Below are 144179 nucleotides of genomic sequence, written 5' to 3' on the forward strand. Positions count from 1 at the left end.
CGTAGTAAATTCATTCCACTATAGCTCAAATCAGTGTGGTACCGGAGCAAGGACAAATAGTATAGAAACATCCTGGTATGAATAATGGGAGTATTAACAAATCATGGGAAGAAAAGCACTAATCAGTTATGCTGGGACGAATTAGTTACCTATTTAGGAGGAAAAATAGACGCTGTTCCAGTTGTTTGCATGCCATGCACCAACAAAAAAATCCCGACTGAATCAGAGTTGTAATGAAAACAAACTAAGAACAAATGACTGGTTTCTGGTTGGAGACTTTTTTAAAAAATTAATGTAAATTAAGTTTTACTTCTAAAATAATGTGCATATAATTTTTAAAAGTCAAATGGTACAAAAAATGTAAGAAGAACAACCTTACTTTCTAGTCATGCTTCCATTCACTTTTAACTTTTTGTTTGGGGGTGTTTTTGGTCCCTGCATGCCCAGTCTTAGTTCCTGGACCAGGGATCAAACCTGTGCCCCTGCATTGGGAGTGCAGAGTCTTAACCACTGGACCGCCAGGGAAGTCCCTACTTTTAACTCTTTGAACTGTTATTTCTGATATTTGCTTATATTTTTTTAAGTAATATGCTTATTCTGCATGTTATGGTAAATGAAGACTGATTAAACATTTTTATAGCATTTCTCCTTCCACCCAGAAACTCAACAGCCTTCAGTGTGGTGTGCACCACAAAAATACTCCATGATATTTTCCCAAATAAAAATTGGCAACATACGAAAAGGATAAATCATCACGACTGAATGGGGTTATTCCCAGAAATACAAGTCTGGCTTGAAATTTGAAAACTCAATCTGTGTAATTCACCATACTAAAAGAGGGAGAAAGGAAACACATATTATCATTTTAATAGATGCAGAAAAGAATTTGATAAAATTCAGTACTCATTCAAGATTAAAAAAAAAAGCAAACTAGAAATAAAAGGGAATTTTAACAACCTTAGGTAAGGTATCTACAAAGATCTACAGCTAACATCATATTTAATGATTGTTAGGGCTGAATCATGTCCCCCCAAAATTCACATTTTGAAATCCTAACCCTCAATACCTCAGAATATAACTGTATTTGTAGACAGGATCCTTAAAGAGGTAATTAAGTTAAAATGAGGTCATTAGTATTAATCCTAATCCAATATGACTGGTGTCCTTAAAGAAGGGGAGATTAAGACACAGACACAGATACAGACAGAAGACCATGTGAAAACAGGAAGAAGACAGCCATCTGCAAGACAATGAGTGAGGCCTCAGAAAAAGCCAACCCCACTGACACCTTGATCTTAGAATTCTAGACTCTAGAGTTTGAGAAAATCCATTTCTGTTGTTTAGGCCACCTAGTCTGTGGTACTCTGTTATGGCGGCCCCAGCAAACTAATACAACAGTGAATGACTAAGATTTGAGAGAAGCAAGGATAGCCACTCTCAGCACTTTTAGTCATCATATTGCTGGAGGTTCTAGTTAAAACTAGAAAATCAAGAAAAATCACTAAAGGATAGTTAAACTGGAAAAGAAGTAGCTGACCTTATTCACAGACAATCCTAAGGAATCCACAAAAAAAGCTACCAGAATAAGTGAGTTTAGCAAGTTCATAGGATTCAAGGTCAATATATAAAATCAATTATATTTCTATACACTAGCAATGAATAAACAGAAAATTCTAAAATTACCATGAAAAATGGAAAATATAAAATACTAGGGGCTTCATGGTGGCCCAGTGGTTAAGACTCTGCGCTTCCAATGCAGGGGGTGCGGGTTCAATCCCTGGTCAGGGAACTAAATCCCACATGCTGTATGGTGTGGCCAAGAAGTAAATAAAATAAATGGACATGCTACTAAACAGCATGTACTAGACAACAATGTGGTGTGCTCCAAGGACAAAGAACAAGATAAACTCAAAGGGCCAATATTGCCAGAACAAAGAGTTACAGGACTCCTATCACTGTCAGAATGTGACCATTGCAATGTTCCAGAGCCCTCCCAGGCAGCATGCCCTGTCCCTTTCCCATCCCATATAAGGAAAGATATTTGCCCCGTTCTTCTTCCGCTCCCCACACTGAAAGTATACATACTCTGCCCAGTCAGCAGATGACTTACAGGTTCCCTGGCTATGAAAACAGACCAGAAACCCATGCTCATGGTCGACTTTCCCTGGCTACCAGGAAGTTGGCCCGCTGTTCTTGCAGCAACTCTTCTCTTGAATAAACTATATCTTCCTTACATTCTGCCTTGTGTCTGGAAATTCTTTTCCAACCTGTGCTCGGACCACAACGAAAAAGAAATGTTTAAAAAAAATTTTTAAATAAAATACTACAAGGTAAATTTAGCAAAAGAGGTTCAAGACCTGTACACTGAAAACTATTAAACCTTACTGAGGGAAATTAAAGAAGATTTAAAGAAATGGGGAGAAATACTGTGATCATGAATCAGAAGACTCCATATTGTTAAGCTATCAATTTTCTTCAAATTGATTTGCATAAACTCAATGAAATCCTAACCAAAATGCCAGAAGGCTTTTTTTTCCCAGTAGAAACTGACAGGCTGATTCTAAAATTTGTATGGAAATACAAAGGGCTAGAAAAATCAAAACAATTAAAAATTTTTGGACCTGATTTCAGACTTAGGATAAAGCCACACTGATCAGGAGAGCATAGTACGGGTAAAAGCATAGACACATAAATCAATGGAAAAGAAGAGAGAAACCAGAAGTAGACCTATGGATTTTTGGTTAATTGATTTTTGAAAAATTTTCAAAGGAAATTCAAGAGAAAAGATAGTCTTTTTTTTAACAAATGGCGCTAGAACAATGTGACATATGAATGTTAAAAAAAAAAAAGAGCCTTGATCTATACCTGGCACCATGTATAATATTAAAATGGATTGTAGACCTACGTAAAAACAGCTGAAAGTATAAATTTTCTAGAAGAAAATATAAGAGAAAAGAGTTGTGATTTTGGGTTAGGCATAAACTTCTTAGATATGACACCAAAGGCATGATCCATAAAAGAAAAATTGTTAAGTTGGACTTCCTCAAAATTTAAAATTTACTCTCTCTGAGAGACACTGCTATGGACTGAATTGTATCTCCCCACAGACTTATACGTTGAAGACCTACCCCCCTATATATCTGATTATGGAGTCTTTAGGAGGTAATTAGATTTAAATGAGATCATGAAGGTGGGATCCTCATGATGGGATTAATGACTTTATAAGAAGAGACCAGAGAGCTTGATCTCTCTCTCCCCACCATGTGCAGAAACAGCCAGAAGGTGGCAGTCTGCAAGCCAGAAAGAGAGCTCTCACCAGGTACTGAATCTGCTGGCATCTTGATCTTGGACATCTCAGTCTCCAGAGCTGTGAGAAATAACTGTTGTTTAAACCACCCAGTCTACAACATTTTATTATAGCTGCTGAGCTGCTAAGACAAAATATTTAAGAAAATGAGAAGACAAACCACAGGCATGGGAGAAAATATTTGCAAAGCATATTTCTGCTAAAGGACTTGGATCTAGAATATGTAAGGAATCCTCAAAACCCAACGATAAAGCAAACAAGTTAATAGTAAATAGGGAAAAGAATTGAAAATATATTTCACCAGAAAGAAATATGGGTGGCAAATAAGCACGTGAAAAGATACTCGAGTCATTAAAAACTTAAACTACACTGAGGTACCGGTACACATCTATTACAATGAATAAGATTTAAAAAAAAAAAAAACAAAAACTGGTATTACTAAGTACTGCTGTGGATACGGACTAGTTAGAACTCTCATACATCGTCGGTAAGAATGCAAAATGGTACAAACACTTTGGCAAACAATTTACTATTTCATATAATGTTAAGCATATGCTTATCACACAACTCAGCGGTTCCATTCTTAGATATTTACCCAAGAGAAATGAAAACTTATCTTCATTCAAACACCTGTATGCAAATGTTACAGAGGCTTTATTTATAATCATCAAAAACTGGAAATAACTCAAACGTTCTTCAACTGGTGAATGGATAAATCTACTATAGTACGTTCATACAATGGAAAAGGACTCAGCAATGCAAGGAGTGAACTTCTGATACACTTAACAACATGGATGAATCTCAATTGCATTATGCTAAGTGAAAGAAATCAGATATAAAAAGCTACCAGCTGTTTGGATCCATTTGTATGACATTCTGAAAGAGGTAGAACTATGGACACAGAAAACAGGTCACTATCTGCCTGGAGCTGAGGGTATAAGGAGGTTGACCACAAAAGGACACGAGGGATTCTTTTGGGTGAAGCAACTGTTCTATGTCCCGATTGTGGTGGTGGTAACATGGCTATGTGTTTGTCAAAACTCAGAACTGTACTTTAAATGGGTGAATTTTATTGTATGTAATTAAATCTCAACAAATCTGAGTTAAAAGAAAAATGCACTGTGGACTTGAGAAAGGAAAAGTCAAGATGCCATTCAGCAGTGGTGAGATTCAAGACATCGCAGAGCTAAACTGCTCTTTTAACAGTATCAGAAGTTGTCATCCTTGTGGGTGGAGTTGTGTAGATGATGATGTCTCCCAGAAGGCTAGCCTTAGGCTGGAGCTGAGGGGAGACAGGTTCCTCCTCTCACTGGGCCTTAGAGGATTCAAGGGGCCTGAGCTCTGGGGGGATGGGGCGTGATGTTCATGGTCACAGGCATCTCCTGTGTTAAGGAGAGTAGGGTACTCCTAAAACATAGTAGGAAGTCCGGGGCTAAAAGGAGTGGGTAGGTAAGGACATTGACATTCAGAAGTCACATTTAGTAGACAGTTTAAAGTTTTCCTTTACTACATTGTAATTCCATTTTGCTATCCTGAAACCTTCAATAAAGTCTAGTTATATGTTACAGCCTGGTCTTAACTTGCTTTGCAGGGTTGGGATGGGCCAGGGTTTACCTTCAAAATAGAAAGGCATAGGGCCAGAGAGCTTTGAGGTCAAGGAGAATATCTTTGATCTCACTGCCCCATGTACTCAGAACAGTGATTAACACATGAGTGCCCTATAAATGAATTCTTGAACGAAAGCTTCTCTCCTCATTATCATTTAAGCAAACTAGAAAACAACTTCTCTCAAAATCTTTATGCTGACTTATGTGAAATACAAATGGTTATGAAAGGAAAAAGGCACCTAGCTGATGATGTTTAGGACTCCTACAAGAGAAACGTACATCAACCCACATAGATGCTACTTATTCTAATTAGAGAATCCACATACCAGAATTCCTTTCTGCAGGACCCCCAACCAGTTGAACAGGGTATACCAGTAGTTATTGCAACATGAGAATCTGACAGAGCTTTTTATCACCACATCTCCTCCTAGTTTATCCAGATTGCCAGCTGAAGGGTAGAGTACTCAGGCCCAGGGGCCCCTCCCCTGCCCAATTCCAGGACTTTACCGGGAGAGCGCCCTTCTCCTCCTGCCCATCCACGTGGAAATACTGCACACTCAGCCTGGAGGGTTCCCAAACTGACTATTTTGTCCAGCTTCAGTACATCTTTTTTTTTTTTGGCCCACACTGAGCGGCTTGTGGGATCTTAATTCCCTGATGAGGGATCAAACCCACGCCCCCTGCATTGGAAGCACAGAGTCTTAACCACTGGACCACCAGGGAAGTCCCAGTACATCCTTATTTTAATGAAAGCCTGTTTAATTTATTTTCCATACCTCTTCTATTTATTTATTATAATTGAATCAGCTTTTTACCAGAAGGTTATCTGACCTTACTTCGCAATTTATACTTAGGCTGAGAATATTCCTAGCAATGAATTATGAAGTAGGCCCTCCTTTGTTTTCTGAAAAAAAAAATCTAACTAATACAGTTAGCGCATAAGATGGAACGATACAGTTAAAGTAATGCTTTTTCCTCTTTCCTTCACCCGTAACTCCTACTCAGGAGCTTGATTTGGAAGAGAGAGCCCACTGTAGCTGGATCAATTCCTTCACCCCACCCTGCCCTGGACAGCCCTGTGCTGATTGGATGTCCTTAGTCCTTATCCCACACCCTTATGTAGTATGGTATGGTATGTATTGCAGAAGAATCACAAATATAACACACTGCTACTCAGACGTGCAAAAATCATGACTTTCTTTCCCTCCCTCCCTCCCTCTTTCTTTCTTCCTTCTTCCCTCCCTCCCTTTCCCTCTCTCTCTCTTCCATTTTTCTCCCCAAACCTTGCTACTAGTTAGGGTATGAGTCTGTGCAGAGTTCATTAAATGTTCAATTTAATTCAAAACAGTTCAGTCTAATAAATTTAATCAGTCTCTTTAAATCACGTTCAGGCTGTCTTAGTTGTGTTTTTTTTTTTTTTTTTGGCTGTGCCCCACAGCATGTGTGAGATCTTAGTTCCCTGACCAGGGATCGAACTTGGGCCCCCTGAAGTGGAAACACAGAGCCCTAACCACTGGACTGCCAGGGAAGGCCCCAGGCTGTCTTAGCTTAAACAACTGACCTCTCAGTCAGCTTTCTCTTCTTTATTTCCATGGAAGATGTCCAGATGTATGAGGTTGATGTGTGTGGTTTATGCCATATTGTAACATTTTTGGAAGACAGTTTTCTTGAATCCATGTGGACTCAATGTGGTGCCCAGGGATCAGGCAGGCAAGAAATCTCAAGTGTCCACACAGAGGAACCAAGGGTGACTAAGCCCCCTTCTCCCTACCATACAATTACCAAGTATGCTTTGGTTCAGGGGACTCTTCAAGGCAATCTTCTCTCAAAGCCTTAAAGGGGAAGTGTGACAAGACTGAGGCAGGACAAAAGAATCCTCCTCCACCTTCACTCACTTCTTTCCTCTCTATTTACAACTATCCTCAAGGGACAGAAAGAGAAGGTTGCTACCTTCCATTCTCTACAATTTATTGACTAGCCCTAGTCTTTCAGATTCTTAAGGAAGAGGTAAAGGTCTGATTTACAATATGATGTAAAGCATAGTGACATACTTCATGATTCTATTTTGAATGTTAGAAACTGAATATTCCATTGGTCTATCTCTTTGCATTCCTTCTATAACACACACTAATTTTGTCCCCACAAAATGAATGTATCAGGTGGATATTAGCCAGTGATAGATTAAAGATAGTATTAGCTAAATTATTTGCTCTTCCTTCCATTGGGATGTGGAGTTTAATTTCCCTTCCTTTTTAGCTGGGCTAGCCTTAGCGACTTTCTTGACCAATAGAATGTAATAGAAATGATGTTCTGTGATTTCCCATGTGAGGTCGTAAGGATCCTTGAATTTTTTTCCCCCAAGCTCTTAGACTGCTCACTGTAGAGAATGCTGGGCACCACGTGAAAAGTCTGATTACCCTGCAACAAAAAGAGGCCACTTAGAGAGAGGGAGAGAGATGCTTGGCCATCCCTAGCTTTCCCAGTCATCCCAACACTGGCAACCAAATATGTGAGTGAAGAAGCCATCTCTGACATTTTAGCCCAAGCAGACATGACGTAGAGAACTGAAGAACCCAGCTGACAACCAGAACTGTGGGACTGACTACATATTTTGAGGGACCCAGTGCTAAATGAAAATGTGGAGTCCTTTTTCAAAAATTGTTCAGAAGTTCAAGATGGTGACAACCCAAGAATTAAATCAGGCATGATTTAATGAGTATGGGACCCTTTTATTTTTGAGTCAGCATAGGTCACACACCTGTGAAGCCAGACCTTCTCCACATATGTAAGCCACATAATGGCTTCTTCTGTTTGAAGCCATTCTAGCAAATCTCTAGCCGTTTGAGCCATCCTAGTCATTATAAATCAAGAAAAATTCCCTGCTGTGCCCTGTGCAAATTCCTTACCCACAAAACCATGTACATAGTAAAATGGCTGTGGTTTTATGCCACTAAGATTTAAGGTGGTTTTTTACATAGCATTACATTAGATACAGTTCCATTACAGAATGATATTTGTCTGTCCCCAATGTTAACCTTTATGTGTATTTAACTAACAAAATACAAAATATTATGAAACCAGTTTGTAGCAATCATTAAAATGTTAGGCTGTGTTACAACACTGGATGACCCTTGAAAGCGTTATGCTAAGTGCAAGAAGCTAGACACAAAAAGCCACTTGTTGTATGACTCCATTTATATGGAATATCCATAAAAGAGAGATTCATAGAGACAGAAGATAGGCTACTGGTTACCTAGGGTTGGGGAAGGTTGAAGGGAAATGGGTAGTGATTGCTAATGGGTAGTGACTGCTTTTGTCAGCCATGAAAGTGTTCTGAAATTGATTGTTGCACAGCACAACTCTGTGAATATACTAAAAACTATTGAATTGTACTGTTTAAATGGATAAAATGTATAATATGTGAATTATATATCAATAAAACTGTTATAAAAATGTTTGGCTGATGGGAATTCCCTGGTGGTCCAGTGGTTAGGACTCTGCACTTTCACTGCCGAGGGCCCGGGTTCAGTCCCTGGTTGGGGAACTAAGATCCCACAAGCCACACGGCATGGCCAAAAAAAAAAGAAAAGAAAAAGAAAAAAAATGTTTGGCTGAGATGTGTGAAGCCTGGGATAATAGATGAGAAATGAACGTTAATATGTTTGCCCAAGACCTCTACTACTTTGTATTCAGACCACATGCTCTTCCAGCTTCTTTGAGTGTCACTCAATAATCAGCTCTGATGCATATACACTGCTTCTGCCACTTCTACTCAACATAGTACTGGAAGACCTAGCCAGAGCATTTAGGCAAGAAAGAAGAAACATGGCATTCCAATTAGAAGGAAGAACTAAAATTATCTCTGTTCACAGATGACAGGATTTTATATGTAGAAAACCCTAAATATTCTATAAAAAAATGGTTAGAACCAATAAATGAATTCAGAAAAGTTGTGGATACAAAATCAACATGCAAAAATCACTTGTATGTGAATACATTAAAAATGAACAATTTGAAAAGGAAATTAAGAAAACTACATTTACAATAGCATCAAAAATACTTAGCAATAAAACTTACAAAATGTTGCTGAAGGAAATTAAAGAAGACACAAATAAATGGAAAGAAATCCCATGTTCATAGGTTGGAAGACTTAATGTGGTTAAAATGTCAATATTATCCAAAGCAATCTATAGATCCAACACAATCCTTATCAAAATGCCAATGTTGTTTTTTTGCAGAAATAGCAAAATCTATCCTAAAATTCGTAAGGAATCTTAAAGTATCACAAATAGCCAAAACAACTTGAAAAAGAAGAACAAAAGTTGGAGATCTTACATTTTCTGATTGCAAAACTTACTATAAAACTATAGTTATCAAAACAGTATTGTACTGGCATAAAGACAGACATATAGACCAATGGAATAGAATACATAACCAAGAAATAAACCCTTGTGTGGTTAGCCAGCATTGTCCAGCCGTTAGCTTCTTCAGGGTCTCCCCCCTTCAGTGTTTGGCTGAGGTCACATTCTTCTCATGGTGTTCCTCAGCCAGTGACTGAGGTCACAGTTAGAGTCAGAGGTACAAGGCATTTTTACCTCATGTAGAATTTATCTAACAGGGCATTTTTGCTCCAGAGTTCCCTATTGGGTTAGCAGTCTTGTGGTCAGGTTATTGCTTGATGGTTCTCCTGCCCAATATTTCTCCCTCACTTTTTCTTAAGAAACATCACTCTCCAATAAAGGTTTTGCACTCCTATCTCAATCTCTATATTTGCTTCCAGGGGAACCTAACCAGCACAACCTCCTTAGAGGGGCCTTCCCTGCTCGCTGGCAGCTCTACATAAACTACAGCCCTTGCCCTAACCCCGTCTTTTTCTCCCATCCTACAAATTTCTACTGTTGATACCTAATTATGTTGGTGTTCTTTATATCTCTTATCACAATTAAAAATAATAAATTCTTTGTGTATTATTTGTTGTTGCTTTCCCTCTAGCCGTGATACTGTAAGCTCTTAATGACAGAGGCTATTTACTTCTTGTTCAATACAGTGAAGGTAAACATAGTCAAGTGCCTGACATAAGCTAGGCTGGTCACTCAGCAATATTTGTTACAAGCATGTTGCATGAATGAATGGCATGCATGACTTTTCAAGGTCCCTCTTCCACCCTAGAGAAGAAGTATAGCTTAGTAGAAAGAACAGGGGCTTTGGAGACAGACAGACTTGTACCCAAACTCCTTTCCTATCCTTTCTTCCTGCGTTTTAGTTAGCTTTTGCTTCATAACAAACCACCCCAAAACTTGGTGACTTGAAACAACTATTTATTTAGCTAATGATTCTTAGGCTCGCTGGATGGCCATCTCAGCTGTTCTCTACTGGGCTGTCTCATGCATCTGTTGTCAGGTGGTGGTTTGTCTAGTGGCTAGATGATTTAGGATGGCCTCACTCACTTGTCTGGTCATTAGATTAGCAGGCTGTTAGTTGGGACAAGAGGAGCAATGAACCACATGTTGCTCATCTGGAAAGGTAGCCTGGACTTGTTCTCATGGCGCATGATTCAAGAGCAGCAAAAGGACAAGCCCCAGTGTGCAAGCACTTTTCAAGCTTGTCACATGTATTAATGTCTCATTGGCCAAAGCAAGCCACATGGCCAGCCAATCTGATTTAAGAGTGGAGAAATAGTCTCCATTCCTTAATGGGAAGATCTGACAAGTGACATTGCAAGGTGTTGATGCAGGGAGAAGATTGTGGCCATTTTTACAATCTACCAGAGAGACCTTGGAAGAGTTAGCCAACTCCAGTTTTCTTTTAAATAAAATGAGAAAAATGAGTACCTATAATTCCTGAAAGTGTTACTGAAAGGCTTAAATGGGACACAGTAAGTAGAGGACCTAGTGTAGTATATGCCACACAGCAGGCACTCTGTGTAGCTATGCACTGAGCTCCTAAGAATACAAATGATGTTTTTCATCTTCTCTGCATTTTTCCGGTTCTCACCATCATAGTAATTGCTCAGTAAGTGAATACATTTTGTGAGAGATTGTATTATTATTCCCAAATATCCACTGATCCCTTCCTTGTAAAATGATTGTACACTTCTGCCTACTGCCATGTAGTGCATCCCTTGGAAGGAGTATAAGTCCCTGCCTTATCACTAGGCTTAGCCATGTCTTTTTAACAACAACAAAAACAACAACAAAACAAAACCCCACAAAAACCAAAAACAAACAAAAGGGAGATTAAAATATGCCGGTTCTTAGCAGAAACGTTAAGAGCCATTGTTGTTTCCCACTAACTCACGCAATATTTTCCTCTGCCATGAGAATGTCAGCTCCATACAGAGACCATTCCTTCAGCCCGAGTCTTAAAATGAGAAGAAAAATGGAGCAGAGCCACAGCTGACCTGCAGCCCCTCGCATGTAACATGAATGAGAAATAAACTTGTTGTAAGCCATTGAGATTTTGGGGGCTGTTTGTTACTGCAGCATGATCTAGCTAAATCAAATACATATTTCTAGTTCTTAGTTGTGTTGGAATAATGGATGTATCCTTATAGGTACTTCAAGCAAGGAAAAATTCTGTTTAATTTAAAAATTTCTCATCTAGTTTCAAACTAGTATCACTCTGAGACTATTTATAATAATAGTTATTTAGTTATTTTCCCTTGGGTAGCTTGTCATGCAGATTTCCTAAAACGTGTGTCTTTCTCCCATTAAAAGTAGCAAGGTTTCTTGTAGCCTTGAATCTTCCTTCTTGTATGCTGTAGATCAATATCAATATTAAGTCACACAGCTGGTGTTTTGCATGTTGTTTGCTTTCCTAACAACTTTCATTTTATTAAATTTACTATGTATTGATTCTTCACAATTACTGCACCACTGCTGAAATTACTAGAAATAATTTCTTTTGAAGCCTTATAATCCCTTTAGTTTGCAACCAATTTTGCCCTAAAAAAAGATATTCTGGGCTTGTGAGAAATTTAGAAGAGGCATAATATATTTCTACAGTTTTTTCTAAGAAAATCGAAGTCAAGATATATATAATATAGAATATGCAGACATGACAAAATGTACAAAGAGGAAAAACAAGTCTACCAGCCAGAGATACCTACTGTTAACATTTATGCTGTGTCTCTCTCCAGTGCCTCTCCTAAGATACTACTGGAAAATTAATAAGCATCTTATGTATCTACTGCTCCTTCTAACTTCATATAAAACATAGGCTAAAATCAATACGGCCTTGAATATCCATCTTTGAATTTAGTTGAGTACTAGTTACGCCCTCTTCTAATAGAGACAGCGCTCTCTCTTTTTCTCTCTCCCTCTCTCTCCCCCATTTTAGTTACTGCTCAGCCTCTACTATAGTACTTGAGAACTCATCTTGGGAGGAGGCATCCTCGGGTACAGCCCATTTCTGGAACAATGACTTTAGAAGTCAGGGGACAAAGGCACTTTGCAAAGCTTCTCTTGAGGGCATGGACTTTCAATCTCCTTTGTGCTCTATATCCACACCTTATTTCTACTTATGGAGGTTTAAAGTATCAGTGTTTTGCTCACCCATTTCCCTTCCAGACTACAACTCTAGTAATAGGAAGTTCATTCCTAGTTTTAACTAATGTATCTCAGGAACTCGCTCTCTGCTAGAGATAGTGCTGGGCCCTGGGGCGACAATGGTTAACAAGTTGCAGCTTGTCCATCCAGCTTTCAATCTAGAGATGAAACCTTAGAGAGCAGTTTTCTCTTAAATGACTGAATGACTATTTATTCTACTGCACCCTTCGCTAATCCATAATCAGCCTTTCTCTGCCATCCCTTCCATCTCCTTGCCTTAACTGAAATCTGACTCTTCCTTAGGTCAGCACTTTCTCAGCCAAGGTCACAGCCAGTCTGGAGGGTGCATTTGGCAAATCTGAAAGACATGCCTTTGGGCTGATACAGTCCGCTGGGGCACAGCTTAGGGAATGATTCTTCTAATGTGTCCCTTTCACTAGATTAAATGTTGACTGTTTATGCCCTTATACCCACTGTCCTCAGGAACCAGCATTAGGTTTTGTGTCTGCCTTCTTTCCACTGCTTCTTCCAGACCATTACTCCCTCACTCTCCTGCAAAAAAATCTCCTTTCCTATGGGTCATATGTTGTCCCATCTGTCTTCAGGTCCCTGTCATATGCCCACCTTGGGGTTACACTCTATCATTCAATGAAGATTTTTATGCTTAACTCAGCCTTCTCTACCAAGTGTATCATCACCTTGCATGGATGACCCTCCAAGACACTGACTTCCTCATTTCCAATGGCCTTTCTCCACTTCTGCCACCCACTCCCACAGCCATACCCCGAATTTTGTAACCATTTGAAACTGTCCAGAATAACGAATTTAAGCATTGATAAATGTGTAATGACCTGTAATTGTGTCCTTCCCTCCTCACCAGCCCAGTCAGGCTCCAACACTGGGGAGATGAAACCTGGGAGTGGGTAGGGTGTGGGCTGAGGTCTGGGGCTTGTGCTAATGGTTGACAGCGGAGCAAAAGTGATGCTAAAAAAGCACCACTCTTTTATCACTTTATGGATGGGTCTTGGCTCTCACTGCCTTGCTTTCATGCTGCTTTCTCTAATATTTTTTCATCATGTCTTAATATCTGATATTGTTGAAGAGGTTCTATGTTTGGAGGATGTGTTCAGGGATAGCCCCCCCATCCTGCTGTCTTCCAGCTATGCTCTTGTCCTCCCTTCCAGCCTACTGTTCAACCACCCTCACTATAGTTGTTCTTCCATCTCCTTGGCAACTCCACTCCACTGACACCCCCTCCCCTTTTTCCAATTAATCAGGCTTCTCCTCTTGGATTCTATGGTCCTTTATTTCCATCACATTCTTACCAATTATCCTAAACTCCCCTGACCCACTGGCACTTCCTCATCTCAATTTGGCAAATCCCCAACCCTGAATGAAACCAACTGTATGCTTTCTCTGTGGTTTCTGGGGAAAATTACACAATAGGCAGATTGTTGTTGGTATATAGTCACATCACCTACCTCAGATGGGTTCTTCTTAACACACCCTAATCATCCTGCTGCATTTCTCAGTTGACTTGCTTTCCTGCAGTCCATGATGAAAGCTTCAAACCCTCTCCAGACTCTTTCAGATCTCTGACTTTCTCCCCTTCTGCCTTATTTCCAGTAGACAACTTTGACTCCTCTCCCTCAGAGAAAATCCAAGCTTTTGGACAGGACCTCATTCAATTTTCTGGTACAAAACCTGCCACCCCCCTACTTCTGTATCCACTCTCTCAATGTTCCCTCTTGTGGCTTCAGAAGAGGCCAGTCCCTCCACGAGGGGTGTAAGATCCTCCTTATCCTCTCCAGAAGCGTGCTCTGTTATTTAATCCTTTCTCTCCTGTATATTATTTAACCTCTTTCACTCACCTGAATTGTGCCCATCCAATCTAAATATACTCAGATCTATTCCATCTGAAACCAAACAAATACGAACAGAAAATAAAAGAGATAAATAGTCTAGATCATGGTCATTTTTTTAAAAAATTAATTAATTTATTTAGTTTTGGCTGCGTTGGGTCTTCGTTGCTGTGCGTGGGCTTTTCCTAGTTGTGGCGAGGGGGGTCTACTCTTTGTTGTGGTGTGCGGGCTTCTCATTGCGGTGGCTTCTCTTGTTGTGAAGCACGGACTCCAGGCGCACAGGCTTCAGTAGTTGTGGCTCGCGGGCTCTAGAGCTCAGGCTCAGTAGTTGTGGTGCATGGGCTTAGTTGCTCGCAGCATGTGGGATCTTCCCAGACCAGGGCTCAAACCCGTGTCCCCAGCATTGGCAGGCAGTTTCTTGACCACTGCGCCACCAGGGAAGTCCCGATCGTGGTCCTTTTTAGCTGCTCTCATTAAACTGTGCTCCTCATTTCAAAGCACACATTTTAAATTTCTTTATTTTTTATTTTTTGGCCGCGTGGTGCAGCGTGCGGGATCTTACTTCCCTGACCAGGGATCAAACCCGCGACCCCTGCATTGGAAGCATGGAGTCTTAACCATTGGACCGCCAGGGAAGTCCTAAAACATACATTTTAGTTTCAGTTATTTATTCATTACTATGGGTATTTAGCTCATGCCTGCTTCTCCACATGAGAGGTTACACTGTGTTGATTTTTTGCTTGCCATTGTTTCCCCAGGTGCCCAGATCCACAGCTTCTAGAACAGACATTCAATCAATAGGTATTTTGTGTTGAACTCCTTCATTCATTCAACACTTAATTTTTGACCAGCTGCCAGGCACTGAATTAAGCACCAAAGATAAGAGTATAGCCCTTGCCTCAGAGAGCTCAAGTCCAGTGAGAAAAAAAGATCAAACACCTCAGTGATTTCAATATAATGCTATATGTGCTATGAAAAGACATACACAGCACAGGAGCTTTAGTCTCAGCCTGGGTGGGAGTGGGGAGTGAGAAAGGGCAGGTAGAGGCAGTTGGGAAAGTGTTCCAAGAAGAGTTGCCCATTGTATTGAGTCCTAAAAGCCAACTAGGAGGCAGTTGCCCAGTGAGAGTTGAGTAAGACAAGGAGCAGCATGTACACTGGCCCAGTGCCACGACCTTTCATTGCAATACACTTTTAGCTGCAAGCAGTTCAGCAAGACTTCAGAGTATGTAAGAATGTGGAGGGAGCCGGGAGATGAAGAGGTTTTGAATGCCAGGGAACCACTGATGGTCTTTATACTTGGAAACACAACTGCACCTCTGAAGCTTTTGTAATGCTGCATTTGCGTTAATAACTCTAGTCACGCTATGGAGGATAGATCGCAGGGTGGCTAGGGGAATCTGGGGACACCCTTTGGGTTCCTGTTTCGCTTGTTCCTTTGTATCTTTGGGGCAATACCAAAGAGGTGAAGGAGGAGGGGTCAGGGCAGGGGCCCATCTAGGATGATGTACTTCCTGTTACTGCCCTGCACACTCTTATAAAGACTAACAGTCTTTGTGGAATATTTGTCCCTGCTTAATTTGTCTATCTAAGACATGATGTTCCTGTTCCTCTGTTCTACAGAGCAGACTGAAACAGTGTTCTAAGGAAAAGCTAGGTATCTTCAAAACCGGAGTGAGATGGCCTATTTAGACACAGGGTCTACTTAAGGTCTACAAGTCTAGTTGATCTTTTTTTTCTTTATTTTTAATTGATCTTGCCCTTTAAGGGCTTGATTTTTTGTTGTTATTGTTGTTGTTTTTGTTTTGTTTGTTTGGTTTTTGGTTTTTTGGCCACGGGGCTTGAGGGATCTTAGTTCCCCGACCAGGGACTGAACCCGCACCCTTGGCAGTGAAAGTGGCGTTGAGTCCTAACCACTGGACCGCCAGGGAATTCCCAAGTCTAGTTGATCTTTAACTGGTAACATTAGAATAGCTTCTCTCCAGGCCAGACAGTTAAATCTTCAGCTTGCCATCTTTCAACATTCATTAAAACCTCAGATGAGAGATAAATGATGTTCTAGGTCAAGAGATTAAAAGACCTACATTCAGTTCACCTCCTAATCCAGACTCCAAAATACATCCCTGCACTGGCCTGGGTATTTGGATTATCGATGTATTATTCTCCCCACCTCCCCAACCTCTGTTTATTTTTGTTCTGTTTGTTTGTTTGTTTTAATATTATTTGGTTGCACTGGATCTTAATTGCGGCAGGAGGGCTCCTTAGTTGCGGCATGCATGTGGGATCTAGTTCCCTGACCAGGGATCGAACTTGGGCCCCCTGCACTGGGAGTGTGGAGTCCTATCCGCTGTGCCACCAGGGAAGTCCCTACTTTTGTTCTGTTTTGTTTTTGTTTTTTAAGTTGAATTGACCTTTGAATTGAGGACTATAAGAAACAGCTCTGTGGGAGTATTAATGCTATACTTACTCTAAGGATATTGTCAAAAATGATTTTCAAAAATAAGCAGCAACCAAAAACCCTCCACCAAATTCATAGAAAAAGAGATCAGATTTGTGATTATCAGAGGTGAGGAGTGGGGTGGAATAGGGGTAGGGGGAATTGGAGGAAGGTAGTTGAACAAAGTTCCAGTTAAAGATAAATAAATACTAAGGGTGTAATATACAATATGATGACTATAGTTAACACTGCTGTATGATATATAGGAAAGACATTAAGAAAGTAGATCTTAAGAGTTCTCAGCACAAGGAGAATTTTTTTTTCTTTTTATTGTATCTATATGAGATGATGGATGTTAGCTAGACCTACTGTGGTATCATTTCACAATATATATAAATCAAACCATCATGCTGTACACTTAAACTTATACAGTTCCTTCTAGGCAGAAGGAATGACAATTGTCAAAAGCTCAAGGCAGAAACATGCCTGATGTGTTCCAAGAAGAGCATAGAGGCCAGTGTGCTTGGGGTGGAAAAAGCAAGAAAGAGTAACAGGAGATACAGTCTTATTGGTTATCAGGTCTAGACCCATGGCTTTGCAGGACATTTTGAAGAACTTTGGCTTTTACCCTAAGATTCAGAGAAGTGGCACAATCTAACTTATGTTTTAAAGGACCATTTTGGCTGCTGGGAGCAAGGGTGTAGCTGGGATGCCAGTTAGGAAGCTGTTGCAATAATGCAAGTGAGAGTTAATAGTGGCTTGGACAGCAGTGGTATTAATGGAAGGATTGAGAAGTGGTTGGATTCTAGATATATTTCGAAGGTGGAGTCAACAGAATTTGCTGATGGTTTGGATATGCAAGAAAGTGTGGGATGTGAGCAACTGGAAAAGTATACTTGATATTAAGTTTCAAGAGGAGCAGGCTTGGGAAGGAAACTCAGGAGTTAAGTTTTGGACGTGGTAAGTGTAAGTGTGAAATGTCTATTGTACACAGAAGTGGAGATGCTGAATGGGTGCTGAATAGGTGCTGAATATATGAGTTTAGATTCTGGGGCAAGAAAGAACTGGCTTGGAGAGGGAGATGTGGGCATCATGATCATATTGATTGTATTTAAAACTAAGAGGCTGAATGAGATCACCAAGGGCATGAGTGCATTTGGGAAAAGGGAATGGTACAAAACCTGAGTTTTGGTTGGGGAGATGTGGAGAAATCAACAAAGGAAACCAAGGAGGTGCCAGATAAATGGGAGGGAACCAGTGGAACGTAGTATTCCAGAGACCTAGGGTACAGAGTGTTTCAAAGAGATTGATCAAATACTGCTGATAACCCGGTAAAGAGTACTGAGAGGGGACCCTTTGATTTAGCGATGTGGAGGTCAGAGGTGATCGTGATAAACGCAGTTTCAATGAAAGGTAGAGGTGTGGGGAGGATCACCTTTGTGGGTACTAAAATCATGAAGAATTATCATTGGATGAGAGTGGGGAGGGGAACAGTGAACCAGGAACTAAAATCTTGAAGAAATAAGAGTGTATTAATCAGGGTAAAACACGGCTGTTATAACAGTGAAGTGGCTTAAACAATAAAAAAGTTTGTTTTTCTCATTTAATAGTCCCGATGTGAAACGTCTAGGCTGGTGGGGTATCTCTGATGTCCGGAGTCATCTAGGGGTACAGGTTGCTTACAAGCAGTTGCTCTGTCAGGTTCTAGAGCATCGTCATGGTCAAAGAGAAGAGCATTGAGTGGTCTGCTGAGATGTCTTCTGTTTACCATTTACCATCTTCATGGCGGCAATTTCTGTGATGTATCAATATTTTATTCCCTTTGGAGGAAATCTCCCAGACTTCAAGCCCACTCATGGGCCAGTTTCTGCAGTTCCCTATCCTGTCTAATATGTGAAGATTCCTGTTAAATTCAGCACGAGGTGTGGATTGGCGATGTGGATCAACAGAGGACAGGCTACAGACATATTAAGGAGGAAAAAGAGAAGCAGATCTTTGTTCCAGGGTAGAGCAGAGAGGAAATGTGGTATTGTGGGAAAAATTCTGCACTTGGAGTCAGAAAGTCTAAATCTGAATGCTAACTCCATCACTTACTAGCTAAGATGACAAGTTGTCATTTCTGTTAACTCAAAGGATGTTTCCCTATATGTGTGAAAAACAATACCACCTTCACTTAACACCTCAAGAGGGCCTTGTGATGGCCAAATGAGGTAAGGCATGAGAAATTATGTTGCAAGTTGCTACATTAACACAAATTCTTATTTTGTCATTATCATTTATGGCTTGACTAGTTTATTTTCTTCTGCAGCCGTTAAGTCTAGCAGATCCATGAGGCCAAAACTATTTTCATAATAATACAAAGATTTTTTTGGTTTGTTTTTACCTTGTGCTGATATCTGCACTGTTGATCAAAAGCTACGGTGGTTAAAACTTTTAGAACTTAGTAAGAATCAAGGTTGTGGCACAAAACCATAACGATAGTCATTAGTCATTTAATTCTTCACCATGACACACATGTTATTATTAAAAAAAGAAAGCACAAGCCTTGAGAACATCCTTGATGAAGCAGTAAAAACTATTAATTTCGTTAAAACTCAACCCACGAGTACATGTCTTTTTAAAATTCTGTGTGATGAAATGGGATGTGTTCATGAAGTGCTTTTTGCTGCAATGGGCGAATGATGGTTGTCTTGAGGAAAAGCAGTTGTGGGAATGGGGCTGTGAGCTGAACTAGCTGCTTTTTTTTGTGGCTCATCAGTTTTACTTCAAGGAAGGAGTGATAGACAAACAGCGATTTTCAGATTTGGGTATTTAGTACATATTGTCTAAAAAATGAATGAAGTGAACCTGTCACTTCAAGGTAAACAACTGATACTCTTTGTTGTTAAAATTCTACAATTCAAGCTTTCAAATCAGAATTTTGGAAAACTTCTTATCTGCCACCCTGAGCTGGACAGCTTCCCAATATTTAAAGGCTTTTCTGATGAAATAAGTGGTGATATTAACAAATGTCATTGTAAAAATATTTCACAATGAATATGTCAATATTTGCAAACGCTGTATAACTCAGTGAACAAATACTTTTTCAAATGATCAATACATACCGGTACAAAGTCACTCATGGGTAAAGATTCATTCAACATTTACAATACATCAGTGGATTTCAAAATGACAGGCTGAAAAGTTTGTTGATGTAGTTTCAGATTCTACGTTGCAGCACATCTTTAAGAAACTACCACTTGTTGAGTACAGTGTCAAAGACAAATATCCATAATTATCTGAAAAGGCTAGTAAAATACTCCCCTCTTACCCAACTACATACCGGTACATATTTTCTTCATACACTTCAACCAAAACACATATTGCAGCAGACTGAATGCAGAAACAGATAGGAGAATCTTGCTGTTTCATGTCTTCTATTAAGCCAGACATTAAAGAGATTTGCAAAAAATGTAAATGCCACTCTTCTCACTAATGTTTTTTGTTTTGGAAATAATTATTTTTCACAAAAAAGTACGCTATTTATGTTAACATGCAATAGGTCATTATAGTTATTTTTAAAGTAAATCTAAATTTTCTCAGTTAAATTAAAATTAAGATGGTAAACATTGATAGATATAACCACATCAACAAAAACTCTTTGGGATCCTCAACAACTTTAAGGGTGTAAAAGCATTCTGAGACCAAAAAGTTTGAGAATTGCTGGTTTAGTCTGCTTTGCATAGCTAGCCTAGATTCTTATAATGATTGTAAACTTACCTCCCTTTGAATTCTTAATCCTTATCAGGACCGGAGCCAAGGAGTTATGGCTCACACCAGCTGGCACTGTTGATATTCATAATGGAGTGGACATTGGAGGCTTTCCCTTCACTTCTGTATCCTTCACTTAGGGTGCAATGGGCCGAAGAGTACAACAGCCCTTGACCATGGCCAGTAGCCAAAGGGAAGCCATTCTTCCTGTTAATGAGATGGATTTCAAATTTTAAAACCGGCTGGAACTGTCTTATGGAGCGATTTTAGATAAGCTTTCCTAAACAAAGAAATAATTTAAAGGCTCATTTAGAATAGGATTTAGGTACAATTTTTTTTTTTTAAAAGAAATTCACGTTCTTTTATTTATTTATTTATTTATTTATGACTGTGTTGAGTCTTCGTTTCTGTGTGAGGGCTTTCTCTAGTTGCGGCAAGTGGGGACCACTCTTCATCGCGGTGCGCGGGCCTCTCACCATCGCGGCCTCTCTTGTTGCAGAGCACAGGCTCCAGACGCGCAGGCTCAGTAATTGTGGCTCACGGGCCCAGTTGCTCCGCGGCATGTGGGATCCTCCCAGACCAGGGCTCGAACCCGTGTCCCCTGCATTGGCAGGCAGATTCTCAACCACTGTGCCACCAGGGAAGCCCTAGGTACAATTTTGATATCCCACACTCCAGTGAGAATTAAGTAAGCCTCTTTTGTCCATTCTTCAATTGAGTTGTTTGTCTTCTTTTTCCTTTTAGTGCACTAATTATACAAATGTGTTAGAGTTCTACCGGTCAATCTACAATAATTAAAATTAAATTTAAGGTCTGAATGAATTTATTTTCAAATGCCTGCTCACATCAACTGATGAGTATTATTTCATTTATCAAGTTAGATACAACCTCAGAAAGGTAACACAGAAGATGCAACAATTAATTCAGGTATATACTAGCTTCTATAGATTTGTCATAGAAATGATACTTCTGTTTCATTTGATGCATAAATTCTATGAACAATTCCTGACCAATATATAGGATGGCTGCAAACCATTTCTTAACAATTTTTCCCAATGCTTGGATCACACTTTGAAACACTTTGGTTATAATGCACTTACCCAAGGCCTTGCAATGCCATGATGAAATGTTCTACTATTTATCAGAATAAGCTTTATAAAATTCTTGCTCAGATAATAAAAAGACAAGAAATTAAAATGACAAGTTTCCTTTACCAGTTAATTTCAAGATAAAATTCTTAAACTCAAAATTGATATTTACATTCAAATCAACAATCTGAAAATTATCCACGTGCCTGGCTAACCTGCTGTCTAATTTTAGATTAATTTCATTAATTAGGTCATTGACTTATTCAGTGAACATTTATTGAGTGTCCAAAATATGTAATTGACTCATAAAGGTCCTATGGTAATGAAAAAGACAAAACCCTTGTGCTTATGTTCTATATTCTAAGCATAATCATGTAATTCCTAAGTGGTTTATTTATTTGGAAACTTAGGACCTACAAATAAGAGTAATGATAACAGGGACTTCCCTGGTGGTCCAGTGGTTAAGACTCCGAGCTCCCACTGCAGGGGGCATGGGTTCGATCCCCGGTAAGGGAATTAAGATCCCGCATACTGCACGATGTGGCCAAAAAAAAATAATAATAGTAATGACAACAATAATAAGTAATATATTTTGAGAGCTATGTGCCAAGCACTGTTATAAATGCTAAATATTTATGAACTTATTTGGCCCTCATGACAGTCCTCTGAAGTAGGTACTCAGTAGTCATCCTCAGCTTGTCAATGAAGATACTGAGGCACAGAGAAGTTAATCTGTCCAGCATCACATGGATTTTTTTTTTTTAAACATCTTTATTGGCATCACATGGATTTTAATGGTAGAGCTGAGATTGTAGCCCAGGTTGTCTGGCTTTGTAGTCCATGCTCTTCACTACTACATTGCTCTGCTTGGATGGGCACTAAATGAATGAATAAATGAATGAATGAGTATCTAGTTTAGCCCTGGTACATAGCCAAGAATTGCATACCTAAACCTGGCCAGCAATCTTGCAAATGTATACCTCAACTAATAAGGGCCTCAGGCCTGTCGTAGCGACTAGCACCATGGCCAGAGGATGGACAGTATGCTCTACTTTCAGTTGGCACTGTCACGTTTGCACAGGAAAGAGAACTCATTTCCTATATTCAATACCTGTCTCCACCTAGGTGTGCCATTCTCCTTGGACAATGTCTCTCAGGAGTGGGGCATTTTTTTCTCTGCCAGATCACAGGGCAGGCTGGTCAGGAAAAAGAATGATCATTTGTAACATGTAATACTTTGGTGTAGCTTTTCTGAATTTGTTAAAGAAACAAAGGAGAGCTAGCAGGGGTTTGGAAAGCCTTGGATTTGAGGAAACAACTTTAGTTTGTCCTGTGTTGGTTGTTGGGGGAATAAGGGATAATTTATGGTGGTTTACAGAATGGGAGCACTTTAGTACCAGAAGGGACCCCAGAGGATACCTAGTCCATGCTCTCATGTTACACATAAGAATCTGAAGCATAAGGTGGTTACTTGACTGCCCCAAGGTTACACTGCTAGGTAATGGGAAAAATCTGTTACCATTGCCAGATCTCCCCTCCCCTGCATCTTAAAAAATTACTTTTTGCTCTTTGGAGTCCTAGGACAACTTAACAGAAGACAAAGATCACTATGGCAGACACTCCCTCGGAAGATTTTATTTTCCTACACTCAAAGAACCACATGAGAAACAGCCATTCTGGGGAGCTAAGCTGGTTTCAAAAGTGTACATTTTTGACAAAGACATTCAGCTCGCGAGGAAATTCTTCTCCCAACACATAACTGCACACTGTTCTAGTTTCAGCCTCTTCCTAACATCACACCCTCATTGTATCAGGGCAGGGGATGGAGGAAAGACAAATACTCTTCTTGCTGTGACTTCTGCCGTTTACCCTGTATGTATGTATGTGTGTGTGTGTGTGTGTGTGTGTGGGCAGGGGCTGGAGAGGAGGGAGACTGGATTCCCTTTTTATCTTCTTGGGCATTTTTGGTGTTGTATGCTCTTTCCCACTAACTCACATTTCTAGTGAGTTTTACTAGTTTTTACTAGTCATCTTGCTCCTTGGGTTTCTCTATTAGGTGAAACCTCAAGTTAAATTGCTCTTAATACTGCGTAGGGGAAGGGCAAAGAACACTCAAGACAATGGGAGTAGAGTTATTTATAAGAGGCAGCTCTACTTAATAACTAAACACAGAGAAACATAGCATTGTTTAATCTTGTAGTATCCTGGTACCAGTCTTCTCCTATTTGGGGGGAGAAAATAAAATATAATCCATTTTTCAATAGAGACCATCCTACCAGAAATAGATCTGGATTCCAGAACTATTAACTTTGTATTTTTTCATGTTCCGTCACAATTTGGGCTAACATTTGTTGAGCACTTATTCCAGCCACTATTTCAAGTACTTTTATCCAATTTAACTCATTTCATTTACATGGTGACTTTAGGGCTGGTATTGATGTACATCTATTTTTTTTCACTATTATGTGTGTATGTGTGTGTGTGTGTGTGTGTGTGCGTGTATTTTTTTGGCCACGAGGCATGTGGGATCTCAGTTCCCAGACCAGGGATTGAACCTGCACCCCCTGCATTGGAAGTGTGTAGTCTTAACCACTGGACCGCCAGAGTAGTCCCTGTACATCTATTTTAAAGGTAGAGAAACTGAGGCATGAAAAGTTGAAGAAACTTTCCCAAAGTCATAGAGCAAGTGGTAAAGCCAGGATTTGTGTCCAGCCAGTCTAGCTCTATATTCCACACTATTATCCACATGCTAGATGCATGCATAATTGTGTCCTTTTCATTGTATCACACGTGTGTGATTAGTGCACTCACAAAAGGTACATGTTCTGATGACAAATTGAAATTATCATGGAGTAATCACAGTTCAGGTAGACAAAAATGGAGTTGAGCGGCCATTGAGGATCTGGTCTCAGATACATCTCTGCATCACGGAAAACCTGAACTTTCTTTGAACTGTACCAGACCTAAGGACACCACCAGCTGTATTCAGAGTAACGCCTGCCAGCTGCAAACTTACGGTCTCGAGGTCTTCCCTTGTAACTATGCCACTATTTTGGACCCCAACCAATTGTTACGTAACAAGCACCCTTACTTCTTGCCATCTCCAATTATAACTGTTGATACACAATTCATGTAACTAATTGTAACCTTGCGTTTTTTGCCTCCCCCATTTTGTAGTCCTGTGGGACACAGTTCAAGAGCTTCTTGAATCTGTGTCTCCTGGGCTGCAGTCTTAACAAACCCCAAATAAACACCTTTTTATTTCGATCAGGTCTCTGTTTCTAAAATTTTGGTTAACAGTACTAGAAAACAAAGATATGACTGATACCTATTATTATTATTATTATTATTATTATTTTGGTCCTACTAGTCCATGAAACTTTTACATTTGATCACTTAATTTTTTTTCTTTTGAGATAATTTCAAATTTACAGAAAAGTTGCCAGGATAGTACAAAGAGTGTTTCCATTCTGAACCACCTGAGCAAAAGAAAGCTACAGGCATGATTCCCCACCACCCCCAAATACTTCAGTGCAGATTTCCACAAATAAGGACATTCCCTTACCCAGCTGCAGCTACTATGGGCTGAATCGTGTCCCCTCTCCAACTCATTCTCACCCAATTCAAATTTTGAAGTCCCAACCCCCAGTACTCAAGAATGGAATTTGGAGATAAGATCTTTTTTAATTAATTTTATTATTGGGATATAGTTGTTTTACAATGTTGTGTTAGTTTCTACTGCACAGTGAAGTGGAGTTCCCTGTGCTATACAGCAGGTTCTCATTAGTTATCTGTTTTATACATATTAGAGTATATATGTCAATCCCAATCTCCCAATTCACCCCACACTCCCCCTTACCCCCTTGGTGTCCATACGTTTGTTCTCTACATCTGTGTCTCTATTTCTGCCTTGCAAACTGGTTCATGGAGATAAGATCTTTAAAGAGATGATTAAGTTAAAATGAGACCTTTAGGATGGGATCCTAATCCAATATGACTGGTGTCCTTATAAGAAGAGGAAGAGACACCAAGGCCATTTATGCACTGAGGGACAACCATGTGAGGACAGAACAGCAAGAAGGTGGCCAATTACAAGACAAGGAGAGAGGCCTGGAACAGACTCCTATTATGGTCCTTGGGGAAAACCAACTCTGCTGGCACCTTGATCTTGGACTTCTAGCCTCCAGAACTATGAGAAAATAAATTTCTGTTCTTGAAGACACACAGAGTTTTCCAGTCTGTTTTCAGTCTGTGATATTTTGTTACAGCAGCCCTATCAAACTAATAAATACACCAGCAAGGTGAACAAAATCAGGAAATTAACACTGATATATTTTCATCATCCAATTCCCACACTCCATTTAAGTTTCCTCAATTGTCCCAATCCTGTCCTTCATAGCAAAAGTATCTGATGCAGCTATCATGTCTCCAGTCTCCTTCAGTCAGAACTGTTTCTCAGTCTTTCCTTGACTTTCACCTCTTTTGCAGATAATAGCTGGTTATTTTGCAGACCATCCCCTGATCTGGATCTGTATGATGTTTCCTCGTGACTAGATTCAGGCTAAGAACTTTTGGCAGGAATATCACAGGAATGATGCCATGCTCTTCCCATTGAATCCTATCAAGTGGCACACGCTTGCTTCTTATCCTAATATTGGTAATGCTAACCTTGATCAATTCATTAAAGTGCTGTCCCCTAGGTCTCCCCGCTGCAGTTACTTTCCCTACTTTGCATTCAATGCGTAGTTTGTGGGGAGATACACTGAGACCAGAAAAACATCTCACTCCCCATTAAACCACCCACTAGTTTCAGTATCTAATGATGCTTCCTGTCCTGATTAATTATTTCTCCCATGGTTGCCAAATTCCACCATTTCTTCTACATCTATTTGTTGGTATCCTGCTATAAGGAAAAATTTACTTCCCCCCCATTTGTTTATTCAAGTATTAAATTATATAATTATGGGCTCATGGATTTCTATTTTATTCATGGGTTATAATCCAATACTAACCTTTTCAATTTACTTTTTTTAAAAAATTAATTAATTAATTTGTATTTATTTTTGGCTGTGTTGTGTCCTCGTTTCTGTGCGAGGGCCTTCTCCAGTTGCGGCGAGCGGGGGCCACGCTTCATCGCGGTGCGCGGGCCTCTCACTGTCGTGGCCTCTCCTGTTGCGGAGCACAGGCTCCAGACGCGCAGGCTCAGTAGTTGTGGCTCACGGCCTTAGTTGCTCCGCGGCATGTGGGATCCTCCCAGACCAGGGCTCGAACCCATGTCCCCTGCATTGGCAGGCAGACTCTTAACCACTGCTCCACCAGGGAAGCCCTCTATTTACTTTTTAAATTAAACTTTTGAGGTAATTGTAGATTCACACGCTTTGTAAGACATAATACGGAGAGATCTTTGCCCAGTTTCCAGCAATTGTAACATCATAAACAGGATGTTGATACAGTCAAGATATATCAATAGAACATTTCTATCACCACAGAATCCCTCATGTTGCCCTTTTATAGCTACACCCATTTCTCTCCCACGCCACCACCCCACCCTGGCAACCAGTAATCTGTTCTCTGTGTGTACAGTTTTGTCATTGCAAGAATGTTATATAAACGGAATGATACAATATGTAAACTTTTGGGATTGGCTTTTTGAATTTAGCATAATTCTGGGTGTATCAATAGTTCCTTTTTTTTTTTAAACTTTTTTAAAAAAATAATTAATTAATTTATTTTTGGCTGTCTTGGGTCTTCGTTTCGTGCGAGGGCTTTCTCTAGTTGCGGCAAGCGGGGGCCACTCTTCATCGTGGTGCGTGGGCCTTTCACTATCGCGGCCTCTCTTGTTGCGGGGCACAGGCTCCAGACGCGCAGGCTCAGTAGTTGTGGCTCACAGGCCTAGTTGCTCCGTGGCATGTGGGATCTTCCCAGACCAGGGCTCGAACCCGTGTCCCCTGCATTGGCAGGCAGATTCTCAACCACTGTGCCACCAGGGAAGCCCAACAGTTCCTTTTTATTGCTGAGTTGTATTTCATAGTATAAATGTTACAGTTTCTTTTGCCATTCATTCATTGAATGACATCAGGATTGTTTCCAGTTTTTGGCTATTATAAATAAAGCTGCTATAAACATTCATGTACAGACTTTTGTGTGAACCATGTTGAATAAGAGTGGTGAGAGTGAACATCCTTGCCTCATTCCCAATCTTAGGGGTAAAGCAGTCAGTCTTTCACCATTAATTACAATGTTAACTGTAGGTGTTTTGCAGATGCTCTTTAACAAAGTCGAGGAAGCTTCCTATACTTCTGTTTATCTGAGTTTTTATCATGAAGCAGTCTTGAAGTTGTAAAATGCTTTTTTTTTTCTGCTTTGATTAATATGATCAGTGAGTTTTCTTCTTTATTCTACTAATATGGTGGATTACATATTTTCAAATATTGAAACAGTCTTGCATCCCTGGAATAAATCCCACTTGGTCATGGTGTATAATTTTTTTTATATGTTGCTGAATTGTATTTGTTAATATTTTGTTATGAATTTTTGCATCTATTCATAAAATATATTGGTCTGTATTCTTTTTTGTGTGTGTTCTATATTTTTCTGGTTCTGGTATCAGGGTAACACTAGATTCATAACATGAATTGAGAAGTGTTTTCTCCTCTTCAGTCTCTGGAAGAGATTGTATAGAATTGGTGTTAATTCTTGTTTAAACATCTGATAGACTTCTTCAGTGAAACCACTTGGACTTGGAGTTTTTTTGAATTTTAAAATTACAATTTCCCTTACAGTTATAGGATTTATTCAAATTATTTTTTTCATACTGGATGAGTTGTGATAATTTGTGCCTTTTGAGAAATTGGTCCATTTCATCAAAGTTGTCAAATTTATGTGTGTGTGGTATTATTTGTGATATTCCCTTATTATCCTTTTGACATCTGTAGGGTCTGTAAATGATACTCCCTGCTACATTGCTCACACTGTTAATTTATGTCTTCTCTTGTTTTTTTCTTAGTCTTGTTAGAGTTTTATTTATTTTATTGATCTTTTCAAAGAATCAGCTCCCTGTTTCACTGATTTTCTCTACTGTTTTACTTTTTTCGATTTCATTTATTCCTGCTCCCATCTTTAGTATTTTCTTCCATCTGCTTGCTTTGGGTTTACTTTTCTTTTCTAGATTCTTGTGGTGGGAGCTTAGATTACTCAACTGAGAATTTTATTCTTTTCTAAGGCAAGCATTTGTGTTATAAATTTCCCCGTCAGCTCTGCTTTGGCTGTGTCCCACAAATTTTGATATGTTGTATTTTCACTGTCATTACTTCAATGTATTTTTTTTTTTAATTCTCTTGGGACTTTCTCTTTGATCTGTGGATCATTTAAAAGTGTGTTGCTTAGTTTCCAAGTGTTTGGAGATTCTTTTGTTATCCTTCTGTTAGTGATTTCTAGTTTGAGTCCACTGTGACCAGAAAACATACTCTGTATGATTTCAATTCCTTTAAACTTGCTGAGATTTGTTTTATGGCCTAGGATATGATCTATCTTGGTACACACTTGAAATGAATGTGTATTTTGTTGTTGTTGGGTGGAGTGCTGTATAAATGTCTACTGAGATCTGTTGGTTGAGAATGTTGTTGAGTTCTTCCATATCCTTGCTGGTTTTCTGTATAGTTGTTCTAGCAATTATTAAGAGAGGGGCATTGAAGTCTCCAACTATAATTGTTGATTTGTCTATTTCTCCTTTCACTTCTGTGTTTTTGCTTCACATATTTTGCACTCTGTTGTTTGGTGCCTATACATTTAGGATTCCTATGACTTGGTGGACTAATTCTTTTATAATATATAATGTCCCTCTTTTTCTCTGGAATTTTCTTTCATCTAAAGTACTTTACCTGATATTAATATAGTCACTCCTGCTTTCCTTTGATTAATATTTGCATGACTTATTTTTTATCCTTTTACTTTCAATTTGCCTACATTGTTATATGTGAAGTGTTTCTCAAAGACAGCATATAGTTGAGTTGTATTTTAAGCAACCCTGTCAATATCTGTATTTTAATTGGTGCATTTAGACCATTTACATTTAATGTAATTATTGATATGTTAGGACTTAAGGCTGCCATTTTATTTTTTGTTTTCTGTTTGTTCTCTGTTATTTGTTTCTGTTTTCCTTTTCCCGTCTTCCTGAAGGTTACTTGAATACCTTTTTAGAATTCTATTTTTATTTACTTATACTGTTTTTGTGTCTCTTTTTATAGCTTTTTTAGTGGTTGCTCTAGGTATTACATTATACATACTTCACTTACCATAGAATACTGTTGTTTTTTTCAGGTGTGTGAAGTGTAGAAAACTTACCTCCATTTATGTCCCTTTACTGTCATTTGTTTATAGTATATAATTGTCTTAAACATTTTATCTGCATACATTGTGAACCATATCTGACAGTGTTATCATTTTTGCTTCAACTATCAAACATAATTTAGAAAACTCAAGAGGAAAAAGAACACCTATTGTATTAATCATATTTTTGCTTGCCATGTTCTTTTTCCTTACTGATGTTCCAAGGTTTCTTCTTTGATCCTTTCCCTTCTGTTTAGAGAACTCCCTTTATACCTTCTTTTAGGTCTTAAGTTCTCTGGTGACAAATTCTCTTAGTTTTCATTCATTCGAAAATGTCTTGATTTCCTCTTTGTTCCTGAAGGATATTTTTACTAGGTATAGGATTCTGGGTTGACAATCCTTTTCCTTCAGCACTTGAGGAATATTGTGCTATTTCCTTCTGGCCTCAAAGATCACTGATGAGAAATCTGCTATGATTTGAATTGTTTTCCCCCCCTCAGGTAAGAATCATTTTTCTCTGGCTGCTGTCAAGATTTTTCTTTGTTTTAGTTTTCATAAGTTTAATTATGATGTGTCTTGTGTGGATCTCTTTGGGTTTGTCCTGTTTAGAGTCTGCTCAACTTCTTCAATCTATAGGTTTATGTTTCTTGCCAAATTTGGGAAGTTTTCAGCCATTATTTCTTGGAGTACTTTTTCAGCCCTGTCCTCTTTCTTCTCTCCTTCTGAATTCTGATGTCATAAATATTCAGTCTTTTGAGTCCCTGGACATTTTGTATTATGTTATGAGATTCTGCATTTTATTTAAACTTTTTTTTTTTTTTTTGACACTGCTTTGTCAGGGAAAAGGGGCAGTGCTGCCTAGATACTGCCAGGTAGAGGTAGAAGACCAGGTTCTCCTCTTGGCCTTCATTGACCCCCAAGGTGGGGAGATCCTTATTACTGCCGAATGGGAATGGGAGTTCTGGTTTCCACTGACACCACAGTGGAGGTCGTTTTGTTACCACTCCTCAATGATGAAAGTACTGACTCTCCATTAGGCTTCTTCTTTCACCACCCCAGTGGGGAAGGGGAGAAGTATTTCATTACGGTCTTTCATTAAGTATTCATTAAGTATTTCATTAAGTATTTCATTATGGTCTCTACTAACACTGAGGGATGGGGGGGACTCAATGTCAGTCAGTGGAAATAAGGTTCTCAGTGTCTTTCTCTGACGCACCACCCTTAGTGGGGTGCTGGAGTAACTAGCTACACTCTTGCAAGGATGAAATTCTTGATGCCCCACTCAGACTTTGTTGGCATTGGTGGAAGTGGGGCCACAGTTTTACTTGTGGTGTTTGGCCAGAGTAGAATGTTGTTGTCTGAAAACTTTCTATCTTGTTAGGCTGTACATTTCCTAGTCTTTTAGCTACAGCGAGCTGGCTTGGATGGGAGTGCTTTTTTCTGGTCTGCACCCAATGGCATTTCTGGCTTGCTAGCTTCTTTAGCACCAATTTGGGATATATAGGGCAGAAAGGAAAACCCAGGGAACTCACCACCATGCTGTTCCTTGGTTCCAGAGGTCCCTAGCTGGTTTGTCTTCTTCTCGCCTCCTATCAGAGTCTTGTTATGATTGTTTTATATATAATGTCTACAGTTTTTAGTTGTACTAAGTGGGAAGAATAGGAAAAGTACATTGCTCCATGTTCCCCACTATTACTTATTTTGTTATTGAAACTGTCTCATAACTGGCCACTGGGAGACCCTTCAAATTGGCTTCTGCATATTTCTGATGCATTTCCATCATTCTTTGAACACATCCTAACTTTTTGGGCTAACAAAATATTCCAGGCTCATCTTGTACTTTCCCTGCCCAATCCTGTAAGCAGCCATTTCTCTAAGAAGCTCTAGTACCCTTTAGTGGAGGAGGGTAGTTATATATGGGCACTAGATGTGCTTATTTTTATTGGGGGTTGCTGCTCCCAGGCCTTCTCAGTGGACAGAGCACACACACATATTAATATCTGTGATGGTTCATTTTATGTGTCCACTTGACTGGGCCATGGTGCCCAGATATTTGGTCAAACATTATTCTACATGTGTCTATGAGAGTGTTTTTGTAAGAGATTTACATTTAAATCAGTGGACTTTGAGTAAAGCAGATTGTCCTCCATTGTGTGGGTGGGCCTTACCCAATCATCCAAAGGCCTGACTAGAACAAGAGACTCACCTCTCCCAAGAAAGAGTAAATTCTCCAGCCTGATGGACTTTGGACTTGAATGAAACATTAGCTCTTCCCTGTGTCTCCTGCCTGATGGCCTTTGGACTTGAACCACAACATCAGCTCTTCCTTGGGTTTCCTGCCTGATGACTCACCTTGTAGATTTTGGATTTGCCAGCTTTCATTACTGAATGAGCTAATTTACCAAAATGAACCTCTCTCTATATATATTCATATCCTATTGCTTCTGTTTCTCTGGAGAATCCTAATATAATATGTGTATTTATTTATATATCTGTATCTATATATTGAAAACCATGAGTTTACACTAATACTTAATTCCAATTGAGAGGAAATTCTTTCTTGCTATGCTTTAAGTTCCTTCTTTGATCGAGAGAAAGCTGGCTCCCACTATTCTTAATATAGTCACTTATTTGCTCAATTTCCTCTTACAACAAGTTTTTGAGAGATGGTAGAATATATTTTGTTAATTTTCCAACAGGCAGAAGTGAAGTGTCTTGAGGATCGAGTCACTTCCCTTTCTAATTCTCATAAGGGAGTGTATAGACTTGGGGTGGTGCTGGTCCTGCCTCGAGGGAGATGTTCTAGGAGAGCAGCTGGGAAGCTGCCAGGGCTGCCAAGGGCACAGCACACGTCATTGGGGGGTTTAAAAGCTAAGTCATGAAAACTGGCAATATTGATTACAGCTTATATTTGTCTAAAATTTAAGGAGCTTTCACATACTTATATTAGTTGTTCCTATCTGCATTTACCTTACATACTTTGTAACTTATATGGCAAAAAGTACTTTGCAGATGTGATTAAACTAGGATTTTGAGATGAGGAGATCATTCTGGATTATGGTTGGCCCTAAATGTACATGTATCCTTATAAGAGAAAAGCAGAAGGAGATTTGACACAGATAGAAGAGAAGGAGGCAGAGGTTGAAGTAATGTGGCTACAGGCTAAGGAGTGCCAGTATCCACCAGAAGCTGGAAAAGTCAAGGAACAGATTTTCCCCTAAATCTTCCAGCTGGAGCATGTCCCTGCTGACACCTTCAATATGGCCCAATGATAAGGATTTTGGACTTCTGGTTTCAGAACTGAGGATAGATTTCTGTTGTTTTAAAGCCACCAAGTTTGTGGCAATTTGTTACAGCAGCTATTGGAAATGAATACACCCACGTTTACAAATGTAGAACCTGAAACTCAGAGAGAGTAAACAACTTGTTTAAGACCATACTGCTGGCAGGTGGCCGAACTGGAATTCAAGTCCAGGTCTATTGACTTTAAATCCAATGCTCATCCATCGTGGCTGCCTCCTCCCTTACTGAGCCCCTTCCCTCAGTGAGACGGAGAGGATCACAGAAAGAGCAAGACAGAAGTGGTTGTCATCTTTGGGTGCTTATTAGAAACATTTGGGGAACTTTTACAAAATACCACTCTAGGACCCACCCTGGACGACTGAATTAGACTCTTTGGTGGTGGGGCCCAAGGAAAGGTATTTTTAAAAGCTCTCCACGTGATGCTAGGGGGCAGCCAAGGTTGAGAACCAGCGGTGCAGTGATTCCAAGTTCATTCCATATATTCATGTTTGTGAAAATATTTGTATATTTTTCTACATTTGAATTTGAATTCTGTTATTAACTGTTATTACATCAAGTGCCAGAAACTTAACCTTTGTTAAATTAGGATCTCTCTCTCTCCTTCCTCTTTAGATCCAGGAGATACATGCAGGACAGATCAGCAGGGAACATCTAGTCCTTGGCATATACTTAACTAAGCTGGCATATATTGATACACCCTCTTCTTGTATGCTCTGGGTCATTTTTCCTTACAGGTCTATCCTTTCTTGTTCTGGCCTGCTGGCTCTCCATGCTTGTGGACATAACTCTCAAGGGTTCAGAAAGCCCTTGTAGACTTTCGCAAATCCTGAGAATATTATTCAGCTCCATCTGCAGGGGTGCACCAGCCTGCCAGAGGTTTCCACCCCGTGCCATCCCTGTACTCAAGGGATTTTGGGTCTCCCTCCAGTGCTCCTTGTTTTAGATTCCTGAATCTCTTTGGGGGTGGAATTGCTTTTTGTCCTGGAGACAATGGCTTTGGCAAGTACACAGCAAGGGGATCTTCCTCAAGGAACAGCCAGAGAGTGTCTTGCTTCCCTTCTACTCTCCTGCCCATTGTCTCGAGAGGCAAGGTAATTCCAATTCTATTTCTGAGGCATAAACTTTCCTTGAGTCCTACTGGACTTTGACTTAAAGTTCAGTCTCCTGCAATTCAAAGCTCTTGAACTTGCAATTCAAAACCTGTCCTCTGCTGGTCTGCACTATCATTTTTTTCTTTAGGTGATGAATACTTTTATCTAAATGGTGTGAAAGGTAAAGGATTAAAGAAAAGAAGAAGATTTGAATTTCAGTTGTTATCTCAAATTCTCATCTTGCCACCCAGAATTGGGTTCAAATATTGTGCTGCAACAGTCAAGTAAAAGCTGTGATACTGGGCAAGTTACTTACTGTTTCTGAGCCTCAGTTTTCCTTTATGTAAAATGCAGGATTTGTTGTGAGGATTAATATGCAAATGTATGTTTCTCTCTCTGTTGCCACAGCCATTCAAGGGTGGGCTAGATGAGGTTTCTCCTTCTCCCATTTCTGAAGCTTCAAGAGAACTAAGAGAAATCTTGTATAAACATCCAGCTGTCCCATGTTGTGTTACTGATCTTCCTTCACCCCCAAACTTTAGTTCAAGAGACTGTATATATCTGGTTTCTTTCTCTTGCAGAGGTTGGATGTGTAAAATGGAGTAAGATGAAAACCAGAGAATTCTGAAAATGTCTCACGGCAAAATAAAGGATAGGGGATAAAAAGAAAAAAGAAAGAAAATGTACGTAAGAATCTGGCACTAAAAACTAAGTTTTCAGTAGATGGCTATTATTCATCTTAGCCCTCAGAAGTTTGGGGTAAGCAGATATGTTGCAAGTTGTTTCTACAGCACTTTGTAATTCTATTAATGCTATAGTTAACAATAGGACAGTTTAGCTAAGGCTTTGCTCTGGGCATTGAAATGTAGAGGGTGTAAACCTTTAATGTTTTTAAAAAACTGTGAAAAATTTAATTTAAAAATTAAAATTAAATTTCCCTCAGGAAATTTCTTTTGCCTTTTTTCCTGCATACCATCCTACCATTAATCACCTAGTAAAAGGAAGAGATAGACAAAGGGGGAGACTAAAGGTTAAGGATAGGAATGCCATTGTACCTGAAGAATAGTTCTTCCTTTCCCCTCTTCCTCAAGGATTCTCCCTCCTACCTCTCCCAACTTAAAAAAAAAAAGCAAACCAAGACCTCAGCGTCTATTTTCCTTAATCACATTCTGCTATCCTTTACTGCTCATTACTAGTTTCTAAGATCCTTGTAGATAAGGACTGCACAAGTTTTTGCTATGCAAAAAGTAGTTTCTTGATAAAATGATTTCATTTTTTAAGGCTGGTTGTGTAGTGGTGAAGCACTTAGCAGGTACGACGCCCTTCATCATTTTACCTACCTATCTAGAGGTACAGAGCTCTGAGCACAGCCAAGAAATGCTGTGGGACGAGTTTGCTCCTACCTCCTTGCCTACGCTTCCAAAGGAGCTGGGGCCCATGGGACCTGCATGTGCTCTTTCTCAGTCCTGCTGCTATTCCCTACTTCTGCTGCCGCTGTTCTTGTTTTTGAGCCAGTATTGCAGAGGGCATGGCAGTGGAGATGTTTCCTTTAATGAATCACCTATGACCGACTTGAAGCTTGTGAAGCAAAGTTAACCCAGTCAGGATCCTAGCCGGGCTATAGCATTACATCTTATTTTAGTATGCTGACTTATTCTGGGTTTACCCACATGCACTTTAAATAACTGGCCTTGGACTCAGACAGTTGGTGGTACTTGGTAGCTCAACTACTGACAATTAAAGAGAGCTGGCTTGAAAATAAGTATAAGCTCTATTGTATCTGATGGGATAGCTGTTCCTAACAGAAACTGGTAGGTCTCAATGCTGGGTTTTGGAACATTATCCAGATTTTATTTGATTGGTTAGATTGGGCAGTAGAAAGGTAGAGCAAGAGACATCTGAACTTCTAATGTCTGTTTCCCCTCTTCCTGTTTCTAACTGCACAAAATATCAATTAGTGATGAAAGGAGCCTTGAGGTCAGTCCCCGCATGAGTGTCAATGAAACAATAAAGTCTTTAAGACAGTCCTACCTTTAAGAACTTAAGAGATTTGGGTTGGGGGGAAGGGGGGATGCAAAAAGCTCCTTTCCATTCCCTAATTCAATAGGCTGCTTGTTTTAGATTCACTTTTTCTTTGCACAGTGCTGTTCTGTGGATCGGGTCACCGTGCATCAGAGGTAGGTGCCAGAGCCTGGCTAATGTCTGTCAGCAACGCCCACTTTCTCTTAGGTTAAGATCTTGCCCACAGAAATCGCTCTGACACATTTTAAAGCTCGCTGTTCAGAGCAGAATAGGCACCCAGTCCTTTGTCCAGTGGTCAACTCTTTGGTGGGGCACATGTCATCTCAGGGTTTTCCATGCACAATGTGTGCATGTGATTCACCTGCAGAACTCTAAGAAATACAAATGCCCTGACTCCACTCCTTAGATGGGTTCTGGTGAAAGTATTTTTTTTAATTTATTTATTTTTGGCTGTGTTGGGTCTTCGTTTCTGTGCGAGGGCTTTCTCTAGTTGTGGCGAGCGGGGGCTACTCTTCATCGCGGTGCGCGGGCCTTTCACTGTTGCGGCCTCTCTTGTTGCGGGGCACAGGCTCCAGACACGCAGGCTCAGTAGTCGTGGCTCACGGGCCCAGTTGCTCCGCGGCATGTGGGATCCTCCCAGACCAGGGCTCGAACCCGTGTCCCCTGCATTGGCAGGCAGATTCTCAACCACTGCGCCACCAGGGAAGCCCGAAAGTATTTTTTTTAAAAAAGCTTCCCAGGTGATTCTGATACATCCTCTGGGTTGGTAATGTGGACAGCGAATGTTGCCCCCCATTCCACTTACCCAAGGATCAAGCCATCATCAGCCACCGGAGCCCCAGACACACACACCTCCTCTCCTGGGTGTGCCCCGAGGGGAATTCAGGATGGAGAAAAACAGGAAGCATTCTGTGCTCTGGATACTGGTCCTAGTTAGTTAAGACGCATTTCTGAGGAATAATTTCAATGAACCCAGATCCTTGCATCTTCCCATACCTAGAAGGGCACTAAAATCATTAACTTGAGATGTCTGCTCTTTGTGATTAGCAGTGATCCTTTTATGTTCGACTGCATGTTTTTTTTTCCCCACCAAAAAACTCCTGTACAACCTGGCTCCTCCCTTACCTTTTTGGAGCAGTTCCTCAGAGCTATCTGAGAGGCTGTCTCCCGGCAACAGTTCTCAGTAACCAGTGGCTGAGCATCTTCTTAGAGGGCAGAACCGCGCTGTTTTACTCACTGCTGTATCCCGAAGCTCAACTGCAGTGTTTGGCACGAAACAGACATGCAGTTCTTATTTTCTGAATGAACCCCATCTTAAAGAGATGAGGCACCTGAGGCTCAGAAAACTTAAGATCACACAGGTGGTGGCGCTGGTCGTCTCTCCATTACATTTCGCTAGGAAAACTTCAGGTTGCTGAGCGATGGCCGAAGGTCGTATATTGAGGCTGCGGTGAACAGACACAAAGGTCAAAGTTTGCTCCACGCCCGCCAAGCCCAGCTTCTCAGGAGCAATTCCTGCTTTGCCAGCCCGGGGCGAGCCGCCACAGCAGAGTTAACCCGAGACTCCGCCCCATGGGCGGGGCCAGGGGCGGTCCGCGTGTCAGGAGCCGCTGCGTCGCCAGCCGCCTAGAGCTTCTGCGCCTGCGCGCGGCGCCCAGAGTCGGACTCAGAAATGGCGGCCCTCATGTTTTACAGCCGGCTGTTGGCTGCCGCCACCCTTGGGAGCCACCGGCCCCGGACGGCGCTGCGGGCCGCCGCCCAGGTATTGCGGCCCAGTCTGCTCTCGCTTTGAGGGTCGGCAGGAGAAAGGGCGAGGTGGGGGACTGGCCCCTGTGGGCGAGGTGTGAGGGGATCCGGGGACCGGCTCGGGGTCACCCCGCAGTCGGTGACATTGGGTAACAGGGGGTGCCCCGCCGGGCCGGCGGGCTGCTTGCCCGGGAGTGCTGCCCGCCAGGACTGCGAGCGGGCTCGTGTCTACGCCTTTCTGTTCCAGGCTTAAGTCTGCGAGGAGCTCCAGCATTTTGGCGAGGGCTGCTCACCCAGTTACTGAGGGGGCGGCGGGGAGCCAGGGTGGGCTCCGTGTGGAGAGGCGGCGGCCGGACGCTTTCTCTTGCTGCTCTGGCGTCCGGCGCGGTGGGCCGAGGCTTGCGCGGCCCCTCTTTGGGGAGGGGGAAAATGCCCTTGAGATGTACTTTTGCGTCCCTTGGAAGCTGTCACACGTAGGAGTGGCTTCGCAGAACCAGCCGTGCTTGCTGACTGGCCTTTTCTGGGACGAGGCCGGGAAGTTTCCCATTTCCCCCAAGTAGTGGTGTACTGTTCTGTCTAATAGCGGTAATGAGATGATGTTTACCAGCTTACCAACTGGGGAAATAAGATAGTCTTTTGGATCACTTCATTTTTGCATAGAATATAGTATAATAGACGGCAGGGTGTGTGCGTGTGTGTGTGTATAATAGACGCAGGGTGTGTGTGTGAGTGTAAGTAACGGAGCAAGGGCTTGTGTGCCCGTGGCACAGAAAGCCAAACTGTCAGGGGTTGTTTGCAGCAAAGTAAGCGTTTATTTGCAGGGCGCCAAGCAAGGGAGTGTGAGACAAGTCACAAATCCACTACAACTTGGTCTTTAAGTTAGGAGTTGTTTTTAAAGGGGAAGAACAAAGAAGCTGGGATTAATCATTGGCTTGTGTAATTTCTGTGACACTTCTTAATTCCAGTTTCAGAGTGTCAGGTTGTCTCCTGTTCATGGTTCTCTGGCCAAATGGTCCATGGCTTGGGGGCCTATTAGCTCATCTTGCCCTGAAGAAACAACCTGAGTTTGTACTTTAATGATGGTATCTGCAATAGCAATTTTAGTGCATTAATGATGTTACCAACACAGCAGTTTTAGTCATCTGACTCTGGTTGATTAGTGTTCAGTTAGCACAGGATTGAAGTTGGAGGGGACAAGAAAGGGAATAAGCTTTTGGGTAGAGAGATTAATTATAAGTTCAGTAAGGGAACTTGGTTGTAGGAGGGCTCAGTTGGAGCATTTATTGTAGGCCAGGAACTGTGCCAAGCATTTTACATGTAATCTCTCAGTAGGCTTTTCAGGAACACTGTAAGTCATTAATTTCCACATCATTGATGGAGAAACTTTGGCTAAGAGAACGAGTAATTTGGTCTAGGTCACCAAGCAGGTGAGGTCAGAGCTGAGGCTTAATTCCAGAAGTGTCTGGCTCCAAAACCTGTGTGCTTGAATCTGCTCTACGGTTTTTCCTAGAGCATAAGAATTAAACAATTCTTTACAACATTGACACTGATAAACTTGTGGAAGGGCATGATTAGCTTCCTAAGTCAATTCCAGAATTTTAGGTTGTGTTCTGAAGTAACCTCAGACATGCCATAAATGAATTGATTTAGACTTTTTTTCTTTTTAAAGCTATTCATACTTTCAACCTAGTGAATTCTGTGAGTTTGCTTCCTAATAGGAGAAGTGATTCTTTTTTGGCCTTGAACTTCCGTCTTATGGGTCTTAAAGGGGGCTGTCTAGTTTTTAGAAAATGAGACTTTGGTGAACAAATATGTTTCCATTCTAAACATTGTCTTTATACTTTTGGAAATTCCTTTAAAAGTCTTTATCTCTCCATATAGAGATGCCTAATATATTGTCTTAAATACCTTCTCTTCCACCCTCACATTAAGTAATATAGCTTTAGAGTTTGGAATCACCTTAGTCTAACCCCTTGCTTTTTTTTTTTTAATTTAATTTTTATTTTATATTGGAGTATAGTTAATTTACAGTGTTGTGTTAGTTTAAGGTGTACAGCTAAGTGATTCAGTTATACATATATCCATTCTTTTTCAAACTCTCTTCCCATACAAGTTATTACAGAATATTGAGTAGAGTTCCCTGTGCTATACAGTAGGTCCTTCTTGATTATCTATTTTATATATAGTAGTGTGTATATGTCAATCCCAATCTCCTAATTTATCCCTCCACCTCCCCCCCCACAACGTTTCCCCTTTGGTAACCATAAGTTTGTTTTCTGTGTCTGTGAGTCTGTTTCTGTTTTGTAAATAAGTTCATTTGTATCAAATTTTTTTTTTTAGATTCCACATGTAAGTGATATGATATGGTATTTGTCTCTCTCTGTCTGACTGACTTCACTTAGTATGATAATCTTTAGGTCCATCCATGTTGCTGCAAATGGCATTATTTCATTCTTTTTTATGGCTGAGTAGTATTTCATTGTATATGTGTACCACATCTTCTTTATCCATTCGTCTTTAGATGGACATTTAGGTTGCTTCCACGTCTTGGCTATTGTAAATGGTGCTGCAGTGAAAATTGGGTCTAACCTCTTGCTTTTGTACATGGGGACATAGAGGTGCAGGGCCTAAGGAACCTTGTTCAAGGTCACCCACTGAGTTTAGCAAATTCTCTTAAACATTTTGTTTAGTTCTCTGACCCTTTTCTAGTTTCTCTGTATCTTTTGTCCAGTGTATATAAAATAAAAATAGTTCAGGTTAAATAATTTAAGGTATCTTCTTGTTTGTTGTGAATCATACTCCCCAGTAACTACATTTTTCCACTTTTGACTAAGTATTATTTAAACTAGGTATGTGATTGGATAGGTGGTGGGGTAGGAATTTGGCCAGGAATTTGTGGCCTTTTGGCAGTAGGAATCTTCTAAGTGATAATATCAGGAAAGAAAAATACTTAAATATGGGAATCTTTGTGATTATGCAGTGATTTGTATTACCGACATAATTCACAGCTGATGATATTTCAAGTTACAACTTCTAGTGGTGCAAGGAAAGGATTATCAAAATATTTCAGATATTTAAAAAAAAGTTTAAAGTGGTATAAAAAGCTATCAGCAATACCTTATGAGTACTACTAATTCTTTGTAAATAAAGATATTTGAAAATAGATGTAGATATTTGAAAGAAACCATAAAAATATACTTAGAGTTTTGCATCATGGATTCATCCTCAGCCTTTTTTGAAAAATTTCAAACTGATAGGTATGTTCCAACCAGTACATTGAACACCCATATTGCCTTCACCTACATTTAACTTTATACCACATTTGCTTTATCTTTAAAAAAATTATATGATATGCAGTCATATAATTTATATACATATGTATGTATGTACAAATTATATTCATTTATTTTTGCTGAACCATTTGAGAGTAAGTTGCAGGTATCATGGCACTTCTTCACCCTTAGATGTTTCAGTGTATGTCTCTTAAGAATAAGGACATTCTCCTAAATAACCACAATATAGTTATCATACTTAGGAAATTTAAAATTGCTGAAATACTTATATCTAGTGTATAAGTCAGATTCATATTTCCCCAGTTGTCCCCAAAGTGTCCTCTATAAATGTTAGATTTTTTTTTTTTAAACTAGGATCAGGCCTCTGTGGTATTTTTTTCTGGTCTGTCCAGCTAATTAGGTGCCACCTAGTGACTGTGATTGCTCTTATATGTGTTGCAGCTGTTTATTTATACATCTGTGAACTCTGTGGTTGGCCTCATTCTTTATGTGTTCCTGGTACAGTGTCTGGTATATAGGCATTCAAAAATGTTTCAGTGTATTAATATTTTCGCCAAGCTTATGCTAGGTACTCCCCCTTTCCCCCTTATTTTTATTATTTTGAGGTATAGTTTATGTACAGCAAAGTGCGTAATTTATGTACAACTTCAGCTAGATTAATTTTTATGTATGTGTCCATCTGTGTAGCCACCATTCAGATCAAGATATACATACAATGTTTTTAGCCCTCAGAAGGCACTCTCTTTACCAATACTCACCAACAGAAGGTAACCACTTATTCTGACTTCCATCACTGTATGTTAATTCTGACTGGGTCCGAACTATATAAAAAGAAATCACATAAGTATGTATTCTTGTGTCTGTCTTCTTTCCCTTAAAATTATATTTGTGAGATTAATCCATTGTTTTGTGAGCAGTAGGTTTCTTCTTTTTTGCTCTGTAGTATTCTGTTATATTAATATACTACAATTTACCCATTCTTCTATTGATGGGCAATTGGGTCATTTCCATTTTTTTGTCTATTATGAATAAGCCTGCTATGAGCATTCTTATATATGCCTTTTGGTAGACTAAGCACTCATTTCTGTTGAGTATATACCCAGGAATGGGATTTCGCAAGGTAGATGTATACTGAAGTTTGGGAAGTTGTTGGTTTTTAATATTAAAGTGAAACTAAATCAGGGAATTGAGCTACCCAAGAGAAATGTGAGCCAGGATTTTAGCTTACCAGATGAATCAGAAATAGCTTGCTATTCTATGTGATTGATTTGTTAGACTAGTGGTTCTCAAACTGTAGCGTGCTTAAGAATCAGCTGAATAACTTTTTACAAGTGCAGATTTCTTGTGGCCCAGTCCAGAGGCTCTGATTTTGTAGATGAAAGGGGGACCCTGGAATCTGCACTTTTAGAGGCATTCCCAGGTAATTTTGATGCAGACTTTTCTCTTTAAGAGTCAGACTGTTTTGTGTAAGATTTCTTTCAATTCAGTTGTTATGATACTGTTTTGTATGTACGATGTTTCAGTATTCTGTATTCTGTGTGGAGATAATGGGAATGTATGGGTGGATAACACTTAAATGTGTGATTCCAGTGCAGTTTTCCAAGGCTTTCATAGCACTTAATTTGTTCTACATATTGCCAAATGAAGTTGATAGGATTGAGGAGTTTGAAAAAAAGGGAGGGAGGTGTTTCTGTGTGTTGTTAATGATGGGCTAAGACTAGGCTCTAACTTAGTGGAGCTTTGGGACCATAGATGCTGGAGATCTTTCTGATTGCATCCTTCCTTCAATAGTTCTCATTGTTGTGGCCTTGCCACCGGTGGCTGACAGCTCTCATACTCCTTTGTCTTTCAGCAGTGACTTATTCAGCTGGTAGAGGGACATCTTATTTCTGTTTCCTACTTATTTCTTTTTGAAAAAATAATTCTTACTCAGCTCTACTGAGGGATATTTTAGTGGCGAAAACTCCTCCAGCTGTATGAAATAGCACTTCTTATTTTTTATTTTCTATCTCCTTACTCTTATTGCTACTGTTTGATGTATTTTGTTTATTGTCTGTGCCTCCCCCTACCCCCGACACACAAATACACGCTAGATTGTAAGCTTTAGGTGCAAGGGTTTTGTTGGGTTCACCTCACTATTTCCAGTGTCTAGGTGCTCAGTAAGTTTTTGAATGAATGAATGTTCTACGTAGATTGAAAAAGGGAAGTTTGTAGGGCATTTCTTTCTTGGAAGCTTTCGCAGTCCAGTTGTGAAGGACATACACCTGAACTGGGTTTGTAAAGGAGACACCAGTTAAAGGAATCATTTAGAAGGAATGCATTAAAGATGATGTTGCAGATTGGTTCTCTGAGCTGTAATTTGCAGACTATTAGATGGAGAGTTTCATGGAGGAAGTTTACTAGAATGTGATCTCTGGATCAACACCTGCGGCACCTGCGGGAGAGTGAAGGAAGGAGGACTGAAGAGAGGGAGTCATAGAACTGTGGTGCCGTGCATTGGGGACCTCTGCTCTTCCTATGGGAGATCTGCAGCTAGGATGGTCCTGAATTGTCCCAAATTGGGGTGAGGTGCCAGGTTTTTACATCCTTCCCTTAACCCTCATTGGCCAGTCATTGGCTGCAGGCTGACAGTGGGAAAGGAGGTATGACTTAAGGCAGGGAGGCTCCAGTGAGGGGACTCAGCTGAGACCTGTCAGCTGCCAACACTCCCAGCAGCTGAGCTATGAATGCCTTGGTCCCAAGGGAGGATCTGGGCAGCACACCACAATGTGCACTACAGATGAAGTAGGGGTTTGAGCTTTGAATGCACGAAAGCTTAATGGTACCAGATCATTCAGTTATCTCTAGTGTCAGGCAATTTGTTAGGTGCCGGAGGAATGGTGGAGAGAAGAAAGATGAGAAGGATTTTTGATTTGGTGGAAATAGGAGATTGGTTTTAGATCTGCAAAATTTGACATTGAGGTAGAAATGCTCTGTAGATCATTAGAGATATGGTAGTAAAGCTCAAATAAAAGATAAGGACTAGAGGTGATGAGGAAATAGTTAAAACTACAACGGTAACATTTGATATTAGCTAGTAGATTAGCTCTTAGTTTTGTGTTGTAATTTACTCTGAGTATTATATTTTGATGTCTTAATAATTTTGTTATAGTTTTGAAGAACGGAGTACTCTAAATAAAGTATTTTAAAGTATTTTAAAGAAGGTGTTTTTAACAAGAATTACTGCTAAATCACTCTCTGTATAAATATGTCCCCAATTTCTCTAGGTTCTGGGAAGTTCTGGATTATTTAACAACCATGGACTCCAAATACAGCAGCAACAGCAAAGGAATCTCTCACTACATGAATACCTGAGTATGGAATTGTTGCAAGAAGCTGGCGTCTCCATTCCCAAAGGACACGTGGCTAAGTCACCAGATGAGGCTTATGCAATTGCCAAAAAATTAGGTACTAAATTAAGAAAAACTTATGCCATCTCGACATGGGATCTTTGATAAGATATGAACTTTACTTTTGGTTTAATAACAACTTTTGGCTTTTATTTTGTATTTAAAAAATAAGTTTTATTAATATAAAAGAGAAGGTGGAACTTATGATTGTTGGCATCCTAAAATTATTATGAGATTATTCTGTGCTCCCATAGTGCTGATAACTTAAGAATCAAAGCTTCAGGAAGCTGAAGTTCTGTTTTTAGTTATAACTATGGGGAAGAAAATTCTGGCTGTGATGATTCTTCAGGGAAATGGTGACGGAAAATCTTACCTGTTTATGCGATTGTAAAGAGAGGTCCAGTATTTCTCCTGTCCTTTTTTTTGGACATGAAAAATAGAGAGCCAGAAGGGGGAAAAAAGAAGTTGAGCATTAGAATGTAAGCTCTATAAGAGCAGGGTTTCTTTGTCTTATTTTGTTCACTGATATATCCCAGTCTCTTAGAAGAGGGCCTGACACTTAGGTAATCAATAAATATTAATATCGTTAAATGAATTAAATAGTTGCCTATGTTTATTAGTAGATTATTTTATTGATAACAGAAACCTTAATAGGTTTTGTTAATTTGAATTTATATTAATCTCTTAATTAAAAAATAAATGTTGAGTTTGGAAAGTATGCTTCACATTATATTTTTAAGGATTTAATAAGAGAACATGATAATGAGTAATGTAATAGCTATACACTGCATTTTCTTAGTAGTAGTATTTAAAATCCCACCAATTTTATGTAGATTACCATAATTAATCTCCTTTGTATGTACATTTGATTAATATGGCTTTAAATGTGCTTTGGTGGAGACTTTGCTTTTATTAGTTTTTCGAGAAAGATGTGGAACATTTTAAACTGTTTGAAATTGTAAAAGTCTTCATCTCTATTTGTACTTATTTGTTTCTAGAATGGGTTTTTCTTTCAAAAGTGAGGCATGTAGAAGATCAGAAAGTTGTCATATATTATATGATATGTTTTTGAATGAGGTAGCCTTGATTTCCTTGACTTGGAAGCATGATTTTTTTTTTTTTTAAACATCTTTATTGGAGTATAATTGCTTTACAATGTTGTGTTAGTTTCTGCTGTATAACAAAGTGAATCAGCTATATGTATACATATATCCCCATATCCCCTCCCTCTTGCGTCTCCCTCCCACCCTCCCTATCCCACCCCTCTAGGTGGTCACAAAGCACCGAGCTGATCTCCCTGTGTGATGCAGCTGCTTCCCACTAGCTATCTGTTTTACATTTGGTAGTGTATATATGTCAAGGAAGCATGATTTTTAATTTACAGTTTTGTTTATTGTTAATCAGAGAAACATTTTTTTTTTTTAAGGACTGATGGTTTTATTTATTTAGTACAAAATCCCAGGAGTGAAACTGCTGGCTTGAAGGGCATATGCATACTTACTTACTTACTTTATTTATTTATTTAACATCTTTATTGGAGTATAATTGCTTTACAATGGTATGTTAGTTTCTGCCTTATAACAAAGTGAATCAGCTATACATATACATATATCCCCATATCTCCTCCCTCTTGTGTCTCCCTCCCATTCTCCCTATCCCAGCCCTGTAGGTGGTCACAAAGCACCGAGCTGATCCCCCTGTGCTATGCAGCTGCTTCCCACTAGCTATCTATTTTACATTTGGTAGTGTATATATGTCCATGCCACTATCTCACTTCGTCCCAGCTTACCCTTCCCCCTCCCCATGTCCTCAAGTCCATTCTCTACATCTGCGTCTGTATTCCTGTCCTGCCGCTAGGTTCTTCAGAATCATTTTTTTGTTTTAGATTCCATAAATATGTGTTAGCGTACAGTATTTGTTTTTCTCTTTCTGACTTACTTCACTCTGTATGACAGTCTCTAGGTCCATCCACCTCACTACAAATAACTCAATTTTGTTTCTTTTTATGGCTGAGTAATATTCCATTGTATATATGTGCCACATCTTCTTTATCCATTCATCTAAGTGTCAATGGACACTTAGGTTGCTTCCATGTCCTGGCTATTTAAGTAGTGCTGCAGTGAACATTGTGGTACATCACTCTTTCTGAATTATGGTTTTCTCAGGGTATATGCCCAGTAGTGGGATTGCTGGGTCATATGGTAGTTCTGTTTTTACTTTTCTAAGGAACCTGCATACTCTTCTCCATAGTGGCTGTATCAATTTACATTCCCACCAACAGTGCAAGAGGGTTCCCTTTTCTCCACACCCTTGCCAGCATTTACTGTTTCTAGATTTTTTGATGATGGCCATTCTGACCGGTGTGAGGTGATACCTCATTGTAGTTTTGATTTGCATTTCTCTAATGATTAGTGATGTTGAGCATCCTTTCATGTGTTTGTTGGCAATCTGTATATCTTATTTGGAGAAATGTCTATTTAGGTCTTCTGCCCATTTTTGGATTGGGTTGTTTGTTTTTTTGATATTGAGCTGCTTGTAAATTTTGGAGATTAATCCTTTGTCAGTTGATTCATTTGCAAATATTTTCTCCCATTTTGAGGGTTGTCTTTTTGTCTTGTTTATGTTTTCCTTTGCTGTTTAAAAGCTTTTAAGTTTCATTAGGTCCCATTTGTTTATTTTTGTTTTTATTTCCATTTCTCTAGGAGGTGAGTCAAAAAGGATCTTGCTCTGATTTATGTCATAGAGTGTTCTGCCTATGTTTTCCTCTAAGAGTTTGATAGTGTCTGGCCTTATATTTAGGTCTTTAATCCATATTGAGTTTATTTTTGTGTATGGTGTCAGGGAGTGTTCTAATTTCATTCTTTTACACGTAGCTGTCCAGTTTTCCCAGCACCACTTATTGAAGAGGCTGTTTTTTCTCCATTGTATATTCTTGCCTCCTTTATCAAAGATAAGGTGACCGTGTGTGTGTGGGTTTATCTCCAGGCTTTCTATCCTGTTCCATTGATCTATATTTCTCTTTTTGTGCCAGTACCATACTATCTTGATTACTGTAGCTTTGTAGTATAGTCTGAAGTCCGGGAGCCTGATTCCTCCAGCTCTGTTTTTCTTTCTCAAGATTGCTTTGGCTATTCGGGGTCTTTTGTGTTTCCATACAAATTGTGAAATTTTTTGTTCTAGTTCTGTGAAAAATGTCAGTGGTAGTTTGATAGGGATTGCATTGAATCTGTAGATTGCTTTGGGTAGTATAGTCATTTTCACAATGTTGATTCTTACAATCCAAGAACATGGTATATCTTTCCATCTGTTTGTATCATCTTTAATTTCTTTCATCAGTGTCTTATAGTTCTCTGCATACAGGTCTTTTGTCTCCTTAGGCAGGTTTATTCCTAGGTATTTTTTTCTTTTTGTTGCAGTGGTAAATGGCAGTGTTTCCTTAATTTCTCTGTCAGATTTTTCGTCATTAGTATATAGGAATGCAAGAGATTTCTGGGCATTAATTTTGTATCCTGCTACTGTACCAAATTCATTGATTAGCTCTAGTAGTTTTCTGGTAGCATCTTTAGGGTTCTCTATGTATAGTATCATGTCATCTGCAAACAGTGACAGCTTTACTTCTCCTTTTCTGATTTGGATTCCTTTTATTTCTTTTTCTTCTCTGACTGCTGTGGTTAAAACTTCCAAAACTATGTTGAACAATAGTGGTGGGAGTGGACAGCCTTTTCTTGTTCCTGATCTTAGAGGAAATGGTTTCAGTTTTTCACCATTGAGAATGATGTTGGCTGTGGGTTTGTCATATATGGCCTTTACTATGTTGAGGTAAGTTCCCTCTATGCCTACTTTCTGGAGGGTTTTTTTCATAAATGGGTGTTGAATTTTGTCGAAAGCTTAGAACAACAATTCTTTTTATTCAGAACATTTAGAAATCAAGAGACTTCAGCAAAAGCCTTATGTAAATTCGTACTACTTTTGCTGAAATTTTTGTTAATTATTGGTGACTTGTAGTTTGAACTTGTCCATGGTAAAAGATGAACCTCATTTCAACCTTTAAAACGCCATGTATGTTAGAGGCTCTTAAGGGTCAAGGCTTAAAGAAAACTCGTGATTGTATTTCTGTAGTATTTCTTGCAAAGGCACTTTATTAACTACCTTCTTGAGATTCAATCTTATATATATGACCTACATGTTAATTTCTAAAGGAGACCCAGCTAAGTAAGAAGGAAAATTTGGAAATGTAATTGAGAAAGTGTAAGGTTTTCTTATCCTACCCTTCTATCCTTAAGGATGACCCTTGACTTTGTTCTTTTAATTTTGTTAGTTTAATCTCTTGAGTGATGCATGTTTTGTTTACCAGTTCTTTCCTTCTTAATAATGCTGAAGGCATTAAGTGTTTTCCATACCACTGATTAAAGGGCCTGATTTAATGAAGTCAGTGAAAGCTAGTATTTCTTTTTCTATTTCCAAATTATTATAATTGGTTTTCTTAATTAGTTTTCCATATGTTTTCTCATTTAGTCAAATTTTACTATTTTGTCAGAAAAAAATAGTTTGTGTACAGACTTTTTCATAAAACGAGTAGGATTTATTCAGATGCCAGTCTCTTGATTTCTTTACTCATTGTAAAAATATTTAATGATTTTTAGCTGTAGAAGAAGGAATGGTTAATATGTATAGGATATACTGTAACTGTGAGTATTTCTGGCAAGTTCTCTGGAACCAGGACTTACAAGTAGTAAGGAGCAGGTAGGCAGCTCTGATTTTCAGCTCCTTGGAACAGAAGGAAAGTGTGTCTTTGTCAAAGAAGGCTGCAAATGATGATTGCAGTATGGGAGTGGGATTAGTGACTAATAAGGACCTTTAAATCTAGAGGAGCAGAAATACTACTTTTTAAAAGATGTATTTCCTAACTACTTTGAGGATGTTGAGACAGTTTTTTTTTTGTGGTGAGTCATTAATATCAGAAGATATTGATTATGGGATATAATTGCACAGGGTGTTATATGAGGTGCCCTAGAAATACACCTGGTTCTTTCCATCTAGCTAGCAATTCCCAGTGCTGACTTTGGCTAATTTTTGCTTCTCAGTTACTGCAAAATTCATAAAATGTTAATTCCCAGTTATTTAAAAAGTCTTACCTCATCAAGCAATATACTAGGGCATAAATGCATTACAGGTGTGACAAACTATTGCTTGTCTTTGTGGGTGGCAAGAGAAGCTGAGTTAACATGGGGACTGGGGCCACTTAGCCCTATAGCTGGTAACTCCTCCCAAAATAGCTCTGACCTCTTTCCCCAGTATTCCCTACAAATTCTATAATTTTCTGTGTGTGTCATGATGTGATAAAAGTTGGAAAACACTGTCTTGGAGGCAAGTTTTACCTGTTGTGAATAACTGAAGTTAGGGATGGAAGAATGGTTAGAAAGAAATCTAATTCCAATATTTTAAAATACTGTATGAGTCCACAAATGAAGGTTGATGAGCTGGAAGATCATGGAGAAGTTTCTGGAATGGATTATCAAAGGGATGGTTGTTAAGCACAGAGAAATGAAGTAGTTATAATTTAGGGTCAGTTCTAAGAGCAGATTCCCACCTCCTTCTTGTAGTTACAAGAAAATATGATTTCAGTAAGGCATTTGGCAGAGTTCTTATGATTTCCCTATTGACTGTGGGAATATAGTTTGGATTCTAGTATAGTTAACGTAGAATTTCTCTCTGGGTGAATAAACATGCAGAGGGTGTCAATTAATGAATGTCAGCCCAGAGGGAGATTTCTAATGGCATACAGTAGGACTTTGCCTTCTTTTTCCTTTTTCCATTGTTTTATTAGATGACTGTAAATGAGGAATGCTTACAACGTTTGTGAATGACTAAAGCTAGGAGGGATGGTGAATATATTTTAAAGACAATCTTGGGATCCATAAACGATCTTGTCTGGCTAGAGCAAAGGGCCAAATCTAGCAAGACTGATTTGCTCATTGTTATATCTACAACTCCAGCACAGTGTCTGGTATGTAGATGTAACTGTTGACTGAATTAATGGAATTGAATAAAATCTTTGTTTCAGTCAGTTGTCCTCAGATTTATCTTCTAATTCTTCTTCCTGTCTTGATAGTTGATGAGATTGTATGTCATTACTTTTTTGTTTTTGTTTTTGTTTTTCTTTTGTTGTGAAGGTCTTTTTTATTTTATTTAAAAAAAAATATTTATTTATTTATTTATTTATTTAGGCTGTGTCAGGTCTTAGTTGCAGCACATGGACTTCTTAGTTATGGCATGTGAACTCTTAGTTGCGGCATGCATGCGGGATCTGGTTCCCTGGCCAGGGTGGACCACCAGGGAAGTCCCCGTGAAGGGCTTTTTTGAAGGAATTTTTGAAGAATCATCTGTGCCCTTAAGGAGTTTATTTTCTTAAAAAAAGAAAATTGACGCTTTGGGGAAGAGCCTCTGTCTTATAAAATGTTTTTGAAAAAATAGAGCTTCATTACTCTTACTTAATAGCTCAGTATGTTAAGTTCCCAGCTTAATTAATAAGAATGTTTGAATTTAGCCCAGCAAAGCACCAGTTTAGCTGTTGTCCATTTTTACATTACATTTACACTGTTTGGATTATAGGTATCCTCTTTGGAGATAAATGAATATTGCTGAAGTACTAGAAAACTGACTTGACAGGTAACCAGAAACAGGTAGAATGACTAGTGGCTGCTCCTTTTAGTTCGGGCATGAACTCTCTAATTTGCCATAGTCCCTGAGGCTACCTGTTGTCTTCTCAGTAAGAAAATTATTGTTACTTTTAAGGAAATTTCTAAACTTTCTCTAATCTTCATCTGGTTATTAGTTGTGGCACTTGGGAATGGTGCGGACTGTGGCAAATTGAAATGATGTCTTGTGTAAACAAGGCACTTGCGGTCAGTTCTAGTTGCAGGGCCCAGGATTTCCAGTTCTGTGTTTCTCAAGAGCAGTGGAAGATCTAGATTCATAAGAATTCTCTTGATTTCTAAATGTTCTTTTATTTATCATTCAGAAAATATTACGCGCTAGAAACCCTCCCAGGACCTTGCAAACATCAATGAACATAACAAAGATTCTGCCCTCCTGGAGTCTATATTTTAGTGGGGGAGCAAAACAAACATGATAAACATAGGAAGATTATATGTTATGTTCGAAGGTGATGACTTCTATGAAAAAAAGTGAGTGGGCTAAGGGGGATTGGTCATGGGTGGGCAGATGCAGTGTTAAGTAGGGTGATCAGGGTAAGTCTCATGGACAATTTAGACTTAAAGAAAAACTGGAAGGGAATGAGGACCTTTCCCAAACGGATACCTGGATGAAGAGTATTCAGAGAGAGAGGGCGCATCAGTGCCAAGTCCTAAAGGAAGGGAGGAACACGCCCAGGAACAGGAAGATTAGAGTTGCTGGTGTGGAGTGAACAATGAAGAGGGCATGATACAAAGGACAACGGTGCTGGGGGATTACACAGGGCCTTGAGGCCATTGTAGGGACTCTGGCTTTAACTCTGAGTGAAGTGGGCATTCAGTGCAAGGTTTTAAGTAGAGGAGTTATATGCGCACTTTGGCTGCTGCTTTGAGAATATTCTTTTGGGGACAAGGGTACTCTAGGTGAGATGTAATGGTGGCTGGGACCAGGGCCTAAAATGGAGGTGATGAAGAGTGGTCAAGATTCTAGATACATTTTGAAGGTGGAACCACTATGATTTCCTGACTGAATGGATGTGGAGTATGAGAGGGTTTTTTTTTAAAAAACACTGCCTGGACTGATTCATAGGGCCGTCTTCTGACTTAAGTGTACATTTCCAATGTGGACACATTTATATCTATAATTTTCTAAACATTTTGTAGTAATTGTTTAAGTGTTAACTTTTGGTCATTTTTTATTTGTTTGATCACAAACTATTTGTTACCTCCTTGATCAGGTGGGAGTGCCCTCTCGTTCAGCTTGGTATGTGCGCATTAGAGTGGCCTTTCCCCAGTAGTAGAAGTCCCATCTTTAGCCTATTCAGATACACATTTATGGAGTGGTGGTTATATCCCAGGAACTGCTTTGTGCTAGGGATACAATGAATAAGACAATGTCCTTAACCCTGACATCAAAGGTTAATTGTTTTTCATAATGTAATGTTGGTGTTACACTGCTAGTATGGGCAAAATACTATGAGAAGCAACATGAGGAGGCTTTGAACTTCTGCCCATCTCGGGAGACAGAATGCCCCTCTAAGATGCATTGCTCTGGATCGTGAAGAGTAGTACCTAGGCTTAAACAGCTAGTTTGGTAATTTTCTTCGGCATGCTAGAAAGGGGAAGAAAAGAGAGAGACCAGTTTACCTGTTAAAGAAGAAAAATTCAGAATATTTCTTAAAAAATGTTTTAAAGACTTAGAAGGGTAACATTCTAGAATCTTTTGATAAACATACCTTAACTCCTGATAGTCCTCCTCACAACAGTACAGCTCAAGAATGTATATTAACAGGACTTTCTGTTAGTGGGACAATGTGAATTGGTATCAGTAGTGGCACTTTCCCTGAAAGTCATGGTACATTTCTACTCAAAGCAGCATTTATAACTCAAATTGTCATAGTGTAGTAAGTTTACATATCAATAGAGGGAAGAAATTGTTAGGAAGACATTTGACCCTCAATTTTGTAGTTTTAGTACCTTGCAAAGTACTAGATATTTAAAGTATCAAGGAAAGGTAAAATTATTTTCAGTATGCTTTAAGAAATGGCTTAATATGAGTGGCTCATTTTTTTAAGTTTGTGGGTCTTTAGGTGGTGAACGTTTTAGTGTTCTAATCTAGAAAATCTATGTACATGGAATGCCTCCTTTTTTGACATTGTGGGTAAATGAGACTTTACTACATTTAATAACACTGCTTAATATGTATGTTTAATAACAAAATATTGTGTGTTGCACGCTGCTCCATGCTTTGTATCTAATAGAAGTGTTTTTCTTCTAGGTTCAAAAGACGTTGTGATAAAGGCACAAGTTTTAGCTGGTGGTAGAGGAAAAGGAACATTTGAAAGTGGCCTCAAAGGGGGAGTGAAGATAGTTTTCTCGTAAGTTATGTTTTAAACATGCAAACATCATTATTAAAGAAAACAATGTATATTTGTAAAAGATGGCCCCTATTATTATTATTATTATTATTTTTTGCCCCTTATTATTGAATTGATAAAAATACTGAGATTTAAATATTAGATGAGATAAGATTTTGGCTGTCATGTGCTTTTATTTTTCTCAGTTGGAGGAGGAAAGAGTTTGAGTTCTTTTTCTTATTTTAGTCCAGAAGAAGCAAAAGCTGTTTCCTCACAGATGATTGGGAGAAAGTTGTTTACCAAGCAAACAGGAGAAAAGGGCAGAATATGCAATCAAGTATTGGTCTGTGAGCGAAGATATCCCAGGAGAGAATACTACTTTGCTATTACAATGGAAAGGTCATTTCAAGTGAGTAATTGTAGACATGATACATTTAGGATGATCTTATTACATTCAATTTCAAAAGTTGATTATTATTTCTATTTGTATGGGAAGGGTTAAAAAGGTATGGTCCATAATCTATTTGTATATGTCATGGGAACAATATTTTTATGTCACTTTTAAAAACCAACATGATTAATGCCATCAAACTCAATACTATAATATTGTGGTAATAAAAACTGTAGGCAAAACCATGCTGGAATAAAATCCACAGAATTTCCAAATTGTTAATTTGCTAAGAGCAGTTAAAATCATTTCTGATTCACCTTTAGATTCCGTAGACTGAGAAAATAATTTCTAGCACAGTAAGATATTCTAACCAAAGAGAAAGTTCCTGGAACCGCTAAGAGAATGTGTATCCCTGGCTTCATCTTTTTCTTTTTCAACCTCTTCGTATTTTTTATAGTTCGCGGTTTGTTTCACAAGAGGATTTGATACTTGGTAGGTTCAAGGATGGCATTCAATAGCAAACAGTATGCTTCTAAGGAGCATAACCTTATTCTGCTCTGCTCTCTTTATGGAACTTAGAATGCTAGCAATGAACTTAAGGCATCACATGAAGAGAAAATTCCTTCATAGACCTAGGGCTTGGAGAGGGCATTGACAGTGATTTTATGGTGTAATTATCTGGCTTTTTGAGTGCATTGGTTAACTTTTATGAGCTGAATCTGTGTAGTAACTAACTTGTCTTTTGAAGCAGGCTGGGTACGTATTTGGTAGCCCTAGTCAGGATTTGATGTAGAACATCACTAATTACATAATCAGTAATGTAACAAAAATTTTAAGGGGTCATGAAAATGTTTTCTTATATAAAACAGCTTTTTAAAAAATAGCTATTTTCCATATTGTGATTTTTTTTACAGTTAATTAAGTTTTCTTGTAATGTTTGAGTGATATAATAAAATATCTTTTGTAACTTTGAATTTTTATGAGAAAGTATTTTTTAAGGTATAACACTAGATGGTAGTAAAAACCCACTCAGAATATAAGATTAAAGAACATTGTTTTGTTCATAAGTGATGTCTTTACCCCTGTAGGTTTCTTGATGTGATAGAATTTAGTTTTGTAAGTTACTTTAGAAATCCCATGACAGTAACCTTATATATTACAAATATTTGCAGAAACTAAGTTTTTACAAATTCATTTATTTTCACTACATTTTCTTTTCCTTTTCATTGATGTTATATATCAACATCTATCATTTTGTTAGTTATTAATGTTTTTACTTTCTGTTATAGCCAGGAACAAGGTATATGTGCCTGGACAGTTTGAGATATGAGTCCTGTAATATTGCACAGAGTAGCTCATCTTGATTAGAATAAATGTAGCAAACTTAATATGTGTTATTAAAGATATGAATATAACACAGTGAATATATTGTATTAAAGATATGTTAAAGCATTAGGAAAAATGATCAAATTTGAATTCATTTTAAGAACTTGAATTTTTGGAGAACTCTGAGTCTTATTAAGGAAAAATGTTTTTATTTCATTTGCACAAGTAATACATAGTTGTAATAATTCATGCTAAAAATTCAATAGTACTAGTTGAACCATCTGGCCAAAGACATTATAATGTGCGTTGATGCTATCACATTAGGCCAATGTGGAGTTGGTTGGTGTTACTTTTTGGGGTAAAAAGAACTATTTTGGGAATCCCTCTGGACAGGTTCCTATTAAACAACAAAAAATAAGTCGGCTATTTAAAAAGAAAAGCCCATTTTGACTGAATTAAAGTCATATGCTTAGGACTTAACTGATCTTTTTTTTTTTTTTTAATATGTGGGCTTTTTTAAAAAAAAAACTATTTATTTATTTATTTTTGGCTGCATTGGGTCTTGGTTGCTGTATGCAGGCTTTCTCTAGTTGCAGTGAGCGGGGGCTACTCTTTGTTGCCGTGTGTGGGCTTCTCATTGTGGTGGCTTCTCTTGTTGCAGAGCACGGGCTCTAGGTGCGCAGGCTTCAGTAGTTACGGTACGTGGGCTCAGTAGTTGAGGCACACGGGCTTAGTTGCTCTGTGGCATGTGGGATCTTCCCGGACCAGGGCTCGAACCCGTGTCCCCTGAATTGGCAGGCGGATTCTTAACAACTGCGCCACCAGGGAAGTCCAGGACTTAACTGATCTTTAAAAATTGCTTTCGTTGCTTATCTGTTTTCAGGAGATGAATCATAAACTCTACTGGTATTCTTTGTATGTATTGCATCAGGAAGCCTGGGCAGATATGTACCATGGGGTTGATGTGCCAAAAAAAAATCAATTTAAATTCCTATTCTGTGTTTTGGTACTTTTTAAAAGTCAGATTTCTTAACATTTGCCCAGTACCTGTTGGGAACTTCTGGGCTGAGACAAATCTGATTTAACAAATCACATTTGCTGCTTTATTTTCCTAGTAAAACATTGCAGTCTGCTGTAAATGAATGGTATGTTTAACTGTGTCAGGTTTTTACCTTGCTTGGATTAAATATAAAACGTGCTGCGAGAATTCCAAATTTTATTTTCCACACTTTTATTTCCTTAAAAAGAGATACTTATTTTAAGTGGCCTCTTTGTCATATGATTTTAAATTCAAATCCATTTTAAGGCAAAACCTTTTGCAAGACCAACAGGAAAAGAGGAATTTAGGTTAAGAAGGTGAAAATAGCATTATTAATTTATTTGAAATTACAGTTCTTTGCTAGAACTTAAATTGTTCTGAAAGCTTATTACTAAAATTTAAAAGTTAAAACCAAATCATTTAAACAGAAGCACCAATTTATTCAGCAGTCATGACCATATGCAAAACTACAGTCATTGTTTTAACTGATCTCTATTTTATTTACCTATGTAAGCTTTCTTCTGACTAATTGGCTATAAATTTTGGGGTTTCTTTCTAGTTGGTCAGGGAATTAGTACAAAGAGAATTTGTTCACTTTCTTTTATATATTTATTATTTCGTATGTATTTTTTTTTAGACTTTTCTCTAACTTAGAGCAAACTCTTGGAGATCTAATCATTACTTTAGTGAGAATTTAATATTAACTTTTTTCCCCCAGTAGTGCTGCCTTTTATGTGGCTCTTCACTTCTCTTATCAGTAGATATGAAAAGAAAAGGACAGTAGAACTAGAATAAAATGTTCAAATACTTTAAAAGTTTGTTGATTCTACCTTTTCAGTTGAATAAAATTGTATTTGGGGGTTATCTGTAGATTAATTTACTTATATTATACTTCAATAGCATGGCAGTAGATTCATTTATCTATATTTTACTTTAATAGCATGACAGTCGTTGATAGATTCTTCTTAAATCTGAGTTTTTTCTTCTCTCTTTAGATCTCTGTAAAAGCTTGTAATTATGAATTGCCTTTCTAGGGAGGAAATGAAGAATACCTTTTCATTTGAAGTTTATAGAGAAAGTAAAAATTAGACTTTAATTTCAAACATTTCCCTTGACTTAAGCGTGCCATTATTCTCTTCTTTAGTCTCAGAAACGCACAATGAATTCTTCTATTAAATTTTTTTTGTGTTTGTTGCAGTGAGTTCTGACACCAAGTAACCAGAACTGAGCCAGACTTCACAGGTTAAGGACACAGTCCTCCACATGACTGCCCTCACTTCAGACATCAGCCTCAAGTTTGGGGGTCCCCAGGTCACCCTCACTTCTGACGAGCTGGCAACAAGTTTGGGAATTCCTAGTACCCCTCAGGTTTCATAATTTGCTAGAATGACTCACAGAACTTAGGAAAATACTATACTTGTGATTACAGGTTTACTATTGCCAAAGGATACAAATCAGAACCAGCAAAATGGACAGATGATGCATAGGGCAATGTCTGGGAGAGTCCCAAGCATAAAGTTTCCATTTGCTTCAGGGATGTGTCACCCTCCTGACATATTGATATGTGACAATACACAGAATATTGGCAACCACAAAAGCTCACTGAGTTTCTAGTCGAGTTGTTTTTATTTTTTAAATTGTGGTCAAAACATAGAATATGAAATTTACTATCCTTTTTTTTTTTTAAAATAAATTTATTTATTTATTTATTTATTTTTGGCTGCGTTGGGTCTTCGTTTCTGCGCAAGGGCCCTCTCCAGTTGCGGTGAGCGGGGGCCACTCTTCATCGCGGTGCGCGGGCCTCTCACTGTCGCGACCTCTCCCGTTGCGGAGCACAGGCTCCAGACGCGCAGGCTCAGCAGTTGTGGCTCACGGGCCTAGCCGCTCCACGGCATGCGGGATCTTCCCGGACCAGGGCTCGAACCCGTGTCCCCTGCATTGGCAGGCGGACTCCCAACCACTGTGCCACCAGGGAAGCCCCTGAAATTTACTATCTTTAACAGCTTTTATGTGTACAGTACAATAATGTTAACTTTGTGCATATTGTTGTACAACAGATCAAGGACATTTTCCATCTTGTGAAACTGAAACTCTATATCCATTGAAAAACACCTTCCCCTTTATCCCTTCCTCCAACTCCTGGCAACCACCATTCTTCCTGTTTTTAAGATTTTGACTATTTTAGATACCTCATATCAGTGGAATCATGCAGTATTTGTCTTTTTGCGATTGGTTTATTTTGCTTAACATAATGTCCTCAAGGTTCATCTATGTTGTAGCATATGTCAAGATTTCCTTACTTTTAAAGGCTGAATAATATTTCACTGTATGTATGTACATTATTTTCTTTATCTTTCATCTGTTGGTGGACATCCAGGTTTCTTCTGCATCTTGGCTATTATGAATAATGTTGCAGTTAACATGGGCATGGAAGTATCTATTTGAGGTTCTGTTTTCAGTTTTTTAGGATATATACCCAGAAGTGGGATTGCTGGATCATATATGGTAATTCTATATTGAAGTTTTTGAGGAACCTCCATACTGTTTTCTACAGTGAGTCCACTATTTTACATTTCTACCAACAGGGTACAAGAGTTCCATTTTCTCCGCTTTCTCACAAACACTATTATTATTATTATTATTGACAGAAATTATCCTAATGGGTATGAGGTAATATTGTGGTTTTGATTTGCATTTCCCCAATGATTAATAATATTGAGTACCCTTTCACATGCTTGTTGGCCATTTGTATGTTTTTATGGACTGAATGTTTATGTCTTCCCCAAAATTCATATATTGAAGCCCTAACCGCCAATGTCATGGAACTGTGTAACTGGAAGAGTTTTGAGGTGCATGCTAGAAAAAGCTGAGATTGCCATGAAAGGACTTTTAAAGTTGATTCTGGTGAGGACTCAGAAAGAAAAGAGTAGAGAGACAGAGAAAGCTTCCATCTTCTTAGAGATTATATAAATAATCATGAACAGAATGTTGGTAGAAGTACGGATGGTAAAGACCATTCTGGTGAGGTCTCAGAAATGAAGAACATGGTTTTGGATGATGCAAAAAAGATGATCCGTGTTGTAAAGTGGCAAAGAATTTGACTGAATTGTATTCATGTCCCAGTGTTTTGTGGAAGGTAGAACTTGGGCGTGATGATATTAAATATTTAGCTGAGGAGATTTTTTTAACAAATTTATTTATTAATTTTAAAATTTTTGGCTGCTTTTGGTCTTTGTTGCTGCGCATGGGCTTTCTCTAGTTGCGGCGAGCGGGGGCTACTCTTCATTGCAGTGCACAGGCTTCTCATTGTGGTGGCTCCTCTTGTTGCAGAGCACTGGCTCTAGGTGCGCAGGCTTCAGTAGTTGTGGTGTGCAGGCTCAGTAGTTGTGGCTCGCGGGGTCTAGAGTGTGGGCTTAGTTGCTCTGCGGTACGTGGGATCTTCCTGGACCAGGGCTCGAACCCATATCCCTTGCATTGGCAGGTGGATTCTTAACCACTGCGCCACAAGGGAAGTCCCAGCTGAGGAGATTTCTAAGCAAAGTATTGAAGGGGTGGCTTCATTTCTCCTTACTGCTTATAGTAAAATTTGAGAAGAGAGAAATGAATTGAAGAAGGAATTGTTAAGCAAAAAGGAATCAGAACTTAAACGTTTGGGAAAATTCTCAGCCTGCCTATATTGCAAAAAACTAGAAAGCTATTTGGAAGATAATTATGAAGGGTGTGGCTGAAGAACCATTTGATAAGGAGATTAGTATGGGTGTGAACCATGAATTGTGAGAAATAAATGTCTGTTGTTTAAGCCACCCAGTCTGGTATTTTGTTATAGCATCCTAAGCTAAGACATGTATTTCCTTTGGAGAAATGTCTATTCAAGTCTTTTGCCGATTTTTAAATTGGGTTGTTTGGTTTTCTGGTTGAGTTGTAGTTCTTTATATATTCTGAATATTAATCTCTCACATACAGTTTGCATATATTTTCTCCCACTCTCTAGGTTGCCTTTTTGTTGATTGTTTCTTCTGCTTTGTAGAAGTTTTTAAGTTTGATATCGTCCCATTTGTATATTTTGCTTTTGTTGCCTGTGATTTTCTGTCTTATTCAAGAAATTATTGCCAAATCCAGTGTCATGAAGCTTTTCCCCTGTGTTTTCTAGGAGTTTTACAGTTTCAGGTCTTACATTTAGGTCTTTCATCCATTTTGAGATAATTTTTGTATATGTATAAGGTAAGGGTCTAACTTCATTATTATGCATGTGGTATCTAGTTTCCCTAATACCATTTGTTGAAGAGCCTGTCCTTTCCCCATTGTGTAGCCTTGGTACCTTTGTCGAAGACCATTTGACCATATATATGAGGATTTATTTCTGGGTTCTCTATTCTATTCCATTGAGGTCTGTCTTTGTGGCAGAACCATACTGTTTTGATTACTATAGCTTTGTAATATGTTTTGAAATCAGGACGTAAGAGGCCTCCAGCTTTGTTTTCCTTTCTCAAGATATTTTGGTTATTCAGGGTCCTATGAGATTCCATGTGAATTTTAGGATTTTTTCCCCTTATTTTTGCAGAAAATGGACAGTAGAGAAAAGATTGTATTGGGGGAAAAAATACCATTAGGATTTTAATAGGGATTGCATTGAATCGGTAGATTGCTTTGGGTAGTATTGGACATTCTAATAATATTAAGTCTTCCAATCCATGAACACAGGATGTTTACTTATTTGTGTCTTCCTCAATTTCATTCAGCATTGTTTTGTAGTTTTTAGTGTACAAGTCTTTTGTCTCCTTGGTTAAGTATATTCCTAAGTATTTTATTCTTTTTGACTCTATTATATCAATAAATGGGATCATTGTCTTAATTTCCTTTTTGGATTGTTCATTGTCAGTGTATAGAGATGCAAGACATATTTGTGTGTTGATTTTGTTCTGTAACTTTGCTGAACTCATTTATTCTTAGCCAGTTTTTTGGGGGATTCTTGAGAGTTTTGTATATACATGATCATATCATCTGTGAACAGAGGTAATTTTACTTCTTCCTTTCCTATTTGGGTGCTTTCTGTTTCTTTCTCTTGTCTGGTTGCTCTAGCTAGGACTTCCAATACTATATTGGATAAAATGGTGAGAATGGGCATCCTTGCCTTTTTCCTAATCTTAGAAGGCAAGCTTTTAGTTGTTCACCATTGAATATGATGTTGGTTGTAGGCTTTTCATCTGTGGCCATTATTATGTTGATGTAGTCCTTCTCTTCCTAGTTTTTTGAGTGTTTTTATGAAAGGGTGTTGAATTTTTTCAAATGCTTTTCCTGCAGCAGTTGAGATGGTCATGTGGTTTTTGACCTTGATTCTATTAATGTGGTGTGGTACACTGGTTGATTTTCCTATATTGAACCATCCTTGCATTCCAGGAATAAACCCCCTTTGATCATGATATATAATCCTTTTAATGTGTTATTGACGTTGGTAGGCTAGTATTTTGTTAAGAGTTTTTGCATCAATATTCATCAGGGATATTGCTCAGTAGTTTTCCTGTAGTATCTTTGTCTGATGTTGTAACAGGGTAATGCTAGCCTCATAGAATGAGTTTGGCAGTGTTCCCTCCTCTTCAGTTTTCTTTTTCTTGGGAATAGTTTGAGAAAGATTGGTGGAATTCTTCAGTGAAGCCATCTCGTCCTGGGCTTTTCTTTGTTGGGAGGTTTTTGATTACTCATTCAATCTCCTTGTTATAGGTCTGTTCAGATTTTTTGTTTCTTCATGGCTCAGTCTTGGTAGATTGTATGTTTCTAGGAATTTATTTCTTCTAGGTTACCCAATTTGTTGGTGTTTGATTGTTCATAGTAGTCTCTTATGGTCCTTTTCGCTTCTGTGGCATCAGTTGTAATGTCTCCTCTTTCACTACTGATTTTTGTTATTTGAATCTTTTCTTTTTTTCTTAGTCTAGCTAATCGTTAGTCAATTTTGTTGATCTTTTTAACAAACCAACTCTTAGTTTTGCTAATTTTTTTCTTTTTTTAAAAATTTTCTATTTCATATGTTTCTGCTTTAATCTTTATTATTTCCTTCCTTTTGCTAACACTACTGGGTTCAGTTTGTTCTTCTTTTTCTACTTCCTTGAGTTGTTAAAAAGAAAGCCATGAGTTGGGTGCTTTCCTCCAACTTTGGTGAGCTGTGTTGGCTTCTGTCTGTAGTATTACAAGTTCTCTGGTGCTGTCACAAGCTGCTGAGCTTTCTTATGTTCTCAATGCCTCTCCCTCATGAGACATTCAGAGTTTGCAGGTTCCCTGTTAGCCCTCCAAGTCAGGTGAGACAGGAACCAGTTCCTTGGACAGACCCCTGAAAAGCAGAAATGTTGGATGAACATTTCACTCTTCTCTTTCCCTCCCAAGGGAGAAGCCCCACATTGGGCTATTTCTCGGATATTGAGCTGTGTTGGCTTGGGGGAGGGGCTCACTTAGATGAAATAAAATGACTGTTCTTACCCATTTCCTTGCAGTTGAACTTGCATGGGGTACTGCAACTTCTTAACTGGTTTCTGGTTTTCTCTAATAGGCATTTGGGGTCATATATTGTTGTTAAGTTAGTGTTTCTGTGGGAGAGCAAAATCTGGGGCTTTATTTTCCACCATCTTGCTGACCCTGATGTCCAGAGTATTTTTGGGTAGTGGCAGTGGGGGTGTGCAGGGGTTATGAAGTAGGAATGATTGACTGAATCATTGCCCACTGAGTTAAACTTAATCTCCAGGCTTCCTTCCCTCTTGGAAGTGTAGGCTGATATCATGTGGCTCAAAGCTCCAACCTTCTAATCACATCATTAGTCTTTCTGACCTGGTCAGTGCCCACCTGAGTCATCTCCTTTGTATTATCTAGGGGTCCATTGTGAGTCACCTCATTAACATAAACTCTCAGATGTAGGGGAGGGTTTAGAAGTTGCCTCCCACGCACTGGGGACAAAGGCCAGCCAAATTCTTTATTACACGTGTATATTGAAATCTAGTCAGGCAGTATAAAATTTAAAAGGTACAAAGATGTACAGGGAAATACAAATCTTCCACCCATCCTTGTTCCTCAACCACCCAGTTTTTTTCCTGGAAGGCTGATGCTTAAATCTTTTTTTGCCTAAATAACAGTTAACTCTCTTTAAAAAATAATAAATTCCATCCCCCCAGCCTCCCCCACCCTGGTCCCTTTGGCTATTGCCATATTTTGAGGATTTGAAGGACTGTATTGTTCTCCAAACAGTAATGAATATAATATTATTTCTTTACATTATACCTTGAAATGAATTTGTTACTGAAACACTTAGGTGCTGGGATAGAAAAGTGAAATTAGTCTTTTGAGGTGTTTTTTTTCTGGATTAAGAATAATATATTCACTGTAGAAATTTTTTTTGGAAAGTAGTGACACATAAAATAACAAAAGTCTTATCATTTAATGTTTTATTTCTTATCTTTTTTCTGCTTGTGTGAATAGTGGGAGGTTGCATATTTAAACACACTTTATGTTAAAAAAAAACACAGTTGAGAATAGAATCTAAGGTTTTGTATCATTTTTTCCCAGATTACACTGCTGAGATCATTTTCCTTTCCAGATGCATTAAATAATCTTTAGTAGCATGGTTTTACCATTTCCTTGTTTTTGCATGTTAAGATTATTTCTGGTTTTGTGCATAAATTAACAAATCTATTAGATAATTTTACTTTGTTTTTTCTTGATTGATTTTAGAAGACTTAAAAGTTAACTTAATTGTTTGGTATTTATCATCTTACCTTCTTAATTGCTCATGATAATAGCCAGAGCTATTCTTTCAAGGTAGGTAGCTTTCTTTTTTACTGACTTCCAGTAGGGCTAGAGCTTACAAAATCAGGACCTTTTGTTCATTAGGCTTTCCCTATTAAATATCAGTAAACTGTTTTATGATTTTTTTAATGTTCTTTAAACAATACTTCAATGTCCCTTCAGTTCTTGTGAAAAATGCATTGGTTATATTTCACATATGTATATGTTTATATTAAGTTGTTTGGTATACATTTGTATCTATTTTTAATCTTTTTCCCTCACAGGTGAGCCATTGTCTTCCTCTTCCTTTTCACTTCTTTTCCATTATTTCAGTTGAACACTTAGGGGGCATTGTGCAGGAGGTGCAAGGATAAATTCTCAAGGGAATTTAAAAATAGTGGGGAGTGATAGATGTATAAGTCTGATAGTGTACACAAATAGATTTTAAGATTTTATTGACGGTTCCAAAATAAAATCTAGATATTTTGGCTGTTTCCCCTCCTGCTAGGGTCCTGTATTGATAGGAAGTTCTCAAGGTGGTGTCAACATTGAAGATGTTGCTGCTGAGACTCCTGAGGCCATAGTTAAAGAACCTATTGATATTGAAGAAGGCATCAAAAAGGAACAAGCTGTTCGGGTATGTTGTACTCCGAAACATTTCTAGCTTTTGATTGGATAATTACAACCCTTAAAGAGAATTAACTCTGTATATGTGAAGTGATTGACAAAACTTCTTAAAAAATTTTTTTGAGTGTCAAGGCATGTTAATATGTAGTTTGAAATTGAAACTTTTTAGAAGTATCTAAAGCGTTTTTCTTCATATCCTCCATAAATATTTTACTATGTATCTTTAGTAAAGATAAGGATTCTTTTAAAATAGCCACTATACCATTGCCATCCCTAGTAAAACTAACAATAACTTCTTTTTTTTTTTTTAGTTTTTTAAGGAACCTCCATATTGTTCTCCATAGTGGCTGTATCAATTTACATTCCCACCAACAGTGCAAGAGGGTTCCCTTTTCTCCACGCCCGCTCCAGCATTTGTTGTTTGTAGATTTTCTGATGATGCCCATTCTGACAGGAGTGAGGTGATACCTCATTGTAGTTTTGATTTGCATTTCTCTAATAATTAGTGATGTTGAGCATCTTTTCATGTGCTTCGTGGCCGTCTGTATGTCTTCTTTGGAGAAATGTCTATTTAGGTCTTCTGCCCATTTTTGGATTGGGGTGTTTGTTTCTTTAATATTGAGCTGAATGAGCTGTTTATATATTTTGGAGATTAATCCTTTGTCCGTTGATTCGTTTGCAAATATTTTCTCCCATTCTGAGGGTTGTCTTTTCGTCTTGCTTATGGTTTCCTTTGCTGTGCAAAAGCTTTGAAGTTTCATTAGGTCCCATTTGTTTATTTTTGTTTTTATTTCCATTACTCTAGGAGGTGGATCAAAAAAGATCTTGCTGTGATTTATGTCAAAGAGTGTTCTTCCTATGTTTTCCTCTAAGAGTTTTATAGTGTCCAGTCTTATATTTAGGTCTCTAATCCATTTTGAGTTTATTTTTGTGTATGGTGTTAGGGAGTATTCTAATTTCATTCTTTTACATGTAGCTGTCCAGTTTTCCCAGCACCACTTATTGAAGAGACTGTCTTTTCTCCATTGTATATCTTTGCCTCCTTTGTCATAGATTAGTTGACCATAGGTGCGTGGGTTAATCTCTGGGCTTTCTATCTTGTTCCATTGATCTATGTTTCTGTTTTTGTGCCAGTACCATATTGTCTTGATTACTGTAGCTTTGTAGTATAGTCTGAAGTCAGGGAGTCTGATTCCTCCAGCTCCATTTTTTTGCCTCAAGACTGCTTTGGCTATTCGGGGTCTTTTGTGTCTCCATACAAATTTTAAGATGATTTGTTCTAGCTCCGTAAAAAATGCCATTGGTAATTTGATAGGGATTGCATTGAATCTGTAGATTGCTTTGGGTAGTATACTCATTTTCACAATGTTGATTCTTCCAATCCAAGAACATGGTATGTCTCTCCATCTGTTGGTATCACCTTTAATTTCTTTCATCAGTGTCTTATAGTTTTCTGCATACAGGTCTTTTGTCTCCCTAGGTAGGTTTATTCCTAGGTATTTTATTCTTTTTGTTGCAATGGTAAATGGGAGTGTTTCCATAATTTCTCTTTCAGATTTTTCATCATTTGTGTATAGGAATGCAAGAGATTTCTGTGCATTCATTTTGTATCCTGCAACGTTACCATATTCATTAATTAGCTCTAGCAGTTTTCTGGTGGCAGTTTTAGGATTCTCTATGTATAGTATCATGTCATCCGCAAACAGTGACAGTTTTACTTCTTCTTTTCCAATTTGTATTCCTTTTATTTCTTTTTCTTCTCTGATTGCCGTGGCTAGGACTTCCAGAACTATGTTGAATAATAGTGGTGAGAGTGGACATCCTTGTCTCGTTCCTGATCTTAGAGGAAATGCTTTCAGTTTTTCACCATTGAGAATGATGTTTGCTGTGGGTTTGTCATATATGGCCTTTATTATGTTGAGGTAGGTTCCCTCTATGCCCACTTTCTGGAGAGTTTTTATCAGAAATGGGTGTTGAATTTTGTCAAAAGCTTTTTCTGAATCCATTGAGATGATCATATGGTTTTTCTTCTTCAATTTGTTAATATGGTGTATCACATTGATTGATTTGCGTATATTGAAGAATCCTTGCATCCCTGGGATAAATCCCACTTGATCGTGGTGTATGATCCTTTTAATGTGTTGTTGGATTCTGTTTGCTAGTATTTTGTTGAGGATTTTTGCATCTATATTCATCAGTGATATTGGTCTGTAATTTTCTTTTTTTGTAGTGTCTTTGTCTGGTTTTGGTATCAGGGTGATGGTGGCCTCATAGAATGAGTTTGGGAGTGTTCCTTCCTCTGCAATTTTTTGGAAGAGTTTGAGAAGGATAGGTGTTAGCTCTTCTCTAAATGTTTGATAGAATTCACCTGTGAAGCCATCTGGTCCTGGACTTTTGTTTGTTGGAAGATTTTTAATCACAGTTTCAATTTCATTACTTGTGATTGGTCTGTTCATATTTTCTGTTTCTTCCTGGTTCAGTCTTGGAAGGTTTATACCTTTCTAAAAATTTGTCCATTTCTTCCAGGTTGTCCATTTTATTGGCATAAAGTTGCTTGTAGTAGTCTCTTAGGATGCTTTGTATTTCTGCGGTGTCTGTTGTAACTTCTCCTTTTTCATTTCTGATTTTATTGATTTGAGTCCTCTCCCTCTTTTTCTTGATGAGTCTGGCTAATGGCTTATCAATTTTGTTTATCTTCTCAAAGAACCAACTTTTAGTTTTATTGATCTTTGCTACTGTTTTCTTTGTTTCTATTTCATTTATTTCTGCTCTGATCTTTATGATTTCTTTCCTTCTGCTAACTTTGGGTTTTGTTTGTTCTTCTTTCTCTAGTTCCTTTAAGTGTAAGGTTAGATTGTTTACTTGAGATTTTTCTTGTTTCTTTAGGTAGGCTTGTATAGCTATAAACTTCCCTCTTAGAACTGCTTTCGCTGCATCCCATAGGTTTTGGGCCGTCGTGTTTTCATTGTCATTTGTCTCTAGGTATTTTTTGATTTCCTCTTTGATTTCTTCAGTGATCTCTTGGTTATTTAGTAACGTATTGTTTAGCCTCCATGTGTTTGTCTTTTTTACATTTTTTTCCCTGTAATTCATTTCTAATCTCATAGCGTTGTGGTCAGAAAAGATGCTTGATATGATTTCAATTTTCTTAAATTTACTGAGGCTTGATTTGTGACCCAAGATGTGATCTATCCTGGAGAATGTTCCGTGCGCACTTGAGAAGAACGTGTAATCTGCTGTTTTTGGATGGAATGTCCTATATATATCAATTAAATCTATCTGGTCTATTGTGTCATTTAAAGCTTCTGTTTCCTTATTTATTTTCATTTTGGATGATCTGTCCATTGGTGTAAGTGAGGTGTTAAAGTCCCCCACTATGATTGTGTTACTGTCGATTTCCTCTTTTATAGCTGTTAGCAGTTGCCTTATGTATTGAGGTGCTCCTAGGTTGGGTGCATATATATTTATAATTGTTATATCTTCTTCTTGGATTGATCCCTTGATCATTATGTAGTGTCCTTCCTTGTCTCTTGTAACATTCTTTATTTTAAAGTCTATTTTATCTGATATGAGTATAGCTACTCCAGCTTTCTTTTGATTTCCATTTGCATGGAATATCTTTTTCCATCCCCTCACTTTCAGTCTGTATGTGTCCCTAGGTCTAAAGTGGGTCTCTTGTAGACAGCATATATATGGGTCTTGTTTTTGTATCCATTCAGCCAGTCTATGTCTTTTGGTTGGGGCATTTAATCCATTCACGTTTAAGGTAATTATCGATATGTATGTTCCTACGACCATTTTCTTAATTGTTTTGGGTTTGTTTTTGTAGGTCCTTTTCTTCTCTTGTGTTTCCCACTTAGAGAAGTTCCTTTAGCATTTGTTGTAGAGCTGGTTTGGTGGTGCTGAATTCTCTTAGCTTTTGCTTGTCTGTAAAGCTTTTGATTTCTCCATCAAATCTAAATGAGATCCTTGCCGGGTAGAGTAATCTTGGTTGTAGGTTCTTCCCTTTCATCACTTTAAGTATATCATGCCACTCCCTTCTGGCTTGCAGAGTTTCTGCTGAGAAATCAGCTGTTAACCTTATGGGAGTTCCCTTGTATGTTATTTGTCATTTTTCCCTTGCTGCTTTCAATAATTTTTCTTTGTCTTTAATTTTTGCCACTTTGATTACTATGTGTCTCGGCGTGTTTCTCCTTGGGTTTATCCTGTATGGGACTCTCTGCACTTCCTGGACTTGGGTGGCTATTGCCTTTCCCGTGTTAGGGAAGTTTTCGACTATAATCTCTTCAAATATTTTCTCTGGTCCTTTCTCTCTCTCTTCACCTTCTGGGACCCCTATAATGCGAATGTTGTTGCGTTTAATGTTGTCCCAGATGTCTCTTAGGCTGTCTTCATTTCTTTTCATTCTTTTTTCTTTAGTCTGTTCCGCAGCAGTGAATTCCACCATTCTGTCTTCCAGGTCACTTATCAGTTCTTCTGCCTCAGTTTTTCTGCTCTTGATTCCTTCTAGTGTAGTTTTCATTTCAGTTATTGTATTGTTCATCTCTGTTTATTTGTTCTTTAATTCTTCTAGGTCTTTGTTAATCATTTCTTGCATCTTCTCAGTCTTTGCCTCCATTCTTATTCCGAGGTCCTGGATCATCTTCACTATCATTATTCTGAATTCTTTTTCTGGAAGGTTGCCTATCTCCACTTCATTTAGTTGTTTTTCTGGGGTTTTTTCTTGTTCCGTCATCTGGTACATAGCCCTCTGCCTTTTTATCTTGTCTATCTTTCTGTAACTGTGGTTTTCGGTCCACAGGCTGCAGGATTGTAGTTTTTCTTGCTTCTGCTGTCTGCCCTCTGGCGGTTGAGGCTATCTAAGAGGCTTGATGGGAGGCTCTGGTCAATAACTTCTTAATATCATCACTCACCCAGTCATTCAAATTCCCTAATTGTCTCAATTTTTTTTTTTTCTTTTACAGTTTGAGTTGGGATCCACATAAGTTCTTTCATTGTGGTTGGTTAATAGGTCTCATAGGTCTTCTTCTAGTTTATACGTTTCCTTTCCCTCACTTTCTTCATCCATTTTCTTTCATTTTGTTGAAGAACCTGGGTTAATTATACTTTATCGTTTTTCATAGTCTGGATTTTACATCCCCATGGTGGCATTTAACATGTCCTATCCCCCCTTTATTTCCTGTAAGTTGTATGGAATGGTAGGGACACTGTCTCATATATCCCTATGATAGATCAGTGATTTTATTTTTGGGAAGTTTTATGGACGCTTTTAAGAATCTGTTTAAAGCTGTGGACTTTCTCTCAGTGTATGCACATACTCAGTAAATTTTGCCTACAGTTTCACTAAGTTTTCTGTACCATCCTTCTTGTGTGCCTCTTCCTCCCATTCGATTCCCACCCCCCCAAAAAAAAGCCCCCCCAAACAAAAACTTAACCATGAAGTTTAGTATTATGGCCTGTGAGAGTTGCTTGTTAATGTTTGTAATACTGCTATTAAATTGTTTAGTTTATATATAAAAAATGAGTGACCCATCTTAAAAAGAAGTTTGAATATTAAATTGAATGAAATTAACATCTCTTATTAGGAAACTGTCAAAAGAAGCTTATGGTATTGAAGTACAGTAGAGCAGGAATTTTGACTGATACAAAGATTTCCCTGCTAAAGCGTGAAGCACGTCATTTAGGCAAGTGAATGGTATAAATGTTTAAAGGGGACAGAGATTTGATTCATTAGGTAGTTATGTGAGAGTGATGACCGGAGACTTAAATTTAAATGAGAAAGAAAACACTTGATTTACAAGAATGCTTGAAGGAATAATCTACTAAGATTGTACCTTTTTGAGTGATGGATGAACAGAAATAGTTCCCAGCACAGTGCTAGACAAACTAATGTCATACTGGGCTGATCAGAATTCTTTTGCAATTCTCAGATGTTTACATTTAAAACAGTAGATTATAACCTAGTGAAAATCTTTCTAAATGAAATGGCACTTTATTTCTCATTATTCTTTTTTTGAAATGTTTTAACCCAAAATTACATTTCTTAGTTTGATCATCCACTTTATTTTCATTTGATTATTTGCATTTGTCTTCTTGCAAGAATCACATTCACTTTCAAAGAATTTAGTATTTTCTGTTATTGAAAGTCAGATGTATCGTAGCCTTAGATAGCAATTGGAAGAGAGGAGAAAACTACTGCATAGGTTTCCTGAGCAGCTGCAACAGTTAGGATAAAAAAAGAGACATGTGGCTTCTATACCAGTGGTTCAGAATTGCTTATAGAACTTTAAAATATTATGGATTTTTGGTCCACTATAGAACTTGTGAACCACAACTTCTGGGTTGAGACCTTGGTGTATGTATTTTTAAAAAGCTCTTCAGGGCTTCCCTGAAGAGCACAGTGGATAAGAATCTGCCTGCCAATGCAGGGGATACAGTTTCGATCCCTGGCCCGGAAAGATCCCACATGCCGCAGAGCAACTAAGCCCATGCGCCACAGCTACTGAAGCCCTCGCGCCTAGAGCCCATGCTCCGCAACAAGAGAAGCCACCGCAATGAGAAGCCCGTGCACCGCAACGAAGAGTAGCCCCCGCTCGCCACAACTAGAGAAAGCCCATGTGCAGCAACAGAGACCCAACGCAGCCAAAAATAAATAAATAGATAAATAAAAATTGAAAGGAAAAAAAAAGCTCTTCAGGTATATTTAGGGAGGAATCTCTGCGCAAGACTGTAAACTCTTCTGCTAGATTAGAAGCTTAAGTACCTGTATATCTTTTGAATCTAGCATATATTAGGTGTTCAGTAGATTTTTGAATGAATAGGATAATACTTGTTTGACGATGTGTCTTCATTGCTTGGTAGACACTCTTCATAAATTACCTAAAAGGTAAAATAGGGTGAGTTAATATTTTGGCCATTGTTTTTAGACCATTTGGATTATCAGTCTACCTTTTATATGTAGTTTTAATAAAATATAAGCCTCTTTTTTCAGTTTAGGTTGGCCATAAGGCTTAGTGGTAGTATGGAGGCTATGGAATAACACAGGAACAGGAATTGAGGCGAATGACAAGTCATTTGACCTCTCTGGATCTCTTTCTTTGTAAAATGGGCATACTACCTGCTTTGTGAGGATTTTGAATAAAAACTTTTGTTTAACCATTTAGTGATAGTAGATGCTATTTCAGTGATTAATGTTTGACCATGAATGAGTCATGCTTATTATTTAAATGATAAACTACAAGGTTTTTTATTTGTAATAATTTAATGTTGATTGGATGTATACAGCATTCCTATAATAAAGAGACAAATTGCTTTCAGCTTGCACAGAAGATGGGATTTCCAGCCAATATTGTGGATTCTGCAGCAGAAAACATGATCAAGCTTTACAACCTTTTTCTGAAATATGATGCAACCATGGTAGAAATAAATCCAATGGTAGAGGATTCAGACGGAGCTGGTAAAGTATCTTCTTTTATCAAACATTGATTGTCTGTTTATCCACTTATCATATTCTTCACTGAGGAAGTTGAACTCATAAGGAAGTGAACTCATTTCTATGTAGAAGTTTATTTTATAATGAAAAGAGTGAATGTGAACAAATATTAAAGAGACCCTTTAAAACAAACACCTTAAATATATATTTATGTACACACAGACGGGTTAAAGCTGCACTGTATGGCAGCTACCAGGCACATGTGGCAGTTAAAATTAATTGAAATGATATAAGATTAAAATATTTCTCAGTTGCACTAGTTACATTTCAAGTGCTCTGTAGCCCCATGTATTGGACAGCTCTGTATTGGACAGCAGACATAAAGAACAATTTCATCCTTGCAAAAAGTTCTGTTGGGCAGTGATGGATTAGAGTATCCACTATGGTAGTGAATAAATAGTTGTAGTTTTGGGGAATTAGCCATTTTAGTCTCCCCAGGTTTCAAACTTTAGAGACACCATGATTGTTATTGTACAAAGTGTGTATTCTGATACTATAGTCCTTTAATATTAGGGAAGTAAGATTAGCTTGTCACTTTGACAGCTTTTCTTTTACGTATGTTTAAAAGGTAAATCAGGTTTTGAATTATCATGCCTTCCATGTATAGTTTTTCTAAAAATATAAGTTGCTTTATTGTAGCCTAAATTTTTCTTGATATTTTACATTAATTGCTTCTGTTGCTGTGATTTGTTTGATTTTGTTTCAAGTCTCTTTGGACATTTCTAATCTTCTTAAGCATTTGTAGATCTCTTTCATTTTTATACTTCTAATTAGTTATATTCATTATTATAGAAGTCAATTTTTAGCTGGTCATTTATATGGTTGTATAAAGAAAAATGAGTAAATTTTCTTGTGATTGTAGAGGTAGTTTATAAAACTAAAAATAATTAAATTTTTTTAAAGAGTGAGGGCTGATGCACATTTTAAAAATGAGATGTCCAGTGAAGGAGAATTATCTGTATGAAACTGATATTTTTTTTTAAGGGAGGCAGTTCTTACCTATTTATTCTTTTTTTTTTTTTTTTTGTTTAATAAATTTATTTATTTATTTATTTTTGGCTGTGTTGGGTCTTCATTTCTGTGCGAGGGCTTTCTCCACTTGCGGCGAGCGGGGGCCACTCTTCATCGCAGTGCGCAGGCCTCTCACTGTCGCGGCCTCTCCCGTTGCGGAGCACAGGCTCCATACGCGCAGGCTCAGTAGTTGTGGCTCACGGGCTTAGTCGCTCCGTGGCATGTGGGATCCTCCCAGACCAGGGCTCGAACCTGTGTCCCCTGCATTGGCAGGCAGATTCTTAACCACTGCACCACCAGGGAAGCCCTATTTATTCTTTTAGATTGGCATTACTTAACCCTTCGTGGGTCAAGGACAAATTTTAAGAAATGCAGTGAAAATTGCATGAAAGCGAGTAACCCTCACCAAGGAGTCTGCACCAGTGTTCCCATGTGTGCATGTGCATATGCACTGTTTTTCATGAAGTTTAGGTGTTCTCAAACTCCTTGAAGCCTTTGGTCCTGCATTTGGTACTTGGATGTCAAATTACTAACTCCTATTGCTAGGCAACCTTTAGAATCCTTTTGTCAGGTTTCAAAACCGATCATACTGGAATTTTATTGGAATTGTATTCATCCTATAAATTGTTGGGGAAAAATTAACATCTTCCTAGTAATCAGTTTTTCCAACTAGAAATACCTTATTTTTCCATTTATGTAAGTCTTGATTTATATTTTTTTAAATAAGACTTATTTTCTTTTGGTAGGTATTATATTTCTTTTTAGATTTATTTGTAGAAATACATTTTTGTTGCTATTTTGAATGGGATCTTTTCTGCCATTGTATTTTCTTTTTTTTTTTTTTAAGTTAACTGCCATTATCATTTTTTTTTTAATTTTATAAATTTATTTATTTATTTATTTATGGCTGTGTTGGGTCTTCATTTCTGTGCGAGGGCTTTCTCTAGTTGCGGTGAGCGGGGGCCACTCTTCATCGCGGTGCGCGGGCCTCTCACTATCGCGGCCTCTCCCCTTGCGGAGCACAGGCTCCAGATGCGCAGGCTCAGTAGTTGTGGCTCACGGGCCTAGTTGCTCTGCGGCATGTGGGATCCTCCCAGACCAGGGCTCGAACCTGTGTCCCCTGCATTGGCAGGCAGACTTCCAACCACTGCGCCACCAGGGAAGCCCCTGCCATTGTATTTTCTTACTGTTTATTGCTGGTATACAGAGACTGTTGATTTTGTTCTTCATTTGAAGATTTTAATTCTATTGTTGTATTTGTTTTCCTTAGTCTTTGAAAAATATCTCTACTCAGTTTCAGCTTGTCTCCCATGTTTTGGTTTATTTTCAGTTTCTTCTTTCGTAGTACATAGTTTTGAATTTTGACCATACAGAAGAGACATTCTAAGTATACTTTGGTTTCCTATAGTAAAGTTTATTTTTTTAAAAGATATTTTCCCTCTATTTAACGAAAACATAGCAAATACTATATGCTAGGCACTATTGTAAGAACTTTTCAGATATGGACCCCTATAGTTCATTAAATGTTTATAGCAGTTCTGTGAGGTAGATACTATTACTATCCTTATTTTATAGGTTAGGAAACTGAGTTACCAAGAGGTTAAGTGACTTGCCCAGGGACACATGGCTAGTGGTAGAACTGGGCGGTGAATCTAAACAGTCAACTGCGGAATTTGTACTCTTACATATGACATATGACACAGTTGTATGACAGGGATATTTTGGGTAGAGAGTAGTAGTATATCAGCATTATTGGAGTAGGAAGAGATTAGCGATAAGGTATATCTTTTAGGTTAGGAAGCTGTAGCAGTAGTCCAAGCAGGAGGTAACAAAGGCAGCGGGAATGGAAAGGAGAAGGCTTTATTTTACAGATGAGTTCAAGCTCAGGCTCTGTTAGCAGACCTACATTTCTCACAGTACTTTCTTTATATATTTTGAATGGAGGCTTTAGACCAATGCAGACTATGTAGTTATAAACATATGCAGATTGATATGTTTTATTTATAAGGTTCATATTGGGTTTCAAAAGTAATATTTAAAAAAATAGAAAATATAGATATTTGTTTCCTTTTGGTACTAAGTTACCATATGACAAGATAGAATATACATTTGGGGAAACTATCATAGTATTCCTTAAAATAGTAGTTTAAGGATATTTTTGAATGGCTAGATTTGGAATTATTTCCTTTGTGCACAGTTTTTTTGGAATATATATGCTGCATAGAATGAAGTATACCTCTTAATTTGTACCGGTTTAATTGTTTGCATAATTGTAAGAAGAAAGCTTATAGACTCTAGACTTATTTTCCTAGTAACGCTCTGAAAACATAGGGTAATATAAAAAAATATATATATATCTATATATGTATATATATTTGAATACAGTTGCTTAAATAGCTTATCATACCATTGCCATCATTGGAGTTTCCAAGAGATCTTCCAGTGATTACTGATCTTCCCTGACAGAGTTCTAATTAAAACGGATCTGACAACTAAATTACACAATTAGACAGACTTAATAAATCTATTCAAATATGAGGCTTTAACAGGGCAGTCCTTTCAGGGATAGACTGTGCCTTGGGAATAGCAGTTGGAAATGGTTGCTCGCTGTGGGAAGCTTACTCCAAGAGGAAGAAGGATTGAGCAGAATTATGCATGCCTAGTTTTATAATATCTAGATTAACTAGACAGATAATTTGCTTCCTTTCCTCTGGGAAGAATTAAGTAAAGAGACAGTGAGAGACAGATCTTATACTAAGTGAATCCTTTGAATGTGAAAGGAAGCATCAGGAGTGGGGAAGATTTGATCCCGCCCCCTCCTCCCCAAACATTCCTTAGTATTTTCTTTACCCACTGAGCTCAACCATCAAGCCTGTGATCTATCAGGGTGGATGTGGAGCTCTTGAGGGAGGAGAGGTTAGCTGTCTGTTTGGGTAATCTTGTTCTGACTTTGAGGCTGCCTTTCCAATCCCAGCCATTGTTCCTTTGGCTATTATGGGAGCATCTATCGGTAGTTTGGATTTTTACCCCCAGAAATTTCTAAAAATGGGTCAAAATAGTACACCGGTATCAGCTTTAAGAAAGTGTTATGCTCAATTCTGAAAATTTATTCTTTTCTGTTTCTGACACCACATTATGTTCAGTCAGGTTGTCTATTGGAATTTCAAAAGTTCATCAGTGAGATTAGATTATGGCATTAAAATACTCTAATAGTAAATTACATAAAGACACAGCTGGATTTAAAGTCCAAATGTGATAAAAGTCCAGAGGACCTAGAGAACTGAAGTCCCAAGTCACATTCTCTTCTCTGAGTTAGAAGTTCAAAGAAATTAATGTTCTTTCTAATTTCATAAATATTTTGATTGAATGAGAGGTTATGAATTCTAGATGGTTTTTAAATTCTTTTAGCCATGGCAGTTTGGACTGTCTGTCATAGGAATGGGTAGAGTTTCTTTGTGATCTCAGAAGTTATATTATTTGAATTTCAGATCTCTTATGTGCCTGAATTCTAAAAGTGTACAAAAGGTTAATAATACATATAAGTTTATCACAGCTTTGGCCCTCAATTACCAAATTTGGAGAAAAAACCCCCGCAGAACTCAAGCCATTCCCACTGCCAGGGACAGTGATCTCAGGCACAATAATGTTCTCAGAACCATGTACTTCGTTTTATCAAGGGTCATGGCAGAAACTCAGTGAAAGCTGAATGAAAGAGAATGGACTGATATTAGTCTCCCCAGGATGCCAGTTGTCTTGATTATCTTACCTATGGACCTGAAATCAGTTGAGAGAAATCTCCAAGTAAGGAATTAATTTTGGCCTGGTGCATTTGTGACTTCTAGGGGGGAAAAAACCCAAAATGTACATTTCTTAAAAGTTTTTCCTCTTTTGAACACTATGAATTAAGTATGGGCTCTGTTTACTGATATTACACATACCCTTGCTGTTAGCAGAGTTGTCAGTGGCTGGTTCTACTGACTGTTGCAGAGCTCGGGTCTAGGAAATATGCTTCCTAGGTATTTCACCCCAAGTATGTTTTTATTGGAGAATCACCATCACCTGAGTGAACCTGTCTTTATCTTCTTGAGTCTATATACTTTAGAGGCCTACTAAGGATTAATGCCCTTACTATGTGTTCCTCACTGTTTTTTGAATGGCATGTTAATTTTATTAATTTAATAGATATACAGTTGACTCTTGAACAACATGAATTTGAACTGTGAGGGTCCACTTATAAGCAGATTATTTTTTCAATAAGTATGTACTACAGTACTACATAATCCGTGGTTGGTTGAATCTGTGGATGCAAAACTGCAGGTATGGAGGGCCAACTGTAAAGTTATATGCAGATTTTTTTGCTGACATATCTTGAGCACTTATTGCATTTACTAAAGCATTCTTCTAAAACACTTATTTTAATATTTGTAAAATCTGTCATATATAGATATGCCACAATTTATAACTGTAAATTTATAAATGATTATCAAAATACAAGGGATCTGAAGGATCATAATCCAAGAAACATACATATTATCATTCACCAGTGATTTCAGATATTGTACTTTTTAGTTCCAAATTTTCAATATGGTTCCTTTCATAGTTTTATTTTCTGCTGAGATTACTTACCTGGTGCTTTATTATGACCATATTTTCCCTTAAATCATTAAACATGTTTAAAATAGCTATTTCACAGTCCTCTGATACTTTAAAATTTGAGTCATCTTGAGTTTGGTTTCTCTTGACTGCTTTGTTTCTTTGCTGTTGGTTACATTTTCCTGTTTCTTCACAGATCTAGTAATTTCTAGTTGTATACTAGACATTTTGGGAGACTGAATTCTATCATCTTCCTCTGAAAGAATGTTGGTTTTTGTTGTTAATAGTTAACTTGGCTGACTCTAAACTTTGTCTCTTGTTTTGTGCAGCAGCTGAAACTGCTCAGTTCTTTTAGCCTCTATCTGTTCAGGAATAAGGAGAAAGTTGTAGTTACATTGGAGCAAGGAAGGGATAGAGTACATATTGAAAGCTGAAGTCAGAGAATTAACCTTCATAAGGGCCATTTTGGTAGAGTGCTGGAGGTAAAAGCCTGATTAGAGTGGATTTAAGAGAGAATGGCAAAAAGAAAAAAAAAAAAAGAGAGAGAATGGCAGGAGAAAAACTTGGTACAGGGAGTTTTTCCTTTACCCTTTCTTTCTTCTTTCTTCTTCATAACCTGTTAAAAATATAAAACCCTTCGTAGGCTCACAGGCCATAAAAAATCCAGCACAGGCTGAATCTGGCCCATAGGCCATAGTTTGCTGACCCCAGGTTTAAAGAGACAACTCTTTCCGTGAGTTATGCTGTATAGAAAGAGGAGAGTAAGGTGGTGGGGGGAGCTGGGAGTAAAGAGTTTTTTCTTTCTTTTTATTAAGGTGGGGGAAAGAACAGCATTTTTACAAGTCAGTTTGATTTAGCCAATAGCAAAGTGGGGTGGGGTGGAATTTACAGTGCAGGAAAGACAGAATTAGTGGAACAATCCCCTTGAGTTGAGACCCTGGGCCCAAGCAAAGGAGTTAGCTAGGAGCATGGACAGTTAATTCTTGGTAATTAAAAAGAAAATTAAATGCTTTTGAGGGTTTTTTTTTTCCCCTTCTTTATCTGTTGCTTAGGATAGGTGTAGAACCAGTAACTTTGATGGGGCAGTTTTAATTCTCACATATTCTTTTTCAAGAAACAGTTTGAATTAATTGTGAACATAAATTGAAATACTTTCAGTAAGTAACAAAATGTGTTTTTCTTCTGAAGTCAAAAACATTTGATTACTGTATAGTTTATTGTGTCTATCTTGAAATTAACATCACTTTCTTTTTTTCCTTCACAGTGCTATGTATGGATGCAAAGATCAATTTTGATTCTAATTCAGCTTATCGCCAGAAGAAAATCTTTGACCTACAGGACTGGACCCAGGAAGATGAAAGGGACAAAGATGCAGCTAAGGCAGATCTCAACTACATTGGCCTAGATGGAAATATAGGCTGTCTAGGTACCACCTGTTTTTGTGTTAAGAGTTGGATTGGCTAAGCTTAATTTATTTTCTTTGTTTGTTGCTTATACAAATCATTTTCCCTTCTTGATAGTAAATGGTGCTGGCTTGGCAATGGCCACAATGGATATAATAAAGCTTCATGGAGGGACTCCAGCCAACTTTCTTGATGTTGGTGGTGGTGCCACAGTCCATCAAGTAACAGAAGCATTTAAACTTATCACTTCAGATAAAAAGGTAGGGGCAGAACTTATGTTTTAGAATTTGAATGGCGAGAAGTAACTTGATTAATTAGTAAATGTGGTCGTTATAGTAGTTGAGCGTTAAAATTCAAAAGTCCTCAATAGTTTGGAAAAATTTGCTGAAATCAATAAAATAAAAGTTAGCAAGAAAGAAAGATAAACTTTCCCATTGTGATTTAGAAAACAAGGTGAAGAAATACTGGATGGTATTAGATAATACTATAAATGGTAGTGATTTGGCATGAGAACCCATTACTATAGAAAAAATTTTGGAGAAGTTAGTTGACCAAAAAAACCAGAAATCTGGAAAGTCTGTGAAGCTAAAAAGGAAATAAAAATCATCTTTAATTCTATCCAGACATAACTTTTGTTACTGTTGATTTGATTTATTTTCTTTAAGACTTGTTAATGCTTATATATTTCACACATACACTCATACACATTGCATATGTATCGTTCTAGAAACAGCTTTATTAAGGTATAATTCACGGGGCTTCCCTGGTGGCGCAGTGGTTAAGAATCTGCCTGCCAATGCAGGGGACACGGGTTCGAGCCCTTATCCAGGAAGATCCCACATGCTGTGGAGCAACTAAGCCCGTGTGCCACAACTACTGAGCCTGCGCTCTAGAGCCCGCACGCCACAACTACTGGGCCTGCGTGCCTAGAGCCCATGCTCCGCAACAAGAGAAGCCACCGCAAGGAGAAGCCTGTGCACCACAAGGAAGAGTAGCCCCCGCTCACCGCAACTAGAGAAAGCCCACACGCAGCAACAAAGACCCAGTGCAGCCAAAAATAGATGAATAAAATAAATAAAAATAAAAATAAACCAAAAAAAAAAAAAAACAAAAAACAAACCCGGCTTCCAAAAATAAAAAAAGATATAATTCACATGCCATATATTTCACCCATTCATATATATATCTTTTAATACACACATTTTGAGTCTTTTTTTGCTAACATCTCTTGAGCACTTTTTGTGTAAAGTATTATTCTAAAACACTCATTGTAATGTTTGCATAATTTGTCATATATAGATATGCCATAATTTATAATTATGAATTTATAAATGATTATCAGAATACAAGAGATGTGAAGCATTGTGATCCAAGAAACAGACATATTATCATTCATCAGATTTTTTTTTAAGGAATATATCTACTGTGTGACCAATGTGGGTTTTTTAAGGCTTATGGAAATAAGATAATGGCCTTCATGTAAACTAGTCTTACTGAATTTAGACTGAGAATTTGTCATTGGTAGGGATCAAGATACCTTGAACTGTGTTGAGAATTGAATGAGTTGGGCAAGGGGAAGGAAATGTGCAGAGGCATGGGGTCCAGAGAGGGCCACTGTGTTCATGGATTGGTAAGATGCTTATGCATAAAGATATAGCATTATTGGGATGAATGATAAGAAGTAATGTTGGCAAATTGAGACCCAAGTTGTGAAGATCCCTGTATCTATAGCTAAGGAGTTTTGAATTTAACACTTCTACCCCAGCACATTTACAAATACATATATCAACTCCTTACCTTTTTGTTTTTTTATTTTTAAAAAAGAAGGTAATTCTGCTAGTAAAGGGTGAAAAGGAGAATAGGGAGACACTGGCAGGAGAGATCAATTTGGTTATTATACCTGCTTGTTTGGAAGGATGAAGAGGTCCATAACAAAGGCAGTGTCAGTAAGAATAAAGCAATGAAACCTACACTGCTGAGATAGAATCCTTAAGTTCATTTTTTTCCTTTTTGGGCGTGGCATGGTGAGGGATTGGTTAGGACTTCTGGCTGCAGAGAATCATTGGTTGGTGATATCTTTTGTGCTGTCAGAGGCAAAGTAAAGAAATTTGGTATTTTTGAATGAATGTGTTAAGTTTGCCCTGTGGTGATTATACCTGGTAGATAGTTGTAAAGATATTCTTCCTATAATGGTCAGATGTGTATTTGAGAGTCCTCAGTATTTTGAGAAAAGTTGAAGTGTTAGGCATTGGTGATATGACTCATGCAAGTGATTTGAGGAAACCAAGAATGGAACCTGGCTCCTCCCACCCAGTGCTGAAGGATTGAATAAGGAAGGAAGACCCAATAAAAGAGGGAGAGAACAAACTGACAGAGATAGTTGCAGATCAGGAGAGAGTGGTGACATCAAAGGCCAGGGTGAAGAGTTCTGAGAAGTAAGGGAATGGGCAGTAGTGTTAGATGCTGAAAGAGGAGAGGGGGGCAGAGGCCAGGCTGCAGTGGGTTGAGTTGTGATTGGGAACTGAGGGTGTGGAGTCATACAGGAGAGTTACTCCTTCGGCGGTGGGGTCTGAGGAGGCACAGAAGGACGTAGTGCTCGCAGTTGAGTGGAGGTCGGCTTGAAAAGAGCCGTGCGGTGTACGCGTGTTTGTGCAGAAGACCAAGAAGATGGGCTGTTTCTAGCTGGAGAAGAGATTTGAAGATAAAGAAGAGAGTGAATATAGCTAAAGGAGTGAAGACCTGGAGGAGACACAGTACAGTAATTAGTGATGAGGTTAGTTTTGGAGAGGAGGTTACTCCTTAAGGTATTACTGGAAAAGGAAGATCATATGCTAGAAGTTAGAGAGTTTGAAGTGGGATAGGAGGCTCATGAAGAGAGTTGAAAGATATGAGTCAGATTCCTAAGGTATGAGTCAGACTATTGCTGATGACTCATTATTATACTGCTCTTCAGGTTATGCTCGTGTTTCACAGGTTTGGTGTTTGGTTTTGTTTTTTCCCGCTCTTTTGCTTTTCTTGAAGTTGGAATGGATAAACTAATAGGCTGGAATCGTGCATTATTTGAATGGGGATGGCAGGTAGACGGGGTATGAGAGAGGAGTGGCTATGAGGAAGCTGAGTGTGCCCACGACAGTGTCATTGATTTGCTCAGTTGTAGCTTCTAGGCTCTATCAGTGAAGCACGCCAGATTGGGGGAGAGCTGATAGACTGGTTGATTAGGAAGGGGTTGAGGCACTAGAGGCTTTAAAAGATTGGATTTGATAGAGTTAGAGATGAAAGGTGTTAAGTGAAAGGAGAGGAGGTTGAGCAAGAGTGGGATTTACACATTTGATATTCTAGAGACGTTCATTCTGGTCAGGTCAAGGATTTGTCCTTGGTAGTAATCAGTTGATACGGACTGGAGGTAAAAGTGACACGGTAGAGCTCCAGTCACTTTAAGGCTCAAGTGCTAGATGATGCCTGTGGTGCATACTGTAGCTGTCCCAAATGCGGTGGGAGGGGGTGAGATGGGAGGGTGCCAGAGTCCACTGTGAGTTCTATTCCATTATGAATTCTAGACCTTTATTTCTTGAAGTATAGAGATAATAGTGGTAAAGATAAGGAATGCGTAGTATAACTCAGTGTGTCTCAACTTTTTTCCTGTCATGGCATTCACAGAAAGTAACGTTTCAGTGGGGCACGGGAGGTACATGGGGAAGGTTGCTTGTTGTCAGAGGCCACTGGCTCAAGGTGCCAGCTGTCCCAGAACCTTCCTAATTGCTCTAAGGCAGCGGTCCCCAGCTTTTTTGGCACCAGGGACCGGTTTCGTGGAAGACAGTTGTTCCACGGACCGGGTGGGGGTGGGGGATGGTTCAGGCGGTAACGCGAGCGGTGGGGAGCGGGGGGGTGCGGGTGGGGGGGGCGGTGGGGAGCAGTGGGGAGAAACGGGGGGTGGTGGGGGGCGGTGGGGAGCGATGGGGAGCAGCAGAAGAAGCTTCGCTCCCTCGCCCGCTGCTCACCTCCTGCTGTGCGGCCCAGCTCCTAACAGGCCGCGGACTGCTACCTGTCCCGTGGCCTGGGGGTTGGGGACCCCTGCTCTAAGGGGTGAGGGGAACAATATCTTGGTGTGTCTATAACCCATTTGTATCTCACTGGTTGAGAAGTTCTAGTGTAGCTGAATAAACTAAGCCTCTTTTTAAAAAACAAATAAGGTTTTTTTCTAAAGGATAGAAGAACAGCGATTCAGACTATCAGTGTGATGATGAAAGAATGCCAACCCAAATAGGCCCTGAGGTTTGGATGTGATGGAGTGGCCATACAGATGTTGAGTAATTTTGAGGGCATGGTTTGTGTGAAAACTTGGTAGAGTTGATGGGGAAAAATGAAGAGATGATAGTTAATGAGGACTAAATCGGAGATCTTGCATATGACGTTGTCTTACAACATGGTCTGGGTTAGTAATGTTGGTAATGGCTGTGCTTAATAGGAAACAAGTAAATGGAATCAGGAGGTCTTGTTAATATGTGACAGGAGAGAAGAGACTGTGAGCCAGGTGTTGAAATTACCCAAGGAGGGGAAATAAGTTTTGCTGGGTGGTGGACTGCACAAACTTCAATGATGAGAGCTGTATGCAGAGAGTATGGCTGTTTGGTCTGAAAATGTTTCCACGGAGTTAACTTTTATCATAAGGCGCAGATACTAGTGTTTTCTTGGGAAGGAAGGAAAAATAGTCATTCCCTTAAAATTTTAATCTACTAAAACATTTTATTGGCAGGTACTGTCTATTCTGGTCAACATCTTCGGCGGAATCATGCGGTGTGATGTTATTGCACAGGGTATAGTCATGGCAGTAAAGGATTTGGAAATTAAAATACCTATTGTGGTACGGTTACAAGGTAAGTGTAAAAGGATCTTGCAGTTGTTCTGTGAACTCTGATTGCTTAAAAGTTCATAATTCCAAGGGGTTTGGTTCATTTAGTTTTAAATTTAGTTTTAAATAGCTATATATATTTTTTAACATCTTTATTGGAGTATAACTGCTTTACGATGGTATGTTAGTTTCTGCTCTATCACGAAGTGAATCATTTGTACGAATACATATATCCCCATATCCCCTCCTTCTTGCATCTCCCTCCCACCCTCCCTATCCCACCCCTCTAGGTGGTCACAAAGCACCGAGCTGATCTCCCTGTGATATGCGGCTGCTTCCCACTAGCTATCTATTATACATTTGGTAGTGTATATATGTCCATGCCACTCTCTCACTTTGTCCCAATAGCTGTATTTTTAAAATGAGAGTATAGTAGGGAATTTTTAAAACGTGGGTTAAAAAAAAATTCTAACATTGGAGCAAAATTGTTCATAGTTTTGCTTGGTGTAAGTTGATACATTATTTATTTGTTGTGTGTATCTTGAATTCTTACTTGTCTGAATTACCATTAATGTGATAAGGCAAAGTATTTCACAAGGTAACTCCAGGTTTTTATAGTATTTTCTTTGGTTTAGAAGCATTTGTATTAAATGACGGAAGTTAGTTGAAATTTCATATTTGTAAATGTATATTGTGACAAACATTTTAAATGATTTTGTGTAGATATTTAAAATGTCTGTACTTGCATAAATCATTTCCAGGTACACGAGTGGATGATGCTAAGGCACTGATAGCGGACAGTGGACTTAAAATTCTTGCTTGTGATGACTTGGATGAAGCTGCTAAAATGGTAAACAGGTTATGTTGATCTGAGGATAAATTTGCAGTGTATGAAAGATTTATAAACATTTAGATTCTAAAATGAACCAGCTAATATTGCTAATACTTAGTGTTTCAGCTAAACACTAGGAGTATTGAACCCCATATACCTATCACCCATCTTAGACAGTTACCAGCTCATGCTCAGTCTTGTCTCATCTTATTCTTACCTGCTTCCTTCCTTGCCCATGATTATGTTGAAGCAAATCCCAGACATTCTATTATTTCATACTTATCATCATGTATCTGTAAAAGATACAGGTATTGATGGTATAAAGGAATTATTATTACTTGTTTCAGATGGGATAGTGGTGTTATGTTTATGTTTAATAAAAAAAGAATCGAGTCAGTGTTGAAATTTCCCTGATTCTCTTAAATATTTTTTGCCTAGGTTCTTTGTTAGAATTAGGATCAAAATAAGTCTATGCTTGCAATTGGTTAATATATCACTAAATTTCTTTTTATAGATTCTCCTTGCCTCTTTTTTTATTCTTAACTTTATTTGTTGAAAAAACCAGGCTGATGGTCTTGTAGTGATTCCTATAGTCTGGATTTTAATGTTTGTGTTCATGGGGTGTCATTTAACATGTTCCTCTGCTCCTGTATTTCCTGTAAACTGGTAGTTCAATCTATAGGTTTGATCATATATGTATTTGATTTTGAGGAGCTGGGAGCAAGAATATTTTATGGTTGATTTTGTGTAATTCCATACGCAGGTATATAAATGTCAGATAATTTCTCTTTTTGTAATAATAGCACTCATTGACATTCATAACTTAGATCCAATATTTTGTTTATGCAAAGTGGTGATTTTCTAACTCTGTGATTATTTATTATATGGAATACTTATAAAAAGCGAAACTTTCCTGTATCAACTATTTGTTGGCGTGAAGTACATTTTTCATAGAAAAAGCAGGATACTTACTTAATTCTTTGGTTTTATTGATCAGTTTTCAAAATAATGGGTTTGTTCCATTATGGCCTACTAAAGTGATCCAGGCTTTTTTGTTTCTTAGTTTTTGTTTTTAGGTGTGTGTGTTGTGTGTTGCATGCATGCATGTATGCACATGCTGTTTTGAACTCATGGATTTAAATATATTTGATGTGGTTCAGTCCATTTTAGTTATTTTTATTGATGCTTAGATTATCTCACCTTTGGTCAGTGGGAACCTCTTCAAGTTGACTCCTGAGTCCTTCCTACATGCCCTGTGATATGCTTTCTGACATGATGAGATTTTTCAGGCTCATCTTTACATTTCTTGCTGCAGACCTAGAATCAGCCAGATGGTGTTTATAGACAGCACAATTTAAGCTTTAAGGGTACTTACAACTATTGGGTTGCTCATTGTTTCTAGATACTTTTAAGTGACAAATCTAGGAAAATATGTATTTTTTAAAGAGATAAATATATGAGTACATACTTCCAATATTTCCAATGCAAATCCAAGGTACAGTTTTTTTTTCTTATCTGATATCTGTTTCTCTTTTTTCCCATTCTGTACTAACATAAATATTCCTTTGCTTTGTCCCTCGATACAGACATGACAGTTTTAGAATAATAATACCAACAATATGACTACTGAAAGTAGTTCAAGACTTGTATGCACAGTTCTTTTTGTCCTTTGAAGTATTTCCCATAATTTGCTGGATTTTAAGATTCACATGAAACAGTTCTCTGTTTTATCCCACCTTTGATGCACGGTTAGCTTCATTTATTTATTTTAAAGGAATTGCTTAAAAATTTTTTTGTTATAATATTTCCAAAGTCAAACTGTAAAACAAGGTATACTTAGAGAATCTAGCCTTTATACCTATTCCTGTTTGTTCCTTCCCCATAGGTAACCAGTTTTTTGGTTTTCTTAGGATTTTTTTGTTCGTCTTTTCACTTTTTTAAAGACACAAGCAAATAATGTATGTGTATACATATAGATGTACGTATACATATATCTCTCCACTTTCCCACATTATATGATGGTAACATGTATTTTACCTCATTTCTTTTACTTAACATTGTATCGTGGTGCACACTCCCTAGTAGATACAGAGATGTTTTTAAATGAGAACTTCTGATTCTTTCCCACCTATGTTTATACACGTTTCACAGAATACTCTTTGGTGCTATATGGTTTAATCAGTAACTAGGCTTTTGAGATTTGCTTTGTTAATGTGATATCTTTTCATAAGAATAATAAAGGTCTTATTTCCTTCTTTAGGACATACTTTGGGAAAAAACTTAGCTAGTAAATAAAATTCAACTGCAGTTTAGAGACAGAGGAATTTACACTCAGTTCTGAGTTTAAATTAAGATTTTGAGCAAGAGAATGGTAGGGAGAAAGTGTTTCGGAAAGCCTGTTTTGACTTTGAGATGTGGAGTCAATTGTTGAAGGGAAGAGTGAGAGACAGTAGGAGTCTGGCTAGTGTAATAATTAGCTGTGAGGTGAAGGGAATGGATAGGTTAGAACTTTTCTCTGAAAATATGCTTGTTTGCAATGAGAGCCTGAATTAAGAAAAGCTTTGTGGACATGGAGAGAAAGGAGAAGAATCAATAGGAGCTTGATCAAATAGACCATGAAAGATAAAAGTGAACAGTTGATTTTCGTTGTGTCCATAGTGTTTTTCTACTGAGTAGGAGGTTATGGAAGTCATGACAATATTAATAATATGATAATATTAGCAACTGCTACCATTTATAATTTATTGTGCATGCAATGCTAAGCCTTTTTTTTTCTTCAAGTATTATCTTATTTAATACAAGTTTGGTGAAATAATCTCCATCTTTCTAAGTGAAGTAAGTCAGAAAGAAACGGAGGCTAGATAAATTAACTTATTCAGGATCATGTATCATAAGCATCAGAGTGGGATCTGAACTCAAGGTGTCTAACTTTAAAACCTTCTCTTAACTACTCTGCTGGGGAGGAGAGAAGCTAAATCTGTTGTTTGGTTTTAGAGATGTTTAATTTGTATATGTTGTATGGTGCCAGCTGGATATTCTCAGACAGATTATAGAGAGAACATTGGAATTCAGCTTGATAATTGTTAACTTACTGACAGAAAGTAAAATACTAACTCCTAAACCCAAGCTCCTATCCCAACATTGTAAGTTAAGATTATTTACATTTTAAAAAAGATTTATTTATTTATTTATTTATTTATGGCCGCACTGAAAGGCTTGCGGGATCTTAGTTCCCCAACTAGGGATTAAACTGGGGCCCGGCAGTGAAAGCGCCGAGTCCTAACCACTGGACCACTAGGGAATTGCTTTTATTTAGATGTGCTTTGCGTTCTGTAGTATCCAGCTAAGACAGTCACTGTTTCTGTCTTTAAAGATAAAGGCAGAAGATCTAAATAGACATTTCTCCAAAGAAGACATACAGATGGCCAACAGGCACATGAAAAAATGCTCAACATCACTAATTATTAGAGAAATGCAAATAAAAACTACAGTGAGGTATCACCTCACACTGGTCAGAATGGCCAGTCTGTATTTTAGTCTACAAATAACAAATGCTGGAGAGGGTGTGGAGAGAAGGGAACCCTCCTACACTGTTGGTGGGAATGTAAACTGGTGCAGCCACTATGGAGAGCAGTATGGAGGTTCCTCAAAAAACTAAAAACAGAACTACCATCTGATCCAGCAATCCCACTCCTGGGCATATATCCGGAGAAAACCATAATTGGAAAAGATACATGCACCCCTATGGTCATAGCAGCACTATTTACAATAGCCAAGACATGGAAGCAGCCTAAATGTCCATCAACAGATGAGTGGATAAAGAAGATGTAGTATAAATATGCAATTGAATACTACTCAGCCATAAAAAAGAATGAAATAATGCCATTCGCAGCAACATGGATGGACCTAGAGATCATCTTTCTAAGTGAAGTAAGTCAGAAAGAGAAAGACAAATACCATATGATATCACTTATATGTGGAATCTAAAATATGACACAAATGAACTTATTTACAAAACAGAAACAGACTCACAGACATAGAAAACAAGCTTAGGGTTACCAAAGGGGAAAGGGAGATGGGGAGGGATAAATTAGGAGTTTGGGATTAACAGATACAAACTACTATATATAAAAAAATAACCAACAAGGACCTACTGTATAGCACAGGGAGCAGTATTCAGTATCTATAAGGGAAAAGAATCTATATATAAAACTGAATATATATATATATATATAAAATACAGAATCACTTTTCTGTACACCTGAAACTAACGCAACATTGTAAATCAACTATAATTTTAAAAAAAGGAAAAAAGTATAGATAAAATTTAGGCAATGACAGAGATATATACATATATCAGATATGTATCTATTTAATACCTTCTGATATTATATATATGAATAAAATCCAGTGTGGGTTATGGTGTGGGTTGTGAACAGTGTTAGATTTGACTATCCTTCAAGAGTGGCAAATGCTTATAAGACTGTGAAGTGATTTATAACAATGTCAGAATAGCCCAGATATTTTAAATGAAAAAGACTGAACATGCAATTAATTTTACATTGACCAATCGTTCTGAGTCTATGTTTTTATGAAAATAGAGACAAAGCTTGTTTTTTTCCTTTCAGGTTGTAAAGCTGTCTGAGATAGTGACCTTAGCCAAGCAAGCCCAGGTGGATGTGAAATTTCAGTTGCCAATCTGATTTGAGAACCCAGTGGTTGACTGAAGATGTTAAATGTGTTATAATTGTTAAAAATACTGAGTTCTGTATTATTATTTTTCCTTTTCTCTTTAGTGTGTGAAGATTGTAATTACCGTCTAGGCACAAAAACTTTTAAAAGCATTTGGTCTGCATTTAATTCTGTTCAGAATGGGCTGTTTGTATAAAGAATGTGTAATGCAGTTATCTAGTTTGTTTTGTTGCAGCTTTCTTTTTCAGTTTTACAGAATGTCACTTGCAATATGCGTTTATTATTGTTGGGTACAGCATTCTTCATTGATAAGAGTCTTATGAATGAAATAAATATGAAGACAAAGCTTTATTCTTTAGTGTTAGAAATGTATTATATCTAATAACTAATTTCATTAGTAGAGCAGTGTATTAAAACAATGTTTATATAAGAAGTGTCTATGTTCAACACCAAATACCTAACTAAATATATCAAGTCACTATTTATAAACGGACCTTTCAAACACTCCCCAGAATATTCTTTTAAGTATTTCAGTAAAGTAACTTGTGAATTATTTGAGCATTGTTTTAATCATTACAGAACACTGATATCTGCAAGTCCTCATGATCTTGTGGTATTGAGAAGAACCTGTAGGTTTGTATCATGTAAGGATATATTTACTAAGGACTTGGCAGACAAAATTAACAATGTCAATTTAAATTAATAAAAAATCTCCCAATGTGATTTGCATTAATGTTTTTTTTTTCTTTTTTAAGTAAACACAGTGAAGGTGATGTGTTTATCATTGCACTAAACACCTCTCAATAACTGATTTGTAGATCATGTACTGGGGCATATTACATATTATAAAGTGATCTACAGATATTTCAGTTGAATTCTACTGTTTACATGTGTGCCATCTCGTACCTTCTCCAAAAAGCCCACATTGTCCTTTGTGTCCCAGTTTGTGTGTGTGTGTGTGTGTATGTATATATGTACATGTCCATCTTTTCTTCATTGCATAGAACAGTTGATATTTAACTATTAACAATGTTCAAACCATGTGATAATAACAGTGTAAGTACCATGGAAGGAAATACCAGCCAAGCATTAGACTATGTATGTAAACATGCTGGTGAATTTGAGAACTTCTACCTATTTCTTAAAACGTGATCTCTCTCTCTCTCTCTCTCTCACACACACACACACACACACGCACACACGCACACACACACACAATGAGAGGCAGCATAGCATAATTGATTATGAGCGCAGAATTTGAAATTGAATCTGGTTTGAATCTTGGCTCCACTACTTACTAGCTATATAAGTTGGGCAAGTTTCTAAATTTCAGTGTACCTCAGTTTCCTCAAGCTCCTTTCTCATCTTCACTAGAATTATTTAGAGGGGAGGGAGACAGAGGCAAAGAGAGAGAGGGAGGGAAATTATATAGAGAACACATGAAATATATATATATTGAAACCAACTATATGTATATCATATGATTATATATTGGTCTGTCTTCCCTGCCTATACATTAAAACACTAAATCAGAGCCATTAAACCATTTAAAATTGTGATAAAGTTATAATTAAAAGTCCAAGTCTTTAGCTTTTAATTTAAAAAAAAACCATTCCAAAGAATGCCAGCCAGTGATTAGCTCAGAAGATATTGGCATTTGTATTGGTTGGGTCTAGTCAGGAATTAAAGACAATGCTTGGTATTTCAGAGAGGATGTAATGCTAGTGTTCTAGTTATCTATTCTTGCATAATACATTATCCCCAAATTTAGTGATTTTCAAACAACAAAATTTTAATCTCATCATTTCTATGTGTCAGAAGATTGGAAGCATTTCAGCTGGGTGGTAGTTCTGGTGATGCAGTTATTTGCAAGTTTGAGTACTACTCCCAAGATGGCCCCCACACATGGCTGTTGACCTCAGTCTCTCCCTGTGTCTGCCTATCCTCGGGGCTGATTGAGTGTCCTTGTGATAGGGCAGTTGGCTCCCTCCAGAGCAAGTGATCCAAGGGAACAAGAAGGAAGCTACAATTCCTTCTGTGTTCTAATCTCAGATACTTGTGTTCTCCTCTTGTTGTCATTTCTGCCACACTCTATTAGAAATGAATCACTAAGTCCAGGCCTCAAGAAGAGGGGAATTCAGCTCCATTCTTTTATTTTTAAAATATCGTTATTGGAATATAATTGCTTTACAATGGTGTGTTAGTTTCTGCTTTATAACAGGGTGAATCAGCTATACGTATACATATATCCCCATATGTTTTCCCTCTTGGGTCTCCTTCCCTCCCACACTCCCTATCCCACCCCTCCAGGTGGTTACAAGGCACCGAGCTGATCTCCCTGTGCTATGTGGCTGCTTTCCGCTAGCTATCGGTTTTACGTTTGGTAGTTGTATATATGTCCATGCCACTCTCCCACTTTGTCCCAGCTTACCCTTCCCCCTCCCTGTGTCCTCAAGTCCATTCTCTAGTAGGTCTGTGTCTTTCTTCCCATCCTATCCCTAGGTTCTTCATGGCCATTTTTTTTTTCTTTTAGATTCCATATATATGTGTTAGCATACGGTATTTGTTTTTCTCTTTCTGACTTACTTCACTCTGTATGACAGACTCTAGGTCCATCCAAGTCACTATAAGTAACTCAATTTCGTTTCTTTTTATGGCTGAGTAATATTCCATTGTATGTATGGGCCACATCTTCTTTATCCATTCATCTGTCGATGGACACTTAGGTTGCTTCCATGTCCTGGCTGTTGTAAATAGAGCTGCAGTGAACATTGTGGTACATGACTCTTTCTGAATTATGGTTTTCTCAGGGTATGTGCCCAGTAGTGGGATTGCTGGGTTGTGTGGTAGTTCTATTTTTACTTTTTTCAGGAACCTCCATACTGTTCTCCATAGTGGCTGTATCAATTTACATTCCCACCAACAGCGCAAGAGGGTTCTCTTTTCTTTACACCCTCTCCAGCATTTATTATTTGTAGATTTTTTGATGATGGCCATTCTGACTAGTGTGAGGTGATATTGTAGATTTGATTTGCATTTCTCTAATGATAGTGATGTTGAGCATCCTTTCTTGTGTGTTGGCAATCTGTATATCTTCTTTGGAGAAATGTCTATTTAGGTCTTATGCCCATTTTTGGATTGGGTTATTTGTTTTTTTGATATTGAGCTGCATGAGCTGCTTGTAAATTTTGGAGATTAATCCTTTGTCAGTTGCTTCATTTGCAAATATTTTCTCCCATTCTGAGGGTTGTCTTTTGGTCTTGTTTATGGTTTCCTTTGCTGTGCAAAAGCTTTTAAGTTTCATTAGGTCCCATTTGTTTATTTTTGTTTTTATTTCCATTTCTCTAGGAGGTGGGTCAAAAAGGATCTTGCTGTGATTTATGCCATAGAGTGTTCTGCCTATGTTTTCCTCTAAGCGTTTTATAGTGTCTGGCCTTACATTTAGGTCTTTAATCCATTTTGAGTTTATTTTTGTGTATGGTGTTAGGGAATGTTCTAATTTCATTCTTTTACATGTAGCTGTCCAGTCTTCCCAGCAACATTTATTGAAGAGGCTGTCTTTTCTCCATTGTATATTCTTGCCTCCTTTATCAAAGATAAGGTGACCATATGTGCATGGGTTTATCTCTGGGCTTTCTATCCTGTTCCATTGATCTATATTTCTGTTTTTGTGCCAGTACCATACTGTCTTGATTACTGAAGCTTTGTAGTATAGTCTGAAGTCAGGGAGCCTGATTCCTCCAGCTCCGTTGTTCTTTCTCAAGATTGCTTTGGCTATTCGGGGTCTTCTGTGTTTCCATACAAATTGTGAAATTTTTTGTTCTAGTTCTGTGAAAAATGCCATTGGTAATTTGATAGAGATTGCATTGAATCTGTAGATTGCTTTGGGTAGTATAGTCATTTTCACAATGTTGATTCTTCTAATCCAAGAACATGGTATATCTCTCCATCTATTTGTATCACCTTTAATTTCTTTCATCAGTGTCTTACAGTTCTCTGCATACAGGTCTTTTGTCTCCTTAGGTAGGTTTATTCCTAGGTATTTTATTCTTTTTGTTGCAATGGTAAATGGGAGTGTTTCCTTAATTTCACTTTCAGATTTTTCATCCTTAGTGTATAGGAATGCAAGAGATTTCTGGGCATTAATTTTGTATTCTGCTACTTTACCAAATTCATTGATTAGCTCTAGTAGTTTTCTGGTAGCATCTTTAGGATTCTCTATGTATAGCATCATGTCATCTGCAAACAGTGACAGCTTTACTTCTTCTTTTCCGATTTGGATTCCTTTCATTTCTTTTTCTTCTCTGATTACTGTGGCTAAAACTTCCAAAACAATGTTGAATAATAGTGGTGAGAGTGAACAACCTTGTCTTGTTCCTGATCTTAGTGGAAATGATTTCAGTTTTTCACCATTGAGAATGATGTTGGCTGTGGGTTTGTCGTATATGGCCTTTATTATGTTGAGATAAGTTCCCTCTATGCCTACTTTCTGGAGGGTTTTTATCATAAATGGTGTTGAATTTTGTCGAAAGCTTTTTCTGCATCTATTCAGATGATCATATGGTTTTTATTCTTCAGTTTGTTATTATGGTGTATCACATTGACTGACTTGCGTATATTGAAGAATGCTTGCATTCCTGGGATAAACCCCACTTGATCATGGTGTATGATCCTTTTTATGTGCTGTTCGATTCTGTTTGCTAGTATTTTGTTGAGGATTTTTGCATCTATGTTCATCAGTGCTATTGGCCTGTAGTTTTCTTTCTTTGTGACATCTTTGTCTGGTTTTGGTATCAGGGTGATGGTGGCCTCATCGAATGAGTTTGGGAGTGTTCCTCCCTCTGCTATATTTTGGAAGAGTTTGAGAAGAATAGGTGTTAGCTCTTCTCTAAATGTTTGATAGAATTCTCCTGTAAAGCCATCTGGTCCTGGGCTTTTGTTTGTTGGAAGATTTTTAATCACAGTTTTTCAATTTCAGTGCTTGTGATTGGTCTGTTTATATTTTCTGTTTCTTCCTGGTTCAGTTTTGGAAGGTTGTACTTTTCTAAGAATGTGTCCATTTCTTCCAGGTTGTCCATTTTATTGGCATATAGTTGCTTGTAGTCATCTCTCATGATCCTTTGTATTCCTGCAGTGTCAATTGTTACTTCTCCTTTTTCATTTCTAATTCTATTGATTTGAGTCCTCTCCCTCTTTTTCTAGATGATTCTGACCAATGGTTTATCAATTTCGTTTATCTTCTCAAAAAACCAGCTTTTAGTTTTATTGATCTTTGCTCTTGTTTTCTTTGTTTCTATTTCATTTATTTCTGCTCTGATCTTTATGATTTCTTTCCTTCTGCTAACTTTGGGGTTTTTTTGTTCTTCTTTCTCTGATGGCTTTAGGTGTAAGGTTAGATTGTTTATTTGAGATGTTTCTTGTTTCTTAAGGTAGGATTGTATTGCTGTAAACTTGCCTCTTAGCACTGCTTTTGCTGCATCCCATAGGTTTTGGGTCATCGTGTTTTCACTGTTGTTTCTAGGTATTTTTTGATTTCCTCTTTGATTTCTTCAGTGATCTCTTGGTTATTAAGTAGTGTATTGTTTAGCTTCCATGTGTTTGTATTTTTTACAGAGTTCTTCCTGTAATTGATGTCTAGTCTCATAGCGCTGTGGTCGGAAAAGATACTTCATACGATTTCAGTTTTCTTAAATTTACCAAGGCTTGATTTGTGACCCAAGGTATGATCTATCCTGGAGAATGTTCCATGAGCACTTGAGAAGAAAGTGTATTCTGCTGTTTTTGGATGGAATGTCCTATAAATATCAATTAAGTCCATCTTGTTTAATGTATCATTTAAAGCTGGTGTTTCCTTATTTATTTTCATTTTGGATGATCTGTCCATTGGTGAAAGTGGGGTGTTAAAGTCCCCTACTGTGATTTTTGTACTGTCGATTTCCCGTTTTCTGTCTGTTAGCATTTGCCTTATGTATTGAGGTGCTCCTATGTTGGGTGCATAAATATTTCCAATTGTTATATCTTCTTCTTGGATTGATCCCTTGATCATTATGTAGTGTCCTTCTTTGTCTCTTGTAATAGTCTTTGTTTTAAAGTCTATTTTGTCTGACATGAGAATTGCTACTCCAGCTTTCTGTTGATTTCCATTTGCATGGAATATCTTTTTCCATCCCCTCACTTTCAGTCTGTATGTGTCCCTAGGTCTGAAGTGGGTCTCTTGTAGACACCATATATACAGGTCATGTTTTTGTATCCATTCAGCCAGTCTGTGTCTTTTGGTTGGAGTATTTAATACATTTACATTTAAGGTAATTATTGATATGTATGTTCCTGTTACCATTTTCTTAATTGTTTTGGGTTTGTTATTGTAGGTGTTTCCCTTCTCTTGTGTTTCCTGCCTAGAGAAGTTCCTTTAGCAGTTGTTGTAAAGCTGGTTTGGTGGTGCTGAATTCCCTTAGCTTTTGCTTGTCTGTAAAGGTTTTAATTTCTCCATCAAATCTGAATGAGATCTTGCTGGGTAGAGTAATCTTGGTTGTAGGTTTTTCCGTTTCATCACTTTAAATATGTCATGCCACTCCCTTCTGGCTTGCAGAGTTTCTGCTGAAAGATCAGCTGGTAACCTTATGGGGATTCCCTTGTGTGTTATTTGTTGTTTTTCCCTTGCTGCTTTTAATATTTTTTCTTTGTATTTAATTTTTGATAGTTTGATTAATATGTGTCTTGGTGTGTTTCTCCTTGGATTTATCCTGTATGGGACTCTGCGCTTCCTGGAGTTGATTGACTATTTCTTTTCCCATATTAGGGAAGTTTTCAACTATAATCTCTTCAAATATTTTCTCAGTCCCTTTCTTTGTCTCTTCTTCTTCTGGGACCCCTATAATTCAAATGTTGGTGTGTTTTATGCTGTCCCAGAGGTCTCTGAGACTGTCCTCAATTCTTTTCATTCTTTTTTCTTTATTCTGCTCTGTGGTAGTTATTTCCACTATTTTATCTTCCAGGTCACTTCTCCATTCTTCTGCCTCAGTTATTCTGCTATTGATTCCTTCTAGAGAATTTTTAATTTCATTTATTGTGTTGTTCATCATTGTTTGTTTGCGCTTTAGTTCTTCTAAGTCCTTGTTAAACGTTTCTTGTATTTTCTCCGTTCTATTTCCAAGATTTTGGATCATCTTTACTATCATTATTCTAAATTCTTTTTCAGGTAGACTGCCTATTTCCTCTTCATTTGTTTGGTCTGGTGGGTGTTTACCTTGCTCCTTCATCTGCTGTGTGTTTCTCTGTCTTCTCATTTTGCTTAACTTACTGTGTTGGGCGTCTGCTTTGCGCAGGCTGCAGGTTCATAGTTCCCGTTGTTTTTGATGTCTGCCCCCAATGGCTAAGATTGGTTCAGTGGCTTGTGTAGGCTTCCTGGTGGAGGGGACTAGTGCCTTTGTTCTGGTGGATGAGGCTGGATCTTGTCTTTCTGGTGGGCAGGACCACATCTGGTGGTGTGTTTTGGGGTGTCTGTGACCTTACTATGACATTAGGCAGCCTCTCTGCCAATGGGTGGGGTTGTGTTCCTGGCTTGCTAGTTGTTTGGCATAGGGTGTCCAGCACTGTAGCTTGCTGATCGTTGAGTGGAGCTGGGTCTTGCCGTTGAGATGGAGATCTCTGGGAGATTTTTGCCATTTGATATCACGTGGAGCTGCGAGCTCTCTGGTGGACCAATGTTCTGAACTCGGCTCTCCCACCTCAGAGGCACAGGCCTGATGCCTGGCCGGAGCACCAAGACCCTGTCTTCCACACGGCTCAAAATAAAAGGGAGAAAAAATAAAATAAAATAAAAAATAATTATTAAGAATAAAAAAAATTTAAAAAGTAATAAAAAAAAGAAAGAAAGAAGAGAGCAACCACACCTAAAAACAAATCCACCAATGATAACAAGTGCTAAAAAGTATACTAAAAGAAAGAAAATAATAGAACCCTAGGAAAAATGGTATAAGCAAAGCTATGCAGACAAATCACACACAGAAGCATACACATACACACTCACAAAAAGAGAAAAAGGGAAAAATATATATATATATCGTTGCTCCCAAAGTCCACCTCCTCAATTTGGGATGATTTGTTGTCTATTCAGGTATTCCAGAGATGCAGGGTACATCAAGTTGTTTGTGGAGCTTTAATCCGCCGCTTCTGAGGCTGCTGGGAGAGATTTCCCTTTCTCTTCTTTGTTCGCACAGCTCCCGGGGTTCAGCTTTGGATTTGGACCTGCCTCTGCATGCAGGTCGCCTGAGGGCATCTGTTCTTCCCTCAGACAGGATGGGTTAAAGGGGCAGCTGATTAAGGGGCTCTGGCTCACTCAGGCCGGCGGGAGGGAGGGGTATGGATACGGGGCGAGCCTGCGGCGGCAGAGGCCAGCGTGACGTTGCAGCCTCCTGAGGCGCGCCGTGTGTTCTTCTGGGGAAGTTGTCCCCGGATCACGGGACCCTGGCAGTGGTGGGCTGCACATGCTCCTGGGAGGGGAGGTGTGGATAGTGACCTGTGCTTGCACACAGGCTTCTTGGTGGCGGCAGCAGCAGCCTTAGCGTCTCATGCCCGTCTCTGGGGTCCACGCTGATAGCCGCGGCTCGCACCCGTCTCTGGAGCTCGTTTAGGCGGTGCTCTGAATCCCCTCTCCTTGCGCACCAGGAAACAAAGAGGGAAGAAAAAGTCTCTTGCCTCTTAGGCAGCTCCAGACTTTTTCCTGGACTCCCTCCCGTCTAGCCGTGGCGCACTAGCCCCCTTCAAGCTGTGTTCACGCCGCCAACCCCAGTCCTCTCCCTGCGATCCCACCGAAGCCCGAGCCTCAGCTCCCAGCCCCCACCTGCGCGGGCGGGTGAGCAGACAAGCCTCTCGGGCTGGTGAGTGCTGGTCGGCACCAGTCCTCCGTGCGGGAATCTCTCCACTTTGCCCTCTGCACCCCTGTTGCTGCGCTCTCCTCCGTGGCTCCGAACCTTCCCTCCTCTGCCACCCGCAGTCTCCACCCGCGAAGGGGCTTCCTAGTGCGTGGAAACCTTTCCTCCTTCACAGCTCCCTCCCACTGGTGCAGGTCCCGTCCCTATTCTTTTGTCTCTGTGTTTTCTTTTTTCTTTTGCCCTCCCCAGGTACGTGGGGAGTTTCTTGCCTTTTTGGAGGTCTGTGGTCTTCTGCCAGCGTTCAGTAGGTGCTCTGTAGGGGTTGTTCCACATGTAGATGTATTTCTGATGTATTTATGGGGAGGAAGGTGATCTCCACGTCTTACTCTTCCGCCATCTTGAAGCTCCTCCCAGCTCCATTCTTGAAGGGGGAAGCATCAGGGAGTTTATTGACATATTTTAAAACCATCACAACTCCTGCTGGGTGCTGAAAGCAAACAGTGCATGCTGAGTTCACTCAGAGATTAGTAACTGCTAGGACTGAGGTAGTAATGAGAGTCTAGGAGCTTGGAAGAGTTCTGATGCTCAGACCACTGAGAGGGAGAGGGCTGTGGGTGCCGATGTTCAAACCCTGCTTTAACTGGTGGACCTGGAGCGATTGATAGTATCAGTTACAGCTGAGAAGTCAGGTAACGGGACAGAAACTATCTAGTGCAGTTGAAACAGGCTACAGCTAATCGTGGTAAGAATGATTGTAATGTAATGGTGGGGGAGGAAGTCCGTTCTGTGGAGAAGGGGGAGTGGAAACAACTGGCTGGTGGCTACTTATACACCCTTCTACCTCATCTGCCAAGCACGCATACAGACATACTTCAGCCATATCGTGGGTTTGGTTCTAGAAGACTGCAGTAAAGCAAATATCCAATAAAGGGAGTCACACAAATTTTTTGGTTTCCCCGTGCGTATAAAAGTTACGTTTATACTATACTGTCGTCTATTAAGTGTGCAATGGCATTGTATCTAAAAAAAACAGCATGCAGGGCTTCCCTGGTGGCGCAGTGGTTGAGAGTCTGCCTGCCAGTGCAGGGGACGCGGGTTCGAGCTCTGGTCTGGGAGGATCCCACATGCCGCGGAGCAACTAGGCCCGTGAGCCACAACTACTGAGCCTGCGCGTCTGGAGCCTGTGCTCCGCAACAAGAGAGGCCGCGATGGTGGGAGGCCCGCGCACCGCTGTGAAGAGTGGCGCCCGCTTGCCGCAACTAGAGAAAGCCCTCGCACAGAAACGAAGACCCAACACAGCCAAAAATAAATAAATAAAAAATAAATAAAATAAAATAAAGGAATTCCTTAAAAAAAAAAAAAACAGCATGCATACCTTCATTAAGATGTCTTTATTGCTAAAAAATGCAAACCATCTTCTGAGCCTTCAGTGAGTCATATTAGCGACATCAAAGATCACTGATCCCAACAGATCACCATAACAAATAAAATAAAAATGAAAAAGTTTGAAATATTGCAAGAATTCCAAAATGTGACACAGAGACACTAAGTTAGCAAATGCTGTTGGAAAAATGGCACTGATAGGCAGGGATGCCACAGACCTTCAACTTGTAAAAAACAGCATCTGTGAAGCACAATAAAGTCAAGTGTAGTAAAACACAGTGTGCCTGTATACCCATGAATATTCTTTATACAGTCTTGATGCTTCCTTCCCTACAGCTCTACCTGCTTCATGTGGAAAAACCTACTTTAACATTTAAATTCTCTAAGTTACAGTTGAGTAGATACATATAAACGTCTCCAGTTTCTACATAGAATATAACCAATTTTGACTATTATATCAACTTTATAGCTACAGAACCTAGGACAGTAAGCCCGATAGATACTGGTGCTTTGTAACAGATGGGATTAAAAAGCCGACACATGGTAAGGGAGAAAACAAGAAAACCAAAAGAGAGAAATGACACTCACAACCCCAGCAGGACATTGAAGCTATTTACATTTTAGTGAGTTGTTTCTGCCTGGCAAAGAATTCTGTTTAGAGAAATTAAAAGATCATGTGCGTAAATGTTAGCAGGCCGTGGGTCAGGTGTGCAGGGCTGTAATTCGAATCATGCTCTTTGGTCATGTTGGAATGTAAAGGGTGAGAAAAACCTGTGGAAAATCAATTTTCAGATTTATGTAATTTATCGTGTGGTGATAACCTGAAATGAGATTTAGAGGTTTGCAATCTAAAATGAAAGATAAGAGGTTGGTAAAGCAATTTTTTTTTTTTAATGGTATGGATCTCATTTATTTAAAACAGTATTTCTCACCTTTCTCAAATTGAAGACTGCGAAAAATAAAAGCAGTGCTTTATTGAGCTGTCGTTGACCTGGGAGCAGTGCCGTGCGCGTCCGCACTCCCGCCCCCTGTGGCCTCGGCTCCTCCTGGCAGCGCCCAGTCCGCCCACCTCCCTTTACAGCACAGTCCTGAAGCTGAATCCCATAAAGCTATTGTACACGACATGTACATTAGAAAAAGCGAGCTGGGTGTGGGAAGCCGGGTGTGCTGTTCCCTTTAAGTAAAGTTTGCGCCACAGTTGGGGCATCTTCGCTTCCTCAAGGCAAAACAGCAGATGAACCCAAAGGGGAACAAGACAATGGCCAAGAAGATGCCCAGGAAGGTGAAGGAGTCCTCCAGAACCCCGACCCTGCAGACAGGGCAGCCTCCAACGACAACGATAGAATTGGCAGGGTACCGGGTGACATTTCGACTGTGGATGTTGTAGACCCTGGGGTGGTGCGTGGGTAACCCTGTGACGAGGTAGGGGTAGGGCGGCGGCGGGGCGGCGGCGGGGATGGCGCCGTAGCCGTGCGGGCCGCACGCGAAGTCGCCCTGGCCCGCCTCCAGGTTGTAGGCGGGCGGCCGCTCCTGCAGCAGGGGCTTGTGGTCCATGGCGGGCGGCGCCCACCGCGCCCGGCCCGGCTCCCGCTCGCGCTCTGACTCGGCTGCGACTCGGACTCGCGGGGACGCCCGGCCGCCCGGCGGCGGGACCCGCTCCTCGCGGGCTGCGGCGGCGGCGGCGGCGGGGCTGGGCCCCCTGGAGGCGGGTGCCGCGGGCTTCCCCCCGCGCCTCCCCCCGCCGGTCCGGTAAATCAATTTTTGTTTAAAGTTTGATTTAAAATGAAGCGGTGAACGTGAAGGGGTAAAATAATAATGATGTGAAAGTTGGTGTCTAAGTGACAGCCTGGTGAGGAGAAAACTGGGCAATGAAGGCCTGTCCGTGATGATGCAGAAGAGACTGGAGATAGAGCTGACTGTCCTTGAGCGCCAGGATTTGACCTACTGTCCGAATGTTCTCGGATCGAGGCTTTGGCAGTCTTTGTTCTCCTTTTCAAAAAGCCGGCTTTGTCAGCATCTTTTTCTGCTCTGAAGAAATTGAAGGGCTTTGTTATTCATAACTTTGCCTCATAAGGAGGTAAGATCGTGGACAACTTTTTGTCTCTTCACACATAACCAGCTTCTTTCCATTTTTCGTTTCTTTCAATTGTGTGTGTACTTTGCTGTTTTCCTGTGTATTGCCTCCCCTTCAGCTTTAGTCAGGGGGAGCCACCGCCACTCGTCTTCCTTCACTTGACAATCCCACTGATGGTGCAGTCAGCAGCAGACTCTACTCAGTAAGCAGCCATCCTGGAAAAATGAGACTGGAAGGGCTTACCTTGCCAGGGTCAGGTCGGTCAGCTTCCTGTGGGAGTTTGATGTGTCCTCCACGGTCACTTCCACTGTTTGTCATTCCATCATTATTGTTCATTCCTTTCATTTAGCCTTTAGGTTCCCCACCTGAAGAACAAGTATGTGAGGGCTCCTGGACTTGACCTTGCCCTGTCTGTGGTCGGCAGAATAACGCCCCCTTCACGGATGTCCACATCCTGTGGTTCCAATCCCTGGAACCTGTGCCTATGTTACATTACATGGCAAAGGACTTTGCAGGTGTGATTCATGCTGTGGCCCTTAAAATAGGAAGATTATCCTGGATTATCCCTGTAGGCCAATTTTTAGTCTGTTTGGGCTTCTATAACAAAATACCATAGACTGGGTGCTTGATAAACAACAGAAATGTGTTTCTCACAGCTCTGGAGGCTGGGAAGTCTAAGATCAAGGTACTGGTAGATTCAGTGTCTGGCGAGAGCCCGCTTCTTGGTTCGTAGATGACGCCTTGTCACTGTGTCCTCATGTGGTAGAAAGGGTGAGGGAGCTCTCTGGGGTCCCTTTTATAAGAGCACTAATCCCGTTCATGGGGGCTCCCCACTCATAATCTGAGCACCTCCCAAAGACCCCACTTCCTAATACTATCACACTGGGCATTAAGTTTCAACATGAATTTTGGGGGACACAGATAGTCTGTAGCAAGGCCCAATCTAAATCACATGAGCCCTTAAAAGCAGAATACAGTCTCCAGCTGGAAGCAAGAGCGATGCGGCTGAAGGGGAAGTCGAGAGATTTCAAGCATGAGAATTCAGTGCACCATTGCTGATTCTGAGAAGGAGGATCCACGTGCAAGGACCAGAGAGGGGCCTCTAGCTGAAGATGGCCCTCAGCTGACAGCCAGCAAGGGAAGGGTGACCTCAGTCCCACAGCTGAAAGGAATTGGATTTTGCTAACAGTTGGAATGCGTTCAGTAGTGAATTCTTCCCAGAGCCTCCTGATGAAAGTGTAGCTGGCTGACACCTTGATTTTGGTTTTGTGAGACTGAGCAGAGAAACCAGACAAGCCCACCGGGACTTCTGACCCACGGAAGTGGGAGATAATAAATTTGTGTTGTTTTAAGATGCTAAAATTGGTGGTAATTTGTTACGACAGCAATGGGAAACTTAATATGCTAACATATCCATACTGCTGGAAATTAGTTTCACCCCCGAAACTGAGGTGAAGGGGCTTTTTTTAAAAGTTAACAATTTAAACATTTCTAATCTGTCATGGACTGATTCGTTTATAACACACTATAAAAACTATTCCTAAAGAAATAAAATTTTAAAAAGCATACAAATTATAAGCCCCAATTCTTTTATATATTTTTGATTCAACAGCATAAAATTGCTCTTTCAAATTGCTATAAGAGTTTCTAATTACTCTTAAATATCTTCTTATGTCTTCGAGATTTGTGAACTGTCTGTGGATAAGCATGAGTTCACACATATCACATTTTGAGTAGGACCAAGGAAGACTCTATCACACCAATCTGTGAGGATGTAAACACACGAATTGGAAGTAGGATGTAAACAAACATCTAGGGTTGAGAGGCTCAACATTGAATAGTTTCTAGTGAACATTATGGTACTCGCAGCTTTGTAAATCTCTGAAGCAATTACCATTCATCAAAAAAGCCACGTGACTTCTGTGTGCTCTAGAGTCTAGTTGACTCTAATATAGAAATCGATCAGTTTAGTAAATTAGAGGGGGATGCAGTAAAAGGGCCAGGGGTGGCCTGAGTTTCATGTCTGGTTTGTATGATGCTAACTGAATACTAACATTATCAATGTCTTTGGTAGGAGTGATCTGACCACCAGTTGAGATCTTGCATGTTCAGGCAACATGTTCCAGGGTAATGGGATGGACATTTCATAAGAAGGAAACTGGAGACACACCTTGAATAGTGCATGATTATTCCTCTGATGAGCTCCAAATACAGAAAGCATCTTTTTATTCTGTTTTTGATATATGTGTTTGATGAAACTAGCATCGTCTTACAAAAAGAGACCTTTGTTTTAGTGAAAATGATACACACTCATTGTAAAAACAAAAACCCCCAACAATACAGAAAGTGCAAGACAAGTAAAAATCAGTTGCAATTCCAGATCCCAGAGATAACTTGTTAACAGTTTGGTAAACATACTTCTGGTCTTCTCTACATATGAACATATGTGCACAGACATATGAATATACTTTTACACAAATGGGATCAAATTATATATAATGTTCTACAATTTGCTTTTCTTCAGTAAACACTTAGGTAACTTTCCATGGTGTCTGATATAGGTCTGCATCATTTTCAATGGCTACACACACAAAAGAATGCATGTACTATCATCTTACACAACCCAGTCTTGCATTATTGACATTTAGTTTCTACATTTTTAGCATTATAAATAACAGAGGTGAATGCCCTGGTGCCTGTGTTTATCACGTGGTTAATTTCTCCTTCAGATAAAAACCTGTAGGTGGAATAGCTGTGTAGAATCATAACTGTATGTAATATTTCCATGGCAGTTGCTGAGCTGCTTTGCAGAAAATCTGTACTGGTTACTCTCCCATTCGCAGTGTGTAATGGTTTTTCCAAACCTTTGACAACAGCGTGTCACTAATTCCAAATGGGCAAAAACCATGTTCTTCCTGTTGAATGTTGACTAGGCTTTCATCTGTTTACTAGTCCTTTGTGGAGGAGTGTATGTGTATGACTTCCATTTCATGCTCTTTGACTGTTTTTCCAATGACTGTTTATTCTTTGATATTTAAGAACTTTTTGCGTATTTGAGATTAACCATTTGTTATACTACATATGTTTTATCATTTGTAGTTTTTTATCGTGGTGAGAACGCTTAACAGGAAATCTACCCTCTCAACAAATTTTTAAGTGCACATAACAGTATTGTTAGCTGTAGGCACAGTGCTGTTTAGCAGATCTCTAGAACTTGTTCATCTTGTATAACTGAAGCTTTATACCCATTGAATAGCAGGTCCTCATTTCCCCCTTCCCCAGCCCCTGGAAAACCACCATTCTACTCTGTTTCTGTGAGTTTGACTATTTTAGATACCTCATATAAGTGGAATCATATAGTATTTTTCTCATATATAATTTTTTAATATAATCAAAGGTACAGTCTTTGTGGTTTCTGGTTTTCGTGACATATTTTGAAAGGCTTAATTTATTTTGGCATAAGGTCTGAACTTGAGTTATGAATGCGTATATTTATTCCCCCTAAATGGCTGGCCAACTTCACAAACACAATTTGTTTACTCTTTCATCCATTTCCCACCAATTTTGGAATACCATCTTTATTATATACCAACTTCCTGTGTGTTCTTCGGTGTACATGAAATTAGCATTTACAGACACACTCTTTATTTAACTTTTACTTGGGGTAGGAGAATGTTGAAACCATGGCACAAGTTATCACAGGCGAAGGAGTTTCCCCTTCAGTCATTTAGCTATCAAAGTTATCACTGTTTATTTGTGAAAAATTTAACTTTCCTCTTTCTGATGATTCAGATTCTACTAGAGGAAAAAAAAGCTATAATATTTGACACCAGATGTATAAGGCTGTGCGGGCAGATAAGGAAGAAATGGAAATACTGGTTTGAGTGATGATTTACTTTGTGTCTGGTGCACCAAGACTCTTGTGAAGGGGGAAGGCATAGATCTGAATCTTTCTATCTAATCCTTTTCTTACTGTTGGAGGTCCTCAAGAGGACCAGATAAGGAACCGTATCTGACACCTTAGGCAAACCCAGCATTCCTGACATTTGGTGTCTGGTATGATTCCTTTCTGTGGTGCTTCCCGCTGTGGTTTAGATTCTGCCCTTTGATACCTGTTCTGTACTTGACTGTAGACTTGAGACCAGCTGCTTGGCTGAGCATTAATGCCACAACAGGCAAAGGTTACTTTCTGTGGTACAGCACTTGGCCTAGTGCCCATCTTACAGAGGTATCATTGTTGATAAGACCGTGTAGTGAGTGGGATTATTAAAATCGACATCCCGGTTTACATTGTCACTGCAATGCCAAATAACTTCTAGTAGTGCACTCAGCTTGCTTACTTGAGCAGGTCTTGGCAAGACAGTTATTTAGGGGACTTGTGAGTAAAATGCTATTTGAAATAAGTCCATCGTTTTGAAATTTCCTCAGTGAGAAAAAGGCCAGTTGAATTTCAGGCTGGTTCTAAGGTGAGTAAGTTTCATTAAAAAAAAAAAAAAAAAAAATCGGGGACTTCCCTGGTGGTCCAGTGGGTAAGACTCCAAGTTCCCAGTGCAGGAGGCCTGGGTTTGATTCCTGGTCGGGGAACTAGGTCCTGCCTGCCGCAACTAAGACCCGGCTCAGCCAAAGTAAATAAATAAATACTAAAAAAAAAAAAATCAAAACCAAAGAAACCATTGTTTGTCACTTCAATGTAATCAGATATCCAGTATCTTACTGAGAAATGGGCTATCCAGTGTCAAGAATCCTATGAGGTTAATGGCAGTTAAACATGGGCCAGGAAATCATCATACATTTGGTTTGCTTAAACAATAAATGGTAGACAGACTGTAGGGCAAGGCCTCTTTATAGATTAAGCAGTATTTGCATCAGTTGATCAGCTACACTGTACTCACATAGTTTCTGAAACAAGTGTGGCAGGGACACAAACTTCTCTGATGCCCACTTTTGGCTTTTATTTTTGTTTCCTTTGCAGCTGTAAAACTGTGTAATAAGATCTCTTCTGCAGTCTCGGCTGACCTAGTCCAGTGGTTCTGGATTTTAGTGTACATAAAACAATCTTTCAGATGCCTGTTAAGCATGCAGCTTCCTAGTTCTCATACCTAGAGATTCTAATTCAGTTGACCTGGCAACGTGTATGTTTATTAAACCCCTTAGGTAATTCTAATGCAGGTGGTCCTTTGCGAAACACTGGATTGGGGCAGAGGGTAGGAGAAAATGAGTTGATACTGATTTACGCCCCTACTAAGTACCAGACTTGGTCATGCCAGGATACCCCATTTCAGTGGTTCCCTCCCAAACCTCAAGTACTGTGTCTACCTTCTAGAAGTGATATTTTTTTGTGTTAGAACCCCTACCTAGGGAATTGTTTCTTTTGTTTTAAGCTTCTTACTTATTGTCCTTTAGCCCCAGGAGGAGATACCATTTTATGCCTTAGCACAGTGCCATTCTCTGAAGCTATTTGTTACTGATTTGCAACCAGGCAAGGATCTTCTGCCAAGACGTACATCAATTACATCGCTAAGCACACTATTTGGTTCAGCTGATATGTATTTTTGTCTTGGTAGCAAGATTTTTCCAATGAAGGAAGCTTCAGTGCTTTCATTTATGTTCTGGTGTAAGTTCTTACCTTGTTGCATAGACTGGTAACAGATTCAGGGACCAGCTTACAGACATTCAAGCCTTCTGAGGGCAAAAATAGAACAGCTTTGAGTGGAGGGATGGAGAACAGTCTGAGTGGGAGAGTTCCAGAGAGACAGCACTAAAGCCAGGCTCACCAGTCCTGGCTTTTATTACAGTTGCCAAATTCATGCCCATAATTTGACTTGATTTCTTTTCTCTGCCCAGCCTGTCCTCCAGCAGAAGTGGCAATGAGAAGAGAAACCCAATTAATTTCCCAGAGAAGAGGACTAATTTAGTTAATCTGTAGCCCCCGGATTGACTGTGAAATCAGCTCGCAGATAGAAGTTGTAGACTAGTAAAACATTTCCCTCAAAGAACTTGAAACAGTATTGGCTGGGACTCTTATGAGAACTTCTGAACATCAATTAAGAAGAAATATCCTTGATAGTACTATTGCATCTTTGCATGGTCAGGTCACTGTGACCTGAACCCGGCCTTTGGACTTAAACGCCATGTTTTTTCAAACGATATTTCCACACATTTCCTCTATACCTTGTTGGTTTTAAAGTGAAAGCGATGTTAGAATATTCTGTCATTTGATGGTAGAATATTCTGTCATTTGACGGTAGTTGCTGGAAGACCTCAATTCAGAAAGATTCCCTTTCTGAATAGGAGAACTCACACAGGGGCTGTTCCTGCTGGGGCTCCCCTATGCCTCACGAGCTTCGTGCTGTTTCAGTTCTTCCTCTTCCCACTTCCCTTTTGGTTGCCCACCTTTCCTCTCCATTCTTTAGTTTTCTTTTTGCTCTTTCCTTCTGCTAATGCACAGGCTTTAATCTCCCAGACTGGAAAGGTTGATGACCTCAGAGCTAGAGCGTTTTCTGTCATCGGCAGGAGCAGGGGTCAGACTCAAGGCTGAATCTGCAATCTCTGGGGTGCAAAGATAAACATACTCCTTAAGCCACCAAATCGAAATGTATTTGGAGTAGATTTTATGCCCTAAGTTAGGAGACAGTGAGAAAAACTCGCCCAAAGGAAAATAGGCTGCTTGGTAAACTATAGCAAAGCTGGAGTGAGCATTAGTTAAGAACACAGATAGCAAATGTGTAAGGGGGTGGTGCTTTTGTAATCACATTCCCAAAAAGCTGTTAACACTTCGTAGGAGTAGGAAGAACACCAGAACTTGTGTGAAGAAATGAGGCATGAACTCCTCAGAGGTGGCAAAATCAAATGAACATCTCACTCCTTAATTTGTAAGGGTAAGACATGTCTTCTTGTGTCTGGCTAAAAGTAACTCAAGTAGCTCACTGCTGCTGTATCTTTAATCAGCAAAGAACACAAGTTTGGGCAGTAAATAACTTACGGGGAATATGATTTGTGCTTAAAATTGACTTTAATGTTCCTATAAGCTGTCACCTTAGGTCAACAGAGGTCAGTATATTACTTTTACCATTTCTAGACAAGACAGTGCTATAATTAAGCACCCAATAATTAGCTGCTTTTTCTCACATGAAAATCCCAGTCACCCTGGGAGATGGCACTAGAGGTTGATTTTCCACAAGTCAAACCAGCCAGCTCATTATCAGATAAAATTCCTCCCTTATTTTCTACTGTGACACCTACGATTCACCAAAGGGAATTTCTGAGAAGGATTGTTCCTTTTCCTGAGAGGTAGAGCTACTTCCTTCCACCCACCAAATTTCATATTTCCTATTTATTTATACTCTTCTTTCCGCAAAAACGCTTCGGTGGCTTACAACAAAAGACGTGCAGTTCAGCTGAGTTGAACAAACATTTGTCAATTGCTAGACTCTTTAGTAAGTGCTGGGGATACAAATGTGACTAACGTCTCTGTCATTTTAGGGGCTTTAAGGGGAAAATTTACTACATTTGCTAGAAGGTAGTTTCCACTGTGATAAGGGTGTGCTCAGGGCGATGAGGGGGAAGAGACGGTGCAGAGAGAGAGGGGGCGGTACTTCACCACCCTGGGGAGATCAGGGAAGGTTTGGGCAGCCAGGTCCTGAAGGAGGAGTGGGAGTCAGCCAGGTGGGGACGGGTAGGGCAAGGGCATTCCCGGTGAAGGAGTGGCCTGAGCACCTGCGCAGAGGAGAGGCAAGCAGCTCTAGTGCCGGCACCACACGCACGGCGACGTTAGTTAGCTGGGGAATAGAAATTCACAGTCCAAGCAAGGAGGGTGCAGCACCGATGTGAACATGAAGGTAACTGTGTTTCTCAACTGGTCTCTGAGCTTCCTGGCAGCCTGCAAGGCCCAGGGTTCAAAGGATCTTATTAATGGCTCTTTTTTTTTTTTTTTAAATTGAAGTATAGTTGATTTAAAATATATTAGTTTCAGATGTACAACATAGTGATTCAATACTTTTATAGATTTTACTCCACTTAAAGTTACTACAAAATAATGGCTATATTCCCTGTGTTGTACAATATATCCTTGTTGCTTATCTATTTTATACACAGTTTGTTCCTCAAAATATTCTACCCCTGTCTTGCCCCTCCTCCCTTCACTCTCCCCACTGGTAACCACTAGGACTCACAGATATAGAAAACAAACTAGTGGATATGAATGGTTCTTTTTTTGTTTTTAATTAATTAATTAATTAATTTTTGGCTGCGTTGGGTCTTTGTTGCTGTGCGCCGGCTTTCTCTAGTTGCCGTGAGCGGGGGCTACTCTTCATTGCGGTGCACGGGCTTCTCATTGTGGTGGCTTCTCTTGTTGCGGAGCACGGGCTCTAGGCGTGCAGGCTTCAGTAGTTGTGGCATGCAGGCTCAGTAGTTGTGGCTCATGGGCTCTAGAGTGCAGGCTCAGCAGTTGTGGCACACGGACTTAGTTGCTCTGTGACATGTGGTATCTTCCTGGACCAGGGCTCAAACCCGTGTCCCCTGCATTGGCAGGCGGATTCTAAACCACTGTGCCACCAGGGAAGTCCCATGAATGGTTCCTGAATGCCAGCACAATTGAAAGTCCCTTCTACTTCACACTTATGAAGGCTAATTTAAATTTGTTTTGTAGCCACTTGATGTGGGATCTGGGATCATTGTTATTGCCCTTGAGTCTCACCTTGCCTTTTAAAGGGGCTTCAGATTTACTTGGTCTCATGTGGCATAGATGTAAAATGACCTATGAAAAGCACTAGAGGCCCAACAAACTGTTCAAGCTGAGAATAGAAAGGAATCATGTCACAGACGGAAGCCGTTTTTGAATCCGAATCAATATTCGAATGTCCTTCCTTCCACAATGAGAATCGTGTATTTCAGCAATATCAACATAGTCACTATTTTGCTCAGTCTAATACTGCATCCAAGATAGTTTCAGAATTGTTTTGCCCATCCCACGGCCATAAGCCAAGCTACTAAAAAGAGTTAGGCTTTGTTTGCACTCCTTTCCCTTACTCCCTAGCCTACCTGCACCAGGTGGGGGGAATATAGTCAAACACTTTGCTGTACTGTGTTCATAAGTTACCTGGATTGGTTCTTTCTTTTCATTTTTTTCTTTCAGTGTGATTATACTATTCATCCATACGATTAGGTTCATTTGTTTCAGTTTGCTTTCAATTTTAGGGTTTTTTCCTTCCTGTTCTTACTGATTCCACTTTATCTTTTGGGACAAGTAAGAGATCAGTTGACGCTTTCAAAAGTGAAAGCTACACAAAAAGACAAATACAGAAGCACCATTCTTTCCCATTTCTCTCTCTCCCCTCCCCTCTGTAGGTAACCAGTTTCATTGTTTACTGGTTTATTAGTTCTGGGTTTTTAAAAAAAAAAGTAATAAGAAAATCTGTGCATTTTTTTCTTATTTAAAAAAATTTACACAAATGGTGGTATGCTATATATGCTCTTTTTGCAACTTGCTTAAAATTTTCTTTTTAACTTAATATCTCCTGGAAACTGCTTTACTTCAGTTCATAGGCATCTTCCTCTTTCTTCTTTATGTGGTACTCACTTGGGTGTACATACCATGACGTATGCAACCAATTCCCTTGGTCTGGACATTTAGGAAGTTTCCAATATTTTGCAGGTACAAGTAATGCTGTAATGAATAACCGTGTGCATGTATATGTTGGTGTTATTGGATGTGTATCTTTAGGATACATTCCCACAAATGGGATTACTGGTTTGATGTAGTTTTTAAATTTTTATTTATATTTATTTATTTATTTATTTAAAAGATTTTTTTTTTGATGTGGGCCATTTTTAAAGTCTTTATCAAATTTGTTACACTATTGCTTCTGTTTTATGTTTTTTGGTGTTTTGGCCACGAGGCATATGGGATCTTAGCTCCCCGACCAGGGAATGAACCCACACCCCCTGCATTGGAAGGCGAGGTCTTAACCACTGGACCACCAGGGAAGTCCCAATGTAGTATTTTAGATATTGCCAGATTCCCCTCCATGGGGACTATTCCACTTTGCTTTCCCCTCAACAATGTATGGAAGTGCCTGTTTTCCCCGCAATGTTGTCCAGAGAGGGCATTGCAACTTTTTGATTTTTTTTTTTTGCCAATCTTATAAGTGATAAATGCTATCTCAGTAAAGTTTTAAAGTTTTGCATTTCACTTATTATGAGTGAAGTTAAACATCTTTTCATTTATTGAAAGTCCATTTTAAAATCCTTTTATGAATTGTCTGTTCATGTCTTTTGCCCATTTTACTTATAATTTTCCCTCAATTTAAAAAGTTAAAAAAATAGATTGGGGATATTAGCTTTGGTATATGTCGCAGGTATTTACTACCAGTCTGTCCTTTGTCTTTTGACTTTGCTTACAGTATTTTTTTTTTTAAACATCTTTATTGGAGTATAATTGCTTTACAATGTTGTGTTAGTTTCTGCTGTATAACAGAGTGAATCAGCTATACATATACATATATCCCCATATCCCCTCCCTCTTGCGTCTCCCTCCCACCCTCCCTATCCCACCCCTCTAGGTGGACACAAAGCACTGAGCGGATCTTCCTGTGCTATGCAGCTGCTTCCCACTAGCTATTTTACATTTGGTAGTGTATATATGTCCATGCCACTCTCTCACTTTGTCCCACCTTACCCTTCCCCCTCCCTGTGTCCTCAAGTGCATTCTCTACGTCTGTATCTTTATTCCTGTCCTGCCTCTAGCTTCTTCAGAACCATTTTTTTTTTTTTTTAGATTCCATATATGTGTGTTAGCATACGGTATTTGTTTTTCTCTTTCTGACTTACTTCACTCTGTATGACAGACTCTAGGTCCATCCACCTCACTGCAAGTAGCTCAATTCCGTTTCTTTTTACGGTTGAGTTATACTCCATTGTATATATGTGCCACATTTTCTTTATCCATTCATCTGTCAATGGACACTTAGGTTGCTTCCACGTCCTGGCTATTGTAAGTAGTTCTGCAATGAATATTGTGATACATGACTCTTTTTGAATTATGGTTTTCTCAGGGTATATGCCCAGTAGTGGGATTGCTGGGTCATATGGTAGTTCTATTTTTAGTTTTCTAAGGAACCTCCCTACTGTTCTCCATAGTGGCTGTATCAGTTTACATTCCCACCAACAGTGCAAAAGGTTTCCCTTTTCTCCACACCCTCTCCAGCATTTATTATTTGTAGATTTTTTGATGATGGCCATTCTGACTAGTGTGAGGTGATATTGTAGATTTGATTTGCATTTCTCTAATGATAGTGATGTTGAGCATCCTTTCTTGTGTGTTGGCAATCTGTATATCTTCTTTGGAGAAATGTCTATTTAGGTCTTCTGCCCATTTTTGGATTGGGTTATTTGTTTTTTTGATATTGAGCTGCATGAGCTGCTTGTAAATTTTGGATATTAATCCTTTGTCAGTTGCTTCATTTGCAAATATTTTCTCCCATTCTGAGGGTTGTCTTTTGGTCTTGTTTATGGTTTCCTTTGCTGTGCAAAAGCTTTTAAGTTTCATTAGGTCCCATTTGTTTATTTTTATTTCCATTTCTCTAGGAGGTGGGCCTTACATTTAGGTCTTTAATCCATTTTGAGTTTTTTTTTGTGTATGGTGTTAGGAAATGTTCTAATTTCATTCTTTTACATGTAACTGTCCAGTTTTCCCAGCACCACTTAGTGAAGAGGCTGTCTTTTGTCCATTGTATATTCTTGCCTCCTTTATCAAAGATAAGGTGACCATATGTGCGTGGGTTTATCTCTGGGCTTTCTATCCTGTTCCATTGATCTATATTTCTGTTTTTGTGCCAGTTACCATACTGTCTTGATTACTGTAGCTTTGTAGTATAGTTTGCTTACAGTATTTTTGACTGTGCGAAAGTTTTTATTTTTTTCTTTATGTAGTCAAATTTATCAATCTTTTCTTTTATTGCCTCTGAATTTTAAGCCATAATTAGAAAACCTTTCTCTACTCCAACATTAAACAGGATTCACTCATGTTTTCTTCTCATACTTGTACAGTTTTACTTTTTGCACTTAGTTCTCTGATCCATTTGAAGTTTATTCTTTTCTCTGGTATGAGGAGTGGATCTAATTTTTTTTTTTTTTCAAATGGCTATCCAGTTGTCCCAACAGGTGAATAATGGTAACCGTGTGAAGCCTGTTCCAGGCACCAGGCTCTAGACAAAGCATTTTACAAACACAACCTAATTTAATACTTACAACAACTTTATAAGGTAGGTGCTGGTATTATCTCCATTTTATAGAATAATGACATGCCTCACTCAAGGTCATGCTGCAGTGAGTGGCAAAGCCAGGACGCTGTCCAAGAGGGGGGAAAATGGGTTTTCCAGGTTCCTCTGCCCTGTGTGTAGTGGCTGCCACTGCCTCTGCATGTCATCTGATGGGATTTATACAGTCCCTGCTTCTCTGCATCGCTAGCTGTGCAGGTGTTTCTGATCAGCAGAGCCCAACCGCAGACAATTTCCTTCAGTTACAGCCTCTGAATCCTGAGCCATCTGGATGCAGGGCCTGAGGGCTCCAACCTGAGCACCTCTTTTGGAAATCTCCCCTTATTCCTCATCATTTTAAGACTGAAGTCCTGGGTCTCAAAAGCCTCTGCCTTATTTTTTTAAATAATATAATATTCATACAGAAATATACAAATTATTTGAATTTTCACCTACATATATACCTATGTAATCACTATTAGGACAAATATCCAGGACATTTACAGCATCCTGGAAGGTTCCTTTATGTTCCCTCCCAGTCGATACCCACCCTCTCTCCCTCAGACTTGACCCATATTCTGACCTCTTTCACTACAGATTTGTGTATCGCGTTCTTGAACTTCCTATAAGTGGAGTCGTACAGTATGCACTCTTGGTGTCTAACCTCTTTTCACTCCATGTTATACCCATCCATATTGTTGAAGATAAAAGTGGTTTACTCTTTCTTACTGCTGTGTAATAATGTATGAATATGCCATAGTTTGTTCATTGTACTGGTGGACTGCGTCCAGTTTTTGCCCATTACGAGCACATGTCTCCTGGATGAGACATGCACACATTTTTCTTGGGTGGATACTTAGCAGTAGAATCACTGGGTTAGTGTCTGTTTCGCTTTAATAAGTTCAAACAGTTTCCCTGAGGCTCTTCTGAACCTTGGACTCTGAGCCTTTGCCTCTGTAAGCCTCAGAACTCTCAACTTCCTCATGATATGTACGAGTCCAGAGGTTGGAGAGAGACTAGGAATGGAAGTAACTAGGAGTTAAATGGTGGCTTAACTGGAAGGTCTGTGGGAGCTTGCAGGGGTGTCAGGAGAAATCCCAGCCTCAAAGGTCAGGCAGGGTAAAGCAGGTGACCTCACCCTCTGTGAGAAAACCAAGGCCTGGAGAAGGCATGTATCCCATCCAACCCAGGCAGGGAAAGAGCTCAGATGGACTTAATTCCATTCTTAGTGTGGGAGGGGATGACGGAGCTTAATATGATTCTGGGTGAACATACAGGGAAGTACCTAGTTTCAGCAGTAAATCCTGCAGGAGAGGATTCCTACCTGAGATTGGGAGGGCAGGGTCCAGCTGACGCAGCTGGTCCCCGCTTTAGAAGCTCCAACAGACAATTTGTTACTGTCACCTACTCTCTTCTCAATACTCTCTTCTCAGTATGGGCTTCTTCTCAATATTTTTTCAAAAATGATGCTGTGATTCTGATGGTGACATGGCTGCCAACCTTGAGAATGGACGTTTGTTGGGATACTTTGGTTTTCACAGTTATCAGAATTTCTTGCTGAACACGATATTTTATCTCTTTTCACTGTACATATTTGTTTTTCCAGCTGTTCTCATTTGCTAAACAGGAGCTTTACAAAGTGTCTCAGAATTTGTAATGGCTAACACTTTTAAAGAGGAATTTGGTTTTGTAAGTCAAGCTGACACAACACAATTTCTCAGATAAATTAATTCCCCAGCTTTACTGCCTGCATAATTTGTGACCTAAATTATTTAGCTATTTACATCAATTTCCTTTGGACCATTCCCAGAAAAGTAGGGAGTTCCTAGTTCCTTTCTCTTCCTTCAGGGAAAAGCACATGTAACTTTTTCCAGACAAGTAGACATGAAGGCAAACTTAAAATATTGTTCTGTAACTAGTTCAGAATCAGAACCTATGAATTTTTTCTTAATACTGTCATTTAAAAAGTTCATTTTCAAAAAGTTAAATACCTGAAAGTTTAAAAAAATTTATTATCAGTATTGCTCGAGAGAGCTCCAGTACATATATTATAGTCAGAATGCCTGCGTTCAAATCCTGTATTTGCCCTCTGCTAGCACCATTGCTTGGCAAGTCTCCAAACACGAGTTTCCTCATGTATGAAATTCAGAAAGCCTAGAGGTGCTGCCGTGTTCAGGTAACAAATAAGGAGCTTGGTAAGGGCCCGCTACATGGGCTGTGTTCATTAAATGCCTAATTGTTATTTTGATATTCACAAAATATATGTAGTATATTCAATTGAATTGTTTTAGAAAGTTGTGTGATTTATATAATACCACTCAGTTCGGGGTTTATTCAACACTGACAAAGACTAGAGACCTACTTACTGTGTGTCAGGAAGTGTTTTAGGCTGGCAGCAGAAACCTACTCTGGTTAATGGAAGTAGAAAGGAAATTTATGAGAAAGCACTGGGTGACTTAGGAATCTCCAGAAGGGCCAGACTCAGAGTACTCCCCGGAATCAGGATGCAGAGCTCGTCCTGCAGAGACGCCGTTGCCCTTGCTGCCCGGTCCAGCCCTCGCTGTTGGCCCTGCAGTTTGCAGCTGGATGCGCTGCTGCAGCTTCTGCTGTAACTGCCTCTGGGACCTGTGTGTAGTGGCTGCCACTGCCTCTGCATGTCATCTGATGGGATTTATACAGTCCCTGCTTCTCTGCATTGCTAGCTGTGCAGGTGTTTCTGATCAGCAGAGCCCAACCGCAGACAATGCTGGGAAGATGGGGAGCTGGCATCTTCAGCTTTACAGCAGGAAATGGGTTTTACCTCCTCTATTAGTTTGCTAGGGCTGCCGTAACAAAGTACCACAAACTGGGGGGCTTAAACAACAAAAATTTATTGCCTCACAGTTCTAGAGGCCGGAAGTCCGAGATCAAGGTGTCAGCAGGGCCGTGCTCCCTCTGAAGGTGCTGTAGGGGAAGGGTGTGTTCCAGGCCCCTCTCCCAGCTTCTGGTACTTCCATGGTTTATGGCAGTGTAACTCCCATCCTCACATGGTGTCTCCCTGTGCGTGTCTGTCCCTTTTTATAAGGACACCGATCACACTGGATCAGGGCCTAATTACTCCAGGATGACCTTATCTTAACTGATTATATCTGCAACGAACTTATTTCCAAATAAGGTCACATACCAAGGCACTAGGGATTAGGACTTCAACATAGGAGTTTTCGAGGGACACAATTCAACACCTCCTAAGGTGGGAGATTGCTCCAATACAGGAAGGGCAGCCCCAAAAGAATGAGAAATACCAAGTGTAAATTAGGAAAATAGTATTGCCAATCCTTGATAGTTTAATAACTTATTGTTGATGAGAGTCATAATCTTATGTGGGCTAAAGATTGTTTTCTATGAATATCAACCAGAGCAAATTGAAGAAACTGAAGCCCTAACACATTCAGAGCTGGAAAGAGCCTTAGGGATTGATCTGACACTTGCTTTCTTCCAGTAAAAAACACAGACGTCCAGACAAGTTAGGTGACTTGTTCGAGGTCACACAGCAAAGATGGAGCTAGACCCTAGAGACTCCTAGTCCAGTGCTGTTCCCTCTAGAACACACCGTCTCTGTTATATGTTCGCTAGCAATTGGGTTTCTTTCAGACAAAACCACCAGCTTTGCATGTACACAAATTCCAGACTCTGATTCTCTAAGAGGATTGTCCACAAGGCCTCCCCCATGCTGCTGCCCAGGTTCAGGCAGATGAAGCCTTCCTGCCCAGGGCTGCTGGCCTGTGATTGTCGGCAGCCTTGGTTTGGCCTGGGGTTGCTGAGTGCCCTGAGGATTTGGCTGAAGGTCCTGGCGTGGGCTGTGGGGAGAGGGTGGATTCTGGGAAGTACAGACCAGGTCCTGGAAATGACTGCCAGCTTCTCTTGAGAAAGGAGAGAGGACCCCAGAAGGACAGCAGCTTTCTGCCTTTCTCTGCTGGAGAAGGATACAAGGACAGAGAATTTCAAAAGGAACTTTAAGAAAAAAAATCTTTATGCTGTGCTCTCCTGCTAGGAGCAGGGTCCTAGAATTGAGCTTAGATCTTTGTCACTTGAAAAGCAAGAGATGAGGGGTCACCTTCCTGAGATCTTGGTGGAGCCTAGGTTCCCAGTGGGTATTCCAGAAGCCTTTCAAGGGTATGTGTGGGACTTTGATATTTAAGATGTTGAGATAGACTATTTAGCCTCTGTATTTTCATTTTAATGTTGTTGAGGGCTGAAAGATTTGTGATAATAGAGTGGCTTCTAAAGATGTTCATTTCTGACAGGACATTAATTATAAGAATAAAGCAAGACCCAAATCTGTCTTTCCTCCTTGCCATTTTCCAGTCCTCTTTGTCTCCGTTTCATCATATTTTTATCCAAAGAAAGAGCTCCGATGTGAAATTTCTTTCTTCTCCACACTTTTCTGGGCATATCTGAGAAAACGATCTAAGGGCTTTCTAAACAATTCTTTCCTATTCAGCGGATTTCCACCTTAGTGAAAGAAGCTGCTCTGATGATAAACACTGGGAAGTTTTCATAGGTCTTTACCCTTCCTGAATTTTCTTTTCCCTTTGAGATGGGGACTCCCTCACAGGGAGCAGCCGCAGCTTCTCCTTTGTTGGGACAGCCATTCTGAGTTTGTGCATGTCTATACTTTCTTCCTTCTCATACTTAACTCGTGGCTTATCAGCACCTCTGGGAGAGACTGGGCTAGTCCTGAGGGCCGGGAATCCATCAGTTGTTTCAGACTCAGTTTATATGTGAAGGAGGGAGGGATTTGGATTTTTTGGCTAGTGTTAGATTTTTAAAAATTTATTATTTTTAAAATTTTTTATTGAAAATTATAGTTGATTTACAATGTTGTGTTGGTTTCAGGTATACAGCAAAGTGATTCAGTTGTACATATATATGTATCTCTTCTTTTTTTTAGATTCTCTTCCATTATAGGCTATTACAAGATACTGAGTATGGTTCCTTGTGCTATACAATAGGTCCTTGTTGGTTATTTATTTATATATAATTGTGTGCTTATTTTAATCCCAAACTGCTAATTACTCCCTCCCCTCCCATTTCCCCTTTGGTAACCATCAGTTTGTTTTCTGTGTCTGCGATCTATTTCTGTTTTGTAAATAAGTTCATTCACATCATTTTTTTTAGATTCTACATATAAGTGGTATCATGATATTGTCTTTGTCTGACTTATTTCACTTAGAATGATAATCTCTAGGTCCATCTATGTTGCTGCGTAGTGTTAGATTTTTGATTGACCTGTCCTTTCTTCCTCCCTGCTTAATCCCCATGACCTTGCAGGATTAGATGTGTACTGCACTGCCTGTCATTGTGACTGTCGCTTAGTCAATGTTTGTTGTATTGAGCTGAGTCTTATTAGTCATGGCACAGAGCCCCAGGTGAACTGGCTAAATGTCAGAAGAACCAGAAGCTGTTTTGCTTGAGGAAGTTCTCTTCCCGGACAATTTAAGTTTTTAACAATTGTTCCGTTACCATATGTATTCGCTTGCTATGGCTTCCAGAGCAAAATACACGGACTGGTGACTTACAAAAGAGGAATTTACTGACTCACAGTTCTGGAGGCTGGAAGTCCAAGATCAAGGTGTTGGCAGGTTTGGTTTCTCCCAAGGCCTCTCCCTGGCTTGCAGATGGCCGTCTTCTTGCCGTGTCCTCACTTGGCCTTTTCTCTGTGCATCCCTGGTGTCTCTTTGTGTGTCCAAATTTCCTTTTGTAAGAACATCCGTCAGACTGGATTAGGGCCCACCAATATGACTCATTTAACCTTTTTTTTTTGGGCTCATTTAACCTTAATTACCTCTTTAAAGCTCTATCTCCCAATACAGTCACAATCTGAGGTACTAGGACTTATGAGTTTAACATATGTGTTTGGAGAGGATACAAGTCAGCCCATAGCACCGTATATCTCTACACCTGTAATGGATCCTAAATCAGAGAGTCAGAGGCTAGTAGGATTGGAATGGACTTCAAACACCTGGTCCTTCCACCCACTTTACAGATGAGGATCCTGAAGTCAAAAAGGGGAACTGGAAACATCTGGACTAAAAAAATTGGGTATCCCAACCTCCTTCCTCCACAACCCCAAACCTCATTTGGCTCCAGTCTGGGCTGGAGTTACAGGCCCTACCTGCCTCCCTGGAGACGAATGACAGTCAGGCAGAAACCTCCTCAGAGTGATGCCATGTCCCAAGGACAGGAGGGCGGCGGCGTCCAGCTCCTTTCTTCATACACGGGGCTCCTCTCGGCTCCAGGCGAAGCCTACCCAACTCTCAGCCTTTGCTCACTCCCAGTGTGCTCCCCCCAACACCAAGCCACCCAACCAGCCTCCTCTTAGGGTTCTCCCAGGGGGAAATGCAGAGGGCAAGTTAAATTTGTCTTTAGCTACCCATCCCCAACCTTGACATTTATTTGTTTCCTTCTTCAGCACCTGTAGCTCTCATGCTGGCTCCTTGCTGTCCAGCTCCTCTCTCCCGGGATGCCGCCTCCAGACCCGCTCGATGGCCCTTTCCTGAGAGTCTCTCCTCCTGCTATTCCTTACCCCACCACAGGTTGGCTGTCCCTGTTTGAAATACCAGAATCTTCTGTGGTGCCCATATCCGTTGCTCCCAGAGCCCTCAGCTCACACCTGCTCTGTGGCACTTCTCATCCTGCAGTGTAATTGTAGGCTCACACGCTGGTCTCCCCTCCTAGACTGTAAGCATCCAAAGCACGGGGCATTCCATTTCCTTTGTACCCTTAGGATTTAGTACAGCGTCTGGAACAGACTAGGCATTCAATAGGTGCTTCTGGGATGAGTCAAATCCCTAGTTCCCCGGCCACCACTCAGCAAGGTCACAGCTTGACTTGACGTAATGATCCGCTTGCCGTGGGTCTGAATGTTGAAGGCGAGGCCCCCAATGATTGGCACGCAGACCTATGAGGCAGGTGCTCTGGACCTTCATTTCTTCAGTCATTCATCACTTCAAACATCTTTTAAGCACCTACTGTTGTCAGGGATTGGACAATGAACAAAACATATTCTGTTCTCAATAAGTTCAACATAGGACATGGCAGAGCTGGAAAATTTCCCTTTTCCACTTGACGCCATAGGTGCGGTAGGATAAAGACTTGAAGTTACATTTCTGGGTGTGTACCAGGCTCTTAAAAGTTTGTTGATAACTTATTTTGGTGTGTGTATTTCCAGTATCTTGGATGAACATTCTGGTATCATGGTGCAAAGTGTCAGCCAAGGAATAGAGGCTGACTAACCTGTTCCTTTGTGGTTCACTTAATGCTGTTGGAAACCCATTTTGGTTGTCTGCACTCCTGGCCAGTCACAGCTTCAACGTCCCCCATTGTTCTCTACCTTAGAAAAAAAAAGACTGAAAATCTTTTTGTGACAGTCCTGCAATTTTTGCTTGCCTCCTCAAAGTAATATTCTAGGCATTAAAAATGTCCTTTGCATTGTGATTTGGGGGAGTGATAAATCTTGTGCCAAGGACCATTTTTGGATAAGAGGTCACTAGAATTATGAAATTCTCAAGGTGTGTGACAGGAAACTGGGGTTGGGCTGTGAGGAGAGGAAAGAAGGCAGTGAGTCTGTACTCTGCTCTGGTGGGGAACAGCAGCAATGGGTGAATTTATTTGCATTGATGAATATATTTACACACAGATGTAGTTTTGGGCTTTTGTGGTTTTTTCTCAGTAATCTGCCATTTCTAAGATACAGGAGAATCACTTTTTCAGAGTTGAAAGCACATCCTGTAAATGTATAAAAGTTAATCCCTTGATTTAAAAAAAAAATCTACTTTAAATAGGTAATGCATGCCTATGATATGAATGTACAGAAGAATATGCAGTGAAAAGTGTGTTGTGTGTATTTGCAGTTCTTTTTTATTATTCTGGTAAAAATACATATTTATCATTTTAAGCATTCGTAAGTGTACAATTCAATGACATTACATTCGTAAGGTTGTATAATCATCACCACTATCAATATCCACAACTTTTCCATCATCCCCCCAACAAAAACTCTGTACCCATTAAACAATAATTTCCCCTTCCTCCCTCCAGTCTTTGGTAACTACTATTCTACTTTCTGTCTCCAGGAATTTGACTACTCATAAAAGTGGAATCATATACTATTTGTCTTTTTGTGACTGGCTTGTTTCACTTTGCCTGCCTTAGAGGTTCATCCACATTCTAACATGTGTCAGAATTTCATTTCTTTTTAAGGCTAAGCAATATTCCGTGGTATGTATATACCACATTTTGTTTACCCATTTTTTCATTGATGGACATTTGGGTTGTTTCCACCTTTTGGCTAGTGTGAATAATGCTGCTATGAACATTGGTATAAATGTCTGTTTGAGTTCCTGCTTTCAATTCTTTTGGCTATATACCTATAAGTGTAATTGCTGGGTTGTGATTCTTTTTGTTTACTTAGATTCTAAGCCACTGTGCTGTGTTGGAGGATTCTTCCTTCCTTTTGAGGCAAAGACTGCTTCTCACGGCGGAAGGTAGAATTGATTTGGGGAATTGTTTCTGACATTTTAGTCCCCTAAGCCTGATTCGGAACTATCTAAGCCTTCCAATATCCTTCTAACAAACTCCCTTCCTACTTAAATCAGCCAGGGTTGTTTTCGTTGCTTGCAATGCAAATGCTGACTGACACAGTTTCACTCAAATTCCTGTTCCCAGCACAGCAGTTCCACTCCTTCAGGCAGCTGGTGTCATCAGTTTCCTGTGCCTCCCTCCAGATAATCCTTTAGTATTTGTAAACGTAAAAGAGAGTATATTATTGCCTTGTTCACGAGCCCACACCTAAGACTAAGGCCTTGAGGATGTAAACTATGGGCTGTTAAGTGTTAACTCAATAATTTTCCATTATCTGTGCTTGGGGGGGGGCAGATGTTGATACTACCATGGGCTTTGTCAGCTCTCTGATGAATTAACATGTATGGCAAGGCTGTCCTCAAAGAGCTCAGCACGAAGGGCAAGAAGGGAAAAACAAGATGGGGAGCTATGAACGACATCAGAGCCTACAGAGAGAGGCAGAGAAGACGGGTGTCTAAGAGACTTTGCTTTGTTGCTGGGTTCTGTGGCTCATCTCTCACTAGAGCTTTGTCAGCAGGTTCCATAACTATGGAAATTCTTGATTTTTAATCCCCAGTCCCAGTGGGATAGAGAGCTGAATGGAGCTGGTTTGGGTCCTATGTACCTATGTTACCTTGGGTTGCATCCTGTGAGTCTCTTTGCAGGCAACTTCTTAGATCTCAAGCTGGGACGCCTACCTTGATGTGTCCCACCTAGTGGCTTTGCACCTGAACTGTTCAGGAAGGAAAGGGAAAGAAAAAGGAAGAGAAGAAGAATGAAGGGATTTGTCTTTTGCAAAGGGCACTCTTGCTGTAATGTGGAAGGCAGATTGAAGGGAGCCCAGAGACCATGGGGAGATCCCGTTAGGAGGCGGCTGCAGTCATCAGGTGAGAGATGGTGGCAGTTTGGACAAGGGTCGAGGTGGTGGAGGTAAAGAGCTGTGGCTGGATTCAGAATTCTAGGAGGGGAAGCTATTAGGATTTGGTGAAGGATTCTCAGGTGGGTGTCAGAGGAGGCGGTGGTTAAGGAGATGCCTGTTTCTTGCTTGTGCCAGCGTTGCTTCGTAGGCCATTCACAGAGACAGGGAACCCAGAAGAAGATCAGGCTCGGTGGGGGAATGATGACCTGTCAAGGGAGCTCCTGGAGGAAGAATATGACAGTGACATAACAACAGAGCAAATGCATTAGAATTCTTCATTCATTCATTCATTCATTCATTCATCCATTCGTCAGTTAGTCATTGACAACCTAGTGACTGAAACTTTTTGAAAATGGGCCTAAGTACAGTGTACTCCACGTGGCTGTGGTGAGGGGTTATGAACTATTTGGGGATAGTTTTAGTTTCCTCATCTGTGAAAATGAGGCCATCCTAGTAGATACTCTTATAGGTGCCTTCTAATTATTGCACCATGAGAAATGAAAGCCATTTCTTCTCTCTGCCTCTGTCCTAGCAGCCCATGGACTGTAAGCTGGAGGAGGTCAGGGCACTGTCTGTTTTTGTTCACCAGAGTCTTCGATATGGTAACTTCTCCCGGAGCGGGGACTGGAGTGTTTACCTGTCTCCTTTACCCACCAGCCTCCGTGGGGAATGGACACTATTCAGCTGAACATTCATTACAAAAAACCCAACATCTTTCTTGTTTTGCTTTCTGACATTAAATAGGAGACCCATTTCTGTGGGCCATTCCAAGTCCCAGTCACTTGAATATATTTTTATCTGCAGTCATTTCTGGCAGTAAACTTGTTTCAGATTCAAGAGAAAAATAAACAGCAAGCTTATATTATCCTATCTCTGTCACTGAATAATCAGGAGAACTAGATCCAATTTAACTATTCTGAGCTCCTTACCAAAATATTCCCTGGGGAAAGCATCTTAGGATACAGTCAAAACGACTCAGAGTAAAACAAAAGACATTCAGGTGCAGAACCCACTGCATGGAACAAACAGCAAAACCCAAACCCAAACCCCCAAATCTGCCCCAAAGCACAACCTCCAAACAAACAAAACCACATCCCCACAACCTCCAACACACACACACACACACACACACACACACACACACACACACACACACACACACAGAGCGTGCTTCCCTCAGTTGTGCTGTGTTTGGGGGACGCTGATGCAGCCCAGTCCCAGGGAGGGGCTGGGACACTTTCCAGGTCAGGTTCTCCTCTGTTTGTCAGAATCGTCTCCTCTCTGCTCTGCTGTCAGTGACTTCTGAGGACCTTCTACTGGTGGACATAATCGTAAGCAGTTCAGATGCTTTTGTTGGCCCCTCCAGTCTTCTACACGTCATCTCTTGCCATCATTGGCCCTGAGTCACCACAGTTGTCACCTTGGTGACATGAATATCTAGGTCTTTGTTTAACAGTCTCTGGAGGCAAGACTTTCTTCTTTAAAACAATTGGACTTTTCCTCCATGTTTCTGAGCTGGGGGATGGAGAAGAGAGAAGAGGAACTAAGGGGTCTTGCTATAGGTGGAGCTTCGAGGGAACTGATCGTCTTTCCAGGGGCCCCTCAGCAGTGAAGTGAAGTCTTGGCCAGCTCTCTGTTTGAGGTTCTTAGGGCATCTTTAAAAGTGAAGACAAGCCCAACTTGTGTTAGAATTCACATGTTTACATTTAATAAGAAAATACTTTAGCACATGTAAGTAGAGTTGTTTTAGTCCTAAGATAATATTTATTATAAAATTAATAAAACATTATTAGTTTTTATAATATGGTTCTAATCAGTGGAGAAAAGATGGATGATACAATGAATAGTGTGTTGAGATACACTGTTACACCAAAAATAATTTAACAGTGGAGCAAATATTTAAACTTGACTCATGAAATCATTAAAAGTACTTGGAAAAACTATGGAAGAATTAAAACGATTATCCTAGTGGGAAAGACTTCAAAATGTGACACAAGGGCTTCCCTGGTGGCGCAGTGGTTGAGAGTCTGCCTGCCAGTGCAGGGGACACGGGTTCGAGCCCTGGTCTGGGAAGATCCCACATGCCGCGGAGCAACTCGGCCCGTGAGCCACAATTACTGAGCCTGCGCGTCTGGAGCCTGTGCTCCGCAACAAGAGAGGCCGCGATAGTGAGAGGCCCGCGCACCGCGATGAAGAGTGGCCCCCGCTTGCCACAACTAGAGAAAGCCCTCGCACAGAAACGAAGACCCAACACAGCCGTACATACATACATATATACATACATAAATAAAAAAAAGAATGTAAGCAGACAAGAATAGCATTAAAAAAAAAAAAGTGACACAAAACGCAGAAGCAGAAAAGATATTGTTGATATTTTTAAATATATGAAAGCATAAAATTTCTGCAAGGCAAAATCCTGTATATTCAAAATCTAAAGACAAACAAATGAGAAAAACCATTTGTAACTCATATCATAGATTAAGCACTGATTTCCCTAATATATTAAGGGCCCCTGTAATTTAATAAAAGAGCAACAAGCCCATAGAAAAATGGCCAAAGGATATAAACTGATAGTTTAAGGTAATGAAATGGAAATGGCTCAAACATATAAATAAATGCCCAACTTTACTCCTAATAAGAAAATGCAACCTGAATTCTAGGACATCATTTTTCACCTATTAAACTAGAAAATATAAAACTGTTTGATAACATACTTTGTTAGAGAAGCTGTGGGAAATACACTCTTACAGATTGATGGTGGGAGTACAAACTCCTTGGAGACCAATTTGCTCACGTGGATATATATTACAAATGCATGTGCCTTCTGGCCTGCATATGCCACTTCTAGAACTTTATCCTACAGTTACACTCATGCAAGTATAAAATGACAGATGTAGGCAATCCTTCATCGCAGCACGGTAGAGAATATTTAAACCATTTAAATGTCTACCAAGAGGGGATGGATTAACACAAATATTATAAACGTGTACGATGGTACATTATACAGTCATTAAAAAATGAAGTATATCTTTATATACTGATATGGAATTAGCTCCAAAGCATATTGTTAAGGAACAATAAAAAAAATCATTTCATGATGTATGTAAATCAAATCATTATGTTGCACACCTTAAACTTATACAGTGCTGTATGTCAGTTATATCTCAATAAAACTGGAAGAAAAAATCAGACAACGTGCAGAACAATTTGTATAGTATGTTTCTACTTTAAGAATATATATTATGCATATAATACCCCCCCAAACACACATGTTTGCCTGCAGATGTATAGAATATCCCATTTACAAACAAACTCTCTTGGGAAAGCCATAGGATTACTGGGAGACAGAAATGGGAAGGAGATCTGTTTTTTACTGCTGCACTAGAACTTTCTAAATTTTTATATCATGAGCATGAATTACAAATTTAATAAATAAGTTAAAATTTAAAAATTGTTCACTCCTAGAAGCACAGTTCTATAATGGGACACAGCTTACACTTTATTTATTTATTTATTTATTTATTTATTTATTTGAGAGTCTCCAGCTGACTTTATTTTTTAATTTTTTTAAACATCTTTATTGGAGTATAATTGCTTTACAATGGTGTGTTAGTTTCTGCTTTATAACAAAGTGAATCAGCTATACATATACATATAATCCCATATCTCCTCCCTCTTGCGATAGGGAGGGTGGGAGGGAGATGCAAGAGGTTAGACTTTTAAATTGACACCTCCCCCTTCCCCGCCACACACACACACACACACACACACACACACACACACACACACACACACATCTAGCTAGACCCTGGGATGGGTCCTGGAAGTCTTCACAGCCCTTTCTGCTTATTCTGCTGCTCGCTCCTGGGTGATACCTGAGGGTCACTTTATGATTACACTCCATGGTACCATGACATTTAGTAGCTTCCAAGAAGATGCTGTCTTTTTTGACCGAGAGATGCCAGGACCCAGAGAGAGTTCTTCTGGCTTAAAGGGAAGCTTTTCTTTCTCTTAAGAACCTCTTTGTGCAGGTAGATGAAATTGCTTTAGTGGTGGCAGGAATAAAAAACGCTGTACCTTATGACTCTTTCTGATATATTTTTTGGAAGAAGGCTGCTGTTATTCACGCATTATAAATGACTTTTTTGACTTTGATCCTCCCTCTCTTCCTCCCTTCCTCTTTCCCTCCCTCCCTTCCTACTTTCCTTCCTTTCCTTATTCATTCTCTCTTTGTTCCTTCCTGTGTAAATCCATTTTAGAAGTAGGAAGTTTTGAAGTTCTATTTGCCTGTGATTGCAAAATCACAGCCCTCATTTGGTAACACAGGGATTCCCTAAAAAAGGATTCTGCAGGCTCAAACTTTAACTGTGTCAGTACTTTTGTTTGCTAATTCCTTTTTTAAACAATAAAGTTCTGTTCATGATCACAAGAAAGTCATCACATCAACTGAGAGAACAACTGGATGTCAATAAAATCTAGACTTATGAAGTTCAAATATTGAAGGCTTTCAATATTATATGTATCCATTGGTTTTGGAGCTTCATTATGGCCCAGAAGGCTAAATGTAGCCCCATCAGAGTTGGGGCACCACCAACCTAAGGGATGAATGGAAAGAAAGAATGAAGAAATTAAGAAGTATAGTTCCACTCAGGTTTCAACCAGCCAAAACTACCTCAGGGTACCCTTGGCTCCATCACATTTGACCATCCCTGAGCACTTAAGATTGGAGGTCTCAGGTGGGAACATCTGATTGGCTGAGCCCTTGGGGCCAGTTTCTGAAAGAGCGAGCATCCCCCCATCTTTGACTTCTGTAGAGGAAGGTGCAGATCTATCTGCCTTTGTGTGTCGTCTCCCACCCCCACGTTAGAAAGGGTTTTCAGAAGCCCAGAATGACAAAGGTCCTACCAGTAGTTTGGATTTTCTCCTTCAAATATCATATCTTGTACATTAAGCTGGTGAGTTAAAAAAAACTGTAATGAACGGTTTTGAACAACTGGAGGACTGGAGTCACTAAAGATTATTCATAGATAACATAAGATAAATCTCCATTTTGGAGGGTTATTCTAACCAAGATTTAAAAACTTAAAACTTAATCACTCATATTCGAGTTTAATTTTTCTAGCTTCAGACTGCTTGGCTGCTTAAGTAGTGCTTTGAGGGGGCCACACTTCATTAGGCCTTTTGGGTGATGTTATTTCTTCATGCCAGTCTGAAATTTCACACTCTGCTTCGAGATGAAAAGAACCAATTGCAAGGGTTCTTGACCAAAAGCAACATAATTTCAAGTTGTAAAAATCACTTGATCTCTTCACTCTTCATCACTTTGCACCAAATGACAAGGACCTATCAATATTCATTTACTTCCTTGCTTGTTTAGTGCCCATGTTTGTGGAGAAAGTTGGTTAAAATATGATAACCTGTAGCCACTTTGCTTGGGAGCGGTTTTTCAATAACCTTCTGAATAATTCTTCTTTTATGTGACTTCAATGAAGAAATATCTGTGGACTGGGCAATTAAAATAAAATTAACATTAGTCAAATTAGTGTGGTCCAAGAATGACAGTAGGTAATGTGTAGAGCAATTTCCTACCAGGAGAAGCTTACCTCAGGTCCCAAATGTTGGGCATGGGCCCATTTTTGTTGTTATTGTTGTTGATCTACAGTGGTTCTCAATCTTGTCTTCAAATCACCTGGGGAGATTTAAAAATCCCCAATGCCCAGGCTACACCTCAGACTGCTTGAAACAGAATCTTTGGGGGCAAGACCCAAGAGTCAATATTTTTCAAAGCTTTCCAGGTGGTCCTAATGTACAGGTAAAATTGAGAACCACTGGTTCATCAAATTGACTGGCAGAGGATTGAAAAGCAGATCACAAACTCGTACCCTGTTTCATTCTAGAAACTTTAGCTCCCAAATCTACAGCTTCAACTCTGGGATCCCTCCTGAGTTAGGACTCCATATTTGTTCACAACAAAGGTCGTGATCTAGCTTTCACCTGCAAATCCTCTCTCCCTCCTTTGTTTCTATGTTGGTCAGTGGTGTGTAAGTCCTAGTGCTGGTCAAGGGAGGTCTGTAATAGCTTTTTGTTGAAATGTAGATTCTGATTCAACAGGTCTGGGGTGGTTCTATCTTCCAGGAACCACACCTGATTAGAAAGGATCAAATGTCACACCTGTCCCAGTTATTTTTATTTTCTATCATAACCTATCATAATATCTTGTTTATTTTCTTCACATACCAGAGTTATTTTGCTTCTTTATTTATTTATTGTCAGTCCTCCCACTCCACGAAAGCAATCTTATTTCTCTTGTATCTACTGCATGCCTATTATACTGCCTGGCATTTAATCATTGCTACGTAAATGTTGAATGAATACGTGAATGAGTGAACATGCTGAAGAGACTGTCATGGGAGCTGGGTCAAACTGGAAGAGCTCTTTTCTGGCAGATTCTTGATGGAGATGCTGAGTTTTTAAGGGCAGCTGAGGTGAAAGGTGAAGAGAAATTAAGGGCATGAATGGAGGATAGGCAACAATTGGGTAACTGAGCCTATCGAGAGGAAGAAATAAGGGTTTAAGTGAAGAATGGATAGTATCAGGATCTGGGTGGCACAGTTCCGTGTCTTCCGAAAGGATTCATCCCCATTGCATTTACTCGCTTTCTTTCTTTTGGACTCATGTTGTCATAAGGCCTTGCTTGAAGATTTGGGAAAGGTTGCCCATCAGTCTAAGTTCCATCCAAATATCCCTTGTGATGCCTTGTGGGGCTGAGAGTACAGGGCCCATGGTTCTTTTGTGCTGAGATGTGGGGCAACAGTGACTATCACAGATCCTGGCACATAGTAGGTGTCAAAGATGAATCCCAATCTCACAGGGGATGGCAAGGAGCAAACCTACTGCCATTCTCTGGGTGCCAAAAGTAGACAACAAGACTTAAGGGTTCAGTGCAATATGGTTATTACTCATAGTGGGGAAACAGCAGGAGCATTACCTAGATGGGACCAGTTCCCCGGGGTTCCTTGTGCAAAGTGATGAGGCTGAAGGGTGCTACACACAATCTATACTGCATCTGAGGAGCCTGGGGTCAAAGGCACAGCACTTTTTGAGCAAGCAGTAAACACTGCAGCAAGAAACAAGCTAATTCCCCTCCCTGGGGGAACAAGTAGTTACATGGTAGTTACTCTTGGCTACCCCTTCATCATCTTCAGTGTCAGGAGATGGAGGAGCCTTGAGGTCTGGCACAGTCAGCAAGAACACAGAGGATGCTCAGGACCGGGGGTGGGTAGCGTCTCCCAACAGGAGGTGTTCATAAGTGTTTATTGAATGAATAAATAAGCATAATTATAGTGTGCTCTGCTCAAAGTGAGAGGTCTTTGTCCCATTTCACTGGGTGGCTTAGAATGGAGAACTTGTTTCTGTTATAGTGTATAAGTTTAACTATGCAGTGTTAACTATAACTTGTTCTCACTCTTACTTGGGATCTTGAGGAGCGCTAGAAAGAAATATAGGTGTGTAGGAGGGTAGGACATTGGCAGATGAAATGCAAATTTTGCTGGGAAAAGAGAGGCGTTTTTGGGAAGTAGGTTGACGAGCCTTAGAACTATTTGCATAACTGCTAGAAATTCCCACACAGTGCTGCGCTGTGATTGGTTATTAAGCTGCAGCTGCAACTGTAGAACACGCTTCTATCCAAGTTTTAAATAATCATCTGAAGTGTGCAATTCTCCCCGGGATGGTAGATTGAAATTCATGCTCTCTGTGTTCTATACTTCAGGATATTTTCCTTTAAAAAATCACTTCTATTTGTACTGGGTAGAGTATAATAGACTGAAGAGAGTTTGGAAGATAACCAAGATGGTAACAGCCTGAAAGGGGCCGGCTGGGGAGAGCATTTCATCTGCAGGGTTAGGAATTAATAATGTCATCTTGTTAAGATGCTAAGCACTGCTCGAACTACTTTCACTGAGAGGTGAAATTGGATCAAGTATCAGGGGCCAGGACTAGACTGAGTTAGCCACTGAATAAAACCATGGTTTAAGTGTCTCAAATCCACCCTTACAACTAAAAAGCAGCGATTTGCCCCATCATCAAATAAAGCAAGCTTTCAAGACCCAGGGGAAAACAGTGGCAGGGGTTCAATAAGGTGTGTACATTCTGACTCCACCCTACTTTGGGGCTCCTCTCTCTTATCCATTTCCCAAGTCTAACTTAGATCCTAAGACACCTTCTCTAACCACTTCCACCCTCACCTTCTTGGAGGCTCAGAGCCCTTGTTATTTTTATCAGTGTTTTTTAAACTTTAGTGCGAATCAGAATTACCCAGAGAGTTTGCAAAAACACAGACTTCTCCTAACCTCAAGCATTCAGGAGGTCTGGGGTGGTGCTGGCGATTTTGCATTCTAAGTTCCCAGGCGTTGCTACTACTACTGTGCCCACGACCACAATTTGAGAAACTTCAGTCTAAGTACCTTGTGTTTTGCACTTGCTTGTAAATGCCTCAGGACTGGAGACCTCTCTTCCTGTACTGCTATTGAAATCTTCATATGCATATGTCTTGTCTGGCTCCTGTATCTTACCTACATGATAAAAGTTAGTTCCATTCACAATTCCCCACATCCTTATTCATCCTTATTTGAGTTATAAATTCTTTGAAGAAAGGAGTCTTTGATCTAGGCAAAGACTATGTACTTAGGAAGTACTCAATAAATATTTGCTACATAAATGGATGGATGGAATTTTCTTGATTTCAATCAAGATTTTCTCCTAAGTCTTCTAGATTCTTATTTTGTTCTGTTATGAATACCTTCAGTTTTCCTCAAATAACTCCCCAGTAGTATAAAAATATCTTTTATTGGTTGAGCAGTATGGAAAGGACTGAAAAATTAAAATGTCTCACTTCAGGAACTTCCCTGGTGGTCCAGTGGTTAAGAATCCACCTTCCAATGCAGGGGACTCGGGTTTGATCCCTGGTCAGAGAACTAAGATCCCACATGCCGCGGGGCAACTAAGCCTGCACCGCAACTAGAGAAAAGCCCGCGCACCGCATGCCGCAACTAAGACCCAATGCAGCCAGAGATAAATAAGTAAATAAATAAATATATTTAAAAAAAAGTCTCACTTCAGTGTAGTTCCAGTTGACCAATAAAAGATACTTTTCCCATCCTAGGTTCTTTAACACTGGTGAGTTAAGTGACAAGGTCATGAGCTTTTCCTTTTTTTAAAAATTTATTTTATTTTTGGCTGAGTTGGGTCTTCTTTGCGGTGCACAGGCTTTCTCTATTTGCGGTGAGCGTGGGCTACTCTTCGTTGTGGTGTGCGGGCTTCTCATTGCAGTGGCTTCTCTTGTTGTGGAGCATGGGCTCTAGGTGCACGGGCTTCAGTAGTTGTGGCACATGGTCTCAGTAGTTGCGGCACACGGGCTCTAGAGCACAGGCTCAGTAGTTGTGGCACACGGGCTTAGTTGCTCCGTGGCATGTGGGATCTTCCCGGACCAGGGCTCAAACCCGTGTCCCCTGCATTGGCAGGTGGACTCTCAACCACTGCACCACCAGGGAAGCCCCATGAGCTTTTCTGGCTGGTGTCTCTGAAGTCTCTTGGGGCCCAGTTCTCACTGGGGTTCCGCTGAACTTTTGGAAATACAATACAGTGGTCTTCTTTGTATAAAAGACACTTTTTAACCTCTGCCTGGGCAGTGGCAGCAGGGCTGAGCCTGCCTGATACCGGCCATTTTTTTTTTCTTTGTCCTCAGTGGGACTTGATTCTTGCAGCAGTTTCCAGTTTGGGAGGAGAGCTTTGGAGGGAGATCATCAGAATTCTTTTTTTCCTCCTGCTGTTACCAGGTACAGGAGCAGAGTTTTGACTGGGCACGAAGCCAGGAGAGTAGTAGTAAGTCACTGTGTATTTCAAACATACCAGCAGAACTCAAGGCTTTAAAACAGTCTCCCGAAGAGTCAAAGATCTGAGAAATAGAAAAATTACCTCTTCATCCATCCATTTAAAAAATGAATTTCATATCTAGCTTTCTTATCGTTATAGATAAGTTTGTCCTCTATCTTGACACCTAAGGGAACGTGGGGTCTCATAATCTGTAATTATTAGGGTAATCACTTTTTTCTGCTTACAACAGCTCCTGTGAGAGTGCCAAAAAAGCATAGATTTGAGACCACATAGACTAGAGTTCAACTTTTAGCTTTCCCCCTACTTTAGTTCTGCTCTGTTGAGAAGCAGATGCTGGGACAGGATTAGTGGTACAGAGATTTAATGGGGGAGGGAGCAGGGGCGGGCGGAGCAGAGCAGAACTTCAGATCACTCGCATGTCGGACACCTGAGAAGGAGGCTGGGAAGGAGGGTTGCGTGGGAAGTTCTGAACTGCAGTGTTAAAATGGGGAATCTCAAGCCACAGGTGTCTGTTAGGAGGCCCGTGTCTCGCAGGAATGAGTCCTCACCTAGTAGCCCCACTGTGTTCAGTTGTTGACCGGGAGAAGTGGTGAGGTGTATGGTCTTGGAGGGAAAGTGGTGGTGGGTCCAGAGGGCAGCAGCTGGGCTGCCAGATGTCCTTGCAGCGGGAGATCTGAGAGGCCCATTTCCATGGCCACCACAGACTCTAAAAACATATTCTGATTTTGAAACTGAGTCCCCCTGAAACCGAGTTCCTCTCCTGAGTTTATGATTAACCTCTCTATCAGAATGTTCTTCCCTTTTTTGTTCAACATCTGTTCCCCTCAAGACTGAGGAGTATCAGAGAAAAGGGGGGACCGTAACCAAGGAGGACCCTATGGGACTTTCCTGGGACAGACCTCCCAGTGTCCTGCGCCTGCCTCTTGCTTGTAGAAGAACTTTAGTTTCCCAGGCCTCCTCTGAGTCTCAAAAGGCTGTCTCAAGAGTTAAGGATTAGGAAATGTGAAGATGTAGAAACAAAGAACACTTGTTGGGCTGGGAAACTGGTAACAATTTAGGCTATAAACCAGCCACGTAGCAGAGTCACCAAACTCTCAGTTTCTTGAAAGATGTGCAAAAAGGTCTGACACACATTCCTAAGTTGTTTTTTATGGCAAGTGGACACTCACCAGACGAGAACTGCTGACCTCAAGCATGTAGACCCCAGACTGGTTGAAACCAGAAGATTGGTGATGCTCAAATCTTCACCTTGTTCCAACCAATCTGATAATTGTGCACAAGCCGCTCACACGCCCTGCAGCCTCCTCCCTCACGCCGCCTTTGAAACCTTTGTCTCCTAACTAGCAACTTGGAGATGGTCTTAGGACATTAGTCCATCATCTTCCCAGGTCGCTGGCCTCCTGAATAAAGCAAGATTTCCTTTTCCACCAACACTTGTCTCTCCAGTATTGGCCTTTTGAGTGGCGAGCTGCTGAACTTGGGTTCGGTACCAGCCTCGTCCAGTTACATTTTACAGCCTCATGGATACAGAATGTTGGGAATACAGTTGGGTGTCCTACCTTCCCCTAACTAAGGATAGCTGTGAATGAGATCTGCCTAGAATTTGGATCTTGGGTAGAATGACCAAGAGGTTAAAAACCACGGAAGTGAATTCATCTCAGCAGCTACCACCTTTGTTCTTTTTCTTTTTTTTCCCCCACCTTGGTTCTTGATTGTAATTGCTAAATCTGGTTTCCAAGCTTTCCCTTCAATTCTTAAATTACTCCCCATTTTCTGCTTGAGTTAAATATGTCATTTTTATTGCTTGAAACCAAAGTACACTAACTTGTCCATTAACTATGATTTTGGGTGTTTAATCTTTTTGCTCTACTTATTAAATGTGGGAGTTGGGGAAGTTGAATAAGAGAATATGTGAAACATTCGGTATATGGGAGGCACCCAACAATTTTTCCCCCTTCAAAATTTATTCAACATTTTAACAATCTATCTCTGAGATTTGAGTTTGAATAAAATTGCATTAGGTTGTCAGTGTTTATTTTTACAAATATCACATCATTGCTATTTATTGAATGTCAACTATGTGTGAACTAAAATTCTACAGAGGATACTTCAAGAGATGGTCCCCAGTCTCAGAAGGAAACAACCACTTTCTCAAAAATCTTAATACCCTATTGTCTAAAATAAAATTCAAAATACTTTCTTTTTGTCATTTAAGGCCACTCAGCATCTCACCCTGTCTTTTCTTTCCAGCCTTATTTCAAACCCCTGCCCATCGCATTCCCAAACTTACCCACCCAGATTGAACCCACCTTGCTCTTCCTGCATCAGGGGTCTTATTAGGACTTTCCAAGTACCCCTTTGCTTTCTGCCACCCATCCTGCACCCCTGCGTTCTGCTGTCAAAATCCTACCTGTCCTTGGGTTGACCTCAAATGTCCTCTACACAAAGCCTTCTGTACTCCGAACTGGCCCCGGTGTTTCTGATTTCCTCCTCTGTCCTCCCTCTTTGCACATGGTAGCTACTTTCTCCAGGGTGGTTATATGTGCCCACACTTGAACTTCCCCACTGGACCAAAGGTAGGGCTTGCATCTCACTACTCTTTATTCCCCCAGACTACCCAGCACAGTCTCTGAGACATAAGTGCTCCCCAAGTGATAACCAGAAGCACGTGGGAGAAGGCCAGACGGGAGGAGTACAATATGATGGTAGGAAGCAGGCAATACATTTCTCAGTGCTGTACCGGAAGTACAGATAAAACTCTTTTTAAATTTTGTCTTGAAATAACTTCCAAACTTAGAGAAATGTAACTCCAGTACAAAGAACTCCTGCATACCTTTCACCCTGATTTACCAACTGCTAATATTTTGCCACATTTGCTTTATCCTTTCTCACTCTTTCTGTCTACAGATAATTACTTTTTGAACCATTTGAGAATAAGTTGCGGAAATCCTGCCACTTTCCCCTAGATACATCAGTGTGTATTTACTAAGAATAAGGAAATTCTCTTACCCAACCACAGTACAATTATCAAAATCAGGAAATTTAACATCGATTCGGGATTAGTCTATACCTTAGTTAAATTTCTCCAATTGTCCCTAAATCTATTATATCAATTTTTTTTTTTCTGGTTTAGGATCCAACTTAGGATCCTATGTTAAATTTAGTTCGCATGACAGATAAGATTTTAAGAAAAAAATAGCATGGGGGGAGGTTCAGTTTCTACTCAAATTCAAGATGCCTTTTGTTGCTTGTACCGGCAAATTCTGATAGCAAAGAAGAGTGTCTTGTGCCCTTATACAGAGATGCTGTGTTTCCTGTTGCTTTTTATTTGCGGGGCCATCAGAGGCTCTGCCAGTATTGAGACCTAAGGGTTCTCTCCCCGCTTGGTGGTGAGAAGGGCTTCCTGGGGGATGAGATGATGGTTGTCTACTTGCAATTGCTTGTTTTTCCCAGAGATTGGCAAGGAGGTAGACTCCTGTGAGACCCAACACAGCAGGAAACACTCCCTCGGAAGTGGTTTTGTGAAGCAATATTACTGATGTTAATTATTAATCATATTTATTTTAAGATTCTAAATTAACACAACACAATTATCCATATCTTATGATTACAGAAACACAAAATATTAACCTTTCACTTACAAATGTGTAAATACTAATTCTAGCCTTGAATGAGTTGAAAGGCAAATTACCCCAACATTACTGACTGGAGATGCTGAGGGAGAAGAGAGACCATCTCTTTTATCCCTTTGGTGTGCTCCTGAAACGTTTAGCATTTGATGGCTCAAGTTTCATTCTTATTTTAAAGCAGTTCAGGAAGGGAGCTCATCTTTCTTGGCCCCCACCTCCCAACCCTTTGCAAAAGGGAGAGAAAGTGGAGAGATCTTCTTTGTCAGAGACCTTTCACCATGATGCACCTTCTTTATGCTAGCTCTCCTTCCTGGACGGTCCATTTTCCCTTTCCTGGATGGTTACATTTTCTCTTTCACAGTTAAGATATAATTCAGTGGCCACCTCCTCCATGAGGTCCACTGACTCTTCAGTAGTTATTTGTCCTTTCCTCCATACACCTCAGCATTTGCTCAGTGTTATACAAAGTAACACACCATGTTGTAAAGTCTCTATCCTGAAAATCATAAATGAATTTCATCTTCATCTTCTTCATACCCAGAACAGTATCTGGCACATGGATGGTGCCCAAGGAATGAAGGAACCTCTGACATGATCTCACACTGACGTTTTAAGAATCCCTGAATACTCATCACTTAATTTTGGAGGCTGCTTGTTCTAGTTCTCTGTGCTTTCCTTCTCTCTGATACCCTTTGTACTTTACTTTTCACTTGGGTGAAATGGACCCTGTAGCTTTATTGCAGTTGAGAAGGCATTCAGATTACAAAGTCAATGTGGTGGTTTGGGGGATAATTCTGTTTGAAACCTATTGGAAAGCAGACACCTGGAGGAGTCTGGAAATTTGTCTTGTCACTTCTAATTCTTTTTGACCGTTGGCTATTTTTATCATTCTCTAAGACCTTTGGGACAGCAATTTTGTATGGCCCTGGATAGAAACCTTTATAGTGGCAGAGTATTGAAGCATGTGTGATGGTTTAGAGACATAAAAATGGGTTTTCTCAGCTGCCCCAGCACAGAATACAGCTTCTCAGTTCTGTCAGGGCTGGAGCTGAAAAGAAGTCTAGCTGCTCCAGAATGATATCAGTGCAAATTTATCTGGTCTCACAGATAAGCTCCTTGGTCCCACTGTCCTTTTCTTCCACCTCATCAATTCAGTGGGTCTGGCCCCATCCAGGCCATTGGCCCTCCTTGTACTTGGCAACTTTTACTCTTAAGTCAGCGTCTCATCCTGTACCACCTCCTGCTCTGCTTTTGCTCTATCTCCTAGGCCTTGGAATTCTATCTGTATCTAATGTCAGTCTCCCGCACGAGCACCCGTATATTCTATTAATGCCGTAATGGCTAGCAGAGTCACGGTTACCCATTTGCCTTTAGAGCAAAGTCTTGGCACCTTATATAATGATGTGTCCCATATTCTAGGAAGTAAATCCAGTCACGTGTCACCTACCCATTTTAAATGCTGATAAAAGAAATGAGCACGTATCTCCTATCACAGGTGTGGGAGTTGTAAGTGAAAAAAGCCAGATGCGTCTGGCTTTGTTTCTTAGGAACCACTAACATCTCCACTCTGTATTTGTGTCTCAGTGATGCTCTCTTTTGCTGGTAGGCCAAGTCTATTGTTAGCACAGCACACGTGGGCCGCACCTGGTAATTTGTGTCCTAAGAGGTTTCAGTCTCCAAAAATAGGCAAAACTTGACTTTTCACAGCCACTGCCTCTGTAATTAAAATGGCATATTTCTTAAGTTAGAAAGGGATGAGTTTATGGTAAGCGGAATAAGAGTTTCTTCAAAAGGGCTGAATTTATATTCTTGAACCATTGCCATAAATAATCAGAAGCTTACTATTGCTTGACAGGCAGTTTGAACATTGGATATAACTAGATAGTGAAAATGGGATAAATTACGCTTCAGATTCTTTTGGAGAACATGTTGACTTTTTTTTTTTGGTTGATCTTGGGGAAGTGGAGTAAATGGAAGCATTTTGGCAGAAGTTTCTTTTTTAGAGAAAGTGTAGTTAGGAATAGGTGGGGAGAATCTCTTTTCTTTTTCAACTCTGTTTTCAATCTCAGATACTATAGTTTTAAACATATACATTTGGCTTCTTGGGCTTTATGCTCGCTTTGTTGTAGATTCTAAGTGGGTTCCTGATTTTATTGCTGAGACAGTGTGGTTCTCGTCACTTGGCAATCACAGGGATGGCTGTTTGTATGAAGGTAATGAAGGTGTTAGTTCTTGTTAACTTACAGCTCATCTGGGACCAGTTTAGACTGGAGCAGTGCCTTACACCTTCAACGGAAGGATCAGTGACACATTGCTTCTATGGGTTGCTCAGAGTCATGGGGAGAAATTTGACATTGACAGAGAGAGGAAAATTCTTTAGGAGAAAGTCTGCTGCCTCTAGTGGGGAAAGCAAAAAAAATCTCACGATCGGCAAAAATTCCTGCATCATCTTTTGAAGCCATTGAAGTGAAAGGGCTTTTTGCTTGAGTTATTCAGCTAACTGCCTCAATTTTCCACCTGACCTTTCATATGAGTAAATACTTGGTTTTAATGATGATTGAAGTAACTAAAGTGCAGGGAACCGTGAAGATAATGTCCTTTTCTTTTGAGTTTATTTACTTAGCAAACATTTGTGGTCTACTGCGCTTACAGCTTTGCACTAGGAAGTGGTCACAATTCTGTCCTCAAGAAGGAGCAGTTAGGGATTCTGGTATGCGAATATGCCTGTAAGCCTTTCCAGGGCAAAAGCAGGTGGTGGTTTTCTTTACGTCTGTAGATTCTCTGATATACTTCCATGCAAAAGCTGAAGTCTTATCTCCCCCCACGTGAATGTGAATGAGAGCTGTACTGGAGACTTACTTATCATTAGTAGAATGTGGTGGATGTGATGGCTTAGGATAGGTCATGAAAAGGATACAGCTGAGAAATGGATTTCAGCTTTGTTGGGATAAAGTTCTGAATCTCTAACCCAAATTCATTCTCACTGAACAGATAAATTTTTTAATCTAATTGAATTTTGTGTGACCCAGTTGAGTCATGCTAGGCTATAAAAACTGGTCAGTCCAGATTTTGGAATTAGTGAGAATGACAATTTAGATGAGGCTTGGCTAAGCTTCTTTAGCTAGCAAGTAATGAAAAGGACATGCACAAGACCAAGGATACATGCTGGTGTAAGTGGGTGTGGCTTCTCAGGACCTCCTTTGTCCCTCATAGACATATTCTGCCCAAGGTCACAGGCCTCGGCAATCTTCAGTGAGGGAGGAATGTGTCAGGTCAGAGGAGCTCACAGATTCATAATTCTTTACTGCACTACAGTGGAATAACTTAGTTCTATAATGTATCTTAGCCTGGGTTCTCCAGAAAGCAGACCCAGAACCAAAGGCTTATGTGCGCTTATGTTATCAAGGAGTATATTTTATACCACAGAGTGCAGGTGAGGGACCAGGGGAGAAGGCAGGAACAAGAGAGAGCTGTTTGAGGTATTGAGTGTGATAATTGTTTGATCTCCGTGGAACTGTCTTCCAGGAGGTCATATAAATGACTGCCTCTTGGGATTGTCCACTGGGGGAGGATGGTGAAGAATTTATCTGCCGTCTCCATTTTTTCTGGATCAAAGTTTTGCTTTATGGGACATTAATTCCCTGGGTACTTATGAGTTACATTTATGTGGGTGCCAGTGGGTCCCACAATGTCTCATGTCTCTGGGTCAACCTTGAAGCCCTGGGGGAGGGGAGAATGGGAGACACAGGTGTGAGATAAAGTCCTGATGGATGGTGACTCCATGAAGTTGGCCAAAGTCCATGCAGAGCAGGCCACTGATTGCTGGGTTAAGGGTATTGGTGACAGGTGAGGCCTGAGAGGACCTGAAGGGTTGTAAGAGGTGTTGGAAGACGTGTCTGATACCAATGCTTACAACTTACCAAATTCCCCATTGTATTCCTTGCTGAGTCATCAGGTCCACTGAGGTTTCAGAGTAAGGGTCAAGCCATAGATTCCCACACTGGTTATTTTAAAAGAGCGCTTTGTGAATGACCTGTGTCAGAATCACATGAAGGAAGAGGACACTTGTTAAAAATATAGATTTCTAAATCCCACTCAGATCTACTGATTCAAAAGCTCTGAGGGTGGCAACCAAAATGGGCATATTGAACAAGTAACTCAAGCAATTCTGAAACGTACTAAACCTGTAGAACCACTAAGAAAACATAGGATATCAGATCCTATTAGAGTTAACTTTACTGAATCTTGCTCTATATTTTCAAAAACAGTATGTATCAGAGTAGGTTTTGAAGTAATTTCCATATAAAGTAATTTACCTACCAGGCCCCATTTATTTCAGGAATCCTGACAGGCTATTACCATTTCAATCCATTGACTATATTTTGTTTAAAAGGCCAAGTACTGAAGCTACTTGAGGTCCCTGAGTACATTTAACAACATCTACAACCATAGCTCTTATAAAAACACACTTTTGGGGACTTCCCTAGTGGCGCAGTGGTTAAGAATCCACGGGTCAATGCAGGGGACATGGGTTTGAGCCCTGGTCCGGGAAGATCCCACATGCTGCGGAGCAACTAAGCCCATGCGCCACAACTACTGAGCCTGTGCTCTAGAGCCCGTGAGCCACAACTGTTGAGCCTATGTGCCACAACTACTGAAGCCCACGCACCACAATGAAGAGTAGCCCCCGCTTACTGCAACTAGAGACAGCTCGCGTGCAGCAACAAACACCCAACACAGCCAAAAATAAGTAAATAAATAAAATTTATTTAAAAAAACAAAAACACACATCAAACACACTTCTGTTGTCATTCATTATTTTTACGAATTTTCCTGGAGCCAGGAAGGTAACATCACAGGGCCCGCCCTCTGTGGCCTTTGGCCTCTGTTACCTGGGCATTGCCCACAGAGTGGAGGAGGAGCTGTGCAAGGAGAAAACTGCTGATGTGAGCTTCTTAGGTTGAAACTTAGAGCCCCAAGAGGCCTTAAGTCCCCAGAGTCCTAAATTCATACGGACATATGGTCAGCTAATCCACTTTTTTTTTTTTTTGTTTAATTTGGAGACTTGTAGTGACTCTCACACTGAACTCCATAGGAAGCAGTGTATTCCTTTAAGCATTTTGGATATTTACAGGAAAGGTGACCCAGAACTTTACTCAGTAGCCGTACCAGTGTCTGTAAGCTTCAGAATCAGTCATTTAAATGATTCCTTTGATCTACCCTAGGTTTCTTTTTATGGAATTCAAACCCATTGAGAACAAATCCTAGGATGAACTTAATCATAACTAAAATTTTGATTTTAATAGCCATAAATACTAGGTTAATTGTAATAACAACTATAACTGTGATACAAAAATAGTTTAGAGTTAAAAAGCCAATAAGGAAGGGAATGTGTGGGTAAGAAAGCATGTAGGTAGAAATCATGGAAGAAGAATAGCAACACACATGTTTGCTGAAGAACATTGTTCCATGGAGGAAGTTACCGCAGAGCTGGACCTAAGATGGCGGCACCATTGATGCTGAGACATCCTGGAATCAAAGAGTACCAATGGATAGATGGTCCAGACCTTCCAGTAAGACTTGGGTGAGAGAGTCTGGTCTTGTCCAACATCAGGATTGCCCAACAAAAGAAATGCTAATCTAGCACAGACACTCTACTCTTGCTTTTAGTAACAAGAATTCAGAAAACTGGAACTTGTCCAAGGCAGTCCAAAAAAATTCACTGGGTACAGCTAATCAAGCCTAAAGTTTGTTTGGCAACATATGGTAATTATGAATTAGTTGACTCGTGTGTTTGTGTGTGTGTGCGTGTGTGTGTGTACTGATGAAATTTTTAGAAAACTTTTAAAAATAGGAATTTTGCCTCTGTTGTCTATTTGTGTTGGGTTTCCAATTTTTGAGGTCTCACACTATGAGAATTTATAAGTTGTTGTATCAGACTTAGTTTATGCGCCTCCTTAGATTCAAGTTGCTTCTCTGTACCCCAGTCCTTAGCTGCCCGCTCAATGGAAAGCCCTCGTCTCCTTCCACCCCTCCTTGTGTTCATGCCAATAACCAGATTCAGGTCTCTGCTCAGCCTGAATAGGGAAGTATGAGTCCTGCTTCAGGAAGAAATAGTCCTCACAAAGGAATTGCAGAAGTACCTGGAGGAACTGCGGGAACACGTGTAGGGGGCAGATCTTGAGAATGTTAGTTCTGGGCGGGGAGAATTATAAGATAGGGAGAATTCATTGACAGAGGGGCACCCATAACTCAGGACTCAGTGTTCCAGTCAGACCCCTGGCACTTGTCTTAATAGCTTGCTGGGAAGGCTTCTTCAGGCCTGAATTAGGCACTGGCTTCCAGTAAATAATGCGGAGATGCCATAATTTCCTCGACCTAGAAGGTGGTCTCTCTGAGGTTTTGATAATGAATGGACTAGTATGACTTGAGAAGCCACCATGTGACTATGACCCTCATCAAATTTTACATCTCTGCTTATTTAACTTTAAAGGTGTTTCTGGATTAGTGAATTTGAGACGTGGGGCAAAGCAGAGCTTCACTCAATGGCTGACTCATTTAGTCAACAAATATTCACTGAAAACCTATTATTTGTCCATCAATATGCAAAGATGCATATGACACAAGGATGCTCCCTTGCCTCAAAGAATAACTAATCTAGTATGGAAGATGTACACCTGGAGGGAGAAATCATTTTCTCTTCTCAAGGTCACG

General features: G+C 39.6%; 2 protein-coding genes across 2 annotated transcripts; one reads left to right on the forward strand and one right to left on the reverse strand.

Moving 5' to 3' along the window:
* The first annotated feature begins 37996 nt into the window (after positions 1-37996).
* SUCLA2 (succinate-CoA ligase ADP-forming subunit beta) lies at positions 37997-90561 on the forward strand. The gene is made up of 11 exons (XM_068526393.1): positions 37997-38104; positions 44648-44828; positions 53741-53840; positions 54066-54228; positions 64848-64976; positions 72284-72422; positions 79327-79488; positions 79583-79725; positions 84219-84339; positions 85076-85164; positions 89775-90561. Exons 1-11 carry the CDS (start codon positions 38015-38017, stop codon positions 89847-89849), a joined length of 1392 nt encoding a protein of 463 aa, XP_068382494.1. The 5' UTR covers positions 37997-38014; the 3' UTR covers positions 89850-90561.
* A 10443-nt stretch (positions 90562-101004) lies between these two features.
* On the reverse strand, positions 101005-101750 carry LOC137751998 (membrane protein BRI3). The gene has a single exon (XM_068526712.1). The coding sequence runs from the start codon at positions 101646-101648 to the stop codon at positions 101271-101273; it is 378 nt and encodes a 125-aa protein (XP_068382813.1). The 5' UTR covers positions 101649-101750; the 3' UTR covers positions 101005-101270.
* Positions 101751-144179: the final 42429 nt, after the last annotated feature.

Source organism: Eschrichtius robustus, chromosome 18 (assembly GCF_028021215.1).
Source record: "Eschrichtius robustus isolate mEscRob2 chromosome 18, mEscRob2.pri, whole genome shotgun sequence".
Taxonomy (NCBI): Eukaryota; Metazoa; Chordata; class Mammalia; order Artiodactyla; family Eschrichtiidae; genus Eschrichtius; species Eschrichtius robustus.

Bases quoted from the DNA above. Each gene is read 5' to 3' on its own strand.
- SUCLA2 (XM_068526393.1), top strand. From the start codon at position 38,015: ATGGCGGCCCTCATGTTTTACAGCCGGCTGTTGGCTGCCGCCACCCTT. The intron at 64,977-72,283 runs GTATGTTGTACT...AATTGCTTTCAG, and splicing joins AAAAGGAACAAGCTGTTCGG to CTTGCACAGAAGATGGGATT. The intron at 72,423-79,326 runs GTAAAGTATCTT...TTTCCTTCACAG, and splicing joins AGAGGATTCAGACGGAGCTG to TGCTATGTATGGATGCAAAG.
- LOC137751998 (XM_068526712.1), bottom strand. From the start codon at position 101,648: ATGGACCACAAGCCCCTGCTGCAGGAGCGGCCGCCCGCCTACAACCTG.